The sequence below is a fragment of the Coregonus clupeaformis genome, chromosome 2, assembly GCF_020615455.1.
Source record: "Coregonus clupeaformis isolate EN_2021a chromosome 2, ASM2061545v1, whole genome shotgun sequence".
NCBI lineage: Eukaryota > Metazoa > Chordata > Actinopteri > Salmoniformes > Salmonidae > Coregonus > Coregonus clupeaformis.
Genome location: NC_059193.1, coordinates 5587741 through 5730909, shown reverse-complemented (window position 1 = coordinate 5730909; position 143169 = coordinate 5587741). Strand labels below are relative to the sequence as shown.

The 143169-nt window shown below is 44.2% G+C and overlaps 8 protein-coding genes across 18 annotated transcripts in view; 5 read left to right on the top strand and 3 right to left on the bottom strand.

Annotated features, from left to right (window-relative positions):
• The window catches only part of si:ch211-195b11.3 (uncharacterized protein LOC100334344 homolog), a 3300-nt gene extending 156 nt beyond the window's left edge, over positions 1–3144 (top strand). The window contains exons 2-4 of the mRNA XM_045226109.1: positions 794–834; positions 937–1046; positions 2973–3144. Of these exons, the coding sequence (XP_045082044.1) occupies positions 794–834; positions 937–1046; positions 2973–3024 (203 nt within the window). The 3' untranslated portion in view covers positions 3025–3144. The remainder of the gene's footprint in view (positions 1–793; positions 835–936; positions 1047–2972) is intronic.
• A 705-nt stretch (positions 3145–3849) lies between these two features.
• sil1 (SIL1 nucleotide exchange factor) lies at positions 3850–8335 on the bottom strand. The gene is made up of 9 exons (XM_045226094.1): positions 8000–8335; positions 7714–7852; positions 7000–7108; positions 6743–6854; positions 6403–6585; positions 5563–5684; positions 5339–5435; positions 4979–5143; positions 3850–4900 (listed from the first exon to the last, which is right to left on the bottom strand). Exons 1-9 carry the CDS (start codon positions 8102–8104, stop codon positions 4538–4540), a joined length of 1395 nt encoding a protein of 464 aa, XP_045082029.1. The 5' UTR covers positions 8105–8335; the 3' UTR covers positions 3850–4537.
• A 3682-nt stretch (positions 8336–12017) lies between these two features.
• On the bottom strand, positions 12018–15340 carry LOC123481470 (protein Spindly-like). 2 transcript variants are annotated; one of them, XR_006657138.1, is made up of 5 exons: positions 14326–15340; positions 13866–14042; positions 13425–13520; positions 13078–13259; positions 12018–12958 (listed from the first exon to the last, which is right to left on the bottom strand). XR_006657138.1 is itself a non-coding variant. In XM_045205752.1 (4 exons), exons 1-4 carry the CDS (start codon positions 14479–14481, stop codon positions 13233–13235), a joined length of 456 nt encoding a protein of 151 aa, XP_045061687.1. In that variant the 5' UTR covers positions 14482–15340; the 3' UTR covers positions 12018–13232. The 2 variants fall into 2 exon arrangements, 1 of the variants encoding a protein (XP_045061687.1); XM_045205752.1 differs by having other exon boundaries at positions 12018–13259.
• Positions 15341–17343: 2003 nt separating this feature from the next.
• LOC123481341 (heterogeneous nuclear ribonucleoprotein A0-like) lies at positions 17344–20484 on the top strand. 3 transcript variants are annotated; one of them, XM_045226085.1, is made up of 3 exons: positions 17344–19796; positions 20128–20229; positions 20374–20484. In XM_045226085.1, exon 1 carries the CDS (start codon positions 17422–17424, stop codon positions 18352–18354), a length of 933 nt encoding a protein of 310 aa, XP_045082020.1. In that variant the 5' UTR covers positions 17344–17421; the 3' UTR covers positions 18355–19796; positions 20128–20229; positions 20374–20484. The 3 variants fall into 3 exon arrangements, with proteins under 3 accessions (XP_045082020.1, XP_045082026.1, XP_045082017.1); XM_045226091.1 differs by having other exon boundaries at positions 17344–18529; positions 20128–20484; XM_045226082.1 differs by having other exon boundaries at positions 20128–20484.
• A 1547-nt stretch (positions 20485–22031) lies between these two features.
• Positions 22032–23857, top strand: LOC123481467 (heterogeneous nuclear ribonucleoprotein A0-like). The gene has a single exon (XM_045205747.1). The coding sequence runs from the start codon at positions 22121–22123 to the stop codon at positions 23021–23023; it is 903 nt and encodes a 300-aa protein (XP_045061682.1). The 5' UTR covers positions 22032–22120; the 3' UTR covers positions 23024–23857.
• Positions 23858–24608: 751 nt separating this feature from the next.
• On the top strand, positions 24609–27052 carry LOC123492841 (heterogeneous nuclear ribonucleoprotein A0-like). Its single transcript, XM_045226080.1, has one exon. The coding sequence runs from the start codon at positions 24970–24972 to the stop codon at positions 25819–25821; it is 852 nt and encodes a 283-aa protein (XP_045082015.1). The 5' UTR covers positions 24609–24969; the 3' UTR covers positions 25822–27052.
• Positions 27053–32729: 5677 nt separating this feature from the next.
• On the top strand, positions 32730–44372 carry LOC123492839 (kelch-like protein 3). Of its 5 annotated transcripts, XM_045226072.1 has the most exons (15): positions 32730–33278; positions 33940–34062; positions 34640–34770; positions 34931–35052; positions 36242–36404; positions 36836–36945; positions 37646–37762; positions 38515–38664; positions 39215–39332; positions 39446–39643; positions 39762–39863; positions 41564–41692; positions 42462–42602; positions 42710–42853; positions 43041–44372. In XM_045226072.1, exons 1-15 carry the CDS (start codon positions 33259–33261, stop codon positions 43067–43069), a joined length of 1797 nt encoding a protein of 598 aa, XP_045082007.1. In that variant the 5' UTR covers positions 32730–33258; the 3' UTR covers positions 43070–44372. The 5 variants fall into 5 exon arrangements, with proteins under 5 accessions (XP_045082007.1, XP_045082012.1, XP_045082003.1 ...); XM_045226068.1 differs by lacking the exon at positions 32730–33278 and having other exon boundaries at positions 33292–34062; XM_045226070.1 differs by lacking the exon at positions 32730–33278 and having other exon boundaries at positions 33293–34062; positions 34640–34746.
• A 9546-nt stretch (positions 44373–53918) lies between these two features.
• On the bottom strand, positions 53919–141465 carry LOC121544825 (protein FAM13B-like). Of its 4 annotated transcripts, XM_045226062.1 has the most exons (22): positions 141220–141465; positions 137170–137337; positions 114458–114619; positions 112171–112351; positions 110154–110366; positions 109749–109926; positions 107038–107182; positions 97045–97178; positions 79431–79523; positions 79028–79181; positions 77936–78045; positions 77279–77330; positions 77081–77204; positions 76735–76800; positions 65205–65415; positions 64819–64960; positions 63014–63095; positions 62455–62607; positions 61261–61472; positions 60571–61097; positions 58189–58290; positions 53919–57040 (listed from the first exon to the last, which is right to left on the bottom strand). In XM_045226062.1, exons 4-22 carry the CDS (start codon positions 112319–112321, stop codon positions 56917–56919), a joined length of 2973 nt encoding a protein of 990 aa, XP_045081997.1. In that variant the 5' UTR covers positions 112322–112351; positions 114458–114619; positions 137170–137337; positions 141220–141465; the 3' UTR covers positions 53919–56916. The 4 variants fall into 4 exon arrangements, with proteins under 4 accessions (XP_045081997.1, XP_045081995.1, XP_045082001.1 ...); XM_045226060.1 differs by lacking the exon at positions 137170–137337; XM_045226066.1 differs by lacking the exons at positions 62455–62607; positions 137170–137337.
• Between the last annotated feature and the right edge of the window lie 1704 nt (positions 141466–143169).

Genomic DNA, 143169 nt, shown 5'->3' with positions numbered 1-143169 from the left:
TTGACATACATGTACAAATATTGCTTGATATTTTTAACATTGAACATTTCACCTTATTCTGAACTTAGATCAATGAGGTTTTGAGAATAATCAGACAACTCTTCATTGTTAACGATGCTAGTTCAATTGGTTACAAGCTTTTGACTGAATGTAAGAATGAAGAGTAGCCTATAAGGAAGTGGTGACGGATACATTGTTTAGGATACAATACCCAGTTGTAAGAGCCCACACAAAGGGAAAGTCAGAGCAGCACCAAGAAAATAATGTCAGGTGATATCCTTTTGTCTACTCAGGCATTTCTATGAAGCTGACTGTGGGAGAGCTTTGTGTGGGGAGCCAAGATCCTATTAAATTCCTATGAATAATTATTGTAATTCCTAATTATATGTATGTCACAGGACACTGGTGAGAATATGGACAACAGTCTCAGACCCCATGCCATTAATCCCAAGATAAAAGTTATTTCCAAGATAGATACCTTGACATTGGGGTTACTGGCATGTATCTCACTGGCTGTGTCATCATAGAGCTAAAGATAAAACATTGAGGAAGTTCAACAAGGAACAGTCATTTGTCTAGGTGATATTCTCTCTAGTCAAGAGCTCATCTGGAAAACAATAAGGTATTTAAAGAAGTGGAATGTGATCTTGTTTCAAAGACCAATAATAAAAGAAGGCATACTTTTCAGACAGTTGTTGAGCAACATTCAGTCAACCTTTTTCCCCACACAGAATATTGTGAATCACATCAAGGAAAAAGTTAATACCCTTTTCTTTCTTTATGTTTTGTACAGTTTTTGCCATGGATGAAGAAAGACCCCCACAGCCCAGAGAGGTGAGTTATTCTATTGAAACAAGGCCTTTACAATACTTTCTATGAGGATGTATGTCAAAATAACTATAATAGTAAGGACTGCTCTTCCCCTGCTTACAATAGCCTCAGTGTGAGGTGTATGAAAGCGGCATGTGCTCCAGAGAGTTTGATCCTGTGTGTGGGAGCGATGGCAACACTTACACCACTGAGTGTGTGCTGTGTAAAGAGAACAAGTAAGTATAAAACACATGGGTTATTTACCTTGTGTAAATATGGTTTCTGAGAGAGTATTATTCCTATTATACCTATCCTACTATGGGCTGTAATGTAAGTATAAAGCACAAGGGTGAGGTTATTTACCTGCTGTAAATAACGTTTCAGAATTATTCCCTATAGAATATAGATGATTGAAATGGCCTCAGACAGCATCAATCACTAGGAAACACTGGCAAGGTGGTGCCAGACAAAACAGAAAGGTTAGGCAATACGTCAATAAGAAAAAATTAACCAGAAGTCTGAGAAAATCAGATGATGAAGCAGGTGCTTGATGCACCTAGAATCAATGATACTGACCTCCCAACCTTACCCCAGTTTCGGTGAGGTAACTTTTCGTGACCATGTTCTAGAAACAGTTGCACTATCAGGAAAGGGACGTGCCACTGACGCACAATGCACGTATCTTACCTATTGACTGGCTAGAAATGTAGTAGGGTTTGTTAAAGATTAAAACATTTTTCAGTTAAAGGCAGATCATGCCTTTTACCCGATACATTTATTCTTATCAACCACACTTAACAGTAAACAAATAACTTAGACATTAGTTAAGACATTTCAAATAGAAATCAAACTGGATGGTCTTCAAAAATAGATGGGAGGGGTTGAGGGGAGCGGAAGGATAGGAGTAAAAACAAACAAAAGATAACTACTGTAAAATTGATTGTGTCTGTAAAATCTATATAGTATGTTTAAGCTGGAAGTAGAAGCCTAAGTGTTGTTCATTAGTTTACTCTCATTAGGGAAGGGGTGGCAGAAAATAATAAAGGAATATATATGCTAAATGACTACAAAAAAAAAAAGAATTGAAAGAGGAGTGGGAGGCCCCGGTGCACAACTGAGCAAGAGGACAAATACATTAGTGTCTAGTTTGAGAAACAGACGCCTCACAGGTCCTCAACAGGCAGCTTCCCGGAGTCGCCTCTTCACTGTTGACGTTGAGACTGGTGTTTGTGGGTACTATTTAATGAAGCTGCCAGTTGAGGACCTGTGAGGCGCCTGTTTCTCAAAAAAGACACTAATGTATTTGTCCTCTTGCTCAGTTGTGCACCGGGGCCTCCCACACCTCTTTCTATTCTGGTTAGAGCCAGTTTGCGCTGTTCTGTGAAGGGAGTAGTACACAGCGTTGTACGAGATCTTCAGTTTCTTGGCAATTTCTCGCATGGAATAGCCTTCATTTCTCAGAACAAGAATAGACTGACGAGTTTAGAAGAAAGTTATTTGTTTCTGACCATTTTGATTCTGTAATCAAACCCACAATTGCTGATGCTCCAGATACTTAACTAGTCTCATGAAGGCCAGTTTTATTGCTTCTTTAAATCAGCACAACAGTTTTCAGCTGTGCTAACATAATTGCAAAAGGGTTTTCTAATGATCAATTAGCCTTTTAAAATGATAAACTTGGATTAGCAAACACAACGTGCCATTGGAACACAGGACTGATGGTTGCTGATAATGAGCCTCTACGCCTATGTAGATATTCCATTAAAAATCTGCAGTTTCCAAATACAATAGCCATTTACAACATTAACGATGTCTACACTGCATTTCTGATCAATTTGATGTTATTTTAATGGACAAAAAATTTGCTTTTCTTTCGGAAACAAGGACATTTATAAGTGACCCCAAACTTTTGAGTGGTAGTGTATATATGGGTGATTGGAAATGAAGCACACAATTACATTGATGGAAGCTACAATCGATCTGCAATATTAAATCATTAGAATAAAGTGTGTATTTGAGAGAAGTAGACTCAATATTATACTCAACAATCCTTGAGGTTTCTGTTTAGCATTTTACATTCAATCATGCACTTTTGAATTGAAGGTGCCACATTTGAACCTTCCATTTCAAGTCATTAACAGAACACAATCTCTTTTTCACAGGCTTAAACACAAGCAAGTCCTGGTCAAGCATGGAGGAGTGTGTGAGGCATAACAAGAAGTCTCTCTGGACACCTCTCCTGCCAGAATTATCCAGAGTAAGGAGGAGTATCACAGGACACCAGCTTTCTAAATCTGTAGTAAACTGTAGACTAATAAAATTATGAAGCATGAACATTTAGTCTCTTCTCTTATGAAAGCTAATAGAATTTTATGGAAGTATACTGAACAAAAATATAAACACAACATGTAAAGTGTTGGTCCCATGTTTCATGAGCTGAAATAAAAGATCCCAGAAATACGCACAAAAAGCTTATTTCTCTCAAATTTTGCGCACACATTTCTATACATCCCTCTTAGTTAGCATTTCTCCTTTACCAAGATAATCCATCCACCTGACAGGTGTGGCATGTCAAGAAGCTGATTAAACAGCATGATCATTACACAGGTGCACCTTGTGCTGGGAACAATAAAAGGCCACTAAAATCTGCAATTGTCACAACACAATGCCACAGATGTCTCAAGTTGAGGGAGCGTGCAGTTGGCATGCTGACTGCAAGAACGTCCACCAGAGCTGTTGCCAGAGAATGTAATGTTAATTTCTCTACCACAACGTCGTTTTAGAGAATTTGGCAGTATATCCAAACGGCCTCACAACCGCAGACCACGTGTAACTACGCCAGCCCAGGAACTCCACATAAGTATTTCTGTCTGTAATAAAGTGGGGGAAAACGTATTCTGATTGGCTGGGCCTGGCACCCCAGTGGATGAGCCTGGCTCCCAAACGGGTGGGCCTATGCCCTCCCAGGCCCACCCATGGCTGCGCCCCTGCCCAGTCATGTGAAATCCATAGATTAGGGCCTAATGAATTGATTTCAATTGACTGATTTCCTTATATGAACTGTAACTCAGGAAAATCGTAGAAATTGTTGCGTTTATATTTTTGTTCAATATAGTTCTGATTTCATTACTGTTAACAGCAGGTCAAATAAGGGGTGCTTCTATTTGTCCCGTTTCACACATGTAAAAGTGTGTGGTGTGAAATGGATGTTTTTGTTGCATATCCCACTCCCCCTGAGACACCTTCAGAGAGTGGGGTCACGGCATGGGATCAGCCAAACCTGGAGCATTTAGGGTTAAGTGCCTTGCTCATGGGCAGATCAGATCGGCAGCTTTTTTACCTAGTCAGCTCGGGATTAGAACTAGTAACCTTTCAGTTACTGACCCAATGCTCTACCCGCCACCCACATGGGCACCAGTCTCACATTAGTGGGCAATAAGAAACACAAATGTCATAAGGGAAAATAATGTCCTTTAGCCCAGCTAAATGTATTCCTCAGGGAAGACTGGAGAGCCTTATTTTGAGACAAGCCAAAGCATGATGCATCACAGATGTAGAAAAAAGGTGTAAGGAAGGCTAAGCCCTCTTGAGGCAGCAACTAAAAGGCAACCTTGTGATTTGCAGATGTGTGATCATATCACACAGCCTCAAAATAAAAATGTTACATTACAGAACTGCAGACTTGTTTTTATTGTCCTTTGATGGGTTTTTTCACCCAGCCCTATGCTCACTTCAGTTTCAGCACCACTGTCTCCAACAGGGCCAGGATCTCCCCAAAGTATCCATCCTCGTCTCCGAGGACCTGCTCTGTGAGCACCAGCTCCTGGTACTGCTCCTGTAGGGCGCTGAGGGAGGAAGACAGGGCATTGTCCTGCCGATATTGAGTCTGGCAGTGAGGCATCATGGCCAGGATAGTTCTCAGGGCCTTCTCCTTCCAGTCGTGCTCTGGGGAGGCCAACAGTTCAGGCACCAGGCTGCACCAGCCCTGCTCTGCCAACAGTGGCTGGAGGGAGACCTGTGCGTACTGCCGCAAACGCTCGTTGTGAGAAGCATCTGGAATGGGGTCAAGTCCAGTCTGAGAGATCAGCTCCTAGAATAGAGAATGTGCTATTCACATAATTTGATTTCACATGATTAGCTTTGCAATTATTTAAAGAGCACCCCTCACCTTTTCATTGATCATGTCATAGATTATGGTTACAATCCGCACACGGACAGCCCCGCCTCCGGAAGCTCGGAAAATATCCCCCAACACCTGCAGCCCACCCAGCTTCAGGAAGTGGCTTTGGGCAAAGGGGAAGTGACGTAGCAAAGAGGCCACAGCAAACAACGCCTGTATACAGACAAACATTAGCATCAGTAAAGTGCCAGGAAGAGAATTATGATTTCCAAGTTATTATCAAATCGGAGCAAATTGAAAGAGGGTCTCCTACTGGATTATAAACTCTGCTACATATACTGGACTGATTGTAGAATCAGAGTACTAATGAATGGATTTGGTTATGTGGGAACTGGGAACAAGACTTGCCTTCTTTTTAACAGACATGGGTCGTGGAGTGGCGAGTAACATTAACAGCTTCTGTAGGGTACCACTTTCAAATGCCTCCACCTGCACTACCGGGTTACTAGAAAGAATATAATGAATGACAATGTTACTGACACACACACACACAAATACAAACAAAAACATTCTGTCTTTTGGCTGGTATTTACAATTAGACTGTTCGTATGGGTTAATGGAGACTGCTATACCTTGACAGAGCTGACCCCAAGACGAAAGCAGCACTCTCCTGAAGGCGATAGTCTGTGCTGTTCAAAGCATCAACCACAAGCTTCAATCCTCCCCTAGATGCCAGGTTCTGTGCATTGTCCACCTGACAACACAGATAACAAGGAAACTAATTATAATGTTATTTCTACAATCAAATGAAAAGGTTAACATTTAAAAAAAAATCGATGTATCTCTTTCATTGTCTCAACCATTTATATTCCCCAACCATTAGTATATCATTGTCTCCCATCTCATTAGTATACAGTGCATTCGGAAACTATTCAGACCACTTCCCTTTTTCCACATTTTGTTACGTTATAGCCTTATTCTAAAATGAATTAAATTATTGTTTGTCCTCAATCTACACACAACACCCCATAATGACAAAGAGCGAAAACAGATTTTTAGACATTTTTGAAAATATTCAAAATAAAAAACAGAAATACCTTATTTACATAAGTATTCAGACCCTTTACTCAGTACTTTGTTGAAACACCTTTGGCAGCGATTACAGCCTTGAGTCTTCTTGAATACATTCCGAATGCACTGTATCATTGCCTCCCACCTCATTAGTATCTCATTGCCTCCCACCTCATTAGTATCTCCTTGCCTCCCACCTCATTAGTATCTCCTTGCCTCCCACCTCATTAGTATCTCCTTGCCTCCCACCTCATTAGTATCTCCTTGCCTCCCACCTCATTAGTATCTCCTTGCCTCCCACCTCATTAGTATCTCCTTGCCTCCCACCTCATTAGTATCTCCTTGCCTCCCACCTCATTAGTACATAATTGACTCCCTAACTGTAGTCTGGGGGGGCTCACCTGATGAACAAGGTACTCTATGTCATGTAGAGCTTTCATCTTCTCCTCCACAGTGGCATTTGAGCAATTGAATTGGGACACCAGTCTGCTCATAACCTGGAAGTCTGACTCCATCAGCATGTCCAGCTTGGCCATGTCTCTTTTCAGCTCCTCCATGGGACGAAACTGGGCCCTGAGAGCCTCCTAAACACACAGGGAAACACACTAGAACCATAACGAATAGTTTGCAGACCGAGAGGGAAATCAAAGATAGATGGTATCACAGAGGCATTCGTCTCTTTACACAGCCGCTTGTCTCCACCGTGAAAAGAGACTACAGACACATCAAATCAGGCCGTACCTTCTCTTCTTTGTCACTAGTTTCAGGATCCACTCCTTCTTTTATATTTTTCAGAGCCTTCTTCAGCTCCTCAGCACTGAAGGATGGGCCTGGTGTGTTCTCCTTCCCCTGTCTGAATCACAGAGAAAACATCTGTGGTGAGTCTGATGTAATCTCTAGCAAACGTAGTATGGCCCTCTACTGTACAATAGCTACATGGCAAAAAAAATCTATGGTGTTTCATACAACTGACAGAAACATTTCAACAGGATCCCTACCTTTGTCCATCTATCTGGTCTTTGAGAATCTGGTGTTCCCCAAGTTTGACCTCCCTCTGTCCTGTCTGGAGGTTTAGCCTTACGTGAGAGCCCCTTGGGACCGCCTGGCCTGAGTGATGTCAATATTGTACAGTGAATACTTTTGATTCTGCCATATACATTAATACTCCATGCCGTTTCTTGTTTCCGTGTGTTGCACTTGCATTCTGTGGCATCTATGAATCACATGATTATTCATATTGTTATTATTGACGCCAACGGAAGAACCAAGGACACGGATGGTTCATAAAATGTCAAATGTAATGATGTTGTGAGATTCTCTCTGGTGTTTACAGAACAACTGGTGCTGTGAGATTAGGATATCAGGACCTGCTTAGACAAAGCAATTGTAACAGTAGAGCAAAGGACTGCAATATATGGGAAAATAAATGGCTTGCTGTTATACTGAGTACATGATGCATGGAATGCTAAGGCATAAATGTATAAACGGGTGTATTCTTATTTTAAATGTATGTAGTTCTGTCTTTGTGCTGTACTTGTCTATTAATGTTCTGTATTATGTCAGGTCATGTTTTGTGTGGACCCCAGGAAGAGTAGCTGCTGCTTTAGCACTAGCTAATGGGATCTTAATAAAATACAACTAAAAATACATGTATTACTACTATGTGTACTTCATGAGACACCTGTGCATTTCTACTTTAACAAAACAATTACCTGGTTTGAGAGTCTGCCACTGATCCGTGGGATGGAACACCTCCAAATCCTCAGGATCTCCCTCTTCCTCCATGTGGTGGGCATCCTCATCATCCAGGCTGGTCTCAGTACTCTCCACAACAGTCAGAGCAGAGGAAGACTACAGGGCCAGGGGATTGTATCAGACTCGTGTAGGCTACAGACTCTCATCAAACTCAGCTAGGCTACACACAAACTGTTTAACAATATATTTATACAGTAGTATAACAATTAGTATAGGTAAATCATTATCTCATTCATTACTCACTTTTTCGCTGAGAACATGGACGAATTGACAACTCAATACTAAGAGCATGAGTGCTATCTTCAGCCTGGTGGATTTACTTCCTTTTCTCAGGCATCCGGTCAACATACTGGCTGTAGTATAGCTAACACAACTAATATACTGATGGTGACAATATCGATATCATAACACTAAAGGGTAACAAATACAATTAAAGTAAGCTACGACGCACTGCACTATTTATTTACCCGACCGCACCATTTCAGATTGAAGCATGGACGTGTAACGTTGATACTTGTCAGAAATTAGACCACACCCACCGTATTTGTCATCACGACCGGGAGCCAATCATATTTAAAAGAGTGTCACTCGTTTTCAAATCTATGCAATCGGATTGGCTAATGGAGATTCCCTGTATGATCTCTGTGACGCAATTATATTACATTTCATCAGTCTTTTTTGGTAGTTTTATTTCATATTATTACATGAACTGACAACTGTACATATAGTCCATGGGACATACCAAAAAGTGGCTAATCTCGGGGTGGCAAAGGTTTGATGGCATTAAATTGTTCCCCACAAGCCCCTGATAAAATTGATATATAACCTCTAGAGGTTCTTCAAGAGATCGAATATTCCATAATGAGGCAACAGATCACTGTAACTGTAGGCCTACATAGAAAATATCACACCAGTGTGTCAAAACAGTTATGGTACTGTAAACATGTAGAGTATATGAATCTTACAACATATGAAAAAGTAACTACTGTATAGTTATTTATTCTCAGAAAACAGATAAGCCGGAGAAGAAGAGACTAATGTGTCGGTTATAGCGGGTTAACCCTGATCTACACTGAAGAAGAAAAAAACGCAACATGCGACAATTTCAACAATTTTACGAGATACAGTTCATATAGGGAAATAAATCAATTGAAATAAATTCATTAGGCCCTAATCTATGGATTTCACTTGACTGGGCAGGGGTGCAGCCATGGGTGGGTCTGGGAGGGCATAGGCCCGCCCACCAACTGGGGAGCCAGGCCAAGCCAATCAGAATGAGTTTTTCCCCACAAAAGTGCTTTATTACAGACAGAAATACTCCTCAGTCTCAGATGATCCCGCAGGTGAAGAAGCCGGATGTGGAGATCCTGGGCTGGCTTGGTTACACGTGGTCTGTGGTTGTGAAGCAGGTTTGACATACTGCCAAATTCTCTAAAACTATGTTGGAGGCAGCTTATGGTAAAGATGTGAACATTCAATTATCTGGCAACAGCTCTGGTGGACATTCCTGCAGTCAGCATGCCAATTGAACGCTCCCTCAAAACTTGAGACATCTGTGGCATTGTGTTGTGTGACAAAACTGCAGATTTTAGTGGCCTTTTATTGTCCCCAGCACAAGGTGCACCTGTGTAATGATCATGCTGTTTAATCAGCTTTTTGACATGCCACACCTGTCAGATGGATGGAGTATCTTGGCGAAGGAGAAATACTCACCAACTGGGATGTAAACAAATTTGTGCACAACATTTTAGAGAAATAAGCTTTTTGTGCGTATGGAACATTTTGGGGATATTTTATTTCAGCTCATGAAACATGGTACCAACACTTTACATGTTGCTTTATATTTTTGTTCAATATAATTTAATCCTGGCTTAATATACTGTATGATGACTATACAACTAAAAAACGTTCTCAATGGGTCTAATTGTTGTGTGTGAAATTTGGTGATAGTTATCATCTAGGTACTATGTTATGATAGAGCACTTCCCAATACTGCCCATAGACTAATTTAACAATAAATACAAAAATTATCTAAATGCTGATTTAATGAACTTTGATATCAGATAGGGGGTTAAAAGGCATCTCACCAAATATTTCATTTTAACACTTAAATTAAATCAGACTGAAATCCATATTTTGTGGTCATTTTATTAATATATTTACAGTTAAAATATACACTGAGTGTACAAAACATTAGGAACACCTTCTCTTTCCATGACAGACTGACCAGGTGAATGCTATGATCCCTTATTGAGGTCACCTGTTAAATCCACTTCAATCACTGTAGATTAAGGGGAGGAGACAGGTTAAAGAAGGATTTTTAAGCTTTGAGACATGGATTGTGTATTTGTGCCATTCAGAGGGTGAATGAGCAAGACAAAATATTTAAGTGCCTTTGAACAGGGTAAGGCAGTAGGTGCCAGGCGCACTGGTTTGAGTGTGTCAAGATCTGCAACGCTGCTGTGTTTTTCACGCTCAACAGTTTCCTGTGTGTATCAAGAATGGTCCATGACCCAAAGGACATCCAGCCAACTTGACACAACTGTGGGAAGCATTGGAGTCAACATGGGCTAGCATCCCTGTGGAAAGCTTGACACCTTGTAGAGTCCATACCCCGACAAATTGAGGCTGTTCTGAACCCAAATAGGGGTGCGACTCAATATTAGGAAGGTGTTCCTAATGTTTTGAACACAGTGTATACTATGTTAGTACTTGATTGAAGGAATAAAAAAAAGTGTATAGACTTCTGCTGAGCATACTGGTTTTCCAGTGTTTTCTTCGAGGTAACATGGATGACTTGTTGATTTTAGCTACTTTTTCTTTTCAGCTCTTCTGTTCTCTCCTCCACCTTCCTTCTCCATCGTCTTGATTTTACAGTCAGCTAAGAGACCTTAAGGCAATTGCAAACCATTCCGTTTGTATAAAGGTGTTGTCAAATGCAAAACCATACAGATGAGGTATACAACCGTCAAATAAAATAAAAATGTATTTGCCACATGCGCCGAATACGACAGGTGTAGACATTACCGTGAAATGCTTACTTACGGCCCTTAACCAACAATGCATTTATTTTTTAATAAAAAAGTAAAATAAAGTGTTGAGAAAAAAAGAGCAGAAGTAAAACAAAATAACAGTAGGGAGGCTATATACAGGGGAGTACCGGTGCAGAGTCAATGTGCGGGGGCACCGGCTAGTTGAGGTAGTTGAGATAATATGTACATGTGGGTAGAGTTAAAGTGGCTATGCATAAATAATTAAGAGTAGCAGCAGTGTAAAAATATGGGGTGGGGGTGGGGCAGTGCAAATAGTCCGGGTAGCCATGATTTGCTGTTCAGGAATCTTATGGCTTGGGGGTAGAAGCTGTTGAGAAGCCTTTTGGACCTAGACTTGGCGCTCTGTTACCGCTTGCCGTGCGGTAGCAGAGAGAACAGTCTATGACTAGGGTGGCTTGAGTCTGACAATTTTGAGGGCCTTCCTCTGACACCGACTGGTATAGAGGTCCTGGATGGCAGGAAGCTTGGCCCCAGTGATGTACTGGGCCGTACGCACTACCCTCTGTAGTGCCTTGCGGTCGGAGGCAGAGCAGTTGCCATACCAGGCGGTGATGCAACCAGTTAGGATGCTCTCGATGGTGCAGCTGTATAATTTTTTGAGGGTCTGAGGACCCATGCCAAATCTTTTCAGTCTCCTGAGGGGGAATAGGCTTTGTCGTGCCCTCTTCACGACTGTCTTGGTGTGTTTGGACCATGATAGTTCGTTGGTGATGTGGACACCAAGGAACTTGTAGCTCTCAACCTGTTCCACTACAGCCCTGTCGACGAGAATGGGGGCGTGCTCAGTCCTCTTTTTTTTCCCTGTAGTCCACAATCATCTCCTTTGTCTTGGTCACGTTGAGGGAGAGGTTGTTATCCTGGCACCACACGGCCAGGTCTCTGACCTCCTCCCTATAGGCTGTCTCATCGTTGTTGGTGATCAGGCCTACCACTGTTGTGTCGTCGGCAAACTTAATGATGGTGTTGGAGTTGTGCCTGGCCATGCATTCATGGGTGAACAGGAGGGGACTGAGCACGCACCCCTGAGGGGCACCCGTGTTGAGGATCAGCGTGGCAGATGTGTTGTTACCTACCCTTACCACCTGGGGGCGGCCCGTCAGGAAGTCCAGGATCCAGTTGCAGAGGGAGGTGTTTAGTCCCAGGATCCTTAGCTTAGTGATGAGCTTTGAGGGCACTATGGTGTTGAACGCTGAGCTGTAGTCAATGAATAGCATTCTCACGTAGGTGTTCCTGTCGTCTTCATTTATAGTACAAATATCAAAGGATTCATTTACAAACAAATGTTCTAGGCCTACGTGGTACGCCATACAATCCACCCCATTAGATTGATGGTAAACAGGTTAATTCCAAAACCACTTGACCAAATTAAAGTAGGTGTTAATAAGAACAGGAAAATGCTAAAACAATGATAAACGTCATTGAAACTGTTCCCAAAGGCAGCAGGCTGTAAACCATTATTAGTACTTAAATTATATGCATCTAAAGCATGCAACGGAAGAACAAGTTACACACTGACTCATGGTACAGAGTATACAGTAAATTACAACTGTTCTCCTAATAGCAATTCTAACCTTAATACAGGCGGTCAGCTTTGTAGGAATAATGTCCCGGAAAGTACAATACTTATAAAAGGGTATCTTAATACAATTTTTAGGTCAGGTGGCAGCATATTTGCCCCTACTGGAAGTCAAAGGCAAATCAGTGCAGACTCTTCCCTGTGACAGCCCTTCCGAAAGACAGGGGAAGGGTAGGCAGTGGTGGACGAGTGGTGAGAGCCCGAACAAAACCCAGGAAGAAGACGACCAAGAAACCAAAGTTGACACCGCGGAGGAGGAGAGACAGGGGTCTGCAGGACCATGGGGACACGGACATGGGGCGGTTGGGGATAGCGTTTGGGGGCTCCTCACAGATGCGGACACACTTGCTGTCTCCGGGCAAGGCAGGGTTAGGCTTGGGGCTGCAGAGGGGTAACGGTGGGCCTCTCCTTTACACAAGGGTGGGCCTCTGCTTCCGTTTCGTCTTTCATGTGCTTGGGGAGCTCCATCTCCAGGACCATGGGCTCCTCTTTCTTCACCTCTGGGAGGTCACTAGAGATGTCTACAGGGAGTTTCTCGCACTTGCGCTTCTGAATAAGATTTTTTATTCACCTCTAAAAACACAACATATGATTGAGTTAATACCTCTTACCTATTGTCTAAATGTTTAAAATATGTAAGTAATCACTGCACCTATGTGTTCCAGTAAATGTCACTATATAGGCAAATTTACCATCGGGCTCATATTTAAACTTAAACTCTTCCACTTGCAGCTTGATGTTGTCACTCTGGCTCTGTTTGAGGGCCCTCACTGCACTGAAAAGCTTTCTCTCCAGCTCCAGTTCTCTTTGACTCTCAGAGAGTGACTTCATTCTTTGCATGGACAACTCATCCCCCAGTCGCTCTGCATCCTTCCTACACACACACACACATAATCACAACAATCAAATGCTGACGCAGGTATGACAGCTCCAATTTTTATGCCGAACTTTAAATGTGGACCGTTTATGGGCAAACTGAAGGTCTTCTCCCACTCAGCATGTAAATCCTAACTGTACACTAAAACCAGAGATAACTCACACAGTTTGAAAGTTGCATTTTCAGGTCAGTGTAGTAAGTCCCATCCCCGCTGTCCGTTTCCACTGGGGCTGCAGAGGGCTGTGCCTTCAATGTCATCTGCATAGACACAGTAACCAACAATTGACATAACTACACAATCACTTCATACTGTGAATCTGTTGCCCTATCACATGTTGTAGTGTTCTGGATTTGAATTGAATTGACCACAAATCACATTCATTCACTACAATGACTGGGCACCACGTATTGACAAGAAAGACGAATTGACTCAAAGGCAACAACTCCTGTGTCCTTAGCAGAGATGATTTCAGTGTGCAGAATTCCACAACAAAGTAACTTTGCATACATTCTTCCTTGTCTAGATTCAGCATATCCCCCAAATACTGCAAATGGTGTACAGAGATGTACAGGTAACCCAAACCCCATCACTGGCTGCCCAACCTTGTTATTGCACTCATTGAGCTCCATAGCATGGGTCCTCTCCAGCAGGGATTCCTGTTTCTCCCACTGCAGCCTCTGCTGGCTCTTGACCAAGTCGTAGTCGGAGCGCAGGCTGTCCTGCACACGGCTTGTCAGCTCCACTTCCCGCTGCAGAGAGCATTTCTCTTGCTCCTGGGCCTGAGAACCGACACACAGGAGACTATAGTCATACCTCTAACATCAACCCACTCCATCTGTGTTCTCATTCAAACCCTGTTCAACATTCCTGTAATATCAGTAGTAACAATATTCCTGTCATGCAATATAAGGATGATTACACCATTAATATTGGTCGTTTTTATGGAAAGCAGTTGTCTTATTTTGTAATGAGTTATACTGCTGCTGTCATAGCCTATTCATCAACTTTCAAGAAGACAGCTGCCTTTAACGATGTCAATCATTGCCCAGTGTGAATGATCACCTCCACAGTGTTGGTCATCTCTATCCGCTGTTCATCCAACTTGTTCTGCAGATTCAGCAGCTGAAGGCCATATTGGGTTGCTTTCTGCAGTGCACCGTCTGCTTCTTTCAACCTGTGTTGTAGTCGCTGGATCGCATCATCTCCTGAAGTAGACATATTTCACAATTGAAGAGAAGCAATAAGAGAGAAATTTTACAGGAGCACTTATTAAGGAAGGTGTGGGACACACATTAAGTACAGCAATGGCGTCAGGTGGGATAGTTGTTCAATTATGTAAAGCATGTGGGCTATTCTGTGATTATAATATCTGATTAAATGAACAGAACAAACAAGGATGCCAAATAGATTAGTCTAATGGTGGACTAAAGACAAACCCGGAGCTAAACCGTGTTGCGAGAAAAATGGATAAAGAATGTAGCTAGTAGTAACTGCTCTACAACTGGGACTCAGTAACTGGGTCCTATTTAGTAGGCACGAAACTGGATAAAACGATGGTATACATATGCTTTCTAGTGAACAATGCAGCATACAACTGATAAACAACACTAACATTAGATAAAATATGTGTATCTGACAAGCTAGGCCTCATAGCTAGCTAGTAACTAGATATCAAGCTTTTTTTTCCTCCTGATATTCGAGTTCACTAGCTCCATTAGCTAAACTCGTAATCTCGTCCACCAGCCGGCTCTCTCTGGCAATTGAGCCTGTGGACTAGATTAGCTAGCTAGCTTGCAAAATTGCAAGCTTACTGTTGATTGCGCAGTTACCCTCAGAGTGATCATATATTAAGAGGATAACTGGCAAGCTGTTTAGCTTGCAACCTTGCTTGTTAGCATACCTTGCCACCATGCCGTCAAAAAGGGCACAGTACCACCACACCTCACATATTTTTTTGTTTTCCACCGTCTACGGAACACGATTTGAATTCTGCTCCAGCCACAAGCCAAATATCGCGACAGATAATGAAACGTCTGTTGATCTGCCTTTCTACAAGGATCAATACTTTATGTCAATAATGCACAACGTGTGTTTGAAAATGTTCTGAACATGTAATACAGTCAAACATGTTTATTGCTATGATTATATTCTCCCATAATCTGATTTTATTTTCCCAGGTGTGTCAATGTGTCATTTTCTTGACAATGCATTGCTGGCGATATATCTTTTATTTTATATTTTTACTTCAAATATGAACCCTATTACAATACTTACATTGTCTTTTTAACATATTGTATTTTATTCTAGGCATTAGGTTACAGTCATTGAGCAAACAGACATGGTAAACAATGTAGGCTAGGTCTATTGATTTGGTGCTTTAGATGGTTTGATCACCAGACACTTTCACATGCATCTCTGGGTGTGACATAACCTTTGTGAAACATGTCCAGTGATATATCCCTTGTTGTGGTGGAAATTAAATGTAATATGCAGTCTCTCACCTCACACTGAAACCACGTCCAACCTTCCAAACTCTTGCAGATCACTAAAGCTCAGACTATAGTGACTACAGAACTAAACACCAAAACATTTAAAATAAAAAAATGAAATACAAGTAGCACACAAACCTCACATATAAGAACAGAACCTATGTTAACCCTGTGCCACTTGGTCAACTGGTTTTAGCTAAATGTAATTACTCAAACATATTTTAATAATCTAATCATGAATGCTTACTATTATACTTATTTAGTAGGTTTAGCAGATCGGATATACTTTATCTCATTTGTACTACCTCTTACTTAAGTGTTGCAGAGTTGCCAAATGTGTTCCACTAGAGGGAAGTATTACTACTCTGATATTATGCTTGCTTTTTATATTCTAACCATAATTGGAAAGAAATAGTTATTTCTTACCATCTAGTCTGGGTCTAACTAATGTAGGCCTAAAATAATTGTTTGACAAGGAGTTGTCGCTGAATATCAATATTAACATCACATAGTTCCAGATTGTACACTGTGAATTATATATAGCGCATTGAACAGTCTCTAACCCACCAGTTCATAAAAGCAGGAACAATTAGAGAGACAGAGTACTTCAATCAAACTGAGGAAGACGATGCACATGATGAAGGCTGCTCATCAGTGAAAATAATAGTTTGAACGCTAGTGGCACCACAAGCCTCGATTGCCCCGGCAAGGACATTTTCGCATCTCCAGAGAATAGGGGCCTCCCCATTCAAACACAAATGAGCAGCAGCATAGGGTGATACCATGCCATTGTCTGAGGAGCTGACCACAGACGCTACCTCTGTTGTTGTGCAAATACATCCAATCAGTCTAACTATTTACATCAGGAACATCATCATTTCAATTTTAGATTGTGTAAAGGTTATATGCTGTTCAATTATGGCTTTTGTTTTATGCACTAGCTCCATAGTGCACCTTGAAAATAAAACAGTTTGTAACCTTTTCCTATTTTTATGCATTTTCCCCAATTGCAGTTTAAGATTATGTAAAAGTTAAAGGCTATTGTTTTTCACTAACTTCATAGGACATCTCTCTCTCAAATTGTAAGTCTGAAGTAGACATCAAGGCACTCTAAACAGTTTTTCTTTCAACATATAATAGCTGGTTGGAAGCTGGCTTGGGGTATCATTTACACTGCAATTTATATAGGCAATTTGAAGCGATACAAGGAGGGGAATTTGCGTAAATGATGTGAATGGGGGGTAGAAATTCGCTAAATCACAACAAACTCAAGTTCTACAGACATAAATAAGAAACTAATTATAAAATTAAAATAAACTTTATTTCCTAAATTAATTTCCAACCCAAACAAGAACAAAAGATCATCCGTTTATTCACGACGATCAACGGGTGACTACGTGCTGCGCCAATGCACTAATCTACCCTACATATGAATTACGTTGAAAGGAGTACTTTGGAAGTTCTACAGATCAAATAATCGGCGCAGCGTTTTGCTACAACCTAACCCTCCTGAACAAGCCCAATGTCAGGGGCGTAACGGTGGTGTTGCTGTAGTCTGTCGTCACTATAACTTTGTTATAAATACGGCCTGGGCGCCATTTCCCTACCTCCAAGCTTTGCTGATACAGGTTTTCCGTCGAGCTAACTACGCAGTAGTTTCTGTCAAGAAATGGACGCCGCAAATCAACTTTGCAAACTTTTTGTTGGTGGATTGAACGTAGATACCGACGATGACGGGCTCCGCAAGCATTTTGAGCAGTACGGTCAACTGACCGACTGCGTTGTGGTTGTGAATAAGCAGCTACAGAGGTCCCGCTGTTTCGGCTTTGTTACCTACTCGAGCGGGGAGGAGGCTGATGCAGCAATGGCGGCTAGGCCACATGTCGTTGATGGCACCAACGTGGAGTTGAAACGAGCGGTCGCTCGCGAAGATGCCGGTAAACCCGAGGCACTCGCCAAGGTCAAGAAAATATTCATTGGTGGACTGAAAGACGACATCGAAGATGAACATCTGAATGATTATTTTTCCCAGTTCGGCGAGATCGAGAAGGCCGAAGTTATCGCGGAGAAGGAAACCGGAAAGAAAAGGGGATTCGGCTTTGTTCACTTCACTGATAACGACTCCGCCGACAAGGCAGTGGTTGTAAAGTTCCACACCATCAATGGGCACAAGGTGGAAGTGAAGAAAGCCCTCACCAAGCAGGAGATGCAAGCTGGTGGTGGTGGCAGGGGAGGAAGAGGGGGGAGAGGCATGAGAGGAGGACAAAATGGCTTCGGTGGCGGCAGAGGTGGTTACGACAGCTATGGGGGCGGTTTCGGTGGGGGCTACGGGGGCAATAGCGGCGGATATGGCGGTGGCTACGGAAGTGGAGGCTATGGCGGTGGTTATGGAGGCGCAAGCTACGGAGGTGGCTACGGCGACCAGATGGGAGGTTATGGTGGCGGCAATGGCTACAGTGACTTTGGCAGTGGGTACAGCCAGCAGACCTCCGGGTATGGGCCCATGAAAGGCGGCAACAACTATGCCGGTAGGAGCCCTGCTCCATACGCCCCCAGAGGCGGTGCCGGTGGCTACAACAGAGGGGCTTATGGCGGTTACTAGACCCGTGGCTACGACAGACTATTTGCAAAGAAATCTCTTACACCCTCAACCGTCGGATCGGACGACATCAAACAGAACTAAAAAAAAATCAGTCATCGGGCATCTGTCATAAAGCATCTGGCAAAATGCCGACACTGTGAAACCTAATCATTAAGAAGACCTCAAAACCAAACAGGTAGGAAGATGACTTCCGACCCAGAACCTGATTAGCACGACCAGCTGTTGCTGTAGGAAAAGTTCGATTTCTCATTTATGTTCCAAGTTGAGGGCGTGTAGCTGTCGTTAGTTGGCCTGCTTTTTTTTTTTATTTTATTATAGTTTTGCGTACATTCGTTTAAGTTTAGTCAAGGATTGTTTTGTTTGATACTATACTTTATCTTATCTACATTATAAGCAATTAGTTCCGAATTTCCCTGGGATCTAATCTTTTTTTCAATGTATTGGGAATGGGAAGCATGTGCTATGGAGTTGTATTTATTCGCTATGACTCTGTAAATTTGTATTCTATCCACTACTAGCCTATAGGTTTTAGGTGACGCATAGGTGGTGGGGCGGATCCAGTTTAAACGTTTCATTCTTCTTGACAATGTTTTTGTAAATCAACGAAGTACGTCACAGTAATTTCCCAACACATAGCGTCCAGTTATCAGCTTAATGTTCCTTTCATTTACTTCAGCAATATCTCATGTATATTGTATAATCTGTCTGAAGATCAAACTACAATTGTTAAGCATTGGTATGGATATGTATGTTCATTTTAAATAAAAAGTTAAACAAACTTAGCTAGTTATTTTACTCATTTTACCAGGATGCCTTAAATGGATAGTTCGGGGATTTTTACATAGCTTGATCTACTTCCTCAGGGTCAAATAATGTATACCACTTGTAATCGTCAGCGTCCAGTATGAAGGAAGTTGGTAGTATCGAGCGCCAATACTTAACTATTGCGCCAACGCTAGTTAGCAACTTCCATCAAACTGCACGCAGGTGCATAAAAATGGTATCTACGAGTTCATCTGACTGGGGAAGTAAAGGGCCGCGTTGCCAAAATCCCGAACTATCCGTGTAAGTCTACTTCTGATTGGTTATATTATGTGACTTATTTTAATATATTTAATACTAGCTTCATGGCATTTCTTTCATTGCTCTTCCCAGCTAAGGGGTGAAGAATCGATTGCAGTTAAGTTTGCCCATGGCCAATGCATGGAGGCTTTGTTGGTTGGCAATAACATATTGTTCCATAAAGTTAACAGACTTTTAACTTGTGGACCTGAGGGCTCTCATATTTATCTTTGATTCCTACATTTAGGTGTTCATACTGTTATCCAAGTACGTCAACATAGCAGTAGCAGTTTGACTTTATACAGGGACCCTGTTCTATACCTGGGGTCGATTGTCATAGGACTCTGAAATATCTCTTTAGGATCACATCAGCAAACTAGGTATGTAAATCAAACTGTCTTCACTATGTGTTGGTCAAGTATTAAAGATATGGATTTGAAATGGTACTCAACCGTACTGATTAGGATTCATTTATTGATCGTCTTTGCATTTATCAATAGTTGCTCTTTAGCCTTATGCATCTTAGTTTTAAGAGGGGATTTTACTGCACTTACTTGGTCCTAAATAATCTAAAATAATGGGCTGAGGAGACTAAGTGCACTTCCTACATTAATGCAAATATATGGAATGGCACATGGTGTTACCTCCTGACTTGGCTTGACGTATTTATCGGCACTGTCTCATTCTTTACCCTTTTCCTCTCTCCTCCAGGTAGCCATGGTGACCTGACTGCCAGGACACCAATCTGGCAAAGCCGTGGTTTCCTTCAAGACCTTGGGGGGGACTGCAGCAAAGGCTGTCCCACTGCCACGGGTGATTTGGAACCCCTGGACATTCTGCCTAATGTGCACATAAAAATCTATTGTATTTACCAGGTTGCAATGATGGCCAGTGGGCTTATTCTAGTCAAGCTAGGTGGTTGATGTAATTGACTTGTTCTGTTCTTATCCGTTGTAGGAAAGTTGGGCATGAATGTTAGATCATCGCATACTATGGAAAGATGGACACCAATGATTACCTTGGCATGCTTATTTGTTTCAATTTAAATAAAACTATTTTTTTAAAGATTGACTTTGTTTTATTGGAACAGCTACAATGGGTTTGAAGGAACATTGTTGCATGGTAGTTTTGCCCTAGAATTGCACTTACACTTCCAATGTTTTTAAATAAAATGTATGCTATGTTTGGACATGCATCCCAATTCTATTTGGTATTTTGAGCAATCTCAGCTTTTTTTTAGTTTAATAGTCGCATGTACGGTGTTGCAGGTGTAATTGCAGGGTACAGTGAATCTTAAACTCTGAGCTCCAATGCAGGTCAAATTGAAATGGTGATAGTCCTGTGTAACTCAGTTGGTAGCGCATGGTGTTAGCAATGCCAGGGTTTGTTTCCCACGGGGGACCAGTATGTGGGGGGAAAAATTATGCACTCTAAGTCGCTCTGGAGAAGAGCGTCTGCTGAATGACAAATGTAAATAAATTATCAGAATTGGGTTGCCTGTCTTAACAGTCATTGATGCACATTTACTCCTAAACTAGTTCAAATTAAAGTTTTTCAAATCTCAACCACAATGTTGAAATGGGTCCATGTTGCATGGCATCTGCAGTTGTATGCCTCAAGCCTGACAATGAGAAATATGGACACCATACAGTGCCCTTTTTGTGACTGACTTCTCGAGCTGGCTCCATTACAGGTGGTTTATGTAATATGGGTTCTTGGCATTGGACCATTTTGAGGTGTATTCGACAGGGTAGAATTTTCAGAAAATGACATCGGGAATACCTTTTCTGATTTCTACATATGATTAAAACTATTATCCTACATGTCCTATTCTCTCTTGCCCTCATCACATCCCAGGGCATGTTACGCATGTGGACGTTGGTGATAGACGTCAAACCTGTCATGAATAGACGGCTAACTTTTTCTTATTCTACCTGTCAGACATTTTTAGGCAAAATTGATTTCTATATGCAAATTCAACAACATTGTGACCTGCTGAGCAGTGCCAGGATTATCTGTATGTCATGTAATGGTCTATCCCCTTAATCTTTCTTTACACTCACACTAATCCTGTGTGGCTCAGTTGGTAGAGCATGGCGTTTCCAACGCCAGGGTTGTGGGTTTAGTTCCTACAGGGGACCAGTATGAAAAATGTATGCAATCGATCTGGATAAGAGTGTCTGCTGAATTAATTTATTAAAGATGGCTATTTTTTCACACTTGAAAGTGCAATGCCAGTATTTTAATGGTTAGGGGAAATAAAGGTGTAACAGATGTAGTTCGGAAAGAAAGGTCGTCCACAATCTGAGGAGCATCAACCAAAAATCATTGGCATCAATCGTGCTTTAAATGCACACAGCAGTGTCATGATGTGCTAGAACTGACATGAGTGGACACGAATGACTAGAGTACTGATGTGAAAAAGACCTGGATTAGTGAAAGAAAATTCTAAGTAGATAATGGATATTCAGATCATTGCATATAAAGAGGAGATTGTATGAAACGAGAAGGATAAATGTACGAATTATGAGAATGGCTATTTGAATAAAATGAGGTGGGATTTGAGTGGAACAACCAATCAGAACTGTTGACGTATTTTCCAAACCTACGTCAGACGTCATTGCGTCGCCGGTAGCTTCTTTTAAAGCGGTGCGATTTTGTCAGGTTAAATTTTATTTGCTGTAAAACAACTCTGCTAGTAATCATGACGAACCAACTTTGTAAGCTGTTTGTCGGTGGATTGAACGTCGAGACTACAGACGATGGCCTTCGTCAACATTTCGAGCAGTATGGCCAGTTAACCGACTGCGTAGTGGTCCAGAACCAGCAGCTACAAAGATCCCGCTGTTTCGGCTTTGTAACCTACTCAAGTGCGGAGGAGGCCGACGCAGCCATGGCCGCCAGGCCACATGTCGTCGATGGGACCAACGTGGAATTAAAAAGGGCCGTTGCTCGTGAAGATGCCGGTAGACCAGAGGCACTCGCCAAAGTAAAGAAAATATTTATCGGTGGGCTGAAAGACGACATCGAAGACGAACATCTGAATGACTATTTCTCTCAGTTCGGCGCAATTGAGAAGGCCGAAGTCATCAGCGACAAAGAGACTTTCAAAAAAAGGGGGTTCGGCTTTGTCTACTTCGAAGATAATGACTCTGCCGACAAAGCGGTGGTGCTGAAGTTCCACACCATCAATGGGCACAAAGTGGAGGTGAAGAAGGCCCTCACCAAACAAGAGATGCAGTCAGCCGGTGGTCGTGGTGGCCGGGGAGGTAGAGGAATGAGGGGGTCTCAAAATGGCTACGACGGCGGAAGAGGTGGCGGCTACGGCAGCTATGGCGGTGGCTATGGAGGAAACGATAGCGGCTACGGTGGAGGATACGGCAACGGAGGTGGTTACGGTAACCAAGGGGGATACGGAGGAGGTTATGGTGATCAAATGGGGGGCAGTTATGGTGGGAACGGTTACAATGACTTTGGCGGAGATTATGGTCAGCAGTCTTCTGGTTATGGTGCAATGAAGGGGGGTAATTATTCAGGCAGGAGCGCTGCACCGTACTCCCGTGGAGGCGCCGGTGGCTATGGCAGGGGTGGATATGGTGGTTATTAGACACCGTTGACCTCTTAACCCCAAAATTTGAAATGTTCAGAATTTCTGATTCAATGAACTGAATTTACACACACGGGCCAGAGTGCCGTATTTCTTTGTTGCTCCAATTTAAAAGGACTCGCGCCCCTTACCCACCCTGATTTAACCCCTATCCTACTCCCTCCATCTGGACTACACCATTGTCCCTAGGCGGCGTTACTAAAGACATGGACTTTTACCAGTTCAACTTTCTGACTTGTCAATGTAGTTTCGTGATTCTTTTAAACATTTTTTTGTATTAAATTGTAGTTAACGTCCCTGCTTCAAGACTTTCCTATGATACTGTATGTCAGGGGTGTCAAACTCATTCCATGGAGGGCCTAGTGTCTGCAGGTTTTTCCCTCCATTCAATTACGCCCTAGGCTTCAAAGTGTGGTGAGTTCTTCACTAATTAGTGACCATAATTCATCAAGTACAAGGGAGGAGTGAAAACACCAGACACTTGGCCCTCTGTGGAATGAGTTTGACACCTGTGCTGTATGTCCTTAGTACGAGCAAGGTTAATAACAAGTCAAATTGCTTTGCAACATGAAACTCAGGGGTATTAATGGAGTTGAAAGCAGTCTTAGTGAATGCTTGAGTGGTTTAAGATCATATAATATTTTAAAGTATTTTGAGGAATTTAAAGAACTATTATGGTTGTTTTTAATGGTTACCTCCTAAAACTTTCCTCTGTCCAATATGTGCTGTTTAATACCTTGTAAATCAATGCATTTTTGTGGAATGTTACTAAAATCCTGAATTAGTTGACTCGAGCATCACTCCTTTGCCTGTATTAAAGTTTTTTTAATGTCAGTTTAACCATGTGGTATTTTGTTTTATAATGGAAGAGAGCCAGGTCAAGGGTTCAGATTATTCAGGATCACTGTTCTATCATGAGGCAGTTGCACACCCTACAGACTGAAACACTATCACTGGTTACTTTCCTGTTCAGGAATAGACTAAACTGGCACCCTGTGGAAAAACTGGCCTACAGGCATACTTTTTTTAAAGACCCTCCAGAATTTCCTGTTCTGTCTACAACCAGTCTTCCTTGAGGGAGGAGTGACCAACAACGTGATTGGAGGTATGCAAGGCAAGACTGTTACACTACCAACGGGCGTCTTTTCTAAAACTAGGTCTCTGAATCAATGAGGGATTTTTGGTTTATAATGAACATTTGTACAGGGACTAGGGTTTTGCAGGTAACATATCCCATGGCAATTGACAAATTTGTCTGACACTCAATTTGTTTGGATAGCAGTGAGGATTGTGATTTTTCTCAAGTACATCTGATATACTTAAGCAATAAAGCACGATGGGGTGTGGTATATGGCCAATATACCAAGGCTAAGGGCTGTTCTTAAGCGTGACGCAACGCGGACCACAGCCCGTAGCCATGGTATATTGGCCATATACCACAAACCCCCAGGTGCCTTATTGCTATTATAAACTGGTTACCAACTTCATTAGAGCAGTACAAATACATGTTTCCATACCCGTGGTATACCACTGCTGTCAGCCAATCAGCTCGGGCCTCGAACCACCCAGTTTATAAAACCTATCAACACCCGGTTTTCTTGCTGCATACATTGCCAAACGTAAACGAGTCCGTATATCATTCTAGGTTGTCCTGTTCAAATTGAAAGAAAGTGGCTGACTTAATTTAGATTATTACAATGTGCCCGATCATTAGGTCCTTATGATTATGGAAAGCTGCAAAATACATGTTAGCGTTTACCTTTTTGCTGGCATGTATAGGCCCAATTAAACTACAATTTACAATAGCTCGCCTCTAGGAGGCTCGTAGACATGTAATCATTACGTCGACGCCAACCATTTGTCTACATCCGCCATTTTAGACACCGAGAGAAGGACCGTCAAAAGTCCATGTGTTAACATAGCCAGATAAATTGCATCAAAGCGAGATGGAAAATCAACTCTGCAAGCTCTTTATTGGTGGACTAAATGTTCACACCACTGACGATGGTCTTCGTAAACACTTTGAACAGTATGGCCAGCTGACCGATTGCGTAGTTGTTCAGAACCAGCAACTACAGCGGTCTCGCTGTTTTGGTTTTGTAACCTATGCTACTGCTGACGAAGCAGAAGCTGCAATGTCCGCGCGGCCTCATGCCCTGGATGGAAACAACGTTGAACTGAAAAGAGCAGTGGCACGTGAAGATGCGGGAAAACCAGAGGCTCTGGCCAAGGTTAAGAAAATATTTATCGGGGGTCTGAAAGAAGACATCGAGGATGAACATCTGAACGACTACTTCTCTCAGTTCGGTACTATCGAGAAGGCCGAGGTTATTAGCGATAATCAAACTGGTAAGAAGAGGGGGTTTGGTTTTGTTTATTTCGAAGATTATGATTCTGCCGACAAAGCGGTGGTTCTGAAGTTCCACAATATTAATGGCCATAAAGTAGAGGTGAAAAAAGCCCTCACCAAGCAAGAAATGCAGGCTGCTGGAACCCGTGGCGGGAGGGGAGGAAGGTTTCAAAATGGATACGGTGGTGGGAGAGGTGGTGGCTATGGCGGAGGTTATGGGGGCAGTGACGGCGGATACGGCGTGGGGTACAGTGGTGGCTACGGGGGAAGCTATGGCGACCAAATGGGTGGCTACGGTGGGAACGCCTACAGCGACTTTGGAGGTGGCTATAGCGAGCAGTCATCTAGTTATGGCCCCATGAAAGGTAATTACTCGGGCAGAAGCAGCGCTCCTTACACCCGAGGTGGTGGTGGTTACGGCAGGGGGGGGTACGATGGCGCATATTAGAGCCCATCAAATCTTACTCAAAGCAGCCCCGTTCCCTTAACAAAAATGATTACATCTTCATAACATAGTTCCCACCAAGCATTCTATAATGGCACGAGAGTGACTGAACACTGAGCCCAAGTGGTTCAGACAGGAAAGTTACTACAGTATTCACTATTCAAGGCTGACCCAAATAGGCAACGTTAGGGCCATCTAGCAACTAACTACAGATTCTCTTGGAGGCAGATGTCTACACCTCCATAGCAACTACAGATATCTGAAGCAGATGTCTCCACCTTCATAGCAACTACATTTCTCTAGGAGACAGCTGTCTTCACCTCCATAGCAACTACAGATCTCTCTCTAGAAGGCAGATGTCTTCACCCCCATAGCAACTACTGAGCTCTAGGAGGCAGATGTCTTCACTCCAAAGGTCTCAAATAACTTAGCTCTAAATGGCCATTATACATCCACCACAACTAATAGGACTACTCCTTTGGATTATTTTATTTTGAGCAGTGGACCACTGTTTGTATTTTGCCAAGATGCTGTTGAAATTAAGTTAATAATACCTCTCTGCTTGTTATCGCAGATCTGTTATTTTTGCTTTAATGTGTTGTAACTAAGTTACATTTTGTTTTAAATATTTGTATTTAAGTTGGAGTGTTATTAATATGGGACGCCATGTTTGACTTAGCCATGTAGTCAATTGCAGTGAACTTGATGGCATCCTTTTCTGCATCTAATTAGTTTAAAGGTAACTTAAGTTATTTTGCCCATACATTTCTTACTTGCCCCAGCACTATACCAAAGTATATGACAAATCTGCCCAATGCCATTTGGTCTCAAAGGGGAATCTCCACACAGTATTTAGACTATAAGGACTAGGTCACGTTTTTTAATATTCTAGGTTCACTGCTGTTACCCAAATATAGGCTATTTGTTGTAGTGTTTGACTTGTGATTCCCATTTAGTATGAATATTAAATACTTGTAACATTACTATGATCACTGTTATAGTTGTTACCATGAACATATTCTCAATTCTCAACTACTTCAAATTCTGTAAACAGATGTTACTTAAGCTTTCCAGTTTTTTAATTTTACAGTAGAACCACAAATGACTTCAGTAAGGATTTATCTTTACGCTTCTGTCTTGTGTATTTTTGGTGAACAGAGTTAAACGTATTATTGTTTTTCAGTAAACTGTGTGTAATATATCCATCTAATAAACCCTTCTATATAGAAATTAATTAGACCTTAAGTACTTTGAATTAAATCAGGTAAAACTTAGGGTATGAAACAACAGTAAGTAACCTGCTGTGGTATGGAAAACGTTATCAGGGTTTGTGCTTTAAGCGCCTTGAAATTAATTCCTAGATTTCTATGAATGTATTCTTAATACTAATTGGATTTGCTAGCCACTCATGTTTTGATATTCAAGTAGCTCTTAGGCAAAACATTTATATTCAATCAATCAGATTTGGTAGAGTAATGAATAGACTATTTTTCTATGTCTTTGACCATATATGTATTATGTCCAGAATGTCTTTATTCTTCCAATGCTAGAGCTCTGTTCCAACACTCTACGGGCCCGATTCCGACTTAGGAAATGACACCTATGCACTTCTCAGTAGCTGGTATTCAGACTTACCGTATGAAGGTGTGAAACAGGCTTTGCAGGCGTGGTTCCCTTGCGCGCACTGAATACATTTAATTCAAGCACATTATTTACATTTTAGTCATTTAGCAGACGCTCTTATCCAGAGCGACTTACAGTTAGTGAGTGCATACATTCTTTTTTTATTTTTCATACTTGCCCCCCGTGGGAATCGAACCCACAACCCTGGCGTTGCAAGCGCCATGCTCTACCAACTGAGCTACATCCCTGCCGGCCATTCCCTCCCCTACCCTGGACGACGCTGGGCCAATTGTGCGCCGCCCCATGGGTCGCGGCCGGCTATGACAGAGCCTGGATTCGAACCAGGATCTCTAGTGGCACAGCTAGCACTGCGATGCAGTGCCTTAGACCACTGCGCCACTCGGGAGACTGTAATAATAGAGAGAATTGTGTACAATAGTAGGTTATACCCTTATCTATTGCCTGCACTAACCATGGAACTGTGTGATGACACAGCCATGTGTTCCGCCGTGTGTCGGGAATTAAACTGTTATGACTTGGTCTGCGCTCTGCTCCATAACGATTTAATTAGCCTACATGTCATATATATGTATACACACAAAAGTATGTAGACACCCCTTCAAATTAGTGGATTCGGCGGCTATTTCAGCCACACCCGTTGCTGGCAGGGGTATAAAATCGAGCGCAAAGCCATGCAATCTCCATAGACAAACATTGGCAGTAGAATGGTCTTACTGAAGAGCTCAGTGACTTTCAACGTGGCATCGTCATAGGATAACACCTTTCCAACAAGTCAGTTTGTCAAATGTATGCCCTGCTAGAGCTGCCCCGGTCAACTGTAAGTGCTATTATTGTGAAGTGGAAACGTCTAGGAGCAACAACGGCTCAGCCGCGAAGTGGTAGGCCACACAAGCTCACAGAATAGGACTGCAGAGTGCTGAAGTGCGTAGCGCGTAAAAATAGTCTGTCCTCGGTTGCAACACTCACTACTGAGTTCCAAACTGCTTCTGGAAGCAACGTCAGCACAATAACTTTGTCGGGAGCTTCATGAAATGGGTTTCCATGGCCGAGCAGCCGCACACATGCGCAATGCCAAGCGTCGGCTGGAGTGGTGTAAAGCTCACCGCCATTGGACTCTGAAGCAGTGGAAATGTGTTCTCTGGAGTGATGAATCACGCTTCACCATCTAGCAGTCCGACGGACACATCTGGGTTTGGCTGATGGCAGGAGAACGTTACCTGCCTGAATGCATAGTGCCAACTGTAAAGTTTGGTGGAGGAGGAATAATGGTCTGTGGCTGTTATTCATGGTTCGGGCTAGGCCCATTAGTTCTAGTGAAGTTAAATCTTAACGCTACAGCATACAATGACATTCTAGATGATTCTGTGCTTCCAACTTTGTGGCAACTGTTTGGGGAAGGCCCTTTCCAGTTTCAGCATGACAATGCCACCGTGCACAAAGCAAGGTCCATACAGAAATGGTTTGTCGAGATCGGTGTGGAAGAACTTGACTGGCTTGCACAGAGCCCTGACCTCAACCCCATCAAACACCTTTGGGATGAATCGGAACACCGACTGCAGGCCTAATCGCCCAACATCAGTGCCTGACCTCAATAAGGCTCTTGTGGCTGAATGGAAGCAAGTCCCCGCAGCAATGTTCCAACATCTAGTGGAAAGCCTTCCCAGAAGAGTGAAGGCTGTTATAGCAGCAAAGGGGGGACCAACTCCATATTAATGTCCATGATTTTGGAATGAGATGTTCAATGAACAGATGTACACATACTTTTGGTCATGTAGTGTATATAATCAACTGTTACTAATGATCCTCAGCAACAACCACATGGCCGTGACAGCATTTACAGAGGAGGCAAATGAAGGTAAACGAAACAATGTAATTAAATGGAATGATAATGTAGGCTATACCAACTGAAGGGAACTAACAGTAAATTGGCAGTTGAATATGTGTTATTAGGCCTACTGACGGTCAATACTGTAAGTGGCTAATATTTAACATGATAGAAATAGGAAACTGAGAAAGTAGGGGTAGACTATAATTAAGACATTTGAGTGCCCATCCCTGCAAGTTAAAAGGCCGTACAATTTAAATTATGCATAATGGCACAGCATTTCGTGAACTTCACTGTAGGAAAGTTGATATGCTTCAGTTTGCTGCCATATGACTGGTTTTACAGTTTTCTCCAGCGATTATAAGGTAAAATAAATCTAAAATGAGTGTAATTTATATTTAAAATTCCCTTATCCAAACGGATTACTCATTTACCTAGCTATTATTAAGTTGTAATTGACAGTCAATGTTATTTCTAAGTAGATGCTTTTTCCAATTGAAACCGGTAGGTTTGCTAGACCTTATTCATGGTTTCCTCACGCGTAAAGGTGGTGGAATTATTAGAGAATTAAGTCAAGGTCAGAATACGCATAGAGAGAAAAGTGCATAAAAAGGGAATTATGTTCCATTTACACGTGCTTAACTGGGGTCGGAATCGGGCCCTTGGTGAACAAGTAGGCTGGATACCTTAGCTGTGTCTTCTACGTCATGGGAATCTCAAGGTACTCCGAGCTCTAGAATTCCAGCTGAAAGTCCATAGGATATGCTTCCATAGGATATCAGGTTTGTTACAATACATGCATCATTGAAATAGTCCTGGGCCTATTCCACTTCACTGGGAAACAGATTTTTTTCCTGTCTGGATGACAATTTCAAAATGTTCTCTCTTACTTTCCACAGAGTTGTCAAAATGGATAGATTATGACACATTCTTCCTCCAATGTCCTGCTGGTTGATGAGGATCGCCAGGGATTTATTGGACCAAGATGAGGACAAGTTCCTATAAGGAGGAAAACTCTATGGCATCGGGACGACTAAGGTGAGTTTACTAATTTGCTTATTACAGAGCCATTTTGTAATGTACTTCGATATGGCCTACACATTTTCATTGATTCACAGTGCTTCATTTAAGTCAAGGAACTTCCTTATGTTTTTTGTCTTTAGCCTAAGGAGGGCAGCATTTCTTTGCTCATAAAGGGTGAATGACTATTTTGGTTAAATTTGGTTAAATTGCCAATGGATAGTTAGCTGGATACTACATGGGTTTGAGAAATAGTTTTAATGGTTATCTATTCCAATGTATTTTGATAGATGTGACCCCAGACTGTGCTGATCCAGCTCCTGTGGTCCTGTCATCACAGGATGAAGAAATATGTCTGTAAAATGGGCCCCGTGTAGCTCAGTTGGTAGAGCATGGCGCTTGCAACGCCAGGGTTGTGGGTTCGTTTCCCACGGGGGGCCAGTATGAAAATATATGCACTCACTAACTAAGTCCCTCTGGATAAGAGCGTCTGCTAAATGACTAAAATGTAAATGTGAGATGCAGGAGTTTTTTTAAGGACCTAATATCCATCTGTTGGGAAGGTTGAAACTTTCACTGAATCATTCAGATGTGTATCCTTGTTTTGTATTCCATTGCACTGCTTGTACTGTACTGTGATGGTATTGTAAGTCGCTCTGGATAAGAGCGTCTGCTAAATGACTTAAATGTAAATGTAAATGTATTAGTCGATTCAATAAATATCTATATTTTTGAAACCTATACTTTCTTAATTCTTCTCAAATGTAAAGTGGTGCTTATGACAGTGTACTAAGCTACTTTTGATGTCATTTTAGATGCATGCTGTTTCATCTTGTAAGCCACCTTGAACCATGGCTTGTAAACAAAGTGAAACACATTTTCACATTTCAAGTTTACTGACCCTCACTCAGTTGACCCTAGACTATAGCTTCTACACTATTTTGCTAGCTAAAGCTTTGAGTGAGATAGTTAGGCTATTCACAATAATTCACTCAAATAACCTCATATTGTTTAGCTAATACAATTATTCAGACCCATTGACTTTTTCCACATTTTGTTACGTTACAGCCTTATTCTAAAATTGATTAAATACAAAAAATCCTCAAATCTACACACAATATACCCCATAATGATAAAGTAAAACAGGTTTTGAGAAATCTTTGCACATTTATAAAAAATTAAAAGCAGAAATACCTTATTTACATAAGTATTCAGACCCTTTGCTATGAGACTCGAAATTGAGCTCAGGTGCATCCTGTTTCCATTGATCATCATTGAGATGTTTCTACAACTTGATTGGAGTCCACCTGTGGTAAATTATATTAATTGGACATGAGTTGGAAAGGCACACACCTGTCTATATAATGTCCCACAGTAGACAGTGCATGTCAGAGCAAAAACTCTTCCTAAAGCTGGCCGCCCGGCCAAGCTGAGCAGTCGGGGGAGAAGGGCCTTTGTCAGGGAGGTGACCAAGAAACCGATGGTCACTCTGACAGAGCTCCAGAGTTCCTCTGTGGAGATAGGAGAACCTTCCAGAAGGACAACCATCTCTGCAGCACTCCACCAATCAGGCCTTTTATGGTAGAGTGTCCAGACGGAAGCCACTCCTCAGTAAAAGGCACGGCAGCCAGCTTGGAGTTTGCCAAAAGGCACGACAGCCTGCTTGGAGTTTGCCAAAATACTCTCAGACCATGAGAAACAAGATTATCTTGTCTAATTAAACCAATATTGAACTCTTTGGCCTGAATGCCAAGTGTTACGTCTGGAGGAAACCTGGCACCATCCCTACGGTGAAGCATGGTGGTGGCAGCATTATGCTGAAGGATGTTTTTCAGCGGCAGGGACTGGGAGACCAGTCAGGATCGAGGGAAAGATGAACGAAGCAAAGTACAGAGAGATCCTTGATGAAAACCTACTCAGGACCTCAGACTGGGGCGAAGGTTCACCTTCCAACAGGACAACGGCCCTAAGCACACAGCCAAGACAACGCAGGAGAGGCTTCGGGACAAGTCTCTGAATGTCCTTGAGTGGCCCAGCCAGAGCCCGGACATGAACCTGAGCTAACATCTCTGGAGAGACCTGAAAATAGCTGTGAAGCGACGCTCCCCATCCAACCTGACAGAGCTTGAGAGGATGTGCAGAGAAGAATGGGAGAAACTCCCCAAATACAGGTGTGCCAAGCTTGTAGGGTCATACCCAAGAAGACTCAAGGCTGTAATCGCTGCCAAAGGTGCTTCAACAAAGTACTGAATAAAGGGTCTGAATACTTATGTAAATGTTATATTTCCGTTTTTTTGTACAAAAATGGTATTGTGTGTAGATTGATGATGGGGTATTTTGTGTAGATTGATGATGGAAAAAAACCATGTAATCTATTTTAGAATAAGGCTGTAATGTAACAAAATATGGAAAAAGTCAAGGGGTCTGAATACTTTCCGAATGCACTGTATATCAATATTCTAAAGGTGATCTGATTAATGTTGATATTATTAGCTATAAAGTTACCCCATGAATAGGTACTTTGTAACCGACTGTCCCAAGGACATCTCTTGGATGGATCTTTCTTATCCTCACCCCTGACACGCCGTAACCTAGCAACGCGGGAGCAAGTGGAACCAAGATGTTACTCTCCGTGGAACATGTCTTTGCGGATTGAAAGGGGGCCGGATGAAGCAGCAGCAGTGGTGACTAGGGATAACATTCTCTGCCCTTCCTTCATCAGTTGTCAGAAAATAACACCTTTTGTAATAGTTTAGGGTAAAAAGAAAAGAAGCAATGGGAAGATGCCTGTTTATTATTAGCTAGGTTTATTTGTCAGCTAATGAATGAGTCAAGATTCGATAATAAACTATTTCATTCTAGTGTTGTGTTGGACTTCGTTTGGACGATTCATTTTGTGCATGGGCCCGTAGCCAGCCGCTCCCCTGTACCTATGCAGCACATCTGATACCATGGACTGTGTAACCTTGGGGTAAGTTGCCATAATCGTCGGGATGAAAGTGTACCCTTCTGATGAATTCCGTACAGATGTTGTCGGATAACTTGCTACATAATTTAGAGAGATTTGGCATTTTCTATGAATAGCTGGATGACTTGCTAGCTTAGCTAGCTAACTCACGTTACTGTACTGCACTGCCTCATTGGTTTGTCGATGTGGTTCTAGTATTAGCAATCTAAGCGAAAAGCGTGAGCAAAAGGAAGCCCAAGACAGCTGTATGTTACCTATGTACGTTAGTACGTTTGTCAATAAGAGTGGCACATACTTATTGTAGCGTGGTTCTAGTAACCAAGTACTAGCTAGCGAAAGAGCTGCCAAATGACTAGCTAGTGACGAACATCAGCTGCTACTGTGTTAGCATACACAAGCGTTAACGTTAGCCAGCTAGCAACTGTAGCTACTGTATTGAAGCATACATTAAAATGTCATTACAATACTTTATTGTAATTTAAAATGCACGTTCAGTTATTTTGAGCAACACTAACTTAACTCCAGCTTTGTCTTTGGAATGACAGTGGGATTTTGCTACTACCATTTTTGTACAAGTCAAAGGGCTGGGGTTATGACTGAGGTTAATGATCTTTGAGGTATCTTGGGTATGCCTATTCATGTCCAGTTTATTATCCGTGACCAGTCGAGAATCTAGTGACCAGCAGCCGACCTGTGACTCCGAGGAAGATGCCATGGATGTGGGGATGCACACCTTCAACCACACCCATATGAGAAAGGCATTTCAGCTGATGAATGACATGAGGAGGTAGGTTGGTTTCACCCCTGCCTAGGGTCCCCTTTTTTCATCACTGAAAATAAGCCATGTAATGGCCTTTGTAAGATGTTGATATAACCCAATGTCATTATACACAGTAATAGCCAACACATTATACATAATGGCCTATCCTTGGCACTGAGTAGCCTACTTTGCAATGAATGACCTAGTACTACAGTGACCTCTGCACACAGCTGGAGCACTTATATCATTTTTACATTTTAAAAATAATAAATAATAATAATATGCCATTTAGCAGACGCTTTTATCCAAAGTGACTTACAGTCATGTGTGCATACATTTTTACGTATGGGTGGTCCCGGGGATCGAACCCACTACCCTGGCGTTACAAGCGACATGCTCTACCAATTGAGCTACAGTCATTTAGCAGACGCTCTTATCCAGAGTGCATACATTTTTTTCTTTCTGTTGACAGTTATTTACAAATCATCAGTATGATGTTGACAGTTATTTACAAATCATCAGTATGATGTTGACAGTTATTTACAAATCATCAGTATGGTGATTTGGGAAAACACTGTTCAACCATCATCTTTTGTGTTTACAGTAAGAATATGCTGTGCGATGTTCTGTTGGTGGCGGGAAACGTAGAGGTGACAGCTCACAAATTGGTGCTAGCCTCCTGCAGCCCCTACTTCTGTGCCATGTTCACAGGTATTAGCCTTCCTACAGTTCATGGTAAATAGACTGTACTGTATACGTTTATGTGTATAGCCGTGGGTCAAGTGAAACATGTTGTGAAAGTGAAGCCCACTTTATTGTGACAGTGAGATGATTGTTTTCCTCATGTCACATAAAACCTTCTCAAGTGGGTTCTCTCACTGTGTGTGGCGGACAGGGGACATGAGTGAGAGCAAAGCCCAGCAGGTGGAGATCAGGGATGTGGATGGCCAGACACTAAAAAAACTGGTGGACTATATCTATACAGCTATGATTGAAGTAACTGAGGACAACGTTCAGGTGAGCTACAGCGTCCCTATCTGTGTCCTCCGACATGTTTAAGTGGAGTCAATGGATTCTTTCATGTTGCTTTGGCATTCCTTCATTGGTCTCTTCAGAATTAGACTTTTTATGTGGCATAAAGTTGTCTCCCCCTCCCCAGTCCATTCTCTTTCTCCAGCATTGACAGTCTGCTCCTTCATTCCTTGCTGTCAAGGCCAGGGTTTCAGCAGGCAGGGCTTTTCCTCTTATTATTGACTCAGGAAATGTGCATGAAGCGAGAGGAAATCCTCTCAATGTTTGCAACATGCCTGCTTTGTGTGCGTGTGTGTTTTAGAGTGGCATCCAAGCCTTGTCGTAAGACTGGATCATTTTTAATTATGTGTGTGTGGTGCTACGGTACTGTCGGTGTGGGCTCTCTCAGAATGTGTGGGCCACAACTGCTGAAAACACCCACCTATAATAGTCAGCCTGCAGCTCCCTGTTCAGACCTAAGCGCAACAGGCCAAAACAAAATCACATGCCTAAATTAAAGGAGAGCCTAGCAGAGTGACCTAGTTTCTGTGTGCCTGCCTGTGTGGGGATGTGGACAAATGGGAGCGCTGGGCTCCCTGTAAAAGCACAAAATAGTACTGAAGGACTGGCAGGCTAGAGGCTAATAAACCAGAGAAGCCAAATGTCTCCTTTAGAATTGACCACTGTGTACCACCAGTACACATTATTCCAGTTGTCCGGCTATAGTCTGAGAGCCAGGGCTGCAGAGTTCTCCTGTAATCCCTGCTGTCTCTGTTTTGGGTTTTTCCCAGCTTAAGCTCATATCCTAGTAAATATGTGGCTGTTTCTGACCCTTTGTCCAGTGAGTGGCACTGACATCATGGATCATGGCCCCCTGTAGATAAAGTATGGGCTCCATTTGGGTTGCCCTTAATTATGGTATTAACTCTACTCTGGAATTGAATTGAAATGAGTCTGCCTCCCATAGATTCCTCAAACCACTGAATAGTATTAAAATCCTCTGAATTCTAATTGAAAACGTGGAGATTTGCTTGGCATTAGAAATGAATGACAAGGAGAGCATTTTCCTGCTATGTATTCTATTAATTGACCTGATGATATTGTCTTGTATTGGGCCTGCCTTCTCTCTGATGGCTGATCTGAGAGTGTCCAGTCTCCTGCTGCGTGTTCTGACCCCTGTGTTGTGTCTCTGTAGGTGCTCCTGCCTGCAGCCAGCCTCCTGCAGCTGATGGACGTGAGGCAGGTGTGCTGCGAGTTCCTGCAGAGCCAGCTGCACCCCACCAACTGTCTGGGCATTCGAGCCTTTGCCGACCTCCACACCTGCACACAGCTCCTCAACCAGTCCCATGCCTATGCTGGTGAGTGGAGCCCCACCTCACTTCTAGGTTTCACCAGGCAGAGAGAGTAAGCTTAGCGGAGGGGATGGAGAAACTGCCCTCTGTCTTGGTCAGTCAGTACCAACAGATTGCCGTTAAAAAGCATACAGTGGGTATTTATGACAGACTACTTTGAGCTTCAAGTGAAGGGAGTTCTTGACTCAGACTGCTTTTAGAAGATGTGACCCACCCTGGTCCTGTTTTGCATGGACATTGTTCTGCGCAAACCTTGTATCCCATCTAAATGTCAACAGAATATCAAATTTGACCTTACATTGTAGAGACGTGGTAAACTGCTGGGGCTTGCTGGCCGTATGCTGATAACCTTTGTCATTGCTCAGGGGTGTAACGGACCATGAACAGCCTAGTTGTGTTTGTGTTTGTCTAACCGTGTGCTTGTGTTTGTTTAACAGAGCAGCATTTTTCCGAGGTGATGCTGGGAGAGGAGTTCATGGGCCTGTCTCTGCAGCAGGTGTGCAGTCTCATATCCAGCGACAAACTCACCGTGTCCACAGAGGAGAAGGTAGGCCAGCCACCAGAACATCCCAAACCAAACCCAAACACCCCTCTGCTTCCTTTCTGTTCAGGGACACACTGCAGGCTCATATCCTATCCTAAGTGAGGACTACTTTATTTCCCATAACTATGGAAGACAAGTGCACACCGGCAACTCACCGTGACAACATAGTCCCCGTCACTCACCGTGACTAGAGTCCCCGTCACTCCCTCCTGCTGTAATAGAGGACCAGAGTGACTTACCACAGAGAGAAAGAGAGCTCGACCTGAGCTGTTACTGTTGCTACTACTGCTGCTACTTCTGATACTGCTGTTACTGCTACTGTTGCCACTGCTGTTGCTACTGACAACAGACTCCTCATCACTCACCATGACAACAGACTCCTCATCACTCACCGTGACAACAGAGGCCCCAACACTCCCTCTTCTTCAACCCACATGTACACAACAACATGACACCAGTCCTGTCTCTATTATCTGGCCCCCCGTCTCCTGTCTATCCAATCACAGCTCTGATCCTATCTATCTTCAGGGAATAGAGCAGGAGAGTGGAGGAGCAGGTTGGATGAGCTAGAGAGAGGGATGGCAGATGGCTGTCTCAGTCTGTCTTCAGATAAATGAGGGGAGTCACAGCACCAGTTACATTCAGTTCCTGTTCCCCTCCTGGTAAATGTAATTAACCCTTTGTGTTCTCTCTCTCTCCTCAGGTATTTGAGGCCATTGTTGCTTGGATAAAGCACGACAAGGACGCTCGTCTGGAGCACATGCCAAAGCTAATGGAGCACGTTCGTCTGCCACTACTGTCCAGAGATGACCTAGTACAGGTGGGTCCTACTGTCCAGAGATGACCTAGTACAGGTGGGTCCTACTGTCCAGAGATGACCTAGTACAGGTGGGTCCTTCTGTCCAGAGATGACCTAGTACAGGTGGGTCCTTCTCTTCCAGAGATGACCTAGTACAGGTAGGTCCTTCTGTCCAGAGATGACCTAGTACAGGTGGGTCCTTCTGTCCAGAGATGACCTAGTACAGGTGGGTCCTTCTGTCCAGAGATGACCTAGTACAGGTGGGTCCTTCTGTCCAGAGATGACCTAGTACAGGTAGGTCCTTCTGTCCAGAGATGACCTAGTACAGGTGGGTCCTTCTGTCCAGAGATGACCTAGTACAGGTAGGTCCTTCTGTCCAGAGATGACCTAGTACAGGTGGGTCCTTCTGTCCAGAGATGACCTAGTACAGGTAGGTCCTTCTGTCCAGAGATGACCTAGTACAGGTGGGTCCTTCTGTCCAGAGATGACCTAGTACAGGTGGGTCCTTCTGTCCAGAGATGACCTAGTACAGGTGGGTCCTTCTGTCCAGAGATTTCCTAGTACAGGTGGGTCACTCAGCACCACCATTCACCTTGTTGTCACATAGCATTAATAATTAATCAAGCACCCACATGCTCCATCATACAAATCAAACTGTGATATGTGAAAACCCACTGCATTGTTTTATTCCAGATGGTGAACTTGACAGATGGTGAACTTTGTGCTTGTTTCGTGTGTCTGTATTGCTCACTGTGCTGTGTCCTGTGGAGCAGATAGTGGAGAAGGAGGCCTTGATTAAGAACAACAACTCCTGTAAGGACTTCCTGATCGAGGCCATGAAGTACCACCTCCTACCCGCTGACCAGCGCCACCTCATCAAGACCGACCGGACACGCCCACGCACGCCTATCAGCCTGCCCAAGGTCAGACAACACATGCATCACACACACACACACACACACACACACACACACACACACACGTTTGTTTTACTATCCTTGTGGGGACCAAAACATTTATTCCCATAAAAAATCTTATTTTCCTTAACCTAACCTTAACCCCTAACCCTAATTGTAACCCTAAACCTAACCCCTAAGCCTAAAATAGCATTTTTCCGTGTGAGGACTTCTGGTACCCACAAGGATAGTAAATCCAAACCACACACACACATTACTATCCTTGTGGGGACCAAACATTTATTTCCATTCAAAGTCCTATTTTCCCTTACCCTTACCCTAACTCCTAACCCCTAACCCTAATTGTAACCCTAAACCTAACCCCTAAGCCTAAAATATTTTTTACTTGTTGGAGCTGGGAAATGGGAGGGAGGATGTTCCTTATATTACTACCCTTGTGGGGATTTCCGGTACCCACGAGGAGAGTAATACAAGGCCAAAAACACACACACAAAGTTATTTATACCCTCTGACTTTGACATTATCTGAACCAACCGGAGCCCTATTGTTGTGTTAGGTGATGATAGTGGTGGGTGGGCAGGCTCCTAAGGCCATCCGTAGTGTGGAGTGCTATGACTTCCTGGAGGACCGCTGGTACCAGGTGGCTGACCTGCCGTCCAGACGCTGTCGGGCAGGTAAACACACCTCCCTCTGGCCACTACTACCTCTGAAATCACACACTCCTCTCTGACTTGTCTGTTCTACTGGGGAAACCTAAAAGCCTTTAACGTCTCTCTCGCTCTCTCAGGTGTGGTGTTCATGGCAGGGAGGGTGTATGCTGTGGGAGGCTTCAATGGCTCGTTGCGAGTCAGAACGGTGGACATGTACGACGGGATGAGAGACCAGTGGACCACAGTACCCAGCATGCAAGAGCGACGCAGCACTCTGGGGGCAGCCGTGCTGGGGGACCTGCTCTACGCTGTGGGGGGCTTCGACGGGAGCACAGGTACCCAGTCCTTACCCCCCCCTTAACCCTCTTCTCCTCCCCTCGCCCAGTGTTGTGCCCTGCTTTCAGAAGGTACATTAGAGCTGCTTTGTTAAGAGCCTTTCTCCCTCCATCTCAGGCCTGTCGTCAGTGGAGGCTTACAGCTATAAGACCAATGAGTGGATTTTTGTTGCTCCCATGAACACGAGACGCAGTAGTGTCGGAGTGGGAGTGGTGGACGGTAAGAGAAGAATCGTGTGTGTCAACAGTGCTTTTTGTGAGCTTCTCTTCAGTGTCTATATAGAGCTTCTCCTCAGTGTCTATATAGAGCTTCTCATCAGTGTCTATATAGAGCTTCTCCTCAGTGTCCATATAGAGCTTCTCCTCAGTGTCAATATAGAGCTTCTCCTCAGTGTCCATATAGAGCTTCTCCTCAGTGTCCATATAGAGCTTCTCCTCAGTGTCTAGATAGAGCTTCTCTTCAGTGTCTATATAGAGCTTCTCCTCAGTGTCTATATAGAGCTTCTCCTCAGTGTCCATATAGAGCTTCTCCTCAGTGTCTATATAGAGCTTCTCCTCAGTGTCTATATAGAGCTTCTCCTCAGTGTCTATATAGAGCTTCTCCTCAGTGTCTATATAGAGCTTCTCCTCAGTGTCTATATAGAGCTTCTCTTGAGTGTCCATATAGAGCTTCTCCTCAGTATCTATATAGAGCTTCTCTTGAGTGTCCATATAGAGCTTCTCCTCAGTGTCCATATAGAGCTTCTCCTCAGTGTCCATATAGAGCTTCTCCTCAGTGTCTATATAGAGCTTCTCCTCAGTGTCTATATAGAGCTTCTCTTGAGTGTCCATATAGAGCTTCTCCTCAGTGTCTATATAGAGCTTCTCTTCAGTGTCTATATAGAGCTTCTCCTCAGTGTCTATATAGAGCTTCTCCTCAGTGTCTATATAGAGCTTCTCTTGAGTGTCCATATAGAGCTTCTCCTCAGTGTCCATATAGAGCTTCTCCTCAGTGTCTATATAGAGCTTCTCTTCAGTGTCTATATAGAGCTTCTCCTCAGTGTCCATATAGAGCTTCTCCTCAGTGTCCATATAGAGCTTCTCCTCAGTGTCCATATAGAGCTTCTCCTCAGTGTCTATATAGAGCTTCTCTTGAGTGTCCATATAGAGCTTCTCTTGAGTGTCCATATAGAGCTTCTCTTCTGTGTCTATATAGAGCTTCTCCTCAGTGTCTATATAGAGCTTCTCATCAGAGTATACACTGAGTATACCAAACATTAGGAACAGCTTCCTAATATTGAGTGCACCCCCCCCCCCCCTTTTGCCCGCAGAATAGCCTCAATTTGTCGGGGCATGGACTTTACAAGGTGTTGAAAGCGTTCCACAGGGATGCTGGCCCATGTTGACTCCAATGTTTCCCACAGTTATGTCAAGTTGGCTGGATGGTCTATTTTTGATACACACGGGAAACTGTTGAGCGTAAAAAACCCAGCAGCGTTGCAGTTCTTGACACAAACCGGTGCGCCTGGCATCTACTACCATACCCCATTCAAAGGCACTTACATTTTTTGTCTTGCCCATTCACCCTCTGAATGGCACACATACACAATCCATGTCTCAATTGTTTCAAGGCTTAAAACGTATTCTTTAACCTGTCTCCTCCCCTTCATCTACACTGATTGAAGTGGATTTAACAGGTGAAATCAATAAGGGATCATAGCTTTCACCTGGATTCATCTGGTCAGTCTATTAGTCTATTTCATGGAAAGAGCAGGTGTTCCTAATGTTTTGTCCACTCAGTGTCTATAGAGCTGTGTGTTTCTGTGCCTGTGTATTTGTCAGTGGGCGTGTGTTGGTTTCCTGTCTGCGGTTGTACATTGAGCATCTCTTTGTATGTGTTCCTCGTTGTATTCCTCAGTCGGTGTGTATTGTGTTGTACAGGGAAGCTGTATGCGGTGGGTGGCTACGACGGGGCTTCACGCCAGTGTCTCAGCACGGTGGAGGAGTACAACCCAGTCAGTAACCAGTGGGGCTACATGGCTGACATGAGCACCAGACGCAGCGGAGCAGGTACAGACACTCCTCACCATCAACACCCCTCTCCTTATCACAGACTAGCTATCCTACATGTTTAGAAGCAGGCAATGCTACCTCTGTGGCTTGCGGACACACTACACTCACACTGTCAGTGTCCACAGAGACATGGTAACATGGGAGTGCTGTGACTTTAAGTCCAGGGAATGTGGAATGGAGCTGTGCAATATGATATGTGGTATAGGACTATATATAGAGTTGTAAAGGGCTCAACTAACCTCACACACTAACTTTTACTGCCTACAGAGATTCCTGGAAATAGGCAAGGTGTCCCAAGACCCAATGTCTTGTAAATAAAAACATTCTATTGGGATGATATCTCTCTTTCTCAAAGGGTTCTGTTGTGTATTTTCCCTCCCATTCTGTTACGTTGGTTCTGTGAGAGTGTCTCTGTGTCTCAGTGAAGGTTGTTGTTGTGAATGTGATCTGGTGGAGGTCCATAGGCCTCTGTGTGTGAGCCTCCTGGCTCGGGATGTGTTTGAGTGTCCTGTGCTCATTGTGTAGTCTGCTCAGCTGGCCAGAGGAAGTAGCACCAACACAATGCAGCCCCTTGATTCCTACAGACTGCCTGGGTTCATCCAGTACTCTACTGCTAACTAACTTACTGGCAGCAGGAGCTAGGAGGGAACAGCACAACCATATCAGTACAAATAAGACAATACTCACAGGATGTGGTTTTAATGCACTGCCAGTATATGTGTTTATATGGGAATAGATATAACCAGACGTGTGTGTGTGTGTGCAGGTGTTGGGGTGCTAAGCGGGCAGCTGTATGCAGCAGGGGGTCATGATGGGCCCCTGGTGAGGAAGAGTGTGGAGGTGTACGACCCACCTAGTAACAACTGGAGACAGGTGTGTGACATGAACATGTGTCGGAGGAACGCTGGTGAGTAGCCTGATGCAACACACACTCCCCTATGCCCAAATATTCTGCATATCATTGTCTCTAGAGTGTGTGTGTGTGTCTGACCTCTTCCCACTGTGTTCATGCAGGTGTATGTGCGATAAACGGACTGCTGTATGTGATCGGAGGAGATGACGGCTCCTGTAACCTCTCCTCAGTGGAGTATTACAACCCTGCCACAGACAAGTGGAGCCTCCTCCCTACCAACATGAGCAATGGCCGAAGCTATGCAGGTAACCTTTCACCTTTTGACCTTTCATACCACCTTTCAAATGCTTGTCTCTGCGTCCAAACTCAGAACCTTCTCCTTTGAAGAATTAAGACATGTTGATTGTGAGATGGTTTGGTGTTTAATGTGATATGCTGCATTTAGTGTGTTATTAATCTATGTCCTGATGTACCCTGCTATATCCACTCCAGGTGTATCCGTTATAGACAAGCCTTTATGACTATCAGCCCCCGACGGCAGCAGGACCCCACAGCCACAGGCAGCAATCAAAGGGAGCCACACAGACGTCTGATTTCACAGTCAACTCCATGGAATAACACTAGCCTGACAGGTGGCTTGGGAGGGAGGGAGAGAGGGAGACCCCAGCCCAGACAGAGCTCTGCAGAGCAGCGCTGCAGTCTCAGCCCTGTAACTCTAACCGCATTCCTTCCAGGCAGAGCGGGCCTGAGAGAGACATCGGCTTCCATGGTCAAAATGACCCCAAGACTCAACAAAGCTGCCTGGAGCAAAGTGTCTTAAGACTGGAGGGGGCTGTTTTCCTACAGCCTCACAGGGGGCCATTTAGCTACATTAGTATTAGGAGGGCCTCACTCTCCTCAGACTCCTTACAACTGAACAGAGAGGGGGAATAAACTGACCTTGTTTTAAGGGATAGACTAACTGAACTAAGACCAAGAAGGTGGTTGTTGATTGGCCTGTGAGACTGTGACCGTGCAGACACACATTGTGCTAACATGGGCCTCTCAAACCAACCATGAGCTCTGGCAGTGTTGTAGTACTTGAGTCCGACTCGAGTCCTGATTTTCATGACTTGTGACTCGGACTTGGACTCGGAATTGCCTTCTTGTGACTTGTATTTGCACTAGGACTGGATAGGCTACTATGATAAGGAGAATATTAGCAACACTGGGTGCGCAGAGCAGCAAGGGTTCTGTTCCCTAGCAGTGGGAAGGACGTGCCACACACAGCCTACATCAGCTGGTGAGCTGCGGAGGAGCAAGACCGGAAGGCAGGCTCCGCCTCCGATCATTGCCCGCTACACATCGCGCAAGCAACACTCTTGCTTCCCCGTAACCACCAGTCACCAGCTTACTATTTAGCTTTGCCTGGTTAAGAAACACAAACTGCTTTATGAAATATAAAACAATACTAGTGTTGAGTTTAATAGTAAACAACAGTCTAGCTATTTGTCTCTCTCTCTCCCCTTGAGGATAGAAAAGTAAGCTGTCTTTGAATTTGTCGTCTCGCTCTAGCCGCCCACTCCCCCCCGCATCCCATAGCCAGGGATGTATTCATTACGGAAACCGTTTACCGTTTAAGAACCATGGGTGTATTCATTACGGAAACCATTTAAGAACCAAACGGAGCAAACGAAACGGGGAAGGAACTACCTGAATTTGTCCAATAGAAACTCTCGTTAGCATTTTCCGTTTGGAATAAACGGTTTGGAAAAGTGAGTGGCGCAGTGGTCTAAGGCACTGCATCGCAGTGCTAACTGTGCCACTAGAGATCCTGGTTCGAATCCAGGCTCTGTCGCAGCCGGCCGCGACCGGGAGACTCATGGGCGGCGCACAATTGGCCCAGCGTCGTCCAGGGTAGGGGAGGGAATGGCCGGCAGGGATGTAGCTCAGTTGATAGAGCATGGCGTTTGCAACGCCAGGGTTGTGGGTTCGTTTCCCACGGGGGGCCAGTATAAAAATATATATATATATATATATGTATTCACTAACTGTAAGTCGCTCTGGATAAGAGCGTCTGCTAAATGACTAAAATGTAAATGTAAATGAAAAGTTTTGCAACAGAATCGGTGTAATGATTATACCCCTGGTTCTGACAAGTCTCCCTTTAGTTTTCATTCTGCAATAAAAACCTACTCAAATATCAGTGTGGGGTAGCTGAGAGCCTGACTTACCATTAATTTATGTAGTAAATAAGTAGTGAAACACAGGTATTGAGTAGAACTTGTGAGGTAATGATAATTAGTAAGTGAGATGTTTTTTTTAAATGAGGGAGTGGTGATATACTGCCATCTGGTAGCAACTAGAAACAATTGCATAATAAGACCTATAATAAATTGATGGACTAGTGACTCGACTCGTGACGCGACCATTGGTGACTCGGACTTGGACTCGACTCGGACTTCAGCCATAGGGACTCGTGACTTGACTCGGACTCGAGCACAGGGGACTTGGGACTCAACTCGGACTCGAGGTTTAGTGACTCGACTACTGATGTAGAAATGCACTGATGATCAGGTCAGTCTCTCTGTTCTCTATTGGAGACCTATGGACTGCAGGACTGAGGGGCTATGGTCACTACCAAGGTGAAATCAACAGGCTTTCACTCTGTCTGCAGCCTGAGTGGGCCCTCCCTTTTAATACCACCTGGACTACTGGTCTGAAGAACTTAGCAGGCAGACTGGAGGACCAACCTGGACCAGCATTCATCAGGATCCACATGCCTCAAGTACAATTTCCAATTTTGAATCGATCCTGTATATTGGAATTGGCTGCAATGGGGCACCATGTTAATGTAGTGTTTTAAATGCACTGTAAAGACAACTGCAAAGTGATAACCAACATGCTGTCAGTCTCCTCTTGGTGTACTCTATGTGCCATAATGTTCTCATAATGTGTCTGGGGGTTTGTTCGCAAACCTTGTCTCTCTCTGAAGGAGACGTGCCAAATTGATGCAAAACTACTTTAGACAATGAACACCATGTCCAAGAATGAATGCATAAGCACCCTTTTGTTTTGTATAAAGCTAATTTCCTGTAACATGACCAAAAAACTACTTTACAACTTCTGGATCAGGCAAAATATTCTGGTTAACATTATTTCAAGCTCAGCACATCTTTTACCAGGGTTGGGTTAAATTCCATTTCAACTCTCATCAATTCAAGAAGTGAATTGAAGTTCAATTCATGAATTGAAAAATCCTCTTTGAATTAAGCCACGATTAAATGTTCACTTTTTGAATTATAATGAATCTCTTGACTTGAAATGGAATTGACCCCTACTGTCTTTTTCTACGCCTATACTGTCATTTTGTTCACTAAGATTCTGGTATTTTAATTTATTATATTTACTGCACAATTTGTAAGTTTACTATGGTTATGGTTAGCCACCCCAGAGCAATGTTGAAATATGCAGGACATAGGCAACTTGTATAATGTTAAGTATATTAAATATTATATCAAGGTCAGTGAAATATTTTCACTTTTTAATTTTTACTTTTGATTTTATTGTGGATATTAAATTATAGTAAATAGCATTTATAATGAGCGTTGTTGTGTGTACCACCTTTAGAATTCTCTTGAGCATCAGTCCTCTGTTCAGGGAATGGTTCCATTTGGGTACATTGTTACGGTGGTTCCATTTGGGTACATGGTTACGGTGGTTCCAGTTGGGTACATGGTTACAGTGGTTCCATTTGGATACATGGTTGTGGTGGTTCCAGTTGGAAACATGGTTATGGTGGTTCCATTTGGGTGCATGGTTATGGTGGTTCTATTTGGAAACATGGTTACTGTGATTCTATGAGGATACATGGTTATGGTGGTTGTATTTGGAAACATGGTTATGGTGGTTCCATTTGTCATTTTAATGTATAGAAAATCCGCCTCTCATCATAGAACGAAGGTCACCTCCAAATCACCATGAGCAGTTTTACTTTACACTTTCATTGCTACTGAAACTAACCTGGATTTGTATTAACTTGGACTATGCAGCTGACTATGTGAGCCACCATTGTAAGATGTTGTTAGGAAGGTGGATTGGTAGGAGGTGTGTGTGTGTGTGTGTGACTCAGACTGGGAGTATATGAGGATGACATCTGTAGTTGTCAGTGACTTTATTAGTGAATGCCATCAGCTCAGCAGCCGTGTTTGTGGCCTTGTACATTACATTTCAAGCCACTTGTCATACTGAATGTAGGGCTACTTTCTGTATTGGTGGGATTAGTAATACACCACACATTTCTACTAGCTATCTACAGCATATCACTGACAATCCTAGACTGCATCCTCTTCAACCTCTGAGCAGAGTCACAGGGGGAAGATCTCAATTGCATACTCCTCGTCCTCTCTCCTCGTCTCCTTCTCAAAACCCATTGGATGAGAAAGCCAGAGGTCCCTCCCCTCTGATCTTCTCATCCAATGGGATTTGAGGAGACGAGGAGAGAGGACGCGAGGAGTATGCAATTGAGATCTTCCCAGGGTCCCTCTGGAGAGGTGCAGACAAATGTCAGAGCTGGACCACTCAGGGACCTGCACTGAGCCTGCATAAGGACACCAGCCTGGGTCTACAGACAATGGGTGTCAAAAACCCTGTATAGACTTACTGCGTCCATTCCACCCAACAGTCCTCATATGTCTTCAGCTGCTCGGTTTATGACTGACAAAAATGGCCTTGCATTTTAAGTGGGGGAAGTGTGGCCTTGAATCACTGTCTAACAGTGCTGAACATTAACACGATACTGTATGGGATCTTAGGATTCAGTAGGGACTGTGTATTGTGTTAATTTTTATATATTACTGAATAAATATATATGAATATATTTTTTAACATGGATGTGGTGTTGTTTTTGTGAAATAATATAATTCAACAATGATATAGCTCACTAGCAGGTTGCAATACCAAGGTGGGGGGGAGGGGAGGGGAGGGGAGGGGAGGGGATGAAATGAAGCCCCTTTGTGGGGAAAAACTCATTCTGATTGGCTGGGACTGGCTGCCAAGTGGGTGGGCCTATGCCCTCCCAGGCCCACCTAAGGCTCCACCCCTGCCCAGTCATGTGAAATCCATAGATTAGGGCCTAATTAATTTATTTCAATTGACTGATTTCCTTATATGAACTGTAACTCAGTAAAACCTTTGAAATTGTTGCATGTTGCGTTTATATTTTTGTTCAGTATAGTTACTAAAATACTAAATGTAAGTCGCTTTGATAAAAGTGTCTGCTAAGTGGTAATGAGTAATTCAGAAGATAGAAATGAAAGTCTGACTGTATTTGGAGAGCCATATTTGGTCTATAGATGCTCAATCAATAAACTATCAACCGCAAATGTTGATATAAAACAGTGTGCTAGGGTTAGGGTTGAGCTGGGATGTGGACATGAAGCTAGGGTAAGGGTTGAGGTTAGGGTTAGTGTTGAGGTTCTTCTAGGGTTAGGGTTAAATTAGGTGAAAATGTACCTTAAAGAGGACAAGCAATGCACGGGCACATGATCTCTAATTCTATTGCTCCTAGGGATCCATCTTTATAAAAGTTGTTATATGAGAGGTGAGAAAACATTCCCAGAGGAAGGTTAAGGTTAGGGCCCTAGTGAAGGATGTGGTTACGGTTAGGGCCCTAGTGAAGGATGTGGTTAAGGTTAGGGCCCTAGTGAAGGATGTGGTTAAGGTTAGGGCCCTAGTGAAGGATGTGGTTAAGGTTAGGGCCCTAGTGAAGGATGTGGTTAAGGTTAGGGCAAGGATCATGGGCATGGCTTGGTAACCTCTAAGTGTTGGGGTTAGGTTTAAGGTTAAGGTGAGGGCCAAGTTTAAGGTTATGGTAAGGGCTGGTGCCAAGATCAGGGTAGAGCCAAGACCTGGTCTAGTAACCTCTATCTAATGCAATCTTCATGAGTGCTGAGGTCACAGAAAAAAACAACCAGTCCACCTGTCTTCTCAAAACTGTCCAAAAGATGGAGAAAGAGGATCCTACTTCTTATTCCAACCTGTGGGATCAATAGTACTCAATTTCTTTATTGCAAAAACGCTCCTTAGTCTGTCTCTGTGTTAACGACCACCCTTGGTTAGATTCCAACCCTGCTATTCTTAACTGTCCTACTGTATGAGATCTAAATGTGTGTATAGTGTGGTTATGCTAGTGTGGTTGTATCAGCATATCTTTCCAATTTTTGTTTTGCTGATATATATTACTCTGAATTGTTGGAGAACCTCATCATCCTTTGTCTGCTGGAAATGACCCTTTACTACAGAGTTAAACTTCATAGAAGACAGAGTATGTGGTGACAAATGGGATGACATTTATATCATTAGGGTTAGGGTTGAGGTTATGGTAGGGTTAGACTAGGGTTGAGGTTATGGTAGGGTTAGACTAGGGTTAGGTGTGAGGTTATGGTAGGGTTAGACTAGGGTTGAGGTTATGGTAGGGTTAAGATTCAGGTTAGGGTTAGAGTTCAGGTTAGGGTTGAGGTTAGTGTTAGGGTTGAGGTTATTGTAGGGTTAGGACTAGGGTTAGGACTAGGGTTGAGGTTATGTTAAGGTTAGGACTAGGGTTAGGGTTAGGTTTGAGGTCATTGTAGGATTAGGACTCAGGTTAGGGTTAGGGTTGAGGTTATTGTAGGATTAGGGCTAGGGTTAGAGATCAGGTTAGTACTCAGGTTGTGGTTATTGTAGGATTAGGGCTATAGTTAGGACTAGGATTAGGGTTAGGTGTGAGGTTATGGTAAGGTTAAGACTTAGGTTTGGGTTCAGGTTAGGGTTAAGGTTAGTGTTAGGGTTCAGGTTATTGTAGGGTTAGGACTAGGGTTAGGACTAGGGTTAGGGTTGAGGTTCTGGTAAAGTTAGGACTAGGGTTAGGGTTGAGGTTAGGGTTAGGGTTGAGGTTATTGTAGGATTAGGACTAGGGTTAGGGTTGAGGTTGTGTTTGGGTTGCGGTTAGGGTTAGAGTTGAGGTTATTGTAGGGTTAGGACTAGAATTAGGGCTAGGGTTAGGGTTCAGGTTAGTTTTGAGGTTAGTGTTAGGGTTCAGGTTATTGAAGGGTTAGGACTAGGGTTAGGACTAGGGCCACAGCTCAACCCTAACTGCAACACTAACCCTAACATAACCTCAACTCTAACCCTAACTCCAAAGCTAACCCTACAATAACAGCAACCCTAACCCTACCATAACCTCATACCTAACCCTAGTCCTAACCCTACCATAACCTCAACCCTAACCCTAATCCTAACGTAACCCTAACAGTAACTCAAAACCTAACCCTACAATAACCTCAACCCTAACCCTAGTCCTAACCCTACCAGAACCTCAACCCTAACCCTACCATAACCTCAACCTAACTCTAACCCTAGTCCTAACCCTACCAGAACCTCAACTCTAACCCTAGTCCTAACCCTACCATAACCGCAACCCTAACCCTAGTCCTAATCCTACCATAACCTCAAAACTAACTCTAACCCTACCCTAACTGCAACCCTAACCCTTAGCCTAGCTTCGTGTCCACACCCAGCTCAACCCTAACCCTTATCCTAGCTTCGTGTCCACACCCAGCTCAACCCTAACCCTTAGCCATAATCTTAACCCAAACAAACTGTTGCACTTGGGAGTTTGAGCATTTATTGACCATCTAGGCCGACTCTCCAAATAAAGCCTGACAAAAGTGGGTCTTCAGTTTTACTCAAGTGTTAGTGTTGGTTGTGAACACTAGAGGGTAGCAGTAACACATCAAAAAATACAACCTGGCAATGCTCTTTCCCCTGGTAGTGTGACTGGCAATGAATCACAGTAGAAATGTAAATTTTTAGCCTCAGGGATACATTGATCATTCACTACATCTTGTTAAAGATGCACTTGATAAAGCCTGATCAACATGTGCTATGGTAATTCAGGGGCCCAGGGAGATGGATTTATGTGTATCTCTAGCCCCGTTTACACCTGGTGCTAAAATGGGTCCTTTGTCATGATCTTGTCTATATTCTGATTGTGCCCACATTTCCAGAAACGTGTTTACACATGATATTAAAAAGTGTCTGTTATCCATCCACTGTGTCTGTATTGTGACCAGATATCCTGGTCCCTTCTGTTATGCAAATTATTTCACAGCTATTCTTTCAAAATAATATTGATTTATTGTAAGACACATATTGATGTAATCAGTCAATGGTGCCATCTGTCAATGACTTTAGAAGGTGGATAATGATGATTTAACTGGTTTCTCTGTCCACATCTGTCTACACTTGTAAGATATCCAGAGGTGGTCAGTAAGATCTGATCACAATCAGATCACAATGTGTCTTTTGATTGTCTACACCTGCCTGAAAATGTGGGCACAACCAGAATGTGGACAAGATCAGGACAAAGGACACAAGTTAGAAGCAGGTATAAAAGGGGCTTCTGGTGTAATGTATCACTGTTTGAGTTTGTTCCAACTGGGGCCTTGCGCGCTGACCTCTGTTCCCTGCAGACTCAGGAGTTTTTCCACTCTCATTCTGCCGGGTCATGGTCATGGTCACCCCCTCCTCTCACAGACATCTCTGACCTCCATAAAAACACATTCCAGCTCTTAATAGCCTTCACCTGACTCAATGCACTGCAAACCACCTAGTTACTGCATGGATACTGGGCTTTATATGGTGCAGTACATTTGTCAATAAAGATAATGTATTTGTATCTGGTTAACATAACCTTTCCAATCAGGTTGAACCCAAGAAGACAACTTCAGCAAAAAGGCACGTAAATTACAATCTTTATTTTTGTATGCATTTTAATGTATGTTATTACTGATTTTACTTTATCATCATTTGTAAATAAAGGAAAACAATAAGTATTCACAAAAACATATATATATATATATATATATATATATATATACAGTGGGGGAAAAAAGTATTTAGTCAGCCACCAATTGTGCAAGTTCTCCCACTTAAAAAAATGAGAGAGGCCTGTAATTTTCATCATAGGTACACGTCAACTATGACAGACAAAATGAGGAAAGAAAATCCAGAAAATCACATTGTAGGATTTTTTATGAATTTATTTGCAAATTATGGTGGAAAATAAGTATTTGGTCAATAAAAAAAGTTTCTCAATACTTTGTTATATACCCTTTGTTGCCAATGACACAGGTCAAACGTTTTCTGTAAGTCTTCACAAGGTTTTCACACACTGTTGCTGGTATTTTGGCCCATTCCTCCATGCAGATCTCCTCTAGAGCAGTGATGTTTTGGGGCTGTCGCTGGGCAACACGGACTTTCAACTCCCTCCAAAGATTTTCTATGGGGTTGAGATCTGGAGACTGGCTAGGCCACTCCAGGACCTTGAAATGCTTCTTACGAAGCCACTCTTCGTTGCCCGGGCGGTGTGTTTGGGATCATTGTCATGCTGAAAGACCCAGCCACGTTTCATCTTCAATGCCCAAATCTCACGATACATGGCCCCATTCATTCTTTCCTATACACGGATCAGTCGTCCTGGTCCCTTTGCAGAAAAATCAGCCCCAAAGCATGATGTTTCCACCCCCATGCTTCACAGTAGGTATGGTGTTCTTTGGATGCAACTCAGCATTCTTTGTCCTCCAAACACGACGAGTTGAGTTTTTACCAAAAAAGTTCTATTTTGGTTTCATCTGACCATATGACATTCTCCCAATCCTCTTCTGGATCATCCAAATGCACTCTAGCAAACTTCAGACGGGCCTGGACATGTACTGGCTTAAGCAGGGGGACACGTCTGGCACTGCAGGATTTGAGTCCCTGGCGGCGTAGTGTGTTACTGATGGTAGGATTTGTTACTTTTGGTCCCAGCTCTCTGCAGGTCATTCACTAGGTCCCCCGTGTGGTTCTGGGATTTTTGCTCACCGTACTTGTGATCATTTTGACCCCACGGGGTGAGATCTTGCGTGGAGCCCCAGATCGAGGGAGATTATCAGTGGTCTTGTATGTCTTCCATTTCCTAATAATTGCTCCCACAGTTGATTTCTTCAAACCAAGCTGCTTACCTATTGCAGATTCAGTCTTCCCAGCCTGGTGCAGGTCTACAATTTTGTTTCTGGTGTCCTTTGACAGCTCTTTGGTCTTGGCCATAGTGGAGTTTGGAGTGTGACTGTTTGAGGTTGTGGACAGGTGTCTCTCACAGACCTGTAACTTCTTCTTTAAGAGGCTCCTCTGTCCTCCACTCGTTACCTGTATTAATGGCACCTGTTTGAACTTGTTATCAGTATAAAAGACACCTGTCCACAACCTCAAACAGTCACACTCCAAACTCCACTATGGCCAAGACCAAAGAGCTGTCAAAGGACACCAGAAACAAAATTGTAGACCTGCAGTAACAAATCCTACCATCAGTAACACACTACGCCGCCAGGGACTCAAATCCTGCAGTGCCAGATGTGTCCCCCTGCTTAAGTACATGTCCAGGCCCGTCTGAAGTTTGCTAGAGTGCATTTGGATGATCCAGAAGAGGATTGGGAGAATGTCATATGGTCAGATGAAACCAAAATAGAACTTTTTAGTAAAAACTCAACTCGTCGTGTTTGGAGGACAAAGAATGCTGAGTTGCATCCAAATAACACCATACCTACTGTGAAGCATGGGGGTGGAAACATCATGCTTTGGGGCTGATTGAAACGTGGCTGGGTCTTTCAGCATGACGACGACCCGAAACACACAGCCAGGGCAACTAAGGAGTGGCTCCGTAAGAAGCATCTCAAGGTCCTGGAGTGGCCTAGCCAGTCTCCAGACCTGAACCCAATAGAAAATCTTTGGAGGGAGCTGGAAGTCCGTATTGCCCAGCGACAGCCCCGAAACCTGAAGGATCTGGAGAACGTCTGTATGGAGGAGTGGGCCAAAATCCCTGCTGCAGTGTGTGCAAACCTGGTCAAGAACTACAGGAAACGTATGATCTCTGTAATTGCAAACAAAGGTTTCTGTACCAATTATTAAGTTCTGCTTTTCTGATGTATCAAATACTTATGTCATGCAATAAAATGCAAATTAATTACTTAAAAATCATACAAGTGTACCTATGATAAAAATTACAGACCTCTACATGCTTTGTAAGTAGGAAAACCTGCAAAATCGGCAGTGTATCAAATACTTGTTCTCCCCACTGTACATACATATCCTTTTATAAAATATATATATTCCCCTTTATTACTTTCCAACCCCGCCACCCTTTCCCCACTTGTAGTAAACTAGTGAACAACAACACCTAGGCCTCTACTTCCAGCCCATACCCACTATCTACATTTTATCTTGGCAAAGGAGAAATGTTCACTAACAGGGATGTAAACAAATGCACAACATTTGAGAGAAATACGCTTTTTGTTCGTACGGAACATTTCAGGGATCTTTTATTTTAGCTCACGAAACATGGTACCAACACTTTACATGTTGCATTTACATTTTTGTTCAGTATAGATGTAAAACACAGGTCCACAGATAGATAGAGGCTCTGGGAGCCAGTCGCTGATCGGCTGGTCAGTTGATGTAACCTGCCACCGGCCCCCTGGGCCAGAAAAACAAACATGCGTGGGATTGCATGGGACTATGAACAGGCTCTGCAGGCACAATGCAAAATAATCGAGTGAAAAAGCCCTTGAGAATTCGACATGGAAATAACAAATCGATCGACCAATTTCACTTTTTCTTTCCTTTTTAAATAATATAAATCGGAATGTTCGGTCCAAATGTGCCTCCATCATTGTCACCACATTGATAATCTCTTCTCATTTGGTTAAAGCAGTGCCCCAAACAACATTATGCTGACAACAAAAATTATAAAAATGCTGGTTTAGCAGACAGAAAACTGAGTCGCAGTGGAACTCTCACAGCAGTTAGTCAAGTGACAGAGTTTCATGGGTTGGTCTGCAAGGTAGAAAACAGCAGACCAAGTTAGTCCCATTAATAGATTAAACATTAATCAGCCATATACTCAGAAAATGCACGTACAGGATTAACAAGGCCCCACATTCCATTGATACAGGCCTCAATGCTAATTTATTGCTTGATCTTCATGGCACAAAAACAATACAAATCTTTGCCATGCAAGCCAACTACTTACAAAAACTAGCTTATACAAAACAAAAAACGGAAGATTCTTAGCCAATAGACTCTACACTGTATAGCAGTATTAGTGAGAGGTTACAAAAAAGATTATACAAAATAAAGATAATAAAAAAAGAACACACTCAGGTTTGAACATCACAGAAATTGAAACAGGGGCCAAACGTGTTGTTCAAAATATTACAAATTCTGACGTTCATCCTTCGATATAAGTTGTGCTTCTAAACAAGGAACAAATCTACAAACAAAACAAGGGCTGCATTCTCAGAATGCTGTGCAAATAACTTCTAGAACCTCCCTACACTGTTCACCCATACATCCAGTATACCAAACCCTGCCAACCCAAACAAAGATTACATTACTTTGTTTTGTCCCAGTAAGAGACGAAGGCCAAACTCGGTTCAGCGCAAACGTCCTTCAGGCAAGACTAGATTCCCTCGATTCTGGGTGTGTTGGTCTGACTGACAATGTCTTCCATTATTCCACCTCCTGAAACAGATGCAGATCTTCACAGTCAGTGCCACTGGGGATGACTTCCATTCCAAACCATTCCTGGACAACTAGCATACAGCAGTCATTCCCCACCCCGCCCTAATGAGTGTGTAGGCATCTAGTCTACAACAGATCTTAAATGGTTTGTGTATTTTATTGCCAGGACTAGAACTAGTCATTTGAACAGACAACGTTCCTGCTTGGTCTTGTCAAGTCCAGAGAGCTTCTGAAGGATAGTGATGTGAGGCTGCCCCGGGGCTGACTGCTAGTTTAGCTAGGGGTCAAAGGTTGGGGTTGATAATATCTACGGAGTGGCAGGCAGGAGGCATGACACCAAAAGACCAGACACACCTCAGTGTCATTCCCAACATGCATCACTTTGAATCTGTTATAGTTGCATGTGACCTTTCAAATGAAGCCCAGAAGAACTTTGGGATCTATAGGGACAGGGTCAACTTGTTGATGTCAGGGTTCGAGGTGCTGTTGGTTCTGCTTTGCCGTGGTAAAGCCTTCTCAGAGCTCTGTGGTCAGTGGTCAGACAACTCCCCAGGACCTGACAATGACCTGGCTCTACATTGCCTGGCCAAACACTCTGGGTCACTATGGGACATATCCCATAGACTCCACCAACCAGCGTCATCACACCCCAACACTGCCATATGCTGTATTTAGTATAATACTGATGCAGTTGGAACAGCCTTAGATTAGAGCCAACTCCCCACCCCAATATGACACCTCACACAAAGATCCACTCTGCAACTGAAATTGAACGCATACAGAAAAAATAAAATAATGTACATATCTATATGCTAAAGTCGTCCAGCCTTATTGCCAGAAAATGGAGACGGTTAAGGTAACAACGCTAAGTGATGAACCCAACTGGCTGTCCTGCCCACCTGGTGTGTGCCAAACTCCTTTCAGTGATGACTGATGATCCAAATATAAAAACAACAGAAAAGAGAAGCCAACCAGTCTCAACTGATAAAACTCCCTCAGTTTCCATAGTGGCAATTGTGTAATAATAGAACAACTGGAATAGCATAAGATATGTAAACTGTAGGTTCACTTTTTAAACTTGAGATAATTACTCTTCATTAAAGAAAAAAGACATACTGCAACATACAAACATTTATGTGTACATATTTATGTACAAGAGACACATACATTAATTAATTACTTTTTCCAAACAAATCTCACTCAAGACGACATAAAAACATTATAGTGTTGAAGGATGACGATGGAGTTGGTTAACTGAATCCATGTGAGTCAATATCTGAAATAGGATGACCAGTGTCCTTGCTCTGAGGGAGAGTTCATTTTGTGGCCAGGCGACTAAAACACGCTACAAAACGCGAGCTCCTGTCCTGTCCAACATGAATTCTCAGTATGAGAAACTACCATACATGAAAATTTAATGACAGAAATTAAGTTGAAACAAAAAACTAAACTCTAAAGAGGAAGAGGGAATTCCTCTGAATGAAACAGGCAGAAAGAAGTCAAAAGGGTGTGTAGAGTCTTGACTGGTGGGATGAAGATGCCTCTTCTTCATCAGAGTCCTTAGTAAGGACCCTACACTGAACATTAGCTGGGGATGACAGAATCAGATGGGTGGTTTTGGGGAGACAGTAGTGAGATATGGTGGCTGCTGTGCCATCCCTCAGGGGTGCAAGTAGGGGGATGGTTGATAAGGGAGGGGCCATGTAGGGGTGACATGTCAGCCCGTGGTGAGGTGGGGGACCTTCAGTCAGGTGGAGGGAAGCAGAGTGGCCTCTCTCTCCCTCTTCTCTCTCTAGATAGACTTAGAGGAGTCCTGCTTGCTGATGAGCACCTCCAGCAGGCGCAGCTTGGCTTTGATCCGTTTATACTCTTTGTATTCGTCCATCATGTGGAGCCTGTCCTCCTTCTGGAAGTTCCTGTAGAGGGAAAGAGAGAAGGTCTGAGACACCAGTTGGATATGTGCCGGTTGTTTACTGCGTCGGAAGGCTGAACAATCATAAACAAACAAACTGTTGTTGTAAATAAGACAGTGCTCCTGTCTGAGACAACCCAAGCGCTTCCTCTGTCATGGTGGGGGGATGACTCAGGTTCTAAAGCTTCAGCATCACTGTATTGCATTCGTAAAGTATTCAGACCCCTTGACTTTTTTCACATTTTGTGACATTACAGCCTTATTTAAATAGTTTTTTTTCCATCAATGTACACACAATACCCCATAATGACAAAGCAAAAACAGCACCAGTCTGAGGTCCTAAGCGCTCTGGAGCAGGTTTTCATCAAGAATCTCTCTGTACTTTGCTCCGTACATATTTCCCACGATCCTAACTAGTCTCCCGGTCCCTGCCGCTGAAAAACATCCCCACAGCATGATGCTGCCACCACCATGCTTCACCGTAGGGATGGTGCCAGGTTTCCTCTAGATGTGACGCTTGGCATTCAGGACAAAGAGTTCAATCTTGGTTTCATCAGTCCAGAGAATCTTGTTTCTCATGGTCTGAGAGTCCTTTAGGTGCCTTTTGGCAAACTCATGTGCCTTTTTCTGAGGAGTGGCTTCCGTCTGGCCACTCTACCATAAAGGCCTGATTGGTGGAGTGCTGCAGAGATGGTTGTCCTTCTGGAAGGTTCTCCCATCTCCACAGAGGAACTCTGGAGCTCTGTCAGAGTGACCATTGAGTTATTGGTCACCTCCCTGACCAAGGCCCTTCTCCCCGATTGCTCAGTTTGGCCGGGCGGCCAGCTCTAGGAAGAGTCTTGGTGGTTCCAAACTTCTCCATTTAAGAATGATGGAGGCCACTGTGTTCTTGGGGACCTTCAATGTTCATAGCAAAGGGTCTGAATACTTATGTAAATAAGGTATCTGTTTTTATTTGTAATACATTTGCAAACATTTCTAAAAACCTGTTTTCGCTGTGTCTTTATGGGGTATTGTGTGTAGATTGATGAGGAAAAAAAATAATTTAATCAATTTTAAAATAAGGCTGTAACCTAACAAAATGTAGAAAAAGTCAAGGGGTCTGAATACTTTCAGAATGCACTGTATGCAGGTGTGTGTGACCATACCGACCTGCCGTTTTGCTGGTAGAACTCATCCTCAAACTGGCGGATGGTGTTCCTTAGCTGCTTCTTCTCAGCCCGGGTCTTCCACAGCTGCTCCAGGAGCTCAGGCCTGTACAGGGAGACATACAGGAGGGGTCATCATGACAATCTCAACCAGGGGTTTCATCATGGAATTAAATGTAGAACACAGTGTGTGTGTGTGTGTGTATATACAGTATGCATGTATGTATATATATATATATATATATATATATATCTTAATGGGTCTCATCTGAGATTAAAACAGGACGTCAGAGTGTGTTTAGAAGCAGGAAGTGACCGTGCTGTTGCCCTGGCAAACAGGTCAGGTAGTGACCAGATTACAGAGGTCAGGTTAGGTAGTGACTAGATTACATAGGTCAGGTTAGATAGTGACCAGATTACAGAGGTCAGGTTAGGTTAGGTCAGGTAGTGACCAGATTACAGAGGTCAGGTTAGGTTAAATAAGGTAGTGACCAGATTACAGAGGTCAGGTTAGGTTAGGTCAGGTAGTGACCAGATTACAGAGGTCAGGTTAGGTTAAATCAGGTAGTGACCAGATTACAGAGGTCAGGTTAGGTTAGGTCAGATAGTAACCAGATTACAGAGGTCAGGTTAGGTCAGGTAGTGACCAGATTACAGAGGTCAGGTTAGGTTAGGTAGTGACCAGATTACAGAGGTCAGGTAGTGACCAGATTATAGAGGTCAGGTTAGGTCAGGTAGTGACCAGATTATAGAGGTCAGGTTAGGTTAAATCAGGTAGTGACCAGATTATAGAGGTCAGGTTAGGTTAAATCAGGTAGTGACCAGATTACAGATGTCAGGTTAGGTTAGGTAGTAACCAGATTACAGAGGTCAGGTTAGGTCAGGTAGTGACCAGATTACAGAGGTCAGGTTAGGTTAGGTAGTGACCAGATTACAGAGGTCAGGTTAGGTCAGGTCAGTGACCAGATTATAGAGGTCGGTTTAGGTCAGGTAGTGACCAGATTATAGAGGTCAGGTTAGGTTAGGGTAGGTTAGGTCAGGTCAAGACCTAGGGCAGAGAGGAAGAGGCGAAGCGAAACGATTTACTATGCCGAAAATCTGTCCACGTGAGATAAGCCCTTTTTTTGTATGGAGGTCTATGAGAGTGTCAAATTATTTGATAGAATAGAAGTTTCGTAATGTTCAGGGCCAGGGTTACTCAACTCATACCCTACTAGGTCCGGAGCCTGCTGGTTTTCTGTTCTACCTGATCATTAATTGTACCTGTCTAAATCAGTCCCTGATTAGAAATGGCGTGGAACTGGCTTCTAGGTCCAGAGTTGAGTTGGGGGGGTTAGGCTGTTACAAATGTACTGATATAAGTGGATGCATGTGGCATTCCGGCAACTTTGAGAAAAACGACTTAGTTGTGCCTGTTGTTCACATGCGTATCTGCCCACTTATTGGCTAGCCTGCCTTCAATTATTGAGGACATGTATTTCCATTAGAGCGGTCACTCTGCTATCTTGTCAATATAATAGATAATCTTTGCCTAGGGTCACAGCACCTGAACCAGCCCTGCTGCCTGGGCTTAAAGCTGGCCTGGCCTGGCCGCCCTCTCTGCTGCCTGGGCTTAAAGCTGGCCTGGCCTGGCAGCCCTCTCTGCTGCCTGGGCTTAAAGCTGGCCTGGCAGCCCTCTCTGCTGCCTGGGCTTAAAGCTGGCCTGGCAGCCCTCTCTGCTGCCTGGGCTTCAAGCTGGCCTGGCTTGGCTGCCCTCTCTGCTACCTGGATTTAAAGCTGGCGTGGCAGCCCTCTCTGCTGCCTGGGATTAAAGCTGGCGTGGCAGCAGGCTTAAAGCTGGCCTGGCCTGGCATCTCTCTCTGCTGCCTGGGCTTCAAGCTGGCCTGGCCTGGCATCTCTCTCTGCTGCCTGGGCTTAAAGCTGGCCTGGCATCTCTCTCTGCTGCCTGGGCTTAAAGCTGGCCTGGCCTGGCATCTCTCTCTGCTGCCTGGGCTTAAAGCTGGCCTGGCCTGGCATCTCTCTCTGCTGCCTGGGCTTAAAGCTGGCCTGGCCTGGCATCTCTCTCTGCTTACCCGGGGCTATGTGCTCCCTCACTCCCCTAGCCAGATTACTGCCTTATCCATCTTAAACTCCTCAGACCAGCCCCTCTAATAGCCATCAACCCTGTTCCAGGTGCTTTAAATAGACGTCATATGACAGCCAGAGCCCATTTAACCTCCACAGCCGAATGTTTAGGTTTGGATGTGTAGTAAACTACATGGCAGAGTTACACTGGTGACTGTGTCAGATTATTGAGGAATGAGGAGGCTGTTGTGAATTGAGTGTAGTGGCATTCAGAGGTGACGGTTGTGTGTGTGTGTGTGTGTGTGTAGGTGTGTATGCTCACATTGACGAAGCGTTGGAGCTGGACAGGCGCAGGTCCAGGGCCAGTTTCCCGGAGGTTTCCTCCATCTTGGGCCTGAGCAGGCTGTCTCTGTCTCTCTGGGAGCTGATCTTGGGCTGGAACACTGGGTCTAGAGCCATGATCACCTCTGACCCCAAGCTCTGGACCTCCACGCTGCTCTCCTCCTCGGCTGTGGCCTCCTCTTCCTCCACCTCCGCCTCCTCGGCTGTAGCCTCTTCTTCCTCCACCTCACCCTCCTCCTCCTCCTTGATCTCGTCACAGAAGTGGGCCGTCTCTCCCTCGATGATGGGCTGCAGGGTCTGGTTGCGTCGCTTGCTGGAGGGGGAAGCGATGATCGGGGTGATGCTGGCGCGGGTGAGCATCTGCTTGACCAGGCGGTAGCGGTCGTACAGCGGTTTGACCACTAGCCTCTCCTCTCTGGTCACAGGTCGACCATGCAGTCCCTCGTAGTGCAGTAGGTTCTTCTGTAGGACCGTCTTCTCACACGACAGCTGCTCCTTGGTCATTTTCTACAGGGAGAGAAATAACCATACATTGGCTCTTATGGCTATCCAGCTATCACAGGGATCCTTAAGTTTCAGGACAGAACTCAGTTCACTATCTGGTTGTAGCTAGGTGTGTATTGTGTCTGTATGGCCTCTCTAAGACAGTGTATTTTGCCCCCCGTCTCACCTTGGTGTCCTCTGGCCAGCCGTCCTCCTCTCTCTTGCCCTTGACACGGCGCTGGATGAGGTTCAGGGTGTCCTCTCTGGTGGGTCGGTGGCCCTTGGCCTCTCCACCAACATCGTGGCCTGCCTGGTCCAGGGTGGAACCAAAGCTCTTGGGCAAGGTGTTGCTGCGTGGCCGCGTCTGAGGGGTCAGCTCAGCCTCCTTGTGTTTGGCATCTGAGAGGGAGAGAGAAGAGACATGAGGGTAACTGAGGAACAGAGGGGTTAATTAACATATTAACAGGGGACATGCAGGAGCTTGATGGGCTGTTATTGCAGCTACCATGAGTCCTTCTGTCTGTCTGCCAGAGACAGAGAAAGGGGATAGCCCTGACAAACAACCATATGCCCACAGACACAAACACACCAGACTAGCCACTGCTACAGGTCTGTCTGTCTGTCTGAAGCCACAAGAGCATACAAAATTAATTTTGCAATGTTCTAAAAGGCATGTTCTCAAGGACCATGTCCATTCAAAGTAATAACACTGTTGGAATCCAGCTTCCACACTGTGGCTAAAGAAACTCCCACCCTGTTTACACCACTACACAGTACATGACATACTGCCAAACCCCAGACACTGTGGGATGTGCTTCTGTGTTACCAGTGGAGCTCGTCACTTGGGTTTATTGTCTACTTCACTTGCTTTGGCAATTTAAACATATGTTTCCCATGCCAATAAAGCCCTTTGAATTGAATTGAATTGAATTGAGAGAGAGAGAGAGAGAAAGAAGAGAAGCGAGAGAGAGAGAGAAGAGAAGCGAGAGAAGAGAGAGAGAGAAGAGAGCGAGAGAGAGAAGAGAGAGAGAGAGAGAGAGAGAGAGAGAGAGAGAAGAGAGCGAGAGAGAGAGAGAGAGAGAGAGAGAGAGAGAGAGAGAGAGAGAGAGAGAGAAGAGAAGCGGAGAGAGAGAGAGAGAGAGAGAGAGAGAGAGAGAGAGAAGAGAAGCGAGAGAGAGAGAGAGAGAGAGAAGAGAAGCAGAGAGAGAGAGAAGAGAAGCGAGAGAGAGAGAGAGAGAGAAGAGAAGCGAGAGAGAGAGAGAGAGAAGAGAGAGAGAAGAGAGCGAGAGAAGAGAAGCGAGAGAGAGAAGAGAAAGAACAGAGAGTCTACCTTCAGTTGGAAGTATTTTTGGTTTCTACTTACTGCTGTTAGTGTACTTACATAGGTAGGGTGTCTGTTTAGAGGCAGTGAGGGGGCGTGCAAGTGTAAAATGGGGTGTGTTCGGGGCGGAGGAGGTGGAGGGGTGGTGGCGTCTGTATGACTGAAGCACCGCCTGGTGCCTCAAGGACCCTTTGGGAAAGAGATGCTGTCTTCCTGCAGATGGGGGATGTCCGGTTTTAGAATTTTAAAGAAGAGAGAGAAACTTATTCGGCTTTGCATCTCCCGATTGGGGGGGCGTTCAAATGGAATGAATATAGATGGATGGGGGGGACTTACACAATGGACCAACACAGAGAGGGAAGGCCATTATGTTAGAGCCACAGTTGGTGTGTACTGTAATACCCATGCATTGATGAGAGACTGACCCAGCTCTGCCCCCACTGGCCTGGGCAGTCAGGCAGGCGGGTCAGGGCAGGACCAGGCTGCCAAGGGGAGGAACAGGATGGCACACAAAAGTTTATCCGCCCAGTCGAGCCCAACCCACCCCACCCCTGGCATGGAACCAAGCACCCTCCCACTCCCCCCAACACAACCATGCAGACTTAGAGACTCCTCTTACCTTTTAACTGTTTGCGGATTTTGGTGAGGTCGGTCATCCACTTGAGGACCTTTGGGTTAGCTGCACTATCACCATGAGACGGCTGGGGAGAGGACAGTGAATACTGATGATGAATGGCATCCTCCCAGCTGATGACATCCTGTGCATTTATTCTAAGAACTAACTTGTTCCTCAAATTGCAGTATCTACAGTGCATTCAGAAAGTATTCAGTCCCCTCAACTTTTTCCAAATTCTGTTACGTTACAGCCTTATTCTAAAATTGATTACATTCTTGTAATTTTTTTTCTCATCAATCTACACACAATACCCCATAATGACAAAGCGAAAACAGGTTTTTAGATGTTTTTGCAAATGTATAGAAAATACATAACTATTCAGACCCTTTGCTATGAGACTCGAAATTGAGCTCAGGTGCATCCTGTTTCCAATGATCATCCTTCAGATGTTTCTACAACTTGATTGGAGTCCATCTGCTGTAAATTCAATTGATTGTCTATATAAGGTCCCACAGTTGACAGTGCATGTCAGAGCAAAAACCAAGCCATGAGGTCGAAGGAATAGTCCGTAGAGCTCCGAGACAGGATTGTGTCGAGGCACAGATCTGGGGAAGGGTACCAAAAAAGATTGAACTCTTTGGCCTGAATGCCAAGCGTCACGTCTGGAGGAAACCTGGCACCATCCCTACGGTGAAGCATGTTGGTGGCAGCATCATGCTGTGGGGAGGTTTTTCAGCGGCGGGGACTAGTCAGGATCGAGGGAAAGATGAACAGAGCGAAGTATAGAGAGATCCTTGATGAAAACCTGCTTCAGTGCGCTCAGGACCTCAGACTGGGGCGAAGGTTCACCTTCCAACAGGACAACAACCCTAAGCACACAGCCAAGACAACGCAGGAGTGGCTTTGGGACAAGTCTCTGAATGTCCTTGAGTGACCCAGCCAGAGCCCGGACTTGAACCCGATCGAACATCTCTGGAGAGACCTGAAAATAGCTGTGCAGCGACGCTTCCCATCCAACCTGACAGAGCTTGAGAGGATCTGCAGAGAAGAATGGGAGAAACTCCCGAAATACAGGTGTGCCAAGCTTGTAGCGTCATACGACCGGGAGACCCATGGGGCGGCGCACAATTGGCCCAGCGTCGTCCAGAGTAGGGGAGGGAATGGCCGGCAGGGATGTAGCTCAGTTGGTAGAGCATGGCGTTTGCAACGCCAGGGTTGTGGGTTCGATTCCCACGGGGGGCCAGTATGAAAAATAAAAATAATGTATGCACTCACTAACTGTAAGTCGCTCTGGATAAGAGCGTCTGTTAAATGACAAAAATAATAATAATAATAATACCCAAGAAGACAGCTGTAATCGCTGCCAAAGGTGCTTCAACAAAGTATTGAGTAAAGGGTCTGAATACTTACGTGATATTTCCGGTTTTTATTTTTAATACATTTGCAAATATGTCTAAAAAACAGTTTTTGCTTTGTCATTATGGGGTAATGTGTGTAGATTGATCAGGGAAAAAAACAATTTAATCAATTTTAGAATAAGGCTGTAACGTAACAAAATGTGGAAAAAGTCGAGAGATCTGAATACTTTCCGAATGCACAGTATGTAAATGTGATATTTCAGTTGTTATTTTATTTATACATTTGCACACATTTCTAAATACATGTTTTTGCTTTCTCATGATGGGGTATTGTGTGTAGATTGATGAGGGATAAAAACAATATAATCCATTTTAGAATAAGGCTGTAACATAACAAAACGTGGAAGAAGTCAAGGGGTCTGAATCCTTTCCGAATGCACTGTATCTAACCTTGTAGTTCCTCTCTTTCTCAAACTGTTCCTCAAATTGTTTGATCTTCTTCTTGAGGTTCTGTAGCTTTTTGGTGAGCTGGTGGGAGACAGGGTCGTTCCTCACAGCGCTCTCTTTGGAAGTGAAGGAGGCACGGTGAGGCCTAGATGAGACAGGTGAGAGAGAGAGAGAGAGAGAGAAAGAGAGAGAGAGAGAGACAGAGAAAGCGAGAGCGAGAGAGAGGTGGTGACCCTGCACCTGAAGCCTCAATGCAAAATCCTAGCTAATAAACACTGTTTATAAGATAGAATAACTAAACAGAATAACTAAACAGGAAAACATCAATGTCGCCCATCATGTCTATATAAATAACCATTCCTGATGAGTGAGTCAGAGTGTGTTCTCACCTCCCCAGGGACTGGTGGGCTTTAGTGGGCGAGGTTGCGTCAGGGTGCTGCAGGAAGCGTTGGCTGTGGCCAAAGTCCATGAAGCAGCGGGCCATGAGGGGATGGGAGTCCTCCTCGTGGGGCAGGGGCACCATGCGCCCGGCCAGGGGGGACAGCTGGGCCTCACCAGAGTCACTCTCATCCTGCCACGACTTGAAGGCTGGCACGGGGTCTGGGTGGGACACAAAGAAACGCACAGATGAGTCTCAGTGTGTAACATGGGTCATTATAGTTGGAGTATAATATTATCATCTACAGCATTGCAGTTCCAGGATCTAAAAAAGAGACAGGACACCAACACACAGACACATCCTGTTCTCCTCCTGTACAATGTATTAAAGTGAGCTAAAATAAATCACTGCCATTTTTGTTGAGTGCTCCAACTCCTTTCTGCCTCGAATTAGTCCTTTAGGAAGTTTTTCTTGGTAAGCCATTTTCATGATTTCTGTCATTGTTGTTGAGCACCCCTCCTTTCCTTTGGTTGCTGAAGGGCGAAGGGCCATCTGAACTATTGACTAAATATATTTGGAGCCTATTCCTCTCTGGTAGAGCTGTGGCACTAAAGACATGTGTAGTAGTCTCGGATGTTTGGGCATGTCTGTGTGTGCCGAAGCTCGCAGATGGAGCGAGTGACACAGTCAACGAGCCTCGCTGGCTGTGCGTCTTGTGATGGGTTGTAAATCATCATGGGCTGCAGATTGCCATTTTTGCCTCATCTTCCTCGCTTATTAGCCTAGGCTACTATGTGTTGAAGGTAGGTTGCACATTGCTAGAATAATATGGAAATAGGCCTAGGCCAACTAGTCTACACATGGTTCTTTCCTCAGCTGTAGCCTCAACTTTCTTTAGACCTCTCAGTTGATTTTTCCATCTTGGTATTGTTTGCTCAATTTCACTTCTTGTGGCCTGAAATAAATACTGAACAAAAATATAAACGCAACTGAGTTACAGTTCATATAAGGAAATCAGTCAATTTAAATAAATGCATTAGGCCCTAATCTATGGACTTCACATGAATGGGAAAGCAGATATGCATCTGTTGATCACAGATACCTTAAAAAAAAGGTATGGGCGTGGATCAGAAAACCAGTCAGTATCTGGTGTGACCACCGCAGAGTGAAGGAAAAGCAGCCAACAAGTGCTCAGCATATGTGGGAACTCCTTCAAGACTGTTGGAAAAGCATTCCAGGTGAAGCTGGTAGAGAGAATGCCTTGAGTGTGCAAAGCTGTCATCAAGGCAAAGGGTGGCTACTTGAAGAATCTCAAAATATAAAACACTTTCTTGGTTACTACATGATTCCATATTTGTTATTTCATATTTTTGATGTCTTCACTACTATTCTACAATGTAAAAAATTGTAAAAAATAAAGAAAAACCCTTGAACCCTTTTGACTGGTACTGAATGTAAATGTGATATTTCAGTTTTTTATTTTTAATACATTTGCAAACATTTCTAAAAACCTGTTTGTGCTTTGTCATTATGGGGTATTGTGTGTAGATTGTTGAGGGGGAAAAAAACAATGTAATCAATTTAAGAATAAGGCTGTAACGTAACAAAATGTGGAAAAAGTCAAGGGGTCTGAATACTTTCCGAATGCACTGTATGTACAGTCGCCCAGAAGAGACAGCTAAATGCACAGCTAACAGCAGTGAAGGAGGAGGGAGAGAAACACATGGCATAGCTAACAGCAGTGAAGGAGGAGGGAGAGGAACACATGGCACAGCTAACAGCAGTGAAGGAGGAGGGAGAGAAACACATGGCACAGCTAACAGCAGTGAAGGAGGAGGTGAGAAAGCTGAGGTGTGACAGAGCGCAGGACACTCCCCCAGAGAAGCCAGCAGAACAGCCCACCTCAGACCCGGACCACAACCTCAATGGGACAGACAACTCTGCTAAATGATTAAAATGTAAATGTAAACACAGGACCCACCAACCCAACAGCCCCCCTGTCAGCTCCCCCGATAGCCCTCCTGACAACCCCCACACATCCACTGAGGACACACAAAAGCCAGAAATTGTGCTCCTCATTGACTCAAATAGCAAATACATTCAAGAGAATAAACTTTTTCCCAAACACAAAGTGGCTAAACTCTGGCACCCAAACACTAGGCATGCCCTGGAGCTGCTGTCAGAGGCCAGACTAGGGTCCCCCAGCCACATCATAATTCACACTGGCACCAACGACCTGAGGGCCCAGCAGGAAAAGGTGGCCACAGCACTCAAGGGAGTGATTGAAAAAGCTTCTTCCACTTTTCCCAACGCACAAGTGGTTATCTCCACCCTGCTACCACGAAAATACATTCACCTTGCCACCATACAACGGGTGAACGCAAGCATTTCCCAGGACTATGCCTCAAAACCTAATGTCTACCTGGCCCACCACTCCACCCTGGACTTGAACAGCCTTTACGACCAGGTCCACCTCTACAAGGCAGCAATCCAAACTTTTGCCAGGACCCTGAAGGACGTCACCCTCAACCGCAGCCCCAGCACCTCACACAGCAGCAACAGAGCAACGGACACTCCGCCCAGACAAGCGAGACACCCTCCCAGACTCGCAAGACCCCCTCCCGAGAGAACCCACGACAAGAGGACCTATACCCAGACCACAGCTTCACCAGCCACACCCCAACCAGCAGAGACCACCCCAAACAAACCCTGGCCACACCCTATTTTGGTCCCCCCAGATCAGACCTATGCCCCTTCTGCACCCCCCCATGCCCCCCGCCCCTGCAGCAAGGACCTCAACATGACAGCTGCACATATGCCCAGGCCGTGAGCAGAGCAACAGGCCCAACCCCCACTAATGCACCCCCCCAAGCCCCATCCTGCGACCTAAGAGGTATGTATCAGATGGTCAACATGCTTCGCTCACACCTACTGTAATGGTCCGGGCCTAAACCACACGAAAACAACACTAGACACTATGGAACACAAAGCTTTTACTATCTCATCCTGGAATATACAAGGTCTGAGGTCATCTGCCTTTGGCCTAAAGAGCAGAAACCCAGACTTCATCAAAGAAATTGGAAATACAGACATTGTCATCCTACAAGAAACATGGTATAGAGGAGACGGACCCACTGGTTGCCCTCTAGGTTACAGAGAGCTGGTAGTCCCATCCACCAAACTACCAGGTGTGAAACAGGGAAGAGACTCAGGGGGTATGCTAATTTGGTATAGAGCTGACCTAACCCACTCTATTAAATTAGTCAAAACAGGAAAATTTTACATCTGGCTAGAAATTAATAAGGAAATGATCTCAACATAGAAAAATGTCCTCATGTGTGCTACCTACAGTGGGGAGAACAAGTATTTGATACACTGTCGATTTTGCAGGTTTTCCTACTTACAAAGCATGTAGCGGTTTGTAATTTTTATCATAGGTACACTTCAACTGTGAGAGACGGAATCTAAAACAAAAATCCAGAAAATCACATTGTATGATTTTTAAGTAATTCATTTGCATTTTATTGCATGACATAAGTATTTGATACATCAGAAAAGCAGAACTTAATATTTGGTACAGAAATCTTTGTTTGCAATTACAGAGATCATACGTTTCCTGTAGGTCTTGACCAGGTTTGCACACACTGCAGCAGGGATTTTGGCCCACTCCTCCATACAGACCTTCTCCAGATCCTTCAGGTTTCGGGCGCTGTCGCTGGGCAATACGGACTTTCAGCTCCCCTCCAAAGATTTTCTATTGGGTTCAGGTCTGGAGACTGGCTAGGCCACTCCAGGACCTTGAGATGCTTCTTACGGAGCCACTCCTTAGTTGCCCTGGCTGTGTGTTTTGGGTCGTTGTCATGCTGGAAGACCCAGCCACGACCCATCTTCAATGCTCTTACTGAGGGAAGGAGGTTGTTGGCCAAGATCTCGCGATACATGGCCCCATCCATCCTCCCCTCAATACGGTGCAGTCGTCCTGTCCCCTTTGCAGAAAAGCATCCCCAAAGAATGATGTTTCCAATCATGCTTCACGGTTGGGATGGTGTTCTTGGGGTTGTACTTATCCTTCTTCTTTCTCCAAACACGGCGAGTGGAGTTTAGACCAAAAAGCTCTATTTTTGTGTCATCAGACCACATGACCGTCTCCCATTCCTCCTCTGGATCATCCAGATGGTCATTGGCAAACTTCAGACAGGCCTGGACATGCGCTGGCTTGAGCAGGGGGACCTTGCATGCGCTGCAGGATTTTAATCCATGACGGCGTAGTGTGTTACTAATGGTTTTCTTTGAGACTGTGGTCCCAGCTCTCTTCAGGTCATTGACCAGGTCCTGCCGTGTAGTTCTGGGCTGATCCTCACCTTCCTCATGATCATTGATGCCCCACGAGGTGAGATCTTGCATGGAGCCCCAGACCGAGGGTGATTGACCGTCATCTTGAACTTCTTCCATTTTCTAATAATTGCGCCAACAGTTGTTGCCTTCTCACCAAGCTGCTTGCCTATTGTCCTGTAGCCCATCCCAGCCTTGTGCAGGTCTACAATTTTATCCCTGATGTCCTTACACAGCTCTCTGGTCTTGGCCATTGTGGAGAGGTTGGAGTCTGTTTGATTGAGTGTGTGGACAGGTGTCTTTTATACAGGTAACGAGTTCAAACAGGTGCAGTTAATACAGGTAATGAGTGGAGAAAAGGAGGGCTTCTTAAAGAAAAACTAACAGGTCTGTGAGAGCCGGAATTCTTACTGGTTGGTAGGTGATCAAATAATTATGTCATGCAATAAAATGCAAATGAATTACTTAAAAATCATACAATGTGATTTTCTGGATTTTTGTTTTAGATTCCGTCTCTCACAGTTGAAGTGTACCTATGATAAAAAATTACAGATCTCTACACGCTTTGTAAGTAGGAAAACCTGCAAAATCGGTAGTGTATCAAATACTTGTTCTCCCCACTGTATATCACCCCAATAGAATCCCCATACTTTAACAATGACAGCTTCGCCATCCTAGAGGGCGAGATCAACCATTTCCAGGCCCAGGGACATGTACTAGTCTGTGTTGACCTAAAAGCCAGAACTGGACAAGAACCTGAACTCTCAGTACACAGGGGGACAAACACCTACCTGGAGGTGACAGTATTCCCTCCCAAATATGCCCCCCTAGACACAACTATGACAAAACAACCAACAAAAATGGGTCACAACTCCTGCAGCTCTGTCGCACGCTGGGTATGTATATAGTCAATGGTAGGCTTCGAGGAGACTCCTATGGTAGGTACAACTACAGCTCATCCCTTGGCAGTAGTACTGTAGATTACTTCATCACTGACCTCAACCCAGAGTCTCTCAGAGCGTTCACAGTCAGCCCACTAACACCCCTATCAGACCACAGCAAAATCACAGTCTACCTGAACAGAGCAGTACTCAATCATGAGGCATCAAAGCCAAAGGAACTGCACAATAATAAGAAATGCTATAGATGGAAGGAAAGTAGCGTGGAAACCTACCAAAAAACAATTTGGCAACAAAACATTCAATCCCATTTAGACAACTTCATGGACAAAACATTTCACTGTAATAGTGAAGGTGTAAACTTGGCAGTAGAAAGCCTAAACAGTATATTTGACCTTTCAGCTTCCCTATCAAATCTAAACATTTCAAGCAGACAACCTAAGAAAATTAACAACAATGACAAATGGTTTGATGAAGAATGCAAAAACCTAAGAAAGAAATTGAGAAACCTATCCCGCCAAAAATATAGAGACCCAGAAAACCTGAGTCTACAGATATACACTACGGAAAAATAAGGAACAGCACGTCAGAAATCAGCTCAATGTAATTGAAGAGTCCATAGACTCTAACCACTTCTGGGAAAATTGGAAAACACTAAACAAACACAAAGAGTTCTAAAATGGAGATGTGTGGATAAACCACTTCTCCAATCTTTTTGGCTCTATAACAAAGAATAAACAGCAAAAACATATACGTGATCAATTACAAATCGTAGAATCAGCTATTAAAGACTACCAGAACCCACTGGATTCTCCAATTACATTGAATGAACTACAGGACAAAATACAAACCCTCCAACCCAAAAAGGCCTGTGGTGTTGATGGTATCCTACATGAAATGATAAAATATACAGACCACAAATTCCAATTGGCTATACTTAAACTCTTTAACATCATCCTCAGCTCTGGCATTTTCCCCAATATTTGGAACCAAGGACCGATAACCCTAATCCACAAAAGTGGAGACAAATTTGACCCCAATAACTACCGTGTGATATGCGTCAACAGCAACCTTGGGAAAATTCATTATCATTAACAGCAGACTTGTACATTCCCTCAGTGAAAACAATGTACTGAGCAAATGTCAAATTGGCTTTTTACCAAATTACTGTACGACAGACCACGTATTCACACTACCCTGCACACCCTAATTGACAAACAAACAGAACAAAGGCAAAGTCTTCTCATGCTTTCTTGACTTCAAAAAAGCTTTTGACTCAATTTGGCATGAGGGTCTGCTATACAAATTGATGGAAAGTGGTTTTGGGGGAAAAACATACGACGTTATAAAATTCATGTACACAAACAACGGTGCACGGTTAAAATGAGGGCCATGGGGTGAGACAGGGATGCAGCTTAAGCCCCACCCTCTTCAACATATATATCAACGAATTGGCGAGGGCACTAGAACAGACAGCAGCACCCGGCCTCACCCTACTAGAATCTGAAGTCAAATGTCTACTGTTTGCTGATGATCTGGTGCTTCTGTCCCCAACCAAGTATAATGGCGCCGGAGAAGATGGCTGCCGTTTTACAGATTGTACTATTATGTATGTTTTTCCGCGTTATTTGTAATTTATTTTGTACATAATGTTTCTGCCATCGTCTCTTATAACCAAAAAGAGCTTCTGGATATCAGGACAGCGATTACTCACCTCGTATTGGACAAATATGTTTTCTTCAACGAGGCGGCAGCGAAGGATATCCTACAGACACCCGACAAGGCCCAAATCCCCGTCATTCACATGAGGAAGAGACGGAGATATCGTGGACGTAGGTCGGGGTGCCTTGTAAGGATCCGGCGGCAAGCGAGTAAACTGCCGCTCCCATCAATCCTATTAGCCAATCTTCAATCATTTGGGAATAAATTGGATGACCTAAGATTACGGTTATCCTACCAACGGGACATTAAAAACTGTAATATCTTATGTTTCACCGAGTCGGGGCTGAACGACGACATGGACAACATACAGCTAGCGGGCTATACGCTACATCGGCAGGATAGAAAGGCTGACTCCGGTAAGACAAGGGGTGGCGGTCTGTGTATATTTGTAAACAACAGCTGGTGCACAAAATCAAATACTAAGGAAGTCTCGAGGTTTTGCTCGCCTGAGGTAGAGTATCTTATGATAAGCTGTAGACCACACTATTTACCAAGAGAGTTTTCATCTATATTTTTCATAGCTGTCTATTTACCACCACAAACCAATGCTGCCATTAAGATTGCACTGAATGAGCTGTATAAGGCCATAAGTCAACAGGAAAACGCTCATCCAGAGGCAGCGCTCCTAGTGGCCGGGGACTTTAATGCAGGGAAACTTAAATCCGTTCTACCTAATTTCTACCAGCATGTTAAATGTGCAACCAGAGGAAAAAAAAAAAACTCTAGACCACCTTTACTCCACACACAGAGACGCATACAAAGCTCTCCCTCACCCTCCATTTGGCAAATCTGCCCATAACTCTATCCTCCTGAGTATAAGCAAAAACTAAAGAAGGAAGCACCAGTGACTCGGTTAATAAAAAAAGTGGTCAGATGACGCAGATGCTAAGCTACAGGACTGTTTTGCTAGCACAGACTGGAACATGTTCCGGAATTCTTCAGACAGCATTGAGGAGTACACCACATCAGTCACTGGCTTCATCAATAAGTGCATCGATGATGTCGTCCCCACAGTGACCGTACGTACATACCCCAACCAGAAGCCATGGATTACAGGAAACATCCGCACTGAGCTAAAGGGTAGAGCTGCCGCTTTCAAGGAGCGGGACTCTAACCCGGACGCTTATAAGAAATCCCGCTATGCCCTCCGACGAACCATCAAACAGGCAAAGAGTCAATACAGGACTAAGATTGAATCGTACTACACCGGCTCTGACGCTCGTCGGATGTGGCAGGGCTTGAAAACTATTACAGACTACAAAGGGAAGCACAGCCGCGAGCTGCTCAGTGACACAAGACTTCCAGACGAGCTAAACCACTTCTATGCTCGCTTCGAGGCAAGCAACACTGAAGCATGCATGAGAGCACTAGCTGTTCCGGATGACTATGTGATCACGCTCTCCATAGCCGATGTGAGTAAGACTTTTAAGCAGGTCAACATTCACAAGGCCGCAGGGCCAGACGGATTACCAGGACGTGTACTCCGAGCATGTGCTGACCAACTGGCAAGTGTCTTCACTTACATTTTCAACATGTCCCTGACTGAGTCTGTAATACCAACATGTTTCAAGCAGACCACCATAGTCCCCGTGCCCAAGGACTCTAAGATAACCTGCCTAAATGACTACCGAACCATAGCACTGACGTCTATAGCCATGAAGTGCTTTGAAAGGCTATCCCAGAAACCCTAGACCCACTCCAATTTGCATACCGCCACAACAGATCCACAGATGATGCAATCTCTATTACACTCCACACTGCCCTTTCCCACCTGGACAAGAAGAACACCTACGTGAGAATGCTATTCATTGACTACAGCTCAGCATTCAACACCATAGTGCCCTCAAAGCTCATCACTAAGCTAAGGATCCTGGGACTAAACACCTCCCTCTGCAACTGGATCCTGGACTTCCTAACGGGCCACCCCCAGGTGGTAAGGGTAGGTAACAACACATCTGCCACACTGATCCTCAACACGGGGGCCCCTCAGGGGTGCGTGCTCAGTCCCCTCCTGTACTCCCTGTTCACCCATGACTGCATGGCCAGGCACGACTCCAACACCATCATTAAGTTTGCCGACGACACAACAGTGGTAGGCCTGATCACCGACAACGATGAGACAGCCTATAGGGAGGAGGTCAGAGACCTGGCCGTGTGGTGCCAGGATAACAACCTCTCCCTCAATGTGACCAAGACTAAGGAGATGATTGTGGACTACAGGAAAAAAAAAAAGAGGACTGCGCACGCCCCCATTCTCATCGACGGGGCTGTAGTGGAACAGGTTGAGTGCTTCAAGTTCCTTGGTGTCCACATCACCAACGAACTATCATGGTCCAAACACACCAAGACAGTCGTGAAGCCTATTCCCCCTCAGGAGACTGAAAAGATTTGGCTTGGGTCCTCAGATCGTCAAAAAATTCTACAGCTGCACCATCGAGAGCATCCTGACTGGTTGCATCACCGCCTGGTATGGCAACTGCTTGGCCTCCGACCGCAAGGCACTACAGAGGGTAGTGCGTACGGCCCAGTACATCACTGGGGCATTCCTGCCATCCAGGACCTCTATACCAGGCGGTGTCAGAGGAAGGCCCTCAAAATTGTCAAAGACTCCAGCCACCCTAGTCATAGACTGTTCTCTCTGCTACCGCACGGCAAGCGGTACCGGAGTGCCAAGTCTAGGTCCAAAAGACTTCTCAACAGCTTCTACCCCCAAGCCATAAGACTCCTGAAGAGCTAATCATGGCTACCTGGACTATTTGCACTGCCCCCCCCACCCCATCTTTTTACGCTGCTGCTACTCTGTTAATTATTTATGCATAGTCACTTTAACTCTACCCACATGTACATATTACTTCAACTACCTCAACTAGCCAGTGCCCCCGCACATTGACTCTGCACCGGTACCCCCCTGTATATATAGCCTCCCTACTGTTATTGTATTTTACTTCTGCTCTATTTTTCTCAACACTATTTTGTTGTTTTGTTCTACTTTTTTATTTAAAATAAATGCACTGTTGGTTAAGGGCTGTAAGTAAGCATTTCACTGTAATGTCTGCACCTGTTGTATGCGGCACATGTGGCCAATACAATTTGATTTGATTTGAGTTGATTTGAGAAGGAGGGCCTACAGCAGCACCTAGATCTTCTGCACAGATTCTGTCAGACCTGGGCCCTGACAGTAAATCTCAGTAAGACAAAAATAATGGTGTTCCAAAAAAGGTCCAGTTGCCAAGACCACAAATATGAATTCCATCTAGACACCGTTGCCCTAGAGCACACAAAAACCTATACCTCAGACTAAACATCAGCGCCACAGGTAACTTCCACAAAGCTGTGAATGATCTGAGAGACAAGGCAAGAAGGGCCTTCTATGCCATCAAAAGGAACATAAAATTTGACATACCAATTAGGATCTGGTTAAAAATACTTGAATCAGTTATAGAACCCATTGCCCTTTATGGTTGTGAGGTCTGGGGTCCGCTCACCAACCAAGAATTAACTAAATGGGACAAACACCAAATTGAGACTCTGCATGCAGAGCAGAATTAGGCCAATACCCGCTAATTATCAAAATCCAGAAAAGAGCCGTTAAATTCTACAACCACCTAAAAGGAAGCGATTCCCAAACCTTCCATAACAAAGCCATCAGCTACAGAGAGATTAACCTGGAGAAGAGTCCCCTAAGCAAGCTGGTCCTGGGGCTCTGTTCACAAACACAAACAGACCACACAGAGCCCCAGGACAGCAACACAATTAGATCCAACCAAATCATGAGAAAACATAAAGAGAATTGGAAAGAATTAACGAAAAAACAGTGCAAACTAGAATGCTATTTGGCCCTAAACAGAGTACACCGTGGCAGAATACCTGAACACTGTGACTGACCCAAAATTAAGGAAAGCGTTGACTATGTACAGACTCAGTGAGCATAGCCTTGCTATTGAGGAAGGTCGCCGTAGGCAGACCTGGCTCTCAAGAGAAGACAGGCTATGTGCACACTGCCCACAAAATGAGGTAGAAACTGAGCTGCACTTCCTAACCTCCTGCCAAATGTGTGACCATATTAGAGACACATATTTCCCTCAGATTACAAAGACCCACAAAGAATTCGAAAACAAATCCAATTTTGATAAACTCCCATATCTATTTGGTGAAATACCACAGTGTGCCATCACAGCAGCAACTTGTGTGAGTGTAATGTTTACTGTTAACTTTTTATTGTTTATTTCACTTTTGTTTATCCATTTCACTTGCTTTGGCAATGTAAACATATGTTTCCCATGCCAATAAAGCCCCTTGAATTGAATTCAATTGAGAGAGACAGCGAGAGATAGAGACAGAGGGAGAGAGAGAGAGGAGACAGAGAGAGACACAGAGAGACAAATATATAGAGAGAGAGAGAGCAAGAGAGCGAGTGTGGAAGGACAAAGATCTCTGGATTAGTCTCACTGACAGGGACCCGGTCCAACAAGGTCTGGATTAGTCTCACTGACAGGGACCCGGTCCAACAAGGTCTGGATTAGTAAAGAGAGGGATGATGAGGGATGAAGTGGAGGAAGGATGGATGGATGGAGAGCTCCTACTTACCATGGCCTCTCCCCTGCAGGTGCATACATGTGAAGTCTATGAGGGGGAGATGGTTTGGGGATGGTGCTGATGGAGTAGGGAGGAGGGAGAGGGGAGAGAGATAGCAGAGAACACCGCCGTGAGCTGAGGTTTCAGGCAACCAGCTTGAGCAAGCATTCTAAGATACTTTCTAAGGCACTTTCATACCTAGCTAGCAAGCACAACCCATAATTAATTAATCATTTGCATCCATTTTACTTGGAAATGAATTTGGTTAGTCTCCACTAACTTCACCCCATCACTATCCTAACTGTCCCCTTGGGAACATTGTGTATTAAGCACAAAACAACCATGGAGAGAAGGTTACCTTCCCACTGACTGTGGGGGAAGATGCGGTGGGGTTGGTGGGAGCTGGGGCAGCTGGCAGGGTGAGAGGGGTATCCCTTGGCGTCTGTGTTGGCATTCTGGTCACACTCACACACATCAGAGTCCTGGATGGAGAGAGAGGGTTAAACAGCGTACAGTAGACCCTAGTCCTGAAGAAGGCATTGTCACAGACACTTACACAGGTGATGAGATCAGCCTGGTCCATCTTCCCACAGGCTTGGTTTTCTCGCCTGCAACAAGAGAGAGAGACACGTGAATAATGGTCCATTTGAACTACAGAGGCATGTATGATGGTTGACCTCATTGGAGATTTTAATGTTTTTTTAATGTTTTAATCTATTTTCACCGTTATGCACAATGTATTATAGTGACCGTTGATCAGCTGACTATAACTGACGACAACAGTCATGGACAGGCGTGTGTGTATGCTTGCTTTATGTTGAGCCCAATGAGGAGCGGAGGGAGGATGACGCCGACATGATGTGTCAAGTGTCCTCCACTCCACAGCACCAGACAGACAACATGACAGTCTCATGTCTCGGGCTATTTACAGAAGAATGCCTCCCTCCCTCCAATCTAGTCACCGAAGATGGCTCACATCACATCAGTCTTTCCCAAACCACGTTAGGGCTGTTTGTGTTCTATGTAATAACTAAAACAAAACACTCACACAAAGCCCCCAAGTCCAGATTAGCATACAACTTGTTTGATTGAATACCAGCTATCAGCCTTCTCTGGGAAGGCAGGAAGTAAAGTAGACAGCAAAGCCTTGGCGTTTTAAGCCGTTGAGGTAATTGTGGATTTTAACAAAACAATGAAATGCTTCAAAGCCAACCTGGCCGTGTTGATATTGTTCTCTGCGTCTATGAGAGCCTCGGCGGCGTCCAGGTCTATTCCAGAACTCTCTTCCAGGGTGGCGTTGTGAGAGTCACAATCCTGGACCTCCTGGGAGAAAACATAGAAACAACATCTCAAGTATTAGACTGCCCTAATTTCTTACACACACAACACATTGAAGAGTAGCCACTTGCCAATTAGTACCCTTAAGCACAGCCCAACATGTAGGCTCTCTGTCAAATGGAGGCACCATTAACAGCAAACTGTGAGGTTATATTGATGAGATGTTATAGCTTGAATTCCTGGAAGGTGGCCTCCTTTCCTTTCTAGTAAGTGGGTGAAGATGGCCCTGTATGTATACATGTATGGAGAGGGGAGGATTGTCTGTGGTCTGAACAGGTGTTGCGGTTATTCTTTGGGTGCAGGCAGACTATTTAAAGAGGGTGACCCAATTCATGGAGAGGGTCCCACCTCTGGGCTGAGGAGCTGTGGAGCCCAGCCAGCAGCCAGCTCTGTGGTGGTGGAGGAAAGAGGGAGAAGTTGGGCAGACGTCAGCAGAAACTAGCTGCCATTTTATCTTGGGTTCACCCAGCCTCTATCCAAGGCCACTAGCCAGGAGAGTTAAAATGGTGCCCAGGAACACTGATGGACCAATGATCTGCCATGTCAGAAGACACTAGTCACCTACAAAGATTTCTTCAGATGTCTCCCCCCAAATCCATGACATGCCATCATCTTATGCTATATAGGCTAAATCTGATTCTGTGTAGGATATCTAAATTGAATTGGCAGTTATCTAGAGTGCGTGATGGTGATTGCCAGGCAGGACTGGCTGTGCTCGGGGAGAACAGAACAGTGTATGTATCTGACAAACCTCCTCGTCTCCCAGCACCCCGGCCCTCCTAGGAGAATGACATCTTTGTTATGGGCCACACAAAAGGCCATGCTGATAGCAACAAGCATCAACCTTGTAATGAATCGATAGCGACAGGGCTCGGTAAACATTAAATATTTTGCTGACGGCCAGAGCATGTGGAGTTGTTTGTCTGCGGTGTGTCTGCGGTGTGTGTGACTCTACAGTATGACTGACCTGTTGGTCCTCAGGGCTGTGCTCTGAGTGCTGTTCTGTCTCTGGGGCTGACAGGGGACTGCTTGTTGGGCCCTCCTCACTCTCACACAGGCCCTCTTCTACATGGCCCTCGCATGGCCCCGGCCCTGCCACTGGCCTCTCACTGGGGCCCACCCTGTGGGGACCAAACAAATCATTAGCCACAATAAACCCTCATGGAGCAACAATCAGCATTGCTGGCTGTCAGCTGTGGTAACTGTTCAGAATCTACAGTATGGGTGAACAGTGTGACAGGGGAATGCGTGTTAGAGTGACTGGCTATAAGTGGGCATGTTTGGATACATGTCGTTCTGTACGTGTCGAAATAGTGCAATGTTTTGTGAGTACATGTAAGTGTGTGTGTGTGTGTGTGTACACTGCTCACCCTTGGCTCTCATAGATGATCTCATGGTCGATGGAGCTCTTGAGGTAAAAGAAGTGCTGTCCCACCGTTGCACGGATGGTCCTCTTTATAATGCTGCAGAAACAACACAAGCCCAAATTATTAACTTCTGTTGCCACAGTACTAACCCTCTGAATCCATCTAATCAGGAGCATTAGCAGCTGAGTTGAAACGCTCTGCGACACATTTCCTGCTCTTTGGCAGGTTTATTAAAGTCAACCAGGGAAAAGTCCTGTGATATATAATGCAGCACTATCTGAACTAAGCACCAAACTCCCTGCTCATTAAGCTGTACTGAACTCTGCTTTATTCCTGGCTTCAGAAGTGTGAATACAGGGATAAAGGGTTAGCTTTAGCATAGCCATCTATGAGGAGACAAGTGGTTGGTCAAGCCAAAGCAGCCCCTGGCAAGAGCCCAATCACAAGACTGTGTAGAGACCTGGTCACCAATGTGTGGTATGTTGAGCCCAATAGATATGTATGTACATCATTGATTGAGCTCTCCAGGATAGCCAATAGATATGCATGTACAGTGCATTCGGAAAGTATTCAGACCCCTTGACTTTTTCCACATTTTGTTACGTTACAGCCTTATTCTAAAATTGATGAAATAGTTCCCCCCCCCCTCAATCAATCTACACACAATACCCCATAATGACAAAGCAAAAACAGGTTTTTAGAAATGTTAGTAAAAAACAAAAAAAATATATATAACATTTACATAAGTATTCAGACCCTTTACTCAGTACCTTGTTGAAGCACCTTTGGCAGTGATTACAGCCTCGAGTCTTCTTGGGTATGACGCTACAAGCTTGGCACACCTGTACTTGGAGAGTTTCTCCCATTCTTCTCTGCAGATCCTCTCAAGCTCTGTCAGGTAGGATGTGGAGCATCGCTGCACAGCTTTTTTCAGGTCTCTCCAGAGATGTTCGATCGGGTTCAAGTCCGGGCTCTGGCTGGGCCACTCAAGGACATTCAGAGACTTGTCCCAAAGCCACTCCTGCGTTGTCTTGGCTGTGTGCTTAGGGTCGTTGTTCTGTTGGAAGGTGAACCGTCGCCCCAGTCTAAGGTCCTGAGTGCACTGGAGCAGGTTTTCATCAAGGATCTCTGTACTTTTCTCCGTTCAGCTTTCCCTCGATCCTGACAAGTCTCTACGTCCCTGCCCCAGAAAAAACATCTCACAGCATGATGCTACCACCACCATGTTTCACTGTACGGATGGTGCCATGTTTCCTCCAGACGTGACACTTGGCATTCAGGCCAAGAGTTCAATCTTGGTTTCACCAGACTAGAGAATCTTGTTTCTCACAGTCCGAGAGTCCTTTAGGTGCCTTTTGGCAAACTCCAAGCGGGCTGTCACGTGCCTTTTACTGAGGAGTAGCCTCCGTCTGGGCACTCTACCATAAAGGCCTGATTGGTGGAGTGCTGCAGAGATGGTTGTCCTTCTGGAAGGTTCTCCCATCTCCACAGAGGAACTCTGGAGCTCTGTCAGAGTGACCATCGGGTTCTTGGTCACCTCCCTGACCAATGCCCTTCTCCCCCAATTGCTCAGTTTGGCCGGGCGGCCAGTTCTAGGAAAAGTCTTGGTGGCCCCAAACTTTTTCCATTTAAGAATGATGGAGGTCACTGTGTTCTTGGGGACCAAAAATGCTGCAGAAATGTTTTGGTACCCTTCCCCAGATCTGTGCCTCGACACAATCCTGTCTCGGAGCTCTATGGACAATTCCTTCGACCTCATGGCTTGGTTTTTGCTCTGACATGCACTGTCAACTGTGGGACCTTATATAGACAGTTGTGTGCCTTTCCAAATCATGTCCAATCAATTGAATTTACCACAGGTGGACTCCAATCAAGTTGAGAGCTCCAAGACACAACAAAACATTTGGCTCACTGTATTACATTTGTTTTCATGACGGTCTTCATCCATAACCGTCGGTTACACGTTTATACGGTATTGTGCCAGCCCTGTGTGTGTGTGTGAGCTCCAGTGGAAACTCAGTGCAGTGGAGCGTCTGCTAAATGAATAAAATGTAAATATAAGTAACCCAACAGGTATTTCCTAATCTGGGCACGTCATGAAAACAACTCAGCCTAGAGAGGGAAGTACATCCAGAGGACCAGGTATCAACAGTTATCACACCTCTGGAGAGCACTGCATGAGAGCACTGCATGAGAGCACTTCATGAGAGCACGCACACATGCATGTCCTTTCCTTATGTCATTCATTTCACTCCTCTCAATCACCACTCCCAGGAGCCACCAAGGGTGGGCAGAGGGCAGGCACACAGGACAGGCGGGCAGGCAGAGGCCTTTTACTGTACATAGTAAGCCCTTCCTGCTGCCACACAAATACAGGGTCCCTTCCACTGATGTGGGACGCCGCCTGCCTCCCTGCTCATCAGGCAGATTCAGCAGTATGCGCCCTCCCGGCTCATAAACAAAGTGTTGCATGCCAGGAATCTGTGCTTACATAACACCCTGACCCTGCTGGTTATCCCGCCACTGTTAGCGCCCGTGTCGGGTTTAGCCAGAGTTTCCGTTTGGAGGGCAACTAAAGGGGCACTAAAGGTTGATATTGACAGGCTGGGTCACCTCCTCAAGCAATCCAATCAAACAAACAAACAGGCACAAAGGTTAACAGTAGAATGGTGTTACTGTACCTGTCAATAGCTCCATCCATCAGTGTATAGTAAGAACCATTCTATCTATTGACCAGCTAACACATGGGAGGTGGCCTAGCTGCCTAGAGACAGCCTGCCAAGCCCCATCCTATCCTGCCCCATCCTATCCTATCCTGCCCCATCCTATCCTATCCTGCCCCATCCTATCCTATCCTGCCCCATCCTATCCTATCCTGTCCCATCCTATCCTATCCTGCCCCATCCTATCCTAGCCTGCCCTGTCCTGTCCTGCCCTATCCTAGCCTATCCTATCCTGCCCCATCCTATCCTAGCCTGCCCTATCCTGTCCCATCCTAGCTTATCCTATCCTGCCCCATCCTAGCCTATCGTATCCTAGCCTGCCCCATCCTAGCCTATCCTATCCTAGCCTGCCCCATCCTATCCTAGCCTGCCCTGTCCTGTCCTGTCCCATCCTAGCTTATCCTATCCTGCCCCATCCTAGCCTAGCCTATCCCATCCTATCCTATCCTGCCCCATCCTATCCTATCCTATCCCATCCTATCCTATCCTATCCTGCCCCATCCTATCTTAGCCTGCCCTATCCTAGCCTATCCTATCCTGCCCTGTCCTATCCTATCCTGCCCTGTCCTAGCCTATCCTACTGGCCTTAGGCTGGAGCTGTGAAACCACTGACAGTAGAGACTCTGACTCACCACAGAATATTAGAGAGGTTCATCTCCATCTCCAGTATCACTTTTCATAGCCAACAGGACCTCCATATGCCAATAGGATTCAGAGTGCTCTCTCTCTCTAGTGTTAAATATATATCCCTTTGGTTCTCACCTCAGTCTCTGCCCAGCTGCTCAAATATCTCCAATAACACCTTAATTATTAACCTCCTCTCCTCCCTCCCTCTCCCCTCTTGTTTACTGAGAAGAAAGCAGCACTCGGATTCCGCACTGACTGTGCAGTAAGAGGCATCAAACACTGAAGCCACAGGCTGTCAGAGACTACACAGGCAAGACACCCAGCCGCCCACCACCACACCTCCCCTTCTGACAGTTAAGTTAAACATACATGCAACTACTCCAGGCCCCGTGAAAAGTGTTAAGTAAAACTTCCAGCACACCTAGACATTGATGCCTTCGTTTGGACTTTGGCCAGCGACGCAGCCAGTATGGCTCAAGAGAGAAAGAGAGAGTAGAGTTCAATACTGGTCTACTGAGTTCAGATGACATAACCAGCACCATTCCATCTCACTGACTCCCAAGGTAGTCCTTATTCTGCAGTCAGCGTTGTTCTGTAAGTAGAACCTTCTCTCTCTGCTTGGGAAACAAAGAGCACTGTTGGATGTGGCCAGACACAGGCCAGAGAGCACAGCACAGAGAGATCTGTTACTGCATCTCCCACTCTGGATCATCCTACTACTTGTTCTGAATCAGATCAGACTCCCTCTCATCAGGCCTGTTTCCCAGACTGTGGAGAAATCAGCATGTGTGACTAGACAGAACACCAGCCAAGGTTTTTGGAGTCAAAGACAAAAAGCTTTACCAGCTTTAGAAAGCCTTGGAGCGCCTCATGCATTCGGCTAACGTAATGAGGTGATATAACCGTGCCAGCTTTGCCAAAGTGATTTGGGTAAGGAGGACTGCCATATAATCTGCCACATAGCTCTTTGACAAAGTAGATTGCTGACCTGACGTCCTGATCACAGGGAAAAGGGCTCCAAGTGGTAGTCAATCGATCAATAATATAATAATACTTTTACCAAAAATGTTTATTTTCAATTTACAATCTGTAGAAACAATGAGAATAGAAGAGTTCAGAACATTTGTGAAACATCACAGTACAGTTGAAAAATATATGGTAAATAGAAATCCAATATGGATGGTGTTAGGAGATACAGTTGAAGTCGGAAGTTTACATACACTTAGGTTGGAGTCATTAACACTAGTTTTTCAACCACTCCACAAATTTCTTGTTAAGAAACTATAGTTTTGGCAAATCGGTTAGGACATCTACTTTGTGCATGACACAAGTAATTTTTCCAACAATTGTTCACAGACAGATTATTTCACTTATAATTCACTGTATCACAATTCCAGTGGGTCAGAAGTTTACTTACACTAAGTTGACTGTGCCTTTAAACAGCTTGGAAAATTCCAGAAAATGATGTCATGGCATTAGAAGCTTCTGATAGGCTAATCGACATCATTTGAGTCAATTGGAGGTGTACCTGTGGATGTATTTCAAGGCCTACCTTCAAACTCAGTGCATCTTTGCTTGACATCATGGGAAAATCAAAGGAAATCAGCCAAGACCTCAGAAAAAAAAAATTGGAGACCTCCACAAGTCTGGTTCATCCTTGGGAGCAATTTCCAAACGCCTGAAAGTACCACGTTCATCTGTACAAACAATAGTACGCAAGTATAAACACCATGGGACCACGCAGCCGTCATACCGCTGAGGAAGGAGACGCATTCTGTCTCCTAGAGATTAACGTACTTTGGTGCGAAAAGTGCAAATCAATCCCAGAACAGCAGCAAAGGACCTTGTGAAGATGCTGGAGGAAACAGGTACAAGAGTATCTATATTCACAGTAAAACGAGTCCTATATCGACATAACCTGAAAGGCCGCTCAGCAAGGAAGAAGCCACTGCTCCAAAACCACCATAAAAAAGCCAGACTACAGTTTGCAACTGCACATGGGGACAAAGATCTTACTTTTTGGAGAAATGTCCTCTGGTCTGATGAAACAAAAATAGAAGTGTTTGGCCATAATGACCATCGTTATGTTTGGAGGAAAAAGGGGAAGGCTTGCAAGCCGAAGAACACCATCCCAACCGTGAAGCACGGGGGTGGCAGCATCATGCTGTGGGGGTGCTTTGCTGCAGGAAGGATTGGTGCACTTCACAAAATAGATGGCATCATGAGAAGGGACAATTATGTGGATATATTGAAGCAACATCTCAAGACATCAGTCAGGAAGTTAAAGCTTGGTCGCAAATGGGTCTTCCAAATGGACAATGACCCCAAGCATACTTCCAAAGTTGTGGCAAAATGGCTTAAGGACAACAAAGTCAAGGTATTGGAGTGGCCATCACAGAGCCCTGACCTCAATCCTATAGAACATTTGTGGGCAGAACTGAAAAAGCGTGTGCGTGCAAGGAGGCTTACAAACCTGACTCACACCAGCTCTGTGGGAAGCTTGTGGAAGGCTACCCGAAACGTTTGACCCAAGTTAAACAATTTAAAGGCAATGCTTCCAAATACTAATTGAGTGTATATAAACTTCTGACCCACTGGGAATATGATGAAATAAATAAAAGCTGAAATAAATCAATCATTCTCGCTACTATTATTCTGACATTTCACATTCTTAAAATAAAGTGATGATGCTAACTGACCTAAAACAGGGAATTTTTACTAGGATTAAATGTCAGGAATTGTGAAAAACTGAGTTTAAATGTATTTGGCTAAGGTGTATGTAAACTTCCGACTTCAACTGTAGATGGGAGGGGTTGAATGGAGCTGAAGGTTGGGACTAATAACAACTAACAACAACTAATAACAACAAGATAACTAATGTAAAGCATTCTGTGTCCATAATAAGTATATACAGTGGGGAGAACAAGTATTTGATACACTGCCGATTTTGCAGGTTTTCCCACTTACAAAGCATGTAGAGGTCTGTAATTTGTATCATAGGTACACTTCAACTGTGAGAGCCGGAATCTAAAACAAAAATCCAGAAAATCACATTGTATGATTTTTAAGTAATTAATTTGCATTTTACCATAGTCACCGCATCAAATGGACGATGGACGTGGCCATGTACCGTCAAATCAGCCAGGGCATTGAAAATGGGTCGTGGATGGGTATTCCAGCATGACAATGACCCAAAACACACGGCCAAGGCAACAAAGGAGTGGCTCAAGAAGAAGCACATTAAGGTCCTGGAGTGGCCTAGCCAGTCTCCAGATCTTAATCCCATAGAAAATCTGTGGAGGGAGCTGAAGGTTCAAGTTGCCAAACGTCAGGCTCAAAACCTTAATGACTTGGAGAAGATCTGCAAAGAGGAGTGGGACAAAATCCCTCCTGAGATGTGTGCAAACCTGGTGGCCAACTACAAGAAACATCTGACCTCTGTGATTGCCAACAAGGGTTTTGCCACCAAGTACTAAGTCATGTTTTGTAGAGGGGTCAAATACTTATTTCCCTAATTTAAATGCAAATCAATTTATAAAATTTTTGACATGCGTTTTTCTGGATTTTTTTGTTGTTATTCTGTCTCTCACTGTTCAAATAAACCTACCATTAAAATTATAGACTGATCATGTCTTTGTCAGAGGGCAAACATACAAAATCAGCAGGGGATCAAATACTTTTTCCCCCTCACTGTATGTATATATATGTATGTATATGTATGTGTATGTATGTATGTATGTATGTATATATATATATATATTTGCGAGAAAAAATAATAATATGGGGGATTGGAAGTGATGCAGACAATTACATTGATGGAAGTTACAATCTATCTGCAATATTAAAGCTGATCGACCACCCCAAAAAAGTAGATTGTTGACCTAGTGGTAGGTCAGACCAGTCTTCTTCCAAAATACAGGTAGCCTTTGACTCTTAAGCTCTTCAGGGAGCCAAATGCTGCCATTCATCACACTGTTTCAGCAGGTACTTCAAGAAAAGCCCCGCCACACACTCTCCCAGGATTGAGCATTCAGTTTTTAAACACCTCTTTTCCTCATCTCTGTGTATTAAAACTAAATGTGTCTGTCAAATCAGACCTGCAACCTTCCTGTGGGGGTAGTAGTGGAGGTATAGAATTAGTCCACTCTGATGAACAAGTACATCATTAACTACCTGGGCATGACCTCTCAGTGACATCATGGGGCTGTATTCATCTATCATAAACCATCATACACCACAAATAGCCCCTCGACACCACAGATTGAATACATCTCAAAACTGTATGTGACAATGCACACACGCTGTCAATCCTCCCTCTCATGCTTCCCACCCAGCCCCCCGGGACTTTACCTGTGCAGCAGAATTTCACACGCCATTTTCACAGGTTGTTGGTTGTGCTTGGTTAGTAGAGTCTGTCGTTTTTTGTGGGTTCTCTGGTTATCTGGACTGAGCATTATTGGCGATAAATTCTGTATGAGCAGGTCAAAGAGCAAACCCTGACTGCCTGGGAACATATTGTGGAGCTCTGTCCTTGGCTGGCTGCGTCGTGTTGGGCTCAGCTGCAGTAAACAATCCAAAACCCTGCTCAAATACAGGGATGCCTGACACAACCAGGGAACCAGCCCCACTGGCCAATTACCTGGCCCGAGGGGGGCGGGCTTCCCGACCGACACCCAGTAAACACAGACTACATCACAGCAGCCCCACAATCACTAAACACACACATTGACACCCGTCACCCCCTGGTTTTTATATAACCTGCACATCACCCCTATGTCCGCTTCGCACCCATATCCTACTCAATCATAGTCTATTGGCAGAGCTGGCTCACTGGCAGGGCTGGCTCACTGGCAGGGCTGGCTCATTTATAGCTCCTGACTGGAGCTCAGCTAGGGGGACAGGATGGCCACTGGCCAGGCCACACCCAGACACTCAATCACAGGCTCTCTTTAGCCATTACCTCATATCTGTTTGTCTCAGAGTGATAAGGAACAAACACACAGAGATACACATCACATACAATCTCCATACATCCTGAGCCAGGTCACCGGCCCGCCTGAACTGACCATGATGGAATCAGTTCAGTGAGTTCCATGTGTTCTGAGAATGCTTCATCGTGTCCACTACCAGCAAAAGGTTCAGGCTTGTTCTTAATCTAGATTAATGTTTTGTTGACCCATTTATCATTGCTACCGTTGTTTAGTTGCGATAAAAGTAATCTTTCTTGGGTGTAAAGTGCATTAGAACTCCTAGCAAAATAAGATAAGAAGTCTGTCCAACTACTGTGGGCGAGAACTGATAACATATGTTATATGTGTTATCTAGGTCGCGTGGATACGATATTCCAAGCCAGGTAGTGCATATCAAAGCCAGAGGGGGTATATGGAATACATTCAGTAGGAGGCACTTGTTTTGATGGGCCCAGGCCACGACTGGAGCAGGTGTCCACCTTGTGGGGTGCCGCTAACCATGTAAACGCCTCTCAATGTGTCCACGATGAGTACTGGGCTATCACTCAGCCGTCCTCATGAAAGAGACAGCAAGTGCTCTGTTGACACAGATAAGAGCGGCAGGTTTCTGTGGCATGCAGTGGCCTCAGAGCCCTCATAAATAATGTCCACAGGCTCCTCAGGACAGGTCTGGCTGGAGAAAGTAGACCATGATAAGGAGGTGGAGTTTGGCCCAGGGGCTGCTGATCCTCTGGCTCTGACACTGTCCAAGTTCCAAATGACACCCTATTCCCCATATAGTGGTCCCTGGTCCTTATGGTCCCTGGTCAAAAGTGGTGCACTATGTAGGTAATAGGGTGGCATTTGGCTAGCTTTACAAGCCTGGCTGACCTGGTGGTGTTGTGGAGGAAGACATGCAGGCAGGCACTCATAGGAGCTGGTGAGGTGGACAGGGTGAGGGAAGGGGGAGAGGTGGAGGGTAGGAGGGGGGAGGTCTGTGACCCTGCCACCTCACTCAGACAGTCACTATGGCGCAAACAGCTGTTCACACATTCCCCTGTCTCGGACCTCTGCCAACAGAATGTCTCAAGAACGCTGTTCCTCATCACCAGAGTTTATTTCTGTGCCCCATAAAAAATACTTTCCATGTAGTGGGGAACGGGATATATGGTGGACGGTCCAATGGGCTTGTATTTAGATTTGATGGGAGCTGTCGCTGAGATGTTGTCAGGGCACAATGGGGACAAGCGTAATGTCTGTCAGGGCTCAGCACAAACAAGTCAGCAAAGCCTGCAGTTTCTCCCTCCATGACTGAACGACATCGGACATGACCGGTCAAGTGTTACTGTTGATCGATGACCACCATCATCATAAGCAAAACTTGCCTATCAAAAAATTTAAGACAACATTATTTTTGTTTAGGATGGTGGTCAATTGTCTTGAATAAAAATATGAAAAATTAGGAACTTTTAAGACCATTTAATTGGACATTTATTTAAAAAAGACATGACAACTTAATACCGCACAGACATTCCTACAAAAGGCAGTACTGTGACTGCAGAATAATCGCAGGCATCACGGCAATAGTTGTGAGGGACACTGCCAGCCACTAGTTCTGTTGGTTGCCTTTTCATCTCTATTAATTGCAGTGCTTGCCCCAACTCCACCATTCCATCTACAGTGCCTTCAGAAGGTTGTGTTACAGCCTGAATTTAAAATTGATTAAATGTAGTCCCCCCCCCCCACTGGCCTACACACAATACCCCATAATGTCAAAGTGGAATTATGTTTTCTAAATATTTACAAATTAATTACAAATGCAAAGCTGAAATGTCTTGAGTCAATAAGTATTCAACCCCTTTGTTATGGCAAGCCTAAATAAGATCAGGAGTAAACATTTGCTTAATAAGTCACATAACAAGTTGCATGGACTCACTGTGTGCAATAGTGTTTAAAATGATTTTTGAATGACTCCCTGATCTCCGTACTCCTCCCTCAGTCGAGCAGTGAATTTCAAACACATATTCAACAACAAAGACCAGGGAGGTTTTCCAATAGCTCGCAAAGAAGGGCACATATTGGTAGATGGATAAAAAATAAAAAAGCAGATATTGAATATCCCTCTGAGCATGGTGAAGTTAATTACACTTTGGATGGTGTATCGATACATCCGGTCACTACAAATATACAGGCGTCCTTCCTAACTCAGTTGCCGGAGAGGAAGGAAAACGCTCAGGGATTTCACCATGAGCCCAATGGTGACTTTAAAACAGTTAAGAGTTTAATGGCTGTGTTAGGAGAAAACTGAGGATGGATCAACAACATTGTAGATAGTCCACAATACTAACCTAAATAACAGAGTGAAAAGAAGGAAGTCTGTACAGAAGAAAAATATTCCAAAACATGCATCCTGTTTGCAACAAGGCACTAAAGTAATACTGCAAAAACAGTATTTTTTTGTCCTGAATACAAAGTGTTATGTTTGGGGCAAATCCAATACAACACATTACGGAGTAGCACACTGTATCATGTTATGGGTATGCTTGTAATCGTTAAGGACTGGGGAGTTTTTCAGGATAAAAAATAAACCAAATGGAGCTAAGCACAGCCAAAATCCTAGAGGAAAACCTGGTTCAGTCTGCTTTCCATTAGACACTGGGAGACCAATTCATCTTTCAGCAGCACAATTACCTAAAACACAAGGCCAAATATACACTGGAGTTGCTTACCAAGAAGACTGTGAATGTTCCTGAGTGGCCAAGTTACAGTTTTGACGTAAGGCAAGACCTGAAAATGGTTATCCAGCAATGATCAACAACCAATTTGACATCGCTTGAACATTTTTGAAAATAATAATGTTGCACAATCCAGGAGTGGAAAGGTCTTAGAGACTTACCCAGAAAGAATAACAGCTGTAATCACTGCCAAAGGTGCTTCTACAAAGTATTGACTCAGGGGTGTGAATACTTATGTAAATTAGATATTTCTGTATTTCATTTTCAATAAATGTTCTAAACTTTGTCATTATAGGGTATTGTTTGTAGATGGGTGAGAAAAAATCTATTGAATTCCGGCTGTAATAAGAAAATGTGGAATAAGTCAAAGGGTATGCATACTTTCTGAAGGCACTGATTAAGGCATTTAATGTTGACTGCATGAGTATGTCTGGGTCAGCTGTAGCACCCTATCCCACTCCAACCACAGCATGCTTTCATGTCCAGCCACCACCCAGCCTTAACAGAACAACCAGGATAAGCACATACATACACCCCCACCACTACAGTTCACTTCTGGCTCCTTTGTGACATGATTCAGAAGCTGGCGGCACTGAGGGAGAGGTCAACTTGGCCGAAGGGGGTCTTCTCTGTTCTTGTTTGGCATACCAAAGTGTTGAACAACGCAGCACTCGGGTCGATGGGAAAACAATAGCCCTGAAGCATGTGCATTCCGCCAGTGTCATGGTTGTTTTTCAACTCCTGTGCAGGGGCCAAAACAAGGCTTTTGTGTGTATGGATGGGAAGTCAAAGCAGAAAGACAACCAGTAAATACTGGGAACAAATATGTGCAATGTGCATGTGCCACTGTCTCAAGCCTTTCTAGCCATGTAGACTGTTTCTCCCTGCCGTGGTGCATGTGGCTGACTGTCTATGTAGATTAGAGATGAGTGGTTTGAAATCACCTTAAATACAGGGCAAGTGGGCCAAGCAGCGCCGCCCAAACCCTCTGACAGGGCTAGAGGCAGCGCCACCCAAACCCTCTGACAGGGATAGAGGCAGCGCCACCCAAACCCTCTGACAGGGCTAGGGGCAGCGCCACCCAAACCCTCTGACAGGGATAGAGGCAGCGCCACCCAAACCCTCTGACAGGGATAGAGGCACAGCTGCATAGCTTTACAGCCCTGATTCTATTTAAAAACAGGAAGCTACACCACCAACAAGCTAGGCAAACGAGTTCCCAAGCGAAAGAGGAACGTCTATGCACTAAATTGGTGACTGGTGATTTTCTTGCATTTATTTTGTTTACTTTGCACAATAATCTTTACAGCCTCTAGTACCTCTTGAAACAATTCAGGAGTACCATGACAGTCACTCGTAAATCACAGCTGTTCTTTATGCTCTTCTAATGGTCATGATTAACAGCATGTTCAGAATGTGAAGGTGCATGGCCATAAAAACAGACATGGAAAAAAACTGTGGAAAGGTGGAAGAACACTAGCCACCCCCTCTTTAAAATTGTCCTCCATTTAGGGATGGGCCTGAGTAATTGAGTATGAGCACTTGAACGGACGTCAAAACTCGATCTTTAAATCAGACATCAAATTTTTTTCCCTAATACTGTAAAACTATTTGGTGGAATGTGTTTTGTGGCGGCCCGAACGGGCTAATGACATTTTGTCCCCCCAAAAAAGTGAATGTCTTGAAGACAAAGTTAATTTGCTTTGACTCTAGTGTTCCATTTCTACATGTGTATTTGCGGGGCATAACAAAATAGAAACCAAGCATCACATTAGTTATTTTCCCCTCAGTGTCTCTCACTCACTCGTGTTCCGACCACTCCCTCTACACATGCGTGCTGAATGCGCACACAAGCTCCCGTTAGGCCTACAGAAATAAATGCTGATTGGGTACACAAGCTACATTCCTTGCCAAATGACATCAGTTTTATCACAAATTCAAAAATAGACTGGTTGTCTAACAAGCTGAAGCTTAAAAAATAATTGCGTCCTGTCCATTTTCCGCTTAGGCTACTTTGCGAACTGCTAGTGCCATTTAGAATTGATTAGCCTAGGACCCTCAAACTCAACTCTGGACCATGAAGCCACTTCCACTGCTTCTTTAAATTTCTCCCCTCTAATCAGGCAATGATTTAAACCTGGGACACCAGGTGGGTGTAATTAATGATCAGGTACAACAGAAAACCAGCTGGTTCCCGACCTTGAATACCCCTGTCCTAGGCTATAACCCCCTAAACATAGACAGGTTCCACACTGAAAATATGCAAAAACATCCCTAAACATAGACAGGTTCCACACTGAAAATATGCAAAAACATTAGTTTGATAAAAGACAGAGCGTATTTTCATCAGAATCATTAAGCCTATGCCTGCAGTGTTCAATATGGAATTATTAAAATTAAAATGTCAAAACAGCAGAATAAACTAAATAGAACATCTGTATATCGAAAGAAGACCAATTTTGGTTTGTAACCCTGAAAAAATAGTTTTTCAACCCGCCAAATTGAGCCCCGTTTCTAATGATCACTCCTTGAGGACAACTGTTCCAGACGCGAGATGCGCATCACTTCGCACTTGCAACTTTTTTCCATTTGGAAAAATATTCTATTCCATTTTATTCTGTTATATTACATCCTGTTTTTTTTTACGATATTATAGTTGTGACTTGACAGTGATAAGGGCTCAGGGAAATAAGAGCATCTTGTCTGCTAAATTAAATCAAATCCATTTTTATTTGTCACATATGGAATCATGTAGTAACCAAAAAAGTTGTTAAACAAATGAAAATATATTTTATATTTGAGATTCTTCAAAGTAGCCACCCTTTGCCTTGATGACAGCTTTGCACACTCTTGGCATTTTCTCAACCAGCTTCATGAGGTAGTCACCTGGAATGCATTTCAATTAACAGGTGTGCCTTGTTAAAAGTCAATTTGGGGAATTTATTTCCTTCTTAATGCGTTTGAGCCTATCAGTTGTGTTGTGACATGGTAGGGTTGGTATACAGAACGTAGCCCTTTTTGGTAAAAGACCAAGTCCATATTATGGCAAGAACAGCTCAAATAAGCAAAGAGAAACGACAGTCCATCATTACTTTAAGACATGAAGGTCAGTCAATCCGGAAAATAAAAACCTGTTTTCGCTTTGTCATTATGGGGTATTGTGTGTAGATTTATTTTTAAAATCAATTTTAGAATAAGGCTGTAATGTAACAAAACGTGGGAAAAGTCAAGGGGTCTGAATACCTTCCGAATGCACGGTATGCAGGGGGTACCGGTACCGAGTCAATGTGTGGGGGTACAGGTTAGTCGAGGTAATATGTACATGTAAGTAGGGGTAAAGTGACTATGCATAGATAATAAACAGCAAGTGTAAAGAAAATACAAATAGTCTGGGTAGCCATATGATTAATTGTTCAGCAGTCTTATGGCTTGGGGGTAGAAGCTCTTAAGGAGCCTTTTGGACCTAGACTTGGCACTGCGGTACCGCTTGCCGTGCGGTAGCAGAGAGAACAGTCTATGACTTGGGTGGCTGGAGTCTTTGACAATTTTTTGGACATTCCTCTGATGCTGCCTAGTATAGAGGTCCTGGATGGCAGGAAGCTTGGCCCCATTGATGTACTGGGCCGTACGTACTACCCTCTGTAGCGCTTTACGGTTGGATACCAAGTAGTTGCCATACCAAGCGGTGATGCAACCGGTCAGGATGCTCTCGATGGTGCAGCTGTATAACCTTTTGAGGATCTGGGGACCCATGCCAAATCTTTTCAGTCTCCTGAGGGGGAATAGGCGTTGTGCCCTCTTCACGACTGTCTTGGTGTGTTTGGACCATTATAGTTTGTTCTTGATGTGGACACCAAGGAACTTGAAGTTCTCAACCCCCTCCACTACAGCCCCGTCAATGTGAACGGGGGAGTGTTCGGCAATACTTTTCCTGTCGTCCACAATCAACTCCATTGTCTTGCTCACGTTGAGGGAGAGGTTGTTGTCCTCTGTAGCTCAGCTGGTAGAGCACGGCACTTGTTATGCCAGGGTAGTGGGTTCGATCCCCGGGACCACCCATACGTACAAATGTATGCACGCATGACTAAGTCGCTTTGGATAAAAGCATCTGCTAAATGGCATATTATTATTATATTATTATTGTCCTGGCACCACACTGCTAGGTCTTTGACCTCCTCCCTATAGGCTGTCTAATCGTTGTCGGTGATCAGGCCTCCCACCGTTTTGTCGTCAGCAAACTTAATGATGGTGTTGGAGCATTCTCACATAGGTGTTCCTTTTGTCCAGGTGGGAAAGGGCAGTGTGGAGTGCAATTGAGATTGGATCATCTGTGGATCTGTTGGGGCGGTATGCGAATTGGAGTGGGTCTAGGGTTTCCGGAATGATGGTGTTGGTGTGAGTCATGACCAGCCTTTCAAAGCATGTGAGTGCTACGGGCAGTAGTCATTTAGGCAGGTTACATTGGCGTTCTTGGGGAACAGGGACTATGGGGGTCTGCTTGAAACACGTAGGTATTACAAACTTGGTTAGGGAGAGGTTGAAAATGTCAGTGAAGACACTTGCCAGTTGGTCGGCGCATGCTCCAAGTACACGTCCTGGTAATCTGTCCGGTCTTACTCATATCAGCTATGGAGAGTGTGATACACAGTCATCCAGAACAGTTGGTGTTCTCATGCATGCTTCAGTGTTGTTTGCCGTGAAGCGAGCATAAAATACATTTAGCATGTCTGTTAGGCTCGCATCACTGGGCTACTCACAGCTGGGTTTCCCTTTGTAGTCCGTAATAGTTTGCAAGACCAGTAGTAGGATTAAATCTTAGTCCGGTATTGACGCTTCGCCTGTTTGATGGTTCGTCTGAGGGCATAGCGGGATTTCTTACAAGCGTCCGGATTAGTGTCCCGCTCCTTGAAAGCGGCAGCTCTAGCCTTTAGCTCGGTGCGGATGTTGCCTGTAATCCATGGCTTCTGGTTAGGATATGTACGTACGGTCACTGTGGGGACGACGTCATCGATGAACTTATTGATGAAGCCTGTGACTGATGTGGTATCCTCCTCAATGCCATTGGATGAATCCAGGAACATATTCCAGTCTGTGCTAGCAAAACAGTCCTGTAGCTTAGCATCCGCGTCATCTGACCAAGGCTATGCCCTTGCCCAACCATAGGCTTCTACAAGCAAGCGCCACTGCTGAGGTTACTACCTTTTTGAAGATTGTGTTCCACAATATAATACAACCAGTTGATATTACGGTTTCAATAAATGAATCTTAAAATGGCAAAACATTTTTTTACTGAAAATACAGAGTGTACAAAACATTAGGAACACCTTCCTAATATTGAGTTGCACCCTCTTTTGCCATCAGAACAGCCTCAATTCGTAGGGGCATGGACTCTACAAGGTGTCGAAAGCGCTTCACAGGGATGCTGGTCCATGTTGACTCCACTACTTCCTACAGTTGTGTCAAAATCCTTCTTTAACCTGTCTCCTCCCCTTCATCTACACGGATTGAAGTGGATTTAACAAGTGACATCAATAAGGGAACATAGCTTTCACCTGGTCAGTCTATGTCATGGAAAGAGCAGATGTTTCTAATGTTTTGCACACTCAGTGTCTATGGGGCAATTTAGCAAGTAGGATTTGTTATCTGTAATTGTTATGTTAAATTTTGTGAGTACTCGAACAGTCAAAACATTTCAAATGCCCATCCCTACCTCCATTAATATGATTTAACCGGCCTGTCATTCCAGACCAGCCTGACATTTAGCTGCTGTATGGTGGCCCTGTGGTGGAGCGCTCAACAGCCCTGTTGGCGCTCCGCTCATATCAAAGTGGGTGCAGGTGCACTGGAACTAAACAGAGAGGAGATCAGCACAAAGACTTCCAGGGAAGAGGACTTTCTCTCAGGTCTAGACCTCAGGACATGTGAAAGGAGACACTCTTATCCATTTAGCACTGTGGAGACTAGAGATCACAGCAGCTTTGACCTGGCAGAGACACTGCTACCCCGGTCCTGGGAAAAGTCTTGTTTGGACTAGCCCTATGTTGCTCCGTGCATTGAATGAGAAAAACGTGATCATGATCTAAGACACTATTTTTCTCTGTGTATTGAAACTTCGGGTCGGAAGCCCATGTGGGGTCACCTGATTGAAAAATGGGGTGGCGATTCCAATTATGTAAGACTGTATCATGTGGGAGCTGAGCTGACCCTATAGTATTATGCTGTAAGAGATCTTTATGGCTTCTCCCAGATACAAGAACATAGATGTGGTGGAGCAGGCAGCTGGGCTGGAATGTGACATACCACGCCACACTCATATTCAGCCTGAACATGTCCACAGACTAAAACATGAGAGGTGGGTGTATGTACACCAGGGAGGATACAAGAGTACATGGAGGGGTGTATAGATGTGTATAGTGTACAGATGAATCATACAAATTAGAGGCGTTTTTCTATTCTCAGTGTATTTATGGTCTGTAATTGTCCATGTCCTTTGTCTATGCTTGATATGTTTGTAATGTATGCACAGAGCTGTAAACCACATTTTTCCATGGGCATAATAAAGTCATTATTTATCTGATCTTACCTTGAAGAGGGGGTGACCTGGACCTGGGTGTTACTGTGTTGGGGGGATTCGGAGGCGGGGGGGGGGCCGTCCTCGCCATCTTGGGGCAGCTCATCAAACGCCTCTAATTTGTCATCGTCCAGGAGTTCTGTGATCTGCAGGAGAGAGAGAGAGAGAAGGGTTGGGGGACATTTTAGATAGAGGCACTCCAACAGCTGTCATCTTATTGAAGTAGGCGAGGAGATTTAAGTATCATCATACATAACACCTCTGACACACTGTGACGGAGCAGTACCACTACAAACTGTGCCAGCCAGACTACATTATGTAACATGTAGGTTACAGAGGGGCTGGGAAATATGGCTAAAATATCATTTCACAATATTTTTCTCATTTCTGATGGCAGTGTTTTCCACTAGCGCTGGCTGTTGGCTATACAGCCGATTACAGCATCATTTTCAGCCAGGTACTTTTCCCACTTAAATTAACTAGGCTACTTTTAAATTCGCTAGTTAGAAAAAAAGTCAGCCGAGCCCTCTCCCGCTAGAATGAATAGTATGCATCTTCTAGTGATCTATTGATAGGACACAAAGTGAGCGATGACAAGGAAACACTGCTGGTTTGACAGTCTGCTGTCGGTCCTGACTCTCGGTACCTGGGTGTGTGTGCTTGTGCGCTGTGGTTGCAGTCAAATTTCTACATGGAGGAAGAGAGCATGAATTTGCATTCACCGTTCAGATAGTTTAATACTCAACCAAAATAGGACAAACCTGACAGTGAAGTAGTCCAATTTGTAGAACTTTTACTTTTATTTAGCACTGTATCAAAATATTGTTATAGACGGTATTGTAAAAATCCATACCGGTACCAGTCCCATTATTGACCTCATAATGAATCAATAAGCTCACAACAATTTTTTGCACCACTATCAACAAAGAACGTATATAGACAGCCTGCAAACAAAGCATCTCATGTACAGGACAGGTCATGTGGGCTCAGATGTTTTCTATGTACACTGTACAACATCGAACGACTAGAAAAACAAAGCAGACATCTGTTACACTTACCAAGTGGTTGCTGCTGTACGTTTTCAGCCAGGCTGGCTGTTCCTTGAATAGGTCCTAACTGAATCGGTGGTGTTGACATCCCTTGAAATGTACCTAGATAATAACACTGCAGTCGGTGCAGTGAGTGCAGAGCCTGCTGCTAATATGGGCGGTACATTACATTGTACAAGATGTTCCTTAAAGATCTAAAGATAATATAGATCACACCATTCACCATTTGCAGCTATGTTTAATCTCATTGCAAGGAGAGGGAGACTCTGTGGGGTAACCTAACTGAGAATAGGAATGACTAATTGATATTCAGTCTTCGAAAATGTGGATATTTTGCCAATAATTGGTTGACTGCAGTCTAGAAGACACATCATTCCCCTCCTATTCTGAGATATCTCAAAGCCCATACTCACAGTCTCTCCCTCCCTCCATGCCAACCGCGATCTGCTGCCGTGTCACAGCCGCATTGCCAAGGCAACAGCTACCTGACACCTCTGATTGGATTTCAGGGCCTTCTCCTTCATCGTGTATGCAGATGGTTATGACTCCTGGTTGTGTGTGTGTTCATGGCAGCGGTGTCTATCCGCTGGCTGTAGTGTAGCAGCAGAAAAACAGACCGATGGAACAGACCTCACACTGTTCCATTGGATTAGACCGGTTTATCCACAAAGACCAGAACATTGCGCATTTAAATATACTGAAGGGGTAGACGACTAAGGAGATCTGAATAGAGAAAGAGATCAAACACTTAAAAAGGTCTCTAGTGGATGGATGGGGAGTCAAAGTAACCTTCAAGTTTTACAACACCAGGTCCTGACAGCACTGACAGCTGTAAATGCCCACTTCAGAGAGACCATGGAACATTCCCCATCATTGCCAGAAGCATTTCATAAACCGTCCGGTGTGGACATTGAGAATTACCTAGAACCATTTCCCATGTCAAATTCAGATGAAGTAATTCTCTCAAAAAATTTAGACATATTAAAATATTAAGTGATAGGGTAGTCAATGGAATCATTGTGTCAAGAAGCAGTGGGGCCAGACTGGACCGTTGATTTGATCCATATTCTCAATGGGAGTCGTACGTTGACGGTCATCAGAGATGACGCGTCTATATCCATAAAATGTTCATCCATTTTCACAGACAAAAATGCTGCGTTCAAAACAACTGGGAACTCAGGAAAAACCTAGCTCAGACTGGGTAAAATCTTTTTGAACGGTCATCCAACTTGAAATTCCATGTCGGAAATTCAGGCATCTTTCTAGAACTCCGACTTTCTGACCTGAAGATCACTGACGTCATGATTTGACCTACCAGTTGTATTGAAAGCACCAAAAGTTCAGATGAGTTTAACGTTTGACGGGCTGACAGATACGTAACCATCCGTTTAGCCAATTACCCACACACTCAAGCATTTTACGCCACACTCCACACGCGCACAGACCAAAATCAATCTGTTGTAATTTTGTGTCCATTCTCCACGGATTAGTCTGGCTAGGCCTCGCCCTTAATTTGATTTGATTGGTCAAAATACAAATGATTGGCAAAATATCAGAATTTTACTGCCTGTGTAAACACAGACATAGATGCAATGACAGAATATCAGTCGCCTCCCGAGTGGCGCAGTGGTCTAAGGCACTGCACTGATCCTGGTTCGAGTTGGCCCAGCGTCGTCCAGGTTAGGGGAGGGTTTGGCCGGCAGGGATGTTCTTGTCCCATCGCGCACTAGCGACTCCTGTGGCGGGCCGGGTGCAGTGCACGCTGACACGGTCGCCAGGTGTACAGTGTTTGGTGTTTCCTCCGACACATTGGTGCAGCTGGCTTCCGGGTTAAGCGGGCATTGTGTCAAGAAGCAGTGCGGCTCGGTTGGGTTGTGTTTCAGAGGACGCACGGCTCCGATGGGACAAGACTGTAACTACCAATTGGTTACCACGAAATTGGGGAGAAAAAGTGGGTAATTTTTTTTTTTATATATATCTATTAGTCATTCCTATTCTCTCTCTCTCTCTCTCTCTCTCTCTCTCTCTTCTCCTTGGAAAGAGATTAAACATAGGACACTGAACAATTTGCAGCTAAGGTGGTGATCTATAGTATCTTTAGATCTTTATGGAACATCTTGTACAATGTAATGTACCTCCCATATTAGCAGCAGACTCTACGATCACTGCAACGACATCACCTCAGTATTCCTACCACCGGAGCAAGACGGAACCCCCCTGTAGTCTCCCCTCTGCATTCAAACAGCCCTTCACAGCTGATTCTGACCGGGCCAAAGAAACTACTAGAGCGCTAGGTATGTTCATAGCCACGGAAACGCGCCCATTCTCAGTGGTTGAGAAGAATAGGAGGTTTCAGCACGTCGAGAAAGTGCTCGAGCCACGTTACAAACTTCGCCCTCTCGCACCCATTTCAGCAAACAGCTAGTACCCGCTCTATATAAGCAAGCTAAAGCTGAAGTTGTCAACGAATTGGCCAATGCACCCTGTTTTGCGCTTACTACCGATGGATGGACCTCCAGGGCTACATAGAGCTACTTAACAATGACAGCCATATCACATTACCCTGGACTGGGAAATGAGAAGTACCGTGCTACAGACACGCCCCCTTTACAGTACCTTCAGAAAGTATTCACAGCCCTTGACTTTTTCCACATTTTGTTGTGTTACAAAGTGGGATTCAAATGGATTTCATTCATTTTTTTGTCAACAATCTACACAAAATACTCTAATGCTGGCCCATGTTGACTCCGATGTCAAGTTGGCTGGATATCCTTTGGGTGGTGGACCATTCTTGATACACGCGGGAAACTGTTGAGCGTGAAAAATCCAGCAGCGTTGCAGTTCTTGACACACTTAAACTGGTACGCCTGACACCTACTACCAAACCCTGTTCAAAAGGCACTTACATATCTTGTCTTGCCCATTCACCCTCTGAATGGAACACACACACACAATCCATGTCTCAATTGTTTTAAGGCTTAAAAATCATTCTTTAACCTGTCTCCTCCCCTTCATCTACACTGATTAAAGTGAATTTAACAATTGACATCAATAAGGCATCATAGCTTTCACCTGGTCAGTCTGTCATGGAAAGATGTTCCTAATGTTTTGTACACTCTGTGTATCTTGATTAGATAAGTATTCAACCACCTGATCAATCCATGTTAGAATCACCTTTGCCAGCGATTACAGCTGTGAGTCTTTCTGGGTAAGTCTAAGAGCTTTGCACACCTGGATTGTACAATATTTCCCCATTATTCTTAAATAAATTATTCAAGTTCGGTCAAGTTTGTTGTTGATCATTGCTAGACAGCCATTTTCAAGTCTAGCCATAGATTTTCAAGCCGATTTAAGTCAAAACTGTAACTAAGCCACTCAGGACCATTCAATGTTGTCTTGGTAAGCAACTCCAGTTTAGATTTGGCCTTGCGTTTTAGGTAATTGTGCTGCTGAAAAGTGAATATCTCCCAGTGTCTGGTGGAAAGCAGACAACCAGGTTTTCCTCTAGGATTTTGCCTGTGCTTAGTAGCTCTATTCTGTTTCTTTTTATCCTAAAAAAAAAAACTCCCTAGTCGTTGCCACCATGCTTGAAAATATGAAGAGTGACACAAATATTAATTTCTTTGCCGCATTTTTTGCATTATTACTTTAGTCCATTATTGCAAACAGGATACATGTTTAAAAAAATATATATTCTGTACATTTAGGTTAGTATTGTGGAGTAACTACAATGTTGTTGATCCATCCTCAGTTTTCTGCTATCACAGCCATTAAACTAACTGTTTTAAAGTCACCATTGGCCTCATGGTGAAATCTCTGAGTGGTTTCCTTCCTCTTCAGCAACCGAGTTAGGAAGGGCACCTGTATCTTTGTAATGACTGGGTGTATTGATACACCATCCAAAGTGTAATTAATAACTTCACCATGCTCAAAGGGATATTCAATATCTGCTGTTTTATTTTTACCCATCTACCAATAGGTGCTCTTCTTTGCGAGGCATTGGAAAACCTCCCTGGTTTTTGTGTTTGAATCTATGTTTGAAATTCACTGCTCGACTAAGGGATCTTACAGATAATTGTATGTGTGGGGTACAATTGACAAGAGGGCCAATTGTGCGCCGAAAGATTTCTGGCTCCCAGGTGTCTTTTATACAGGTAACGAGCTGAGATTAGGAGCACACTTAAAGGGAGTGCTCCTAATCTCAGCTTGTTACCTGTATAAAAGACACCTGTCCACAGAAGCAATCAATCAATCAGATTCCAAACTCTCCACCATGGCCAAGACCAAAGAGCTCTTCAAGGATGTCAGGGTCAAGATTGTAGACCTACACAAGGCTGGAATGGGCTACAAGACCATCGCCAAGCAGCTTGGTGAGAAGGTGACAACAGTTGGTGCGATTATTCGCAAATGGAAGAAACACAAAATAACTGTCAATCTCCCTCGGCCTGGGGCTCCTTGCAAGATCTCACCTCGTGGAGTTGCAATGATCATGAGAACGGTGAGGAATCAGCCCAGAACTACACGGGAGGATCTTGTCAATGATCTCAAGGCAGCTGGGACCATAGTCACCAAGGAAACAATTGGTAACACACTACGCCGTGAAGGACTGAAATCCTGCAGCGCCCGCAAGGTCCCCCTGCTCAAGAAAGCACATATATCCAGGCCCATCTGAAGTTTGCCAATGAACATCTGAATGATTCAGAGGAAAATTATAGACTGATCATGTCTTTGTCAGTGGGCAAACATACAAAATCAGCAGGGGATCAAATACTTTTTCCCCTCATTGTACATGCATTAACCGAAATTAATGTAACCAAATGATGGGGATTAACAGTACATTTACTATTGGTGACATGTAATGGGGAATTTATATATATTTCTTTAAATAAAAAAATGCAAACAATTCACACAATGAACGCGCAAAAATTGGTGGGAGACAGCTGAGCTATTCTGGAGAGATCTTCATCCCCCTTCCCTTCTTCTTGTCTCAACATTTTAAATTATACTCAAGACACACTGTCTTCAGACATATTTTAGATGCTTTTCACAGACAGCCGCAACTCAATAAATCAGCTAGGCCTATTGCCACACGCTGCCCAAATTGCGGGCTTCCCAAATAGGCATAGGCCTATGAGCTTTTGATTTGAAACAATCCACAGCAATTTTTTAAAATAAGCTAATGATCATCAATTCCTCTGTGGCTAAGTCATGCTTTGTGGTGAAGTATTTGGAATGGCTTTATTTCTGCATAGACAGGAGTAATTATATAACTTCAGCAAATGTATTTCCATTTACTTCCCTATTGGCCCCACCGCTATGCCATTTCTCTCTTGTTCTATTGGTTTTCATATCAACCTTTTCTGTTGTCCAGAAGCCAAAGGCACAGTCAGTCATATTAGCAACCCATCCTAGTTGTTGCATCTTTAGATTCCCCCTCTTTCTAAGTTTCTAACAGAGATTTTCATCTCTGTCGCATATGGAACCGCTGTTTAGAATGGTGTTTTCCCTGGTGCACTGTTTAGAATGGTGGCGCAGCGGTCTAAGGCACTGCATCGCAGTGTTGCGGCGTCACTACAGCCTGGGGTCCGGCCGTGACCAGGAGTCCCATAGGGCGGCGCACAATTGGCCCTCTTGTCAATTGTTTTGGCAAGGCGGTTAGGACATCTACTTTGTGCATGACACAAAAGGTCATAAATCATTAAATTAAACAAAATAACACATTGTTTTAGAAACATTACAAAGCATGCTCATCCGTTTTTTGTTGTGTTTTGTTGGTGTAATTTTAGCGGAAAATCAATATTTTGGCTGGTTAAAAAATCGGAGTGGCTGGTAGATTATTAAATCTACCTGCCACAGTGGCTGATGGACCAAAAATAAAATGTTATGCCCTGGAGAGAGCCCATATGGAAGTGTTGAGGAGGAGAAGTGTTGAGGTGGAGGGCCCTATCCACAAAGCATCTCAGAGTAGTGCTGATCTAGGATCTGTCCATATAATCTTATTCATTATAATCTAAAAGCAAAATTGATCCTAGATCAGCAATCCTACTCTGAGATGCTTTGTGGATACAGGCCCCGAGCATGAGATTAGCATCAGAAGTCTTAACTAAAACATGCCTCTCCTTCGCCATTTAGCACTTAAAAAAGGGTGCCATGTAAAAAGGTGTCAGAAAAGGCAAAGGTGTCAGACAAGGCAAGGTGTCAGACTAGGCATGGTGTCAGACTAGGCAAGGGTATGACTGGAGGTGAAGCCTTAGCAACGGAAATAAAATGGAAAATCAAATAAATGACAGCAGAAAATTCCCTCAAATTCCCAGGCCTTTGGTTTTATTCTTGCATGAATGGTTGTGCTGTTCCAAATAGCTTACTAGAGTTGGGAATAAAGCAGCTGCAGGCTATGACTTTCTGGCTGCATGTATACAATACGCGAGCCGTCCCCACAGGTGCCATGTCTTTCCTGTAAATAATGCCCTATCCCAGGCTTAGGTAGAGCAGCATCAGCAGAATGGGCCAGAGTAAGGTCGCTTATGTAGATCAGGTCTGGAGGGAGATGATGGGTAATGTCCCCATCTCAACCAGTTCATCCAGCAGCCAGGAGTGGAGCAGGGAGAAGCTGAGAGGAGCTGGGAGGGAACCTGAGATGGATTAATTACCAGGGACCCTCCTCCACTTTCCTGGCTCTCCTCCAACTGGGTTGATGCTTCCTTCTCCAATTAGCTGCCTACATCAGTTCCTCTCCCACTCCACAGAAGCATAACACTGAGCCCAGCTTTTACTCATACTAGCTATTCAAGTATATTATTTATTTTATGCATTAGTCTCATATCCACTTATTTTAATGTCTCTTCTAGAAAACATTTGTTTGTTTTTCTCACCTTGTATTGTTCTATTATGTAAAGTGTAACCGGTGTGAAATGGCTAGTTAGTTAGCGGTGCGCGCTAGTAGCATTTCAATCGGTGACGTCACTTGCTCAGACCTTGAAGTAGTTGTTTCCCTTGCTCTGCAAGGGCCGCGGCTTTTGTGGAGCGACGGGTAACGGTGCTTTGAGGGTGACTGTTGTCGATGTGTGCAGAAGGTCCCTGGTTCAAGCCCAGGTAGGGGTGAGGAGAGGGACGGAAGCAACACTGTTACATAAGCACTTTGAAATGCTTTTCCTGTTAGAAATGCGCTCTATAAATAAAGTTTGATTTGAACCTCCTCAATCCTGCAGAACTGTAGCAGCATACAGCCTTATTCATCCTGCAGAGCTGTAGCAGCATACAGCCTTATTCATCCTGCAGAGCTGTGGCAGCATACAGCCTTATTCATCCTGCAGAGCTGTGGCAGCATACAGCCTTATTCATCCTGCAGAGCTGTGGCAGCATACAGCCTTATTTATCCTGCAGAGCTGTGGCAGCATACAGCCTTATTTAGATGGGACTGTGCAGCAGGATGACCTTCCCTAATAACAACCCAGCCCAGCTATGACTAGCCCAACCCAACCCAACCCGGGCTATGACTAGCCCAACCCAACCCAAGCTATGACTAGCCCAACCCAACCCAACCCGGGCTATGACTAGCCCAACCCAACCCAACCCGGGCTATGACTAGCCCAACCCAACCCAACCCGGGCTATGACTAGCCCAACCCAACCCAACCCGGGCTATGACTAGCCCAACCCAACCCCAAGGCTGAAATGCAGTGAAACTAAAGGCAGCACTTCCCACTCCGACACATGGTCTCTGGCCAGACAGGATGGAATAAGCACTACTGGTTGCCTGTGCTGTGTGAGTTAGCCTGTTAGATTCTATCCAGGCCAGGCTAACAAGCTGTCTTAATACTCCTTAAGGTCCATTAGGAAACTGAGACGGCCCCGGAGACGGCCGCAGGTGTCAGTTCCACCGTTACATCACCATGGTTATGTAAGCACAGCGGTTACACATTTTCCTTCATAGAGAACAGAGGGCCATTTCTAAACAGCCTATCCCTGGGCTAGAGTCACAATACAGGGGGAGAAAGGAGTCACATGGATGGACTTTGTGGCTTATCATTGTCCGCTTCCTGTGTAAGAGAGTGCCTGCCTCTGGAATGCAAATATGCTGCTGTCGCCGAGGATTAGGTCCAGATTTGAGAGTTCAGCGGCACATCTACCCAACGCTGATCTGAAGACTGCTGTGTGTGTGTGTTCTGTGGATTCTAGGGAGACATGGCTGAGAGGAACTCCTGAACACCCATTTTGCCACTAAATGCTGGCCACTTCGAGCAACCATCCCTATTACACAAAGACAGACAGGCAGGCAACTCAGAAGCCATTTCTCAAGCTCAGGGCTGTGACTGAAAACAGTTGATACTGCCACACCTCTGGGTGTCTGCACATGGAGGTGATACTGCCACACTTCTGGGTGTCTGCACAGGGAGGTGATTCTGCCACACCTCTGGGTGTCTGCACAGGGAGGTGATTCTGCCACACCTCTGGGTGTCTGCACAGGGAGGTGATTCTGCCACACCTCTGGGTGTCTGCACAGGGAGGTGAAGCCTATTATAAAGGCATGCAGACAGACAAAGGCAACTCCTCAACACCTCTTTACCTTCTCTATTCTCTCAACAGTTGTCTTTGGCTTGGGGCCAAAATACTATCCTCAACATTTAGACTGCCTTGATAAGCAACACTGCAGTAATTCCAGAATCTGTTTCATAATCTCTCCTTTTCCATGGCAGTGCCAGACTCAGAGTGGTTGGAATAACGTTAAAACCCTCTACTTCCTCATTACTGAAATACAACAGAACATATTTTCAGCTCAACACATGCAGGGCAGTTAATTATTACATTTGAGGTAATAACAACCAAAATACCATTATGCCTCGACATACGGGCTCCCTACCTCCAAGCCTTTAACAAATGCAGTAGGGTGAGTGAGGTTGTATATTAGGCCCAGAATAGAAGACATCTCTAGGGGATAACGGAGAGAAGGGCCTTACCTGTTGGTTGATGGAGCTGTAGTCGTTGGTAGTGGAAACGTCATCGTCCTCCGAGTCAAAGAACTCCTCCCGATTCTCCAGCAGCTCCGCCAGGATGCGGCTCACTGACTCCTGCTCCTTCAGGTCCTCCACGTCCGTGTCTAAACTAGAGTTACAGAAAATATGACCTCAGATCAGCAGTTATCATAAACACACATCGGTGTCTAAACTACAGTATACAGACAAGAAATGACCTCAGATCAGCTGTTATCAACCTTCATACCTGAAAGGCCTTCCACGTCCATGTCTAAACTACAGTACAGAAACAGAGAGGAAATGACCTCAGATCAGCTGTTATCCCAACCATCACACCTTACAATAATATACAGTGGGGAAAAAAAGTATTTAGTCAGCCACCAATTGTGCAAGTTCTCCCACTTAAAAAGATGAGAGAGGCCTGTAATTTTCATCATAGGTACACGTCAACTATGACAGACAAAATGAGGGAAAACAATCCAAAAATCACATTGTAGGATTTTTTATGAATTTATTTGCAAATTATGGTGGAAAATAAATATTTGGTCAATTACAAAAGTTTCTCAATACTTTGTTATATACCCTTTGTTGGCAATGACACAGGTCAAACGTTTTCTGTAAGTCTTCACAAGGTTTTCACACACTGTTGCTGGTATTTTGGCCCATTCCTCCATGCAGATCTCCGCTAGAGCAGTGATGTTTTGGGGCTGTTGCTGGGCAACACGGACTTTCAACTCCCTCCAAAGATTTTCTATGGGGTTGAGATCTGGAGACTGGCTAGGCCACTCCAGGACCTTGAAATGCTTCTTACGAAGCCACTCCTTCGTTGCCCGGGCGGTGTGTTTGGGATCATTGTCATGCTGAAAGACCCAGCCACGTTTCATCTTCAATGCCCTTGCTGATGGAAGGAGGTTTTCACTCAAAATCTCACGATACATGGCTCCATTCATTCTTTCCTTTACACGGATCAGTCGTCCTGGTCCCTTTGCAGAAAAAACAGCCCCAAAGCATGATGTTTCCACCCCCATGCTTCACAGTAGGTATGGTGTTCTTTGGATGCAACTCAGCATTCTTTGTCCTCCAAACACGACGAGTTGAGTTTTTACCAAAAAGTTATATTTTGGTTTCATCTGACCATATGACATTCTCCCAATCCTCTTCTGGATCATCCAAATGCACTCTAGCAAACTTCAGACGGGCCTGGACATGTACTGGCTTAAGCAGGGGGACACGTCTTGCACTGCAGGATTTGAGTCCCTGGCGGCGTAGTGTGTTACTGATGGTAGGCTTTGTTACTTTGGTCCCAGCTCTCTGCAGGTCATTCACTAGGTCCCCCCGTGTGGTTCTGGGATTTTTGCTCACCGTTCTTGTGATCATTTTGACCCCACGGGGTGAGATCTTGCGTGGAGCCCCAGATCGAGGGAGATTATCAGTGGTCTTGTATGTCTTCCATTTCTTAATAATTGCTCCCACAGTTGATTTCTTCAAACCAAGCTGCTTACCTATTGCAGATTCAGTCTTCCCAGCCTGGTGCAGGTCTACAATTTTGTTTCTGGTGTCCTTTGACAGCTCTTTGGTCTTGGCCATAGTGGAGTTTGGAGTGTGACTGTTTGAGGTTGTGGACAGGTGTCTTTTATACTGATAACAAGTTCAAACAGGTGCCATTAATACAGGTAACGAGTGGAGGACAGAGGAGCCTCTTAAAGAAGAAGTTACAGGTCTGTGAGAGCCAAAAATCTTGCTTGTTTGTAGGTGACCAAATACTTATTTTCCACCATAATTTGCAAATAAATTCATAAAAAATCCTACAATGTGATTTTCTGGATTTTATTTTCTCAATTTGTCTGTCATAGTTGACGTGTACCTATGATGAAAATTACAGGCCTCTCATCTTTTTAAGTGGGAGAACTTGCACAATTGGTGGCTGACTAAATACTTTTTTTCCCCACTGTAGTAACTTATTGCATCATTAAGTTTGACTTCAGATAGTCATCACATCAGATGACTAAGAAATAACATCACGTTAGTAAGTACACAACAATTAAATATACATTTCAAACATATGTATGTTGCTAGTGGTATTATAATTAGATTCTGGCATTGACAGAACAGCTGTTCTCTCCCTGAAGTCAACAGAACACGGCTGTTTTCAGAGCATTGGCTACAGATGACCTCCAGTCTAGAAGATTATCTGGGTGTGTTATTTATTTGAGAATATACATTAACGTTATATAATTAAGCAATAAGGCCCAAGGGGGTGTGGTATATGGCCAATATACCACGGTCTAAGGGCTGTTCTTATGCTCGACGCAATGCGGAGTGCCTGGATACAGCCCTTAGCCATGGTATATTGGACATATACCACAAACCCCGAGGTGCTTTATTGCTATTATAAACTGGTTATAAACTTAATTAGAGCAGTAAAAATAAATGTTTTGTCATACCCGTGGTATACGGTCTCAAGTACCACAGCTTTCAGCCAATCATCATTCAGGGCTCAAACCACCCAGTTTCTAATTCAATATAATTTGTGCTCTATCACCACTTGAGCAAAAAACCCTGTGAGTGGCAGCAAAGTGAATGAGCCATCAATATGCAGGTATTAACAAGTACTATAGGCCTTAGGTATGGAGATAGATCAGGAGATAGGTATTTAGGATGGACAGTTGATGTGCTGTCACTATTGTTGGTCGTACTGGAAGATGTCGGGTCCGAAGACGGCGGCAAGGGCTCCAACGCTCCAGCTCTCCTCCTGGAGTGAGGCCACGCTGGACAGGAAGCGGCACAGGAAGCGTAGCAGGCTGTAGTTGACCTGAGGCAGCTGCTGGAGGAAGTACTTCATGTTGCGGGCGACCTCCTCCTCACTGCTGTAGTCTGGACAACACACAACAGGGGTTTATAGGTGATGCTGCCAAGGGAAGAAAGTAAGGTGAGAGGGCAGGTGGAAAGGCAGAGAAGGGGAGGATGAAGAGAGAAGGAATAATGTGCAGCACCTGTATAGGGAGTACAGGTCAGATCGACAGAACATAAACAGGACGATGAAGAGGTAGGGGACAGTGGAGGTGAATGATGAAGATGGAGGATGACTAAGATTAACGTACCTTGGTAGAGCTGCAGGATGTGGGCCTGCATGCTTGCAGGGATGATGGGCTCTGGGAGCTCCTGCAGGAAAAGACGGAGCAGGCTGACGGCCGAGGCTAGGTCAGCCTCTTTCTCCAGGTCCACCTCCTCCCCAGAGTCATAGCGCTGCCGTAGCCACTCCACCCGCTCCGCGTTACCGTTGACCAGGAACAGCCCCTCCAGATCCAGACGCCCTGAGAGCAACACGGAGGCACAGAGGATAGCAGTCAATCACTGGCTCAGTCCGCTTAACAGTTCTTGATGAATTAATCCTCTCTACGGACCATATCAATGAGGACTGTGAATACAGCATTCATTCACTTTGAATGAGTAGAATGGCCGCTTGACTTTCTCAAACAGATCCCACAGTGATTTAATTACACAAATAAACTTCTCAACTTGTCATTTCTCAAATGGGTGAAATTGCACCATTTCCTAGATTTGTAGTGGTACTACAGATGTACTAACAGCTCAATCACAGAGCGTATTAATTTTGGGGAGGAAGGATTTTTATTTTACCCACAATCCCTTTCAGTGAGTGTTGGTTGGTTGTGCTAGTGGCTTCCTCTCTTTCCAGATACAGCAGCAAGATGACATCCTGCCTGTCTGTTGAATCAATTCCCACTATTGAAGCAGGGGGTGTGTACTGTACACAAGGAAGTCCCCAACCAGGAAGCAGAGAACACAATCATTACACTGTCATGTCATTCCACAACTCTGGTTTGTGCCTGGTTAAGGAAAACAGTGGGCGGTAACTGTAAGGGAGAGCGCTCTGGTATGTGCCCTGGCCCAGACCAGGCCCCCTGCCCACCTCCCCTCCATACCCAGCCTAACTAACCCCACTGGGGCTCCAGCAGCAGGCCCCCTGCCCAGCTCCCCTCCATACCCAGCCTAACTAACCCCACTGGGGCTCCAGCAGCAGGCCCCCTGCCCACCTCCCCTCCATACCCAGCCTAACTAACCCCAAAGGGGCTCCAGCAGCATCTCGCTGGCCTGGCCTCCTGCTGCGCACAGAGGTCTTATTAAGTCACAGTGATGGCATCCCATTGTGAGTGCAAACAGACAGATTCAAATTAACTTCTGGACTGCACAATTATCATTAATATGGCAACAGGCAGGGGAATGAAAGGTGTGTGTGTGGGAGGGGTGTCGTGTATTACATAACCACCAGGTCTGCCTGATGGCAAATGGAATTGAGTTGACTGGTGAGCTACCTGGAGATAAACCAAGATGAAATGCATAGGAGGAAGTGAAAATCCCTGTCATGGTAATAGGAACTGAATGGATGTTTACGCCTGTGGAGTTGCAGCATTATGCCTACATTGGATTGACTAGCTCATTTTTTGCCCTACGCCCATACTTTCATAGTTTAAAGGAGTTGAGGTTGGCAAAAAAAGCTACGCAACGGAGGAAGCACATCTTTGATCGCAGTGCATGTAGAGTTCAGCTTATCACAGAGAGGATCTCTCCAAACTACATTTTTGGTTTATCGTGTTGCTAGGAGGACAGTCATGACTGTAACTGTTTCTTTTCTGCTCTTCTTAAACCACAGCCACTAGTTCGGCTAGGCTATATGGAACATGAGAAGATTCTTCCTAAATAATAACGTACACCATCTATCATCTGTGTTTTAATGTCAATCAAGTAGAAGCGTCGCCAGTGGGGATTGATACAGAGGCTGAAATGATGACAGGTACATGTTCATCTAAAGTACCGGAGGGAGTTGTCAAAACAATCCACGACGATATAAAACAAGACAGTGGCAGAATAATGGGATTTACTGTGCACATAAAAATATACCCTAAGGTAAATGTGATGCTCAATGAGGTGATTCATTTGCCAGAGAGAGAGCATGTATTTTGGAGGTCCCATCTGTGCAGCTCTCCTGTGTAGCACTCGGGCGATAGACACAAACAGGACATAAGGTATTTGACGAAGTACTGGCTCCCGTTTGATGCCTGAGTAGCTAGAAATACAGTTTGTGAATGTCCCACTCACCGTGCTCCTCGATGTACTCTACGATGTGCCTGACCAGTAGGGGGACCTCCTGGCCTGGCTGGCCTCTCTGCTGCACCTCATCTAGGGGAACCCCAAAAACCCTGGCTGGTGTCAGGGAGTTGCTGGGGGAAGGAGAGAGGCTCTTCCTCATCGCTTCCACAGCCGAGCTGCTTCCGAAGGTCTGGATGCCCGCCACCGCCAAACACACACCGGAGAGACACAGAGAGGGAGAGACTGTCACGGGCTGTGTTCTCCATCCGACATACATATCCAAACACACACAGGGCAGCCGAAGGGGCAGGTCCCACCATTTTAAAGACACACAGGGCAGCCAGTGTAGTTGTTATCAGACCAAGCTAGCTCTGAGCCAGTGGTTGTTATCAGACCCAACTAGCTCTGAGCCAGTGGTTGTTATCAGACCCAACTAGCTCTGAGCCAGTGGTTGTTATCAGACCCAAGCTAGCTCTGAGCCAGTGGTTGTTATCAGACCCAGCTAGCTCTGAGCCAGTGGTTGTTATCAGACCCAACTAGCTCTGAGCCAGTGGTTGTTATCAGACCAAGCTAGCTCTGAGCCAGTGGTTGTTATCAGACCCAACTAGCTCTGAGCCAGTGGTTGTTATCAGACCCAGCTAGCTCTGAGCCAGTGGTTGTTATCAGACCCAGCTAGCTCTGAGCCAGTGGTTGTTATCAGACCAAGCTAGCTCTGAGCCAGTGGTTGTTATCAGACCCAGCTAGCTCTGAGCCAGTGGTTGTTTTCAGACCCAGCTAGCTCTGAGCCAGTGGTTGTTATCAGACCCAGCTAGCTCTGAGCCAGTGGTTGTTATCAGACCCAGCTAGCTCTGAGCCAGTGTAGTTATCATTAGACCCAGCTAGCTCTGAGCTAGTGTAGTTATCATTAGACCCAGCTAGCTCTGAGCCAGTGGTTGTTATCAGACCCAGCTAGCTCTGAGCCAGTGGTTGTTATCAGACCCAGCTAGCTCTGAGCCAGTGTAGTTATCATTAGACCCAGCTAGCTCTGAGCTAGTGTAGTTATCATTAGACCCAGCTAGCTCTGAGCTAGTGTAGTTATCATTAGACCCAGCTAGCTCTGAGCTAGTGTAGTTATCAGACCCAGCTAGCTCTGAGCTAGTGTAGTTGTTACCAGACCCAGCTAGCTCTGAGCTAGTGTGGTTATCATCAGACCCAGCTAGCTCTGAGCCAGTGTAGTTGTTATCAGACCCAGCTAGCTCTGAGCCAGTGGTTGTTATCAGACCCAGCTAGCTCTGAGCCAGTGTAGTTATCATTAGACCCAGCTAGCTCTGAGCCAGTGTAGTTATCAGACCCAGCTAGCTCTGAGCTAGTGTAGTTGTTACCAGACCCAGCTAGCTCTGAGCTAGTGTGGTTATCATCAGACCCAGCTAGCTCTGAGCCAGTGTAGTTGTTACCAGACCCAGCTAGCTCTGAGCCAGTGTAGTTGTTACCAGACCCAGCTAGCTCTGAGCCAGTGTAGTTGTTACCAGACCCAGCTAGCTCTGAGCTAGTGTAGTTATCATCAGACCCAGCTAGCTCTGAGCCAGTGTAGTTGTTACCAGACCCAGCTAGCTCTGAGCCAGTGGTTGTTATCAGGTTCCAGCTAGCTCGGAGTGAGTGGGTTATGTAAGTAGTGTCATGTGCAAGTGTCTGCCTGACAGCCATCAGAACAGGCATAGATAGTTACAATGCTAATGGGAGCAGGTGCCTGGGCATGGAGCGCTAGCTAGGCTACATTTCAGTGACAGGTTTCAGTGTTCTATGCCCTGTTAAACACACACACACACTACCCAGGCCAGTGACCTCCCTAAAGATGGGCTCTACTTAAGCAATAAGACCCGAGGGGGTGTGGTATATGGCCAATATACCACGGCTAAGGGCTGTTCTTAAGCACGACGCAACGCGGAGTGCCTGGATACAGCCCATAGCCGTAGTATATTGGAAATATACCACAAACCCCAGAGGTGCCTAATTGCTATTATAAACTGGTTATCAACGTAATTAGAGCAGTAAAAATAAATGTTTTGTTATACCCGTGGTATACGGTCTGATATACCACGTCTGTCAGCCAATCAGCATTCAGGGCTCGAACCACCCAGTTTATAATACAGGTCAGCCTAGGGCATATTAGTCTGTTAAAACAAATCCAGATCTGACCCATTCACACATCAATGACTGACTGCAGCCTGTATTCAACCACTGCAGTGTGTTGTGGCTCTCCATTTGTTCTAAATGGCCAGATGCTATGGGTTGTTGTTGTGGTTGTTGCAGTACTCACCGTTCAGCACTTAAAACACCCAGTAGTTCACCTTATCTTCAGCACCACTCACTAGCAGTGAATCGAATGGTCATCTATGGCTGCTTCAGGTTATGGCAAAAGATGAGCCTGTAGTTCCTCATTGACAGACCGCGAATCCTGATCAGGACTTCAGTAGCTAAGCTGCAGGGGAGAATGGAGAAAGAGAGAAAATAAAAATAAAAGTGTTTGAAAGAAGCCGCTTTCTTAGTTAGGTCCAATACTTTCTATGATACTGACAAGATAGTCGAGTGATCGCTAGAACAATGGAAATACATGTCCTCAAAGACGGAAGGCAGGCAGGAGGAGGCATGATCAGGTGGGACCATTCTAGGGTTGTCTAGATGGGATACAACTTATGTTAAAATTGAATTTTCGTATCAGGTTAGGAGAATTTACGCAGCAGTTTAGGAGCTTTAGGGTAAGCGTACCTATTAAGCCCACTTTCATATTTGGATTCAAATAAAAAAAACATTTTCTGCTGTTTGTTTCAACTAATTCATCTGGTTGTTATATCCATAGCCTTTTTATTCTAAGCCAATCAGATGTTTTATTAAGTTGTTGACAATTATGTGTAAGTTCCACATTTCAAAGGCTACCCTCAGATAGACACATTTTTTACCTTCTAAGATAAGTGATCATATTTTATCTAAAATGAAGAGATGAATGTGTTGATATATGCACATGATAGCATATTTTATGATCATTCATTATTTCTTGCCAATTTAAAACATGGGGTCTTCATGCTATCAGTCGTGCCTGCATGTCATAGTCTCACAGTAGCAACATAACTTGGTGAACTACAAGATAATATATTTCAGGCATTCACAGCTTACATTTTTAAACACATTGTCTTATTTTACTGTTAAATGAACCTTACATTGTTATACATAAATGCCATTTTGGTCAATTTGACATTTATCTCAGGTGGGCTTAAAGGGTACAGTAGCACAAAAAGCATTCCCTCTATACCAGGGGTCTCCAACCCTGTTCCTGGAGAGCAACCCTCCTGTAAGTTTTCGCTCCAACCTCAGTTGTAACTAACCTGGTTCAGTTTATCAACCAGCTAATTATTAGAACCAGGTGTGTTAAATTAGGGTTAGAGTGAAAACCTACAGGACGGTAGCTCTCCAGGAACAGGGTTGGAGAGAACCTACAGGACAGTAGATCTCCAGGAACAGGGTTGGAGAGAACCTACAGGACAGTAGATCTCCAGGAACAGGGTTAGAGAGAGAACCTACAGGACGGTAGCTCTCCAGGAACAGGGTTGGAGAGAACCTACAGGACAGTAGATCTCCAGGAACAGGGTTGGAGAGAACCTACAGGACAGTAGATCTCCAGGAACAGGGTTAGAGTGAGAACCTACAGGACGGTAGCTCTCCAGGAACAGGGTTGGAGAGAACCTACAGGACAGTAGATCTCCAGGAACAGGGTTGGAGAGAACCTACAGGACAGTAGATCTCCAGGAACAGGGTTAGAGAGAGAACCTACAGGACGGTAGCTCTCCAGGAACAGGGTTGGAGAGAACCTACAGGACAGTAGATCTCCAGGAACAGGGTTGGAGAGAACCTACAGGACAGTAGATCTCCAGGAACAGGGTTAGAGAGAGAACCTACAGGACGGTAGCTCTCCAGGAACAGGGTTAGAGTGAGAACCTACAGGATGGTAGATCTCCAGGAACAGGGTTAGAGTGACAACCTACAGGATGGTAGATCTCCAGGAACAGGGTTAGAGTGAGAACCTACAGGATGGTAGATCTCCAGGAACAGGGTTAGAGTGAGAACCTACAGGATGGTAGATCTCCAGGAACAGGGTTAGAGTGAGAACCTACAGGACGGTAGATCTCCAGGAACAGGGTTAGAGTGAGAACCTACAGGACGGTAGATCTCCAGGAACAGGGTTAGAGTGAGAACCTACAGGATGGTAGCTCTCCAGGAACAGGGTTGGAGAGAACCTACAGGATGGTAGATCTCCAGGAACAGGGTTAGAGTGAGAACCTACAGGATGGTAGATCTCCAGGAACAGGGTTAGAGTGAGAACCTACAGGACGGTAGATCTCCAGGAACAGGGCTGGAGAGCACTGCTCTATTCAGAATGTAAATGACAATAAAGCATTATTGTTCAATATGATCAATACTAACTTTGCATAATATTGTAGTCTATAGTGTATATTTATTCCGCAAACCAATAGTTTCCAAATATTTTATGAGTAGACTTTGCTATTCTCTCTTTTCACCACAAATCACTGTTGTTCCAATTAAGCCCAGTATGCTCCTATTTGCATTGAAACCCATGGGGATAGTGTATTGATTTCCCTAATATTCAATGAACATGAGCATAAATATGTTTTTGGTTCAGATTTATGTTGATTAAAACACACAAAAACTACAGATATGCACATTGTGCATCTAGCCATGGTGCCTTTACCAAGATTAGAACCAGTTAGAAAACTCTCTCTCCAAGACGTTTGGAGAGGACAGTAGTCATTGATGCAGAGCTAGAAGAATAAGATCAGGGTTGAGGGATAGAAGACCTACAAGTGGTGGTTAGAAATGCAAACAAATGAGGGACAAGATGACCATTGGGAAACTACTCATGTACTTATGGGTGGGGGCATAGTCATATGGTTGTCTTCCATTCATCCACGTTAGGAAGACAATTTGAACTAATTAACAAGAACAGCAGTACAGCAAATGTGAATCAACTTTCAGATAATTATTTGAAAGCTGTGTGTTATTGTCTTTGTTGAATGCCTTCTTATCCACAGCGGGCCCAGATTTATGTTCTAACCAAGCAATATGACACCTGATTCAACTAATCATGTCTTGATTGAAGTCTATGATTAGTTGATTTGTTGAATCAGGTGTGTACTGGTCAACAGGAACTAAAGCCTAAGTCCACATTGATCTCTGTGGATACGACTGGACATAAGTTCAACTTTCATGATGAATAGTAATGATCCGTTTATTTTAATAACATTAGGGGAGATTAATATAATCACATTTTACCTAAGAAATGTAAGTTTGTACGTTTTGAACATTTGGAAATGAATTAAAATGGATTATTTAAGAGGTGGGCTTATTTGGAACACCCATGGGTTTAAAGGTACACTCTGTACCCATTAAGCCCAGTCTGGACCTTTCACATATTGTATCAAATATTTTGATGTGTTATTAAAACATGTTTTAAATAAAGTCTTAAAACTTCAGGAGAGTAATCTTTCATTTTATATCCACTTTTCTTATAAACATTTGGGCAGTATACACTGAGTGTACAAAACATTAGGAACACCTGCTCTTTCCATGACAGACTGACCAGGTGAATCCAGGTGAAAGCTATGATCCCTTACTGATGTCACTTGTTAAATCCACTTCAATCAGTGTAGGTGAAAGGGAGGAGACCGATTAAAGTATTTTTAAGCCTCGAGACAAATTTGACGAAATTGCAAGTGCATCCATTTATATCAGTGTTTTGGTCAAATTTACATGTACATTTTAGTCATTTAGCAGACGCTCTTATACAGAAAATCTATATACAATGTGTGCAAATGTAGTAAATTATGGAGGTAAGGCAATAAATAGGCCATTGTGCAAAATAATTACAATTATAATTTAGTATTAACACTGGAGTGATATACAGTGGGGGAAAAAAGTATTTAGTCAGCCACCAATTGTGCAAGTTCTCCCACTTAAAAAGATGAGAGAGGCCTGTAATTTTCATCATAGGTACACGTCAACTATGACAGACAAAATGAGAAAAAGAAATCCAGAAAATCACATTGTAGGATTTTTAAATGAATTTATTTGCAAATTATGGTGGAAAATAAGTATTTGGTCAATAACAAAAGTTTCTCAATACTTTGTGTGATGTCACGAGAGGCTACACAGCTTTCAGCGGGATTGCTCAAGTAGTGCAAGGAGACCAGGTTCAACCAAAACAAGGATTTTATTAAAGGTCTTGGGAAACTAACGAAAGTATAACACAATTCTGTTCTCTGGTGGCTCTTTAAGGGTTAACAGTTCAGGGATGTCTCTTCCACATCCAAAATCATAACTCTCCCTCGCTCAAATAACTTTTCCCCAGTCTTACTGTATTCCACGTTGCAGCTAGACTTTGCAGACTGCTCTCTCTTCAACTCCTCCAACTCTAGGACCAGGGACTCAGCCTCCTGTTGTCTCTCCTTGAGTTTCTTACTGAACGCATCAGCCTTGGTTTTAGCAGAGTTTAGCTTCTGTTGAGCAGCTTTCAGTTCCTTCTCTCTCTCTGCCTCCGCATTCTTCATCTTGTTCTCCAACACCTTGTACTTCTCCTCTGCCTTCTTCTGGACCTCCTTACTACTGCGCAGGGTCTCCTCACACTCCTCGATGGTCCTGCGCAGCCTCTCCAGCTCCTCCTGTTGCTTATGGAAGGAGCTCTGTTGGAGTTTAGCCTGGAGGATATCTAACTCTTCTGTCTTCATGTCTAACTGTTGCTTTAACAAACGATACCTCTCAGCGGTCCCCTTCAGACCAGACAGTTCTTTGTCCAGATTCTGTAGCTCCGTCTCTGTGTCGGTCTGGGCACCTGCCATCCCTATCAGAGCCCGGGCGGGAGTGAGTAACTCGAGGATTGCACCGAGCCTTCCCAGGATGAGTCTTGCCTCTCCGTTTCCGAGGTACTCGGGTTATCCTCTCCTGAGACTCTCTCCAGAGTGGGTAAAAGGCTGGGCAGTCCCGCCCAATTAGGACAGGGACGGGGAGGGAATCAACCACCCCCGCCGTCGTGTGTATGGTTCCCGTGTGCTGGTCATTGTAAGTTCAGTAATGGGGTATTCTCTGGTGTCCCCATGGACACAGGAAACTGGGAGGACTTTCCCCGGGGTCAGACACGTGGGGCCCACCAAATCCTTACGCACCAGGGTGGCCCGGCTACCAGAATCCAGTAAGGCCTCCACATCATGGTGATTCACAGTTACCGGGCAGGTGGGGGGGATCTGGGCCGCCATCCTCTACGACTCCCAAGAGCGAGGCAAATGGTGTGTGGGTGCTGAGCTGGAGGACTCCGCAGTGGGCATAGGTTCATCGGCTGGTTTCCCACACTGCCAGGAGATATGTCCCATCTCCCCACACCGGTAACACTGTCGAGGTTCCCCATCCTGGTGTACTCTTCTTGGACCCGCCTGGTTTCTGGCTCCCGGGAGCCGGGATAAGTCCTGACGTGGCTGGGTTCGAGACCTTGGGGTCCTTTTGGACGGGTTCTTCCCATTTGTGGTGGGGCCGCACTCCTGGGGTCTTTCGGGAAGCATTCAGCATCTCCGCTGTGGCCTGGTACTTTTCCACAGCTTCCACGGTCAGATCAGCCGTGGTCAAGGCCTGTTGACTGATGAACCGTTTTGCCTCATAAGGCAGGGCGCGAGGTAACGATCCACCACAACGGCCTCCACCACCGCCGCTGCTGTATTCCTCTGCGGATCCAGCCATTTTCTTGCGGGATTCGGACAAGTTCATGCATCTGCGCCCGAGGAGGTTGGTCTGGTTGGAAGGTCCAGCTGTGAAAGCGCTGGGCCATACCAAACTTTGTGAGTCCATATCTGCTGAGGATCTCAGACTTCAGGGCATCATAGTCAGTAACCTGGTCAGGGCCCAGGTCCCGGACAGCATTCAGCGCTTCCCCGGTTAGGAAGGGGGCTAACAGACCAACCCACTGTTGCTTGGGCCAGGCTTCCCTAGTGGCCGTGGCCTCAAATGCATGCAGGTATGCCTCAATGTCATCGGTAGCTCCCATCTTAGATATAAAGTCACTTGCCTTTATTGGGCGGGTATTTTGGACCACCCTCTGTCTCTGCAACTGCAATTCCTCTGCCTTCAGAAGTTGGCTTTCTTTTGCTCCTCCAAGAGAGCCACGTTTGCTTGCATCTGGGCGTGCTGGCCAGCAACAAGGGCTTTCAATATGTCCTCCATTTCAGCGGGGGGAGCCTACGGCCAACTTGGAAAACTGGGTGATCAAACCTTCGGTATCCTCCTCTGACATGCACTATTAACGCTTGAGCGTGCCCGTATTCACCACCATCTGTGATGTCACGAGAGGCTACACAGCTTTCAGCGGGATTGCTCAAGTAGTGCAAGGAGACCAGGTTCAACCAAAACAAGGATTTTATTAAAGGTCTTGGGAAACTAACGAAAGTATAACACAATTCTGTTCTCTGGTGGCTCTTTAAGGGTTAACAGTTCAGGGATGTCTCTTCCACATCCAAAATCATAACTCTCCCTCGCTCAAATAACTTTTCCCCAGTCTTACTGTATTCCACGTTGCAGCTAGTGGCCAACCCAGCAAAACGTCCTTCCAAATGCCCACACGTATTTCCACAGGTGCATATATCCAAAGGTGAGTATTTCCCAAAGGTAAGTATCTCCAAATCCTTATATTCCTCATGGAAGTGGACGTGCAGCACTCTTGTCCTCCAGAGAGCCCAGGTTGGAGACTGTGTCTCTTCCCTTCAACAAACCTTCAGCTCATCAGCTCCTGATTGGTTTCAGCTGCGTGGGAAGATTGGCCATAGAGGGTTGGAGTTCCCGACCATACCAGCAGATGGAGCCATAGCTGTCTGGGTTTGCAGCCATCTCAGGGGGATGTAACGTCCCTCCAGGACACAGCCTCTCGTGACATCACATTTGTTATATACCCTTTGTTGGCAATGACACAGGTCAAACGTTTTCTGTAAGTCTTCACAAGGTTTTCACACACTGTTGCTGGTATTTTGGCCCATTCCTCCATGCAGATCTCCTCTAGAGCAGTGATGTTTTGGGGCTGTCGCTGGGCAACACGGACTTTCAACTCCCTCCAAAGATTTTCTATGGGGTTGAGATCTGGAGACTGGCTAGGCCACTCCAGGACCTTGAAATGCTTCTTACGAAGCCACTCCTTCGTTGCCCGGGCGGTGTGTTTGGGATCATTGTCATGCTGAAAGACCCAGCCACGTTTCATCTTCAATGCCTCACGATACATGGCCCCATTCATTCTTTCCTTTACACGGATCAGTCGTCCTGGTCCCTTTGCAGAAAAACAGCCCCAAAGCATGATGTTTCCACCTCCATGCTTCACAGTAGGTATGGTGTTCTTTGGATGCAACTCAGCATTCTTTGTCCTCCAAACACGACGAGTTGAGTTTTTACCAAAAAGTTATATTTTGGTTTCATCTGACCATATGACATTCTCCCAATCCTCTTCTGGATCATCCAAATGCACTCTAGCAAACTTCAGACGGGCCTGGACATGTACTGGCTTAAGCAGGGGGACACGTCTTGCACTGCAGGATTTGAGTCCCTGGCGGCGTAGTGTGTTACTGATGGTAGGCTTTGTTACTTTGGTCCCAGCTCTCTGCAGGTCATTCACTAGGTCCCCCCGTGTGGTTCTGGGATTTTTGCTCACCGTTCTTGTGATCATTTTGACCCCACGGGGTGAGATCTTGCGTGGAGCCCCAGATCGAGGGAGATTATCAGTGGTCTTGTATGTCTTCCATTTCTTAATAATTGCTCCCACAGTTGATTTCTTCAAACCAAGCTGCTTACCTATTGCAGATTCAGTCTTCCCAGCCTGGTGCAGGTCTACAATTTTGTTTCTGGTGTCCTTTGACAGCTCTTTGGTCTTGGCCATAGTGGAGTTTGGAGTGTGACTGTTTGAGGTTGTGGACAGGTGTCTTTTATACTGATAACAAGTTCAAACAGGTGCCATTAATACAGGTAACGAGTGGAGGACAGAGGAGCCTCTAAAAGAAGAAGTTAAAGGTCTGTGAGAGCCAGAAATCTTGCTTGTTTGTAGGTGACCAAATACTTATTTTCCACCATAATTTGCAAATAAATTCATAAAAAATCCTACAATGTGATTTTCTGGAATTTTTTTCTCAATTTGTCTGTCATAATTGACGTGTACCTATGATGAAAATTACAGGCCTCTCTCATCTTTTTAAGTGGGAGAACTTGTACAATTGGTGGCTGACTAAATACTTTTTTCCCCCACTGTATGTGCAGAAGATGATGTGCAAATAGAGATACTGGGGTGCAAATGAGCAAAATAAATGTAAATAACAATATGGGGATGAGGTAGTTGGGTGGGCTAATTACAGATGGGCTGTGTACAGGTGCAGTAAGCTGCTCTGACAACTGATGCTTAAAGATAGTGAGGGAGAGAAGTGTCTCCAGCTTCAGAGATTTTTGCAGTTCGTTCCAGTCATTTGCAGCAGAGAACTGGAAGGAATGGCGACCAAAGGAGGTGTTGGCTTTGGGGATGACCAGTGAGATATACCTGCTGGAACGCATACTACGGGTGGGTGTTGCTATGGTGACCAATGAGCTAAGATAAGGCGGGGATTTGCCTAGAAGTGATTATTAGATGACCTGGAGCCAGTGGGTTTGGCGACGAATATGTAGTGAGGGCCAGCCAACGAGAGCGTACAGGTCACAATGGTGAGTTGTATATGGGGCTTTGGTGACAAAACGGATGGCACTGTGATAGACTACATCCAATTTGCTGAGTAGAGTGTTGGAAGCTATTTTGTAAATGACATCGCCGAAGTCAAGGATCGGTAGGATAGTCAGTTTTACGAGGGCATGTTTAGCAGCATGAGTGAAGGAGGCTTTGTTGCGAAATAGGAAGCCGATTCTAGATTTAACTTTGGATTGGAGATGCTTAATGTGAGTCTGGAAGGAGAGTTTACGGTCTAACCAGACACCTAGGTATTTGTAGTTGTCCACATATTCTAAGTCAGACCCGCCGAGAGTAGTGATTCTAGTTGGGCAGGCGGGTGCAAGCAGCGTTCGATTGAAGAGCATGCATTTAGTTTTACTAGCGTTTAAGAGCAGTTGGAGGCCACGGAAGGAGTGTTGTATGGCATTGAAGCTCGTTTGGAGGTTTGTTAACACAGTGTCCAATGAAGATGTATACAAAATGGTGTCTTAGATTTAGATTTTAGTCATTTAGCAGACGCTCTTATCCAGAGCGACTTACAGGAGCAATTAGGGTTAAGTGCCTTGCTCAAGGGTACGTAGACAGACTTTTCACCTAGTCGGCTCGGGGATTAGAACCAGCGACCTTTCGGTTACTGGCACAACGCTCTTAACCACTAAGCTACCTGCCGCCTTCTGCATAGAGGTGGATCTGAGAGTCACCAGCAGCAAGAGCGACATCATTGATATACACAGAGAATAGAGTCGGCCCGAGAATTGAACCCATGGCACCCCCATAGAGACTGCCAGAGGTCCAGATAACAGGCCCTCCGATTTGACACATTGGACTCTATCTGAGAAGTAGTTGGTGAACAAGGCGAGGCAGTCATTTGAGAAACCAAGGCTATTTAGTCTGCCAATAAGAATGCAGTGATTGACAGAGTCAAAAGCCTTGGCCAGGTCGATGAAGACGGCTGCACAGTACTGTCTTTTATCGATCGCGGTTATTATATCGTTTAGGACCTTGAGCGTGGCTGAGGTACACCCATGACCAGCTCGGAAACCAGATTGCATAGCGGAGAAATGGTCGGTGATCTGTTTGTTAACTTGGCTTTCAAATACTTTCGAAAGGCAGGGCAGGATGGATATAGGTCTGTAACAGTTTGGATCTAGAGTGTCACCCCCTTTGAAGAGGGGGATGACCGCAGCAGCTTTCCAATCTCTGGGGATCTCAGACGATACGAAAGAGAGGTTGAACAGGCTGGTAATAGGGGTTGCGACAATTTCGGCAGCTAATTTTAGAAAGAAAGGGTCCAGATTGTCTAGCCCAGCTGATTTGTAGGGGTCCAGATTTCACAGCTCTTTCAGAACATCAGCTATCTGAATTTGAGTGAAGGAGAAGCGGGGGGAGGGCATGTTGCAGCGGAGGGTGCAGAGCTGGTGGCCGGGGTAGGGGTAGCCAGGTGGAAAGCACGGCCAGCCGTAGAAAAATGCTTGTTGAAATGTTCGATTATCGTAGATTTATCGGTAGTGACAGTGTTTCCTAGCCTCAGTGCAGTGGGCAGCTGGGAGGAGGTGCTCTTATTCTCCATGGACTTTACAGTGTCCCAAAACTTTTTGGAGTTAGTGCTACAGGATGCAAATTTCTGATTGTGTATATTGGTTCCTGACTTCCGTGAAAAGTTGTATATCGCGGGGGCTGTTCGATGCTAATGCAGTACGCCACAGGATGTTTTTGTGCTGGTGAAGGGCAGTCAAGTCTGGGTGAACCAGGGACTATATCTGTTCTTAGTTCTGAATTTTTTTGAATGGGGCGTGCTTATTTAAGATGGAGAGGAAAGCACTTTTAAAGAACAACCAGGCATCCTCTACTGATGGAATGAGGTCAATATCCATCCAGGATACCCGGGCCAGGTCAATTAGAAAGGCCTGCTCGCTGAAGTGTTTTAGGGAGCGTTTGACAGTGATGAGGGGTGGTCGTTTGACCGCGGACCCATTATGGACGCAGGCAATGAGGCAGTGATCGCTGAGATCCTGGTTGAAGACAGCGGAGGTGTATTTAGAGGGTAAATTAGTCAGGATGATATCTATAAGGGTGCCCATGTTTACGGATTTAGGGTTGTACCTGGTAGGTTCCTTGATAATTTGTGTGAGATCGAGGGCATCTAGTTTAGATTGTAGGATGGCCGAGGTGTTAAGCATATCCCAGTTTAGGTCACCAAGCAATACGAACTCTGAGGATAGATGGGGGGGCAATCAATTCACATATGGTGTTCAGGGCACAGCTGGGGGCTGAGGGGGGTCTGTAGCAAGCGGCAACAGTGAGAGACTTATTTCTGAAAAGGTGGATTTTTAGAAGTAGGAGCTCAAACTGTTTGGGCACAGACCTGGATAGTATGATAGAGCTCTGCAGGCTCGCTCTACAGTAGATTGCAACTCCGCCCCCTTTGGCAGTTCTATCTAGACAGAAAATGTTGTAGTTGGGAAAGGACATTTCAGAATCTTTGGTGGCCTTCCTAAGCCAGGATTCAGACACTGCTAGAACATCAGGGTTGGCGGAGTGTGCTAACGCAGTGAATAACTCAAACTTAGGGAGGAGGCTTCTGATGTTAACATGCAAGAAACAAAGGCTTTTGCGGTTACAGAAGTGAACAAATGATAGCGCCTGGGGAGCAGGAGTGATACTAGGGGCTACAGGGCCTGGGTTAACCTCTACATCACCAGAGGAACAGAGGAGGAGTAGAATAAGGATATGGCTAAAGGCTTTAAGAACTGGTCTTCTAGTGCGTTGGGTACAGAGAAAAAAAGGGGCAGATTTCCGGGCGTTGTAGAATAGATTCAGGGCATTATGTACAGACAAGAATATGGAAGGATATGAGTACAGTGGAGGTAAACCTAAGCATTGGGTAAAGATGAAAGAGATAGCATCACTGGAGGCACTGATTGAGCTGGTCTCCGTGTGTATGGGGGGTGGGACAAAGGAGCTATCTGAGACAGGTTGAGCAGGACTGGGGGCTCTACAATGAAAAAGTACAGTTAGAACTAACCGAAACAGCAATAGGCAAGGCATATTGACATGGGAGAGAGGCATAAAGCAGTCACAGGTGTTATTCGAGAGAGCTAAGACAACAGCTGGTAATGGCGACGAAAGTTTGAGCTGAGGCTAAACGAGATGGTTCAAAAGAAATGTAGTTCCACAAACTTATGACAATTTGGCTAATTACCAACATTTTCATAAAAAAATACAATAAATGAAGATATTCCAGTTATCCCACACAAAGCATACCGTTAGTATTCTAGAGAATAGCCTAATCCGGACATTTCATCCAGAAGCTATCCACATGCGTGTGCCCGTGGGAGACAGCTATGTTAGAGTCCAGTTGAGCAAGGCTTCTTCCTAATTAGGCTAGTGTAGCTAGATGGTGGAACTGGAAGATGTGCATACTGGCCTGTCTCATGGACCTCCAAACGATTCCTCAGCTCAGGAGTCTTTCAAGCGAAACAAAGCTACGCTAACTACAGGCTGTTCTTGCCCGTCGGCTAAGTAAGAGCTGCCTTCTCTGGGGAGATAGTAGAGATTTTTGAGTGCCATTAAGTGCACTGTGCAGTAACATCTTTATAAGACAGATCTATTAACCCTAAAATCAGACTAGCGTCATATGATCTATTAACCCTAAATCAGGCTAGTGTCATATGATCTATTAATCCTAAATCAGGCTAGTGTCATATGATCTATTAACCCTAAATCAGGCTAGTGTCATATGATCTATTAACCCTAAATCAGGCTAGTGTCATATGATCTATTAATCCTAAATCAGGCTAGTGTCATATGATCTATTAACCCTAAATCAGGCTAGCGTCATGTGATCTATTAACCCCAAATCAGGCTAGCGTCATGTGATCTATTAACCCCAAATCAGGCTAGCGTCATTTGATCTATTAATCCTAAATCAGGCTGGTGTCATATGTTTTTAACAAACCCAGATGAAGTTCCCACTCCCAGCTCGAGTCAGTGTCATGGTGTGATGGACATTCTGACTTTCTAAAGGGAAGCGATGTGACATCTCGTCTGTGTCCCAAATAGCACACTATTCCCTATGTAGTACACAACATTTGACCAAGGTCCATAGGGTAGTGCACTATATAGGGAATAGGGTGCGATTTGGGATGCACCCTTTGTCACCAACCTCTATGAAGCCTTTGCTTGGCCACTCAATGTGGTCTTATTACAGTGTGCGATTTCCACAGCCATCTCCAGGCAGCATGTTCTTCCTCAATCAGATGTGCTTTTAATTAGGCAAGGGTCACAGACGTTTTCGGAAGCTGGGCAGGGACTCTGCTGTCCTAGCTTCAGGGGGAAGCTGGTAGCACCATTGGGGTGCCAGGACAGAGAAGAGCTTTGACTGGGCTGAGCAGAGCCGGCCAGACAGAACAGAACCACCAGGCAATGAGCTGGTGCCTTATTTCTGTCTGGTTCTGCATCTCATTTGCTAGGCCTAGCAGCAGCAGTCTCACTTAGGTCTTTTCAACAACTAAACATCATCATCACTAATGCTAATGACATATCAACAAACTAAAAAATCTGAATCTTTGCACTTAATCTGCAGAAATCCTGGGAGTTTTAAAGGTTATGGTCATTTGAGAAGCTCACGACTGCATTGCAACTTGAGTTCCATTCCATTACACTATTGTTACCTTGTTCAAACACCACCATGTGATTTTCTCTAATCTGATCTCCAGAAGTGATGGAGGGATTATGTGTTGAAAGCAAGTAGAGAGCGCAAGTAGAGAGCACAATGGAGACAAGGTATGATGACTAAAACACACCCAAGTCATTGACTTTCACCTCGCCAGACTTTCTATTGTAGGGCTGAGGTGACTGCAAAGTACTGCCTCACCTAATCTCTCAGTGATACTGGCATGTAAGACAACAGGAGAGGTTGACATATTGACATTACTGAGAAACAGATTTCACAACAGGGCAGTGTGGTATTGAATGGAGGGAGGAGGGGAGAAGGATATGCAGTGCCTTGCAAAAGTATTCATCCCCTTGGTGTTTTTCCTATTTTGTTGCATTACAACCTCTAATTTAAATTGATTTTTATTTGGATTTCATGTAATGGACATACACAAAATAGTCAAAATTGGTGAAGTGAAATGAAAAAAATAACTTGTTTCAAAAAATTCTAAAAAATTAATAACGGAAAAGTGGTGCGTGCAAATGTATTCACCCCCTATGCTATGAAGCCACTAAATAAGATCTGGTGCAACAAATTACCTACAGAAGTCACATAATTAGTTAAATAAAGTCCACCTGTGTCACATGACCTCAGTATATATACACCTGTTCTGAAAGGCCCCAGAGTCTGCAACATCACTAAGCAAGGGGCACCACCAAGCAAGCGGCACCATGAAGACCAAGAAGCTCTCCAAACAGGTCAGGGACAAAGTTGTGGAGAAGTACAGATCAGGGTTGGGTTATAAAAAAATATCAGAAACTTTAAACATCCCACGGAGCACCATTAAATCCATTATAAAACAATTGAAAGAATATGGCACCACAACAAACCTGCCAAGAGAGGGCCGCCCACCAAAACTCATGGACCAGGAAAGGAGGGCAGTAATCAGAGAGGCAACAAAGAGACCAAAGATAACCCTGAAGGAGCTGCAAAGCTCCACAGCGGAGATTAGAGTATCTGTCCATAGGACCACTTTAAGCCGTACACTCCACAGAGCTGGGCTTTACGGAAGAGTGACCATAAAAAAGCCATTGCTTAAAGAAAAAAATAAGCTAACACGTTTGGTGTTCACCAGAAGGCATGTGGGAGACTCCCCAAACATATGGAAGATGGTACTCTGGTCAGATGAGACTAAAATTAAGCTTTTTGGCCATCAAGGAAAACGCTATGTCTGGCGCAAACCCAACACCTCTCATCACCCCGAGAACACCATCCCAACAGTGAAGCATGGTGGTGGCAGCATCATGCTGTGGGGATGTTTTTCCATCGGCAGGGACTGGGAAACTGGTCAGAATTGAAGGAATGATGGATGGCGCTAAATACAGGGAAATTCTTGAGGGAAACCTGTTGTTTCAGTCTTCCAGAGATTTGAGAGGTTCACCTTCCAGCAGGACAATGACCCTAAGCCTACTGCTAAAGCAACACTGAAGTGGTTTAACGGGAAACATTTAAATGTCCAATTGAGAATCTGTGGTATGACTTAAAGATTGCTGTACACCAACTGAACCCATCCAACTTGAAGGAGCTGGAGCAGTTTTGCCTTGAAGAATGGGCAAAAATCCCAGTGGCTAGATGTGCCAAGCTTATAGAGACATACCCCAAGAGACTTGCAGCCGTAATTGCTGCAAAAGGTGGCTTTACAAAGTATTGGCTTTGGGGGGGGGGTATGTCTCTATAAGGCAACAAAATAGGAAAAATGCCAAGGGGGGTGAATACTTTCGCACGCCACTGTAGGTTAGGAGGACTTTGACAGAGAGACCCTGTCAGCAATGTCAACACTACAGTTGACCCCAATGTGCTTCCTGAGGTTGAACTCTTTTTGCTAATGGCCTCCTTTTTTCTAACTGAGTGTCAATAATATAGGTAGAGAGAGAGATACAACGAGATACAACAGGGGGTAGTAGGGATGGGCCAGGGATGCTATGCTACTGTTGCCCTTGACACAGCAGTTGCCTGATCCTCCCATGACGTTATTCATTAATAATTAGATACTTTAAGGAATAGGAATGAGAAGGGCTTGTTATTTAAACCAGAGGCCAAGGTGGCAGAGAGGAAAAGGGTAGAGGTTGTGTTTACACAGGTAGGCCAATTCTGATCTTTTTTCCACTAATTGGTCTTTTGACCAATCACATATTTTCACATCAGAACTTTTTAAGAGCTGATCTGATCGGTCAAAATACCAATTAGTGGAAAAAATATCAGAATTGGGCTACCTGTCTAAACACAGCCTATACCCTTTTCCTCTGCGCCACCCTGGCCTCTGGTTTAAATAACAAGCCCTTCTCATTCCTATCATAGTGTTCTCACTGAATCAGCACCTATATGTAAGTTCCAGGTTACAGCGCTGACGTACATGTATACAAGTTGGCAATCTATTGTTTTGTAGATCTTACTAAGTAAGCATATGGAAACAGACATTCAGTTAGGACCTAGTGTGCCTTCTGGCTACTGCAATGTCTCACACAGTCACAATGCCATCTTACTGTCTGAGCATGGGCAGAGCTAACCATATATTGTTGCATTTGCATACAATTTCCATCTTTGATACGGATGTCAGCCATCTGTGAAGGCTTGAGGTGTGGGTGTAGACATGAAATGCCTGTGCCTTAGCCGTGTTGGGCTGCTTGCCTTAGACAATGACATTCTGATTACTGATTTAGCATCGACTTTCTCACCTGTCGCAAATGGAAATTTCCATACCAGTGCACAACAAAAAAAATGTATATTCCGTGAAATTACCCTAACCTCGCCTGAGCCTACTAAAAACAAGACAATGACAAAAATACACAGCCGAATGACGTTGCAGACAGAAGCTCCCTCCTTTGCCGAGAGGGCTCAAAGGAAGTAACAACTGAATTGTAATAATGGTAAGTGCCTCACCAAGGCATGAGTCATCATGACAAGAGGCAGTTACCATAACACTAGGCAGATCAAAGTCTGGAATGTTACAACAGAATCCATCTCAAGGAGCAGTGCTGGGATCATTCCATTTTAACTACACTAAATCAAGATAGAACAGGAGAATAATTTGAAACAAACTTTAAAAACATCCAGAATTTTCTAGATGGGAATACTTTAAAGTAAAGTAATTTTCTGAATTGACAAAACACTTAAATTGAAGAGTATCAAAGAAGCATTGGGTCCGGTGCCAAAGAGGGGACTTGACTCCCAAGCTTTGGATCCTACCAGCCCAGAAGGCTTGGAGCTCTGCTGTGTTTCATACATAGACAGAGGGTAGTGCGTACGGCCCAGTACATCACAGGGGCAAAGCTCCCTGCCATCCAGGACCTCTATACCAGGCGGCGTCAGAGGAAGGCCCTCAAAATTGTCAAAGACTCCAGTCACCCTAGTCATAGACTGTTCTCTCTGCTACCGCACGGCAAGCGGTACCGGAGTGCCAAGTCTAGGTCCAAAAGACTTCTCAACAGCTTCTACCCCCAAGCCATAAGACTCCTGAACAGCTAATCATGGCTACCCGGACTATTTGCACTGCCCCCCACCCCATACTTTTTACGCTGCTGCTACTCTGTTAAGTATTTATGCATAGTCACTTTAACTCTACCCACATGTACATATTACCTCAACTACCTCAACTAGCCGGTGCCCCCGCACATTGACTATGCAACGGTACCCCCCTGTATATATAGCCTCCCTACTGTCACTTTATTCTATTGTATATATAGCCTCCCTACTGTCACTTTATTTTTACTTCTGCTCTTTTTTTCTCAACACTTTTTTGTTGTTGTTTTTATTCTTACTTTTTTGTTTAAAATAAATGCACTGTTGGTTAAGGGCTGTAAGTAAGCATTTCACTGTAATGTCTGCACCTGTTGTATTCGGCGCATGTGACCAATAAAATTTGATTTGATTTGATTTGATTTGATTAGTGGGATCCTGTGCCGTCATCTCCACTGCTCTCTCCACTCAATCAACAGGAAACAAACTGGCCTCAATATAGCTGTTATCAGATGGTGCTTCGTCCCAACATGTTCATCTTGTGCTGCCAAACACTCCCTTGCCTACAGACATTAGATAATATCAAACATTACATCAGGTTTTCTAACATTTCACTCATAAAGCTAAACAATCAAATTAACTTATTTCATGGGCCTAGTAATCACTACATGATATAAGCCTAAAGACATACACTACCGGTCAAAAGTTTTAGAACACCTACTCATTCATGGGTTTTTCTTAATTTTTACTATTTTCTACATTGTAGAATAATAGTGAAGACATCAAAACTATGAAATAACACATATAGACTCATGTAGCAACCAAAAAAAGTGTTAAACAAATCAAAATATATTTTATATTTGAGATTCTTCAAATAGCCACCCTTTGCTTTGATGACAGCTTTGCACACTCTTGGCATTCTCTCAACCAGCTTCATGATGTAGTGCCTTGTTAAAAGTTAATTTGTGGAATTTCGTTCCTTCTTAATGCGTTTGAGCCAATCAGTTGTGTTGTGACAAGGTGGTGGTGGTGGGGGGGGTATACAGAAGATAGCCCTATTTGGTAAGTCCATATTATGGCAAGAACAGCTCAAATAAGAAAAGATAAATGACAGTCCATCTTTAAGACATATACGGAAAATGTCAAGAACTTTGAATGTTTCTTTAAGTGCAGTTGCAAAAACCATCAAGCGCTATGATGAAACTGGCACTCATGAGGACCGCCACAGGAATGGAAGACCCAGAGTTACCTCTGCTGCAGAGGATAACTTCATTAGAGTTACCAGCCTCAGAAATTGTAGCCCAAATAAATGGTGACAATGTCTGAATTCAAGGCACACTAAACCAGCCAGCATGGCTACCACAGCATTCTGCAGCGATACACCATCCCATCTGGTTTGGGCTTAGTGGGACTATCATTTGTTTTTCAACAGGACAATGACCCAACACACCTCCAGGCTGTGTAACGGCTATTTTACCAAGGAGAGTGATGGAGTGCTGCATCAGATGACCTGGCTTCCACAATCCCCCGACCTAAACCAAATTGAGATGGTTTGGGATGAGTCGGACCGGAAAGTGAAGGAAAAGCAGCCAACAAATGCTCAGCATATGTGGAAACTCCTTCAAGACTGTTGGAAAAGCATTCCAGGTGAAGCTGGTTGAGATAATGCCAAGAGTGTGCAAAGCTGTCATCAAGGCAAAGGGTGGCTATTTGAAGAATCTCAAATATAAAATATATTTTGATTTGTTTAACACTTTTGGGGTTATTACATGATTCCATGTGTTATTTCATAGTTTTGATGTCTTCACTATTATTCTACAATGTAGAAAATAGTAAAAAATTAAGAAAAACCCTTGAATGAGTAGGTGTTCTAAAACTTTTGAACGGTAGTGTAGGAACACTTTCACTCAACACAAACTGATAAACATTCACAAGACAGGCAAAAACAGCTACAGTATGTGGAGGAGAAAATTAATACTGGTGCACCACCTGGTTCACGACTGTCCATCAGGGATGGCAATGGAAAGGAGTGCCAACTCCAAGACCAGGAGGAGAGCTCACCAAGCAGAGAAATCCCCTGGCCTGATAGACAGACGATTTAGGCTGTGGTAATCTGAACAGAGACACATACCAGCAGGCTTAAAGTACAGGTTATCTCAACGCATCTGATCACAAGATAGGCCTGCACCCCATTGGATATAGGCCTCCCCAGGCAGGGGCCCCAAGAAGCCAAGTTATTCTAACGCTCGCCTTTTTCTTTTGCGAGAACCTCTGGGGTTAGCAGGTTAGTTTCACGCTCATCGGTTTCAGGCCTTTTGTACGTTCTGTCCTAGGCTCGTCAGGGAATCTGACCTGATTTGGTTATGCTTGGCCCGTTTCCATTACAAAACAATCCTCTAGCAACAACAATCTCACACGGCAAGAGTCTGTGCACTCAGTGACTTGATTTTCCATTCCTGCCATTCTTCAATTGCTAAGGAACCATAAAAAACATTCCTGCTGATAAAACTCTCATTAACTGTCTGTCAGTCTGAAGTAATCGAAGAGGAGACGACATTCAGTAACATAGAAGGCAGTTAAACACTCTGGTTTTACTTTTAATAGCCACTAAAAAAAGTTGCTCATTCATAACCAAAATCCAAAAGCTTAGGCCTAAAATGTAATCCAGCACTAAATAGTAGAATCAATAGCACCAGCATGGACATGGCCTAGTTATATCTGTTCATCATCAAAGCATCACTGCTGCTGTCCACCTTTGCATCCCTCATACACTGACATAGACTGACCAGGTGAAAGCTATGATCCCTTATTGATGTTACTTGTTAAATCCACTTCAATCAGTGTAGATGAAGGGGAGGAGACAGGTTAAAGAAGGATTTTTAAGCCTTGAGACATGGATTACGTATGTGTGCCATTCAGCGGGTGAATGGGCAAGACAAAAGAGCAGGGGACATGACAGCATTGCATTTGAAGCTAGAAATTATTGTTGGATGGGGAGACCTGGCATTGATTACTCCAAAGAAAATGTAATTGCAGACCAGAGGACATGACAACATTGAATTTTAAGCTAAATATTATTGTTGGATGTGGGAGACTTGTGTTGCCTGCAGACTTTTCTGAGAGACCATTCCATCATATTTTAGGCATCCACCGTGCAATAAAAAAAAATGGTATTTGTGAGAAAACCAAAATGCACGTTGTGGTCATGTCATAGCTATGTCTAATGTTAAAATGAATACTAAACACGAAACCAAAATGAAACGTAGCTAGCGATCTCTGGAAGGGCTGATGATAGTGGTGGTTAGTAGATTTTCAACTTAGGTTGTTAAAGGGGAACGGAAACACTTCAGGAAGTAAAGCTGAGCAAAGATGTTTTCAATCCACTAATACTAAACATGTGCTTGTAACAGAAACATCTATATTTTTAGTATTTTGATCTTGAACAACGTTTATTAGAGGTTTGGTAGCGCCATCTTGAATTTCCATAGTAACGACTGACGCCAATGTGAGTTTTGGCGTGGATATGAAAGGGAATGCTGCCACTGGGAGGCGCCTCGCCTCTACTGGACCTGAAAGGTTTCTCACAACTTTGACAGCTCTGTCATTGAGATCAGGACAACAATAAAAAATTTGGTAATTATAATATGTACATTTGAGTATTTTTTCAGATTGATGAGCCTGAAATGAAATTGATAACAAGGCGAGTAGACAAGCTACAGTAATTATATAGCTACAGTGAGGGAAAAAAGTATTTGATCCCCTGCTGATTTTGTAAGTTTGCCCACTGACAAAGACATGATCAGTCTATAATTTTAATGGTAGGTTTATTTGAACAGTGAGAGACAGAATAAAAACAAAAAAATCCAGAAAAACGCATGTCAAAAATGTTATAAATTGATTTGCATTTTGATGAGGGAAATAAGTATTTGACCCCTCTGCAAAACATGACTTAGTACTTGGTGGCAAAACCCTTGTTGGCAATCACAGAGGTCAGACGTTTCTTGTAGTTGGCCACCAGGTTTCCACACATCTCAGATCTTCTCCAAGTCATTAAGGTTTCGAGGCTGATGTTTGGCAACTCTAACCTTCAGCTCCCTCCACAGATTTTCTATGGGATTAAGGTCTGGAGACTGGCTAGGCCACTCCAGGACCTTAATGTGCTTCTTCTTGAGCCACTCCTTTGTTGCCTTGGCCGTGTGTTTTGGGTCATTGTCATGCTGAAATACCCATCCACAACCCATTTTCAATGCCCTGGCTGAGGGAAGGAGGTTCTCACCCAAGATTTGACGGTACATGGTCCCTTTGATGCGGTGAAGTTGTCCTGTCCCCTTAGCAGAAAAACACCCCCAAAGCATAATGTTTCCACCTCCATGTTTGACAGTGGGGATGGTGTTCTTGGGGTCATAGGCAGCATTCCTCCTCCTCCAAACACAGCGAGTTGAGTTGATACCAAAGAGCTCGATTTTGGTCTCATCTGACCACAACACTTTCACCCAGTTCTCCTCTGAATCATTCAGATGTTCATTGGCAAACTTCAGACGGCCCTGTATATGTACTTTCTTGAGCAGGGGGACCTTGCGGGCGCTGCAGGATTTCAGTCCTTCACGGCGTAGTGTGTTACCAATTGTTTCCTTGGTGACTATGGTCCCAGCTGCCTTGAGATCATTGACAAGATCCTCCCGTGTAGTTCTGGGCTGATTCCTCACCGTTCTCATGATCATTGCAACTCCACGAGGTGAGATCTTGCATGGAGCCCCAGGCCGAGGGAGATTGACAGTTCTTTTATGTTTCTTCCATTTGCGAATAATCGCACCAACTGTTGTCACCTTCTCACCAAGCTGCTTGGCGATGGTCTTGTAGCCCATTCCAGCCTTGTGTAGGTCTACAATCTTGTCCCTGACATCCTTGGAGAGCTCTTTGGTCTTGGCCATGGTGGAGAGTTTGGAATTTGATTGATTGATTGCTTCTGTGGACAGATGTCTTTTATACAGGTAACAAGCTGAGATTAGGAGCACTCCCTTTAAGAGTGTGCTCCTAATCTCAGCTCGTTACCTGTATAAAAGACACATGGGAGCCAGAAATCTTTCTGATTGAGAGGGAGTCAAATACTTATTTCCCTCATTAAAATGCAAATCAATTTATAACATTTTTGACATGCGTTTTTCTGTTGTTATTCTGTCTCTCACTGTTCAAATAAACCTACCATTAAAATTATAGACGGATCATTTCTTTGTCAGTGGGCAAATGTACAAAATCAGCAGGGGATCAAATACTTTTTTCCCTCACTGTAGCTAACTACATAGCTAGATATATTATGTATTTTTATCTGTGATAGCTATGATTCCTAACAATAGTAAGCCTGCTGGCTGTTGATTGTGAGAATTCATGTAGCCTAAGCCTGAAGCAAAACCCTTATGACAGGGGTCCTCAATTACATTTAGCGTTGGGACGATTGGTCCGTGAGCGGATGAATCCCAAACAGAACAGAATCATTTCAAACCTGGTTTCCACTGGGATATGATCACATATGTGCCCCTCTATTTATGTGTGGGAATACTTCAGAACAGATTCCCCAACAACAACAAAAAATACTTTTGAGCTGATTTCATGTCCAACAACAAAAATGATATAGCTATCTATAATGCCTTTTGAAAGCTCAGGCTGGTAGTCAGCTTGGTAACTAAACTATCCTGGTATAGCTGGTTCATGACAGCTACTTACATGCATACATTACATATTATTTCAGTTACGGACTATCAGATATAACATTATGTTACATGTTCTCAAATGAAAAACGTTGGATAATAAAATGTAACTTTGTCGCCTTGCAAGCCGATTGATAACTTGTACAATTCCCTTCCATTCATGATTCCCTTTTATTCTGTGCTGAAGAGTCATCGCTACTTGGGGAAGACGAGGACGAAGGGGATGAGATTGAAATGGAGGAGCTGGAGGAAGTTGGAGCCACCATGTGATGCTGGTCCCTCTCACTTCATCTTTTTGACTGGAAAGTAACTGTGAATGATGTATTAGGCCTATATATACACACATTTGGTCTATGTTTTTTTTAAATACTCACTCTGTCTGTAGGACACTGTGGTGGATGTCAGCTCTCAGACCTTTGTGAGGAGGACGACACTATAGACATGTCTCCTGTGAGCCAGGCAGTCAATAGCTGCCCCCACGGTGACAAGGATAGGCAGGGGCTGGAGAGACTGGACAACATGCTGCTGAGGCTGCAACAGGGCTGAGGGACAATCACACCCTCACATGACACAGACATAGATATACATACCATACATAGCTACTAGCAAAGGGAATCCTAGTCTTCACCCAGTACCTCAGATTGTCATTGGTCTTTTCCCTTTTCTTGCAAGCTTTTAATTTGTTCCCATTCTGACTCTTCCTGTATTCAAATCAAATCAAAGTTTATTGGTCCATACACAGTTTAGCAGATGTTATAGCGGGTGCAACCAAATAGTTATTAGGCTATAGGCTTAGTGGAATGTATGCAATAACAATTGAAGTTGTAAAAGCCAATTGTCTTATTCTTATAATATTTTGTAATTCCAGTTCAATTTTGATTACATTCCTGAGATGAATGTTGTATATAATGTTACGGTTATGATAGCATGATGTAACTTTGTTTTCAGGTGTGAATGAGAATGTACAAAAAAAATACAAAACATTTTGGGGGAATAGTTTTGAGTTGAAAAATGTATAATTGGTGGAGTACTGTGGATACCAATATCCCTGTGAGTCTCCCAGGACCTTGTTGCCCAGGGTTAAGAACATAAATTGTAGATTAATAATATTACATTGTATTGTAAACTGAACAAAAATATGAACACAAAGTGTTGGTCCCATGTTTCATGAGCTGAAATAAAAGATTCCAGAAATGTTCAATACGCACAAAAATCTTCTCTCTCTCAAATTGTCCACAAATTTGTTTACATCCCTGTTAGTGAGCATTTCTCCTTTGCCAAGATAATCCATCCACCTGACAGGTGTGGCATATCAAGAAGCTGATTAAACAGCATGATCATTACACAATAAAAGGCCACTCTAAAATGTGCAGATTGCCACAGATGTCTCAAGTTGAGGGAGCATGTAATTGGTATGCTGACTGAAGGAATGTCCACCAGAGCTGTGGCCAGAGAATTGAATGTTAATTTCTATACCATAAGCCGCCTCCAAAGTTGTTTTAGAGAATTTGGCAGTATGTCCAACCGGCCTCACAACCGCAGACCACGTGTATGGCGTTGTGTGGGCGAGCGGTTTGCTGATGTCAACGTTGTGAACAGAGTGCCCCATGGCGGTGGTGGGGTTATGGTATGGGCAAGCATAAGCGACAGGCAATGAACACAATTGCATTTTATCGATGGCAATTTGAATGCACTGAGATACTGTGACGAGATCCTGAGGCCCATTGTCGTGCCATTCATCAGCCACCATCAGCTTATGTTAATTGATCATGTACGGCCCCATGTCGCAAGGATCTGTACACAATTTCTGAAAGCTGAAAATGTCCCAGTTCTTCCATGTTTGGGATGCTCTGGATTGACATGTACGACAGCATCTTCCAGTTCCCGCCAATATCCAGCAACTTCGCACAGCCATTGAAGAGGAATGGGACAACATTCCACAGGCCACAATCAACAGCCTGATTAACTCTATGCGAAGGAGATGTGTCGCGCTGCATGAGGCAAAAGGTAGTCACACCAGAAATTGACTGGTTTTCTGATCAACACCCCTACTTTTTTTTTTTAAGGTTATCTGCGACCAACAGATGCATATGTGTATTCCCAGTCATGTGAAATTCATAGATTAGGGCCTAATGAATTTATTTAAATTGACCGATTTCCTAATATGAACTGAACTCAGTAAAATCTTTGAAATTGTTGCATTTAGATTTTTGTTCAGTATACTACACACTTTAAACTTATTCCACTGATCCCTTGGGCAAAAGTTGTTTAATCTCTTAGCAATATTCATTTTTTTTAAAGGAAAGGTTATTTATAGATTTTTTAGATCTGGCCGCGGACCCCGTGCACTACCTCAGACCCCACTTTGAGAACCCCTGCATTAGGATGTTGTGTAAATGGCAGTTGTTAGGGGAAAAAAGCATATAAGATACACATTTTCACAGGTGTTTTTTCTTGACTGATTACCATTTGATTGATGTGGTGCTATTACCAGTGACTTGGGCCTGAGCGCTGTACCGGCACTTCTAATTTTGGGGGAATTGCGTACCGGCTCCTCTATAAAACAAAGTAGCCTATCGCCGGCCCAGATTCACACACAGAGGCAAAAAAGGTTGATCAAAACGGAATGAAGGCGGGCTCTACATTGAATAAAAATGGAGAGTGGGCATTCATTTCCTGATTCTACTTTGTTCACGTCTATTTGCCGCTAGTCTGTGAATCTGTGCGTGACAGTAGGCTGTTTGAGATTGCACAGATTGAAAATGCGCCAGTCTGAATGCGCATCATGCGCTGTTCCAAGTTGTCAAATGAGAGTTTGTAAGGTCATGAAAAGTCATGGAAATTAGTTGCATAATTTTTGTTAATGTCATTCATGAAGGCACACTTTTAAATATGATCAATCACTTAAAAATCTACATTCAGTATCAGCCATTATCGGAATGAGCCTTCAGTGTCTGTGTGTGCTGTGTGTGTGCCAGTGGGCAGGAGAGACATTTCAGCAGCAGGTATAAAATAATGACAGACAGATAGCCAATAACTAGATAGCCAATTCAAAACATACAACTTGGAGCAGTTATCTTGCTAGTTAACTATAGCTAAGCATTAATGTTGTTGTCGCCTTTCCACCTGCACCGCAACTTTGGAAAGATGGGATTTCCCTCTATTAAACAGTGGCAATGTAACTGCGACAATGTTAAAAATATTCAAAGAATAGCCTAATTGACAAATAACTTACTGTGCATAGATCTCCCCTGAAACATGAATATTTGAGCTATATATATAAACGTGTCTAGTTAGATACCTTGCTTTGACATAGCCTACCTTATCCATTTGATCCCTGATTTATTGAATGAGGGAATAATTTTATAAAGACAACAGTATTTGGTTGTAATGTTGCAGTATTTTATATCAAGGGTGGCAACCATCCTCCAGGATAGCTACTGGGTGTGTAGGCTTTTGTTCAAGCCCTGGTCTAAAGACATTGCAGCCTAAACATCAGCTGCTCAACAGGACCTTGATAAGCAGACTTGGGTGTTTCAGGGCTGGATCAAAAGCCTGCACACCCAGGAGCTCTCCAGATGGGGGGGTTGACCACATGTTGACAACCTGTGACTAACAATGCAGTTCTACTTTGTGAGCGGTTAAGTGCCTTGATCAAGGGCACAACGGCAGGAGATGGTAGGTCAACATGGGATCAGACACAGCAGCCTTCCAGTGTCGATAATCTTAATTTTTCATGTAGGCTATACTAATAATAGTCATGCAAATGTAGTTAAAAGTCATGGAGAAGTCATGGAAAATGTGTATAAACCCTTAACAGTGAATAATCAGAGTTCTAATTTGTGAATTTCGGTGAACAGTCTAATGGACCGACTTGGAAAGATGAAAGCTCCTGCACAAGTATAGCACTGGCTATTACATGTCATCATTTTAAAGGGCCGTTTCTCAGCTTTCAAAATATGTATTATATTTTCATATATGGTTTGACACCAGCAACGTATGCTCATTAATGTACGCAGAGGTCATGGTCTCAGTAAATTCAGGTATTCCAACTCTCCTACCGATTATGCAACAATGCCAATATGGCGATTTACAGTTACAGTTAGCTGGTGTTCTAAAGCTTAACGTTAGTGTTTCCATTCCCCTTTAAGTTAGCTAGCTAACTAGCGAAAGCTGCTTTTCCAAGCTTGCCAACGTTAGCTAGCAAAAAATTATTGGCAATGGGTTAAATGAAAACAATGAACATGTTTAGCTAGGCGTTTTGTCAAATTCATAACCATCACACAGCCTGTGGATGTGACTTGAGAATAATGCAATTACTTAGTCAAACAAACAGCTAAAAATACATGTACAAATAATTAGGAAATGTAAGCTAGCATGCTAACGACGTTAGCTAAACTGGCAAGGAAATGTTGTGCACCTACCAGGTCAAATCCAACAGGAACGGAGAGCAAGAACCATCAATTCTCGTTTTGAGTGTTTAATTGACGTCTTAACGGACGACAAATTTGATCAAAATGAAACAGATATTAACAATCAAACAATGTCGATAACATAGCCAGCTATTTGAAAACAATTCGGTTCCTGTTTGTTAAAATTCAGATGCCGTTCGCAGCTCGTTTCTAGAACGTCTCAGCTCACACCCACAAGAGATGAAGCTGCCAAACGTTGTCCCCGCCTCTCCCCCATCGCACAGGTTTATATTCATAAGGCACTAAACGAAAGAAAAATTACTAAAACAGGAAGGGACTACATGAACTTGTCCAATAAAAACAGCTTGTTTTCGTTTTCCGTGCACATTTTTAAAAACGTTTTTCTACGTTGTGCTCTAATGAATATCACCCAGGTGCACCACCAGACAACCAAATGAAAAACTTCCTCATCCATCCACATCGCATCTCACATCTCTAGTAGAAAGCAAGCGCCATCATCTGAATGTCATATACACTGACATCATTGTACCCGACTCATATGCAGAATATATAATAGCTAGCTATATTTTGCCATTACATATTTTGAAGAGACAGTCACAGTTCAGACAACCTGAATGTTTAACAGCTGTACATACAGTAATGCCTAATAAATAATCTGCCATATGAATAAATACTCAAGTATCAAATTGTCTATTTATACGATTGCAGCCGTTCACATATCATTTTTAACAAATTAAAACATGGCCTGAAAATAATCATTATATTTTTGTCATTTAGCAGACGACCATATCCAGAGCTTTTTACAGTAGTGAGTGCATATAATTTCGTACTAGAACCCACCAACCTGGCATTGCAAGCGCCATGCTCTACCAACTGAACCACGCAAATAGCTTGCTATTTCATAAAAATGTACTTGTCACTTCACGCGAAAAGGTTTCACTTTTCAGACTGTTCCATCCTGAATATCTTCGATCAATAGATTCGACATGACATGATTACAAACCAAAGATGACTTTATTTGATACAGACTGTGTATCTTGGATTTGAAATGTAATATTTTTGATCGGATAGAAAGAGTTTGTGCGCCATCCACTGGGATAAATAATAGATTGTTTTTGCTGTTGTGGCCCTGATCAATAAAACAACAACAACCATAATCTCAATGCGTTCTTCTTCAGTGTCCTTATCAGAGGTAAATGGCAAACTGTTCCATTGTTTGTTTATTATTTGAGATTGGTAGCCACAAAATTCAATTTAGAAAACAGTGTTTGTGATGAATACATCTCTGCATTTCTAGAAATGCAAAGTTGCAGTGTGATACCATCGCAGTGCTAACTGTGCCACTAGAGATCCTGGTTCGAATCCAGGCTCTGTCGCAGCCGGCCGCGACCGGGAGACTCATAGGCGGCGCACAATTGGCCCAGCGTCGTCCAGGGTAGGGGAGGGAATGGCCGGCAGGGATGTAGCTCAGTTGATAGAGCATGGCGTTTGCAACGCCAGGGTTGTGGGTTCGTTTCCCACGGGGGGCCAGTATAAAAAATATATATATATGTATTCACTAACTGTAAGTCGCTCTGGAGTCGCTCTGGAAGTCGCTCTGGATAAGAGCGTCTGCTAAATGACTAAAATGTAAATGTAAATACAAGGCAATCGTGTGTGCTCTCTGTGTGTGTAGGGTCCTGTCTGAGATACACTGAAAATAAGTGCTGGAAAGGAGGGAGGATGTAAATGATGCGTTGAGTGCACCATTTACCAGGGCAGAGGTGAAAAGAGCAATAGGTAAGGGTGGGTTAACTTCACCTGGGAAAGATGAGGTGTGCTATGTTATGTTGGCCCATCTTAGTGATGAGGCACTGGATAAGGTATTGGTGTTGTACAGTGTGGGAGGAGGGGAAACTACCAGGCAGTTGGAAAGAGGCAGTAGTGGTACCAATCTGGAAG

Coding starts and splice junctions, on each gene's coding strand:
- sil1 (XM_045226094.1), bottom strand. CDS start 8,104: ATGTTGACCGGATGCCTGAGAAAAGGAAGTAAATCCACCAGGCTGAAG. Junction 6,586..6,742: donor CTAGTGACAAAGAAGAGAAG/GTACGGCCTGAT, acceptor CTGTGTGTTTAG/GAGGCTCTCAGGGCCCAGTT. Junction 5,685..6,402: donor TAGAGTACCTTGTTCATCAG/GTGAGCCCCCCC, acceptor CTGTGTTGTCAG/GTGGACAATGCACAGAACCT.
- LOC123481470 (XM_045205752.1), bottom strand. CDS start 14,481: ATGTCTACTTCAGGAGATGATGCGATCCAGCGACTACAACACAGGTTG. Junction 14,043..14,325: donor AGATGACCAACACTGTGGAG/GTGATCATTCAC, acceptor GTCGGTTCTCAG/GCCCAGGAGCAAGAGAAATG. Junction 13,521..13,865: donor TCAATGAGTGCAATAACAAG/GTTGGGCAGCCA, acceptor GTGTCTATGCAG/ATGACATTGAAGGCACAGCC.
- LOC123481341 (XM_045226091.1), top strand. CDS start 17,422: ATGGACGCCGCAAATCAACTTTGCAAACTTTTTGTTGGTGGATTGAAC.
- LOC123481467 (XM_045205747.1), top strand. CDS start 22,121: ATGACGAACCAACTTTGTAAGCTGTTTGTCGGTGGATTGAACGTCGAG.
- LOC123492841 (XM_045226080.1), top strand. CDS start 24,970: ATGGAAAATCAACTCTGCAAGCTCTTTATTGGTGGACTAAATGTTCAC.
- LOC123492839 (XM_045226068.1), top strand. CDS start 33,881: ATGATCTTTGAGGTATCTTGGGTATGCCTATTCATGTCCAGTTTATTA. Junction 34,771..34,930: donor TAGCCTTCCTACAGTTCATG/GTAAATAGACTG, acceptor TGTGGCGGACAG/GGGACATGAGTGAGAGCAAA. Junction 39,644..39,761: donor GGGCTTCGACGGGAGCACAG/GTACCCAGTCCT, acceptor CCTCCATCTCAG/GCCTGTCGTCAGTGGAGGCT.
- LOC121544825 (XM_045226062.1), bottom strand. CDS start 112,321: ATGAGGAAGAGCCTCTCTCCTTCCCCCAGCAACTCCCTGACACCAGCC. Junction 77,205..77,278: donor AGGCTGATCTCATCACCTGT/GTAAGTGTCTGT, acceptor CTCTCCATCCAG/GACTCTGATGTGTGTGAGTG. Junction 62,608..63,013: donor AATCCGCAAACAGTTAAAAG/GTAAGAGGAGTC, acceptor CCCCATCTGCAG/GAAGACAGCATCTCTTTCCC.